The sequence below is a fragment of the Choloepus didactylus genome, chromosome 13 (genome assembly GCF_015220235.1).
Source record: "Choloepus didactylus isolate mChoDid1 chromosome 13, mChoDid1.pri, whole genome shotgun sequence".
In the NCBI taxonomy this organism is placed as follows: Eukaryota; Metazoa; Chordata; class Mammalia; order Pilosa; family Megalonychidae; genus Choloepus; species Choloepus didactylus.
The window spans coordinates 20,583,144-20,727,322 of record NC_051319.1 but is presented as its reverse complement, the minus strand read 5'-3'; the positions used below and the strand labels follow the sequence as shown (position 1 = coordinate 20,727,322).

The 144,179-nt window shown below is 37.1% G+C and overlaps 1 protein-coding gene across 4 annotated transcripts; it reads right to left on the bottom strand.

Moving 5' to 3' along the window:
* Nucleotides 1-34,503: 34,503 nt before the first annotated feature.
* VCAN (versican) lies at nucleotides 34,504-141,507 on the bottom strand. Of its 4 annotated transcripts, XM_037801598.1 has the most exons (15): nucleotides 141,014-141,507; nucleotides 127,083-127,158; nucleotides 120,496-120,873; nucleotides 117,240-117,414; nucleotides 117,021-117,148; nucleotides 101,605-101,898; nucleotides 92,539-95,529; nucleotides 71,650-76,890; nucleotides 68,287-68,400; nucleotides 65,957-66,070; nucleotides 60,640-60,798; nucleotides 59,249-59,331; nucleotides 40,040-40,184; nucleotides 36,149-36,331; nucleotides 34,504-36,003 (listed from the first exon to the last, which is right to left on the bottom strand). In XM_037801598.1, exons 2-15 carry the CDS (start codon nucleotides 127,150-127,152, stop codon nucleotides 35,876-35,878), a joined length of 10,203 nt encoding a protein of 3,400 aa, XP_037657526.1. In that variant the 5' UTR covers nucleotides 127,153-127,158; nucleotides 141,014-141,507; the 3' UTR covers nucleotides 34,504-35,875. The 4 variants fall into 4 exon arrangements, with proteins under 4 accessions (XP_037657526.1, XP_037657523.1, XP_037657524.1 ...); XM_037801595.1 differs by lacking the exon at nucleotides 92,539-95,529; XM_037801596.1 differs by lacking the exons at nucleotides 92,539-95,529; nucleotides 141,014-141,507 and adding an exon at nucleotides 139,013-139,114.
* Between the last annotated feature and the right edge of the window lie 2,672 nt (nucleotides 141,508-144,179).

The window sequence follows — 144,179 nt, the reverse complement described above, 5'->3', positions numbered from 1 at the left end:
AAACTTCTACTTACTATTATCATTTCATAAAATAAAGGGTATTTTAACATCAACACAAAACAGAAACATTTTCAAAGTTAAATATCTAGAGTTATAGGAAACTCACTATTTGACCTTATTTTCTGATTTCTTTAGAAACACAGATAACATAAGCCCCCTCTCTAGGTCTTTCCAGGAAGGCAGCAACTTCTGGTCTTCTTTGTCACTATTTTCCTAGGGTCCAGCACAATGCCTATAATACAGTAGCTGTCAGTAATATATTTTCTGATTACAATGCCTATAATACAGTAGCTGTCAGTAATATATTTTCTGATTAATCTTGAAAACACTGTATAGATGGGTTAATAGTACAAGTATAAGAATGTCTTTTCATCAATTGTAACAAACATGTCACTAATATAAGGTGTTAATAATTGGGTGGTATATGCAAAAGAATACACCTAATGTGAACTAAAATAAAAGAGTTTTGTACTTATCTAACTTTTGACAGAATAAAATTTGAAGCTAAATTTAAAAAAAAAAAAGAATTGAAAGGCATTAGCTAGATGATTCAGTTTTTTGTTCCTCGCTAGTCTTCTAGATTTTTGCATTAAATCTCCTGCTTATTTTGTGCTATGCTGATATAACTTACATAAGTTATCAAACATGAAACATATGAGGTTAAACAGATAAGAATTGCAAAAAAAAAAAAAAAAAAAAAAAATTTGATAAAGAACACAGGCACTGTCATAGATTATCACCAGTCCCAAGATCAGGATGGAAATCACTAATCAAGATAATATAGCCATAGGGGGGTGGCATTGGACAGCCTTTGCCCCAGTAAAATGATCTCATCTCCCCTTTATCTCTGCCTGCATAGCCAGCATTCAAAGTAAAGGCTTCTCAAAGGATTGACTTCTTGGAGTCCTTACTGTAAATAAGGGTTAGGAAGATGCGTAATTTTCCTGGGCCCTGGCTGTAAAGATGGAACACAGATATTACCAGCCTGTGCTGGGGTGGTCAGTCCAGTTTTAAGAAGGAGTACAAGGCATCAAGCTCTCTCCTTGAAGGAGAAACCTCTGGAAGCAGAGGGAGAACATTTCCCCCGTAGTGACCCCTAGTGGCTCTGCATCTGCATGGCAACTCTTCGGCAGGGGGAAAATCCGGCAGTCCGCAGCTGCCCTGACCCAGGTTTCACCCACTCCTGAAAACGCTAGGCACTCCTGACTCCCCAGAGCAGTTAAGTGGTGTTCCAGTCTTGGAGGCAGACATATTAAAATATAACATATTTGTCTACAGAGTGTTTAGCTGGATTCAGGAAGGCACATAAGCCAAAGTGCATCAAAGCTTGAAAATAATGATGATAGGGAGAAGTGAAAACCTAGTTCTTATCCTCAGGCTATTCAGTCTTTAGCACAGGGAAGAAAGTTAAAGAGCCCAACATCCTCTTTGTTGCATCTTGCAGAGTAGTGAGGGGCCAAATTGAGACTAATAGCTAGCTTCTTCAGGATACAGATTCTTTATGAAAGAACTGAGAAACTGACTCAGTCTTAAATCATTTCTGTGACAATGTTGGCTTGACTAGTTGATATTCTCTTTGTCCTTTTGCTAAACGAAGGCAGTGTAATTTTGCTTATATTATCTCACTAAATTTGCAACTCTTGAATGTAGGTCTTTCAATTCTTCTGTTTTTGCAGAGAAACTAAATATAATTTGCCTTAGTACTTGCAGCTCATAAGTAGATTTGTTGGCATATGATTCCATGTCTCCTTGGCTTTAAGTTATATTTTTCTTTCATATCCTATTTATTCAGATAATAATTTTGATAAGTTAACTTAAGTTCTTCATTTTTCCAGCAGTTTTCCACTTTCCTTGCCCCTCTTCCTTGTGGCAAATATTCTCAGTTCACTGCCTTAGGGGAGGGATGTGACCAGGCAGAAAGCTGAAAAAACCTGCCAATCATTGGGGTTTTGTGTTCCCAAAGTCTAAATTAGGAAGTTAGAGGATTCAGAGCACAAAGTGTAAGAAGAGTACCAAGAAATGGGATGAAGGGAACTGGGTCACATTATTTTCCCATGATTGCAAAAGTGTGATAAAGATGAGAGAAAAGCCATAGGTGGATCTTGGAAAGGAAACCCTGAAGGCTTCTCCCTGGCACTGCCACTGGGACAAAGAAACCCTCATGGAGGAAATGTCCATAAACCTCAGTTAGGTGTATAGAATAGAGAACTGCCTCTCTGAGACTCTGTAGAGGTCCTGGGAGCAGAAACAAGGATGTCTCTAGACACTGGGTTGGACCGATGCCAACACTATATAACTTAAACACAGCCCCGAGGAGGAGGGCAGTAGACCTAGATTGACCCTGGAAGAAGTGAGGCACAAAATAAATGTCATGCTGAATTACAGAAAAAATAAAATTATATGTAAGAGCCCCCTAAATCCATGGTCTGGGTCTCATGCTTGCTACACACATGAGTCCAGTGCGAAAAAGGTGACACCACACAGGGTTAAGGACATTAGTGTCAGAAGCTCTGGTCCTTGTCAAATGCTGAGTGAGTGTGGGACCCTGAGGAAGGCAATTAGCCTGTGAAGGCCTTGTTTTCCTCATCTCTACTGTGGCTGCTCTGCTATCCAGGATCTTTTCTAGCACTGACATTTAATGAATCTATTGGTCCTGGGCTGAGTCTCCCATTTGCAGTGTGATTTGAAAGGGCTCACAAGCATCTGCTGGTCTAAAAACACTCTACCCTGCCACCCTGAGAGCCTTCCTTCCTTCCTGGCCTGCTCTTGTCACCATTAGGGTCACACAAAGGGGTTAAAAAACAATGCATTGTCCCCTGAAGGCCACTGCAAGAATAATCTTTATAACAAACAATTACATTGATAACAAGACTCAATTATGAAATGCTAAAACTACAGGGAGACTTGCTTTGGAGTGGAGGGAGCAAAATGTTCAGCAACTGATTGCTAAGGGATAAAACAATATGCAGAGGAGAAAATGCTAAAGAGGCAACACAAGGCTTATGGTCTGCCTGATTTCTTTGCTATAATTGCAAATGTGTCCTGGAAAGAAAGCAATCACTGAGGAGAGCAAAAAGCCCAGGAACAAAGGCAGGCAGAGGCTCTCTATTCACATCCAGGGAGAAACTGCAAGCTGCTGAAGTGGGCTGGGCCCCAGACGGCTCCAGGAGGGCCTGGCAGTCCATGGAGATACCTCACTCTGCCTGTAAGGCAAGCAATCTCAAGCACTCTTGATGCCAAAACTGCAGAGGCCTGGCTGAAATCTGGGCTGCTTTCCAATGTCTAAAAGATTTGTAAATGAGAAGAAATGAGTACCTACTGAGGAAAAATGGGGAACAAGTCTCAGCTCTCAGAGTGGTGGTTAGAAGCTTTGCACTGTGGAAGTAGACAAGCTATCCAGATGCCACATTTACTAGCTGTGTGATATCAGGCACATTATCTTCACTAAGCCTCAGATAAAGGGAAGACATTATTATGACCCCTATCTCAAGGAATAGTTGTGAACATTAAGTGATAGGATGCATGTCCAGTGCTTTGAAGAGTGCATAGCATACCAGAAGTATCCAAGACATGTTAGATATGATTGGGTGTTGCAGATGCAGATACAGAGCCAAAGCTAGGTGTTAAGAGCAATTCTCAAAGCTAGGAGCCAAGCTCAAGGCCAGTGGCATCTCTGGGGTGAAAATTCGGGGCTCCCAGCTCCTAGGCCAGGGTTCTTGCCACAAGACAATAGAGAAACTAAAAAAGGAGAACTCAGGAATGATTTATTTCTGAATTTATTTAACAAGCACTTAGTTATCTTTTTGTACCCTATGCTAGGCACTGTTCTAGGCATTTTATAAATACTAAGTTATTTAAGCCTCATAGCAACTGATAAGTCAGGCACTATTACCATAACCATTATATAAATGAGGAAAAAGAAGGATAGAGAAGGTAAGTGGTTCACCCTAAGTGACCCAGGGTCAGTGGGATTCTGTGTCTTGGTGTTCTGTAGCAAGTTTTACAAAAGTAAGAGGATCATTTAACTTATATCATTTCTCTAGAGAGTCATTAGCTAAAAATATTTTTCTTTTTAGTAAGTCTTCTAATTTTTAAAAAATACTTAATAGACCAGATGGCATGCGTAAATCCCAAATTCCCAGTTATCCATGACTTAAATATCTAAAATTTCTGCCTATGTAACATAAATTGGTACTCCATCCAGGTAGTAGCAGTTACATAAATCATAAATATGATTCTATGAAATGGTAACAATTTTCCATAAGACAAACCTTATAAAATCTACCTTCTTTATAGCCCACCTCTCTGCTCTCCAAATTTCTAAAGTTTCCTAGAAATCTTTTAAAAATTAGTCATAATTTTTAAAAATTATGGAGATACTCCTTGAGTCTCCAGATGGAGAATCAAATAGCCATTAGATATAAGTGGGGCCTGGGCTGGAAATATAAATTCAAAAGTTTTCAGTATATTGTGGCAGAAGAGAGATTTAGAGAACAGATTTGAAAGAGATCACCTACGGAGGGATTAAGGAGTGAAGAAAAGTCCCCTGAGGAACTCTTATTTAAAGGTTGGGTACAGGGGAGCTAAGTCAATGAAGGAGACTGAGAAAGAATGGCGACAGTATCCGATGGAAAACCAGGAGCATAGTAAGAAAGCCAAAGATAAAATAGTTAACTGTGTCAAATCCTACTGAGAGATAGAGAAGGAAAAGGACTGAAAAGACTCCACTGGACTAGCACCATGATGTCATTAGTGACTCAAACAAGAGTGCCAATGGAGTCATGGGATGGAAGCTGCATTGGAGTAAGTTGAAGAGTAAATGGGAGCCAATTCTGGCCATGACAGAGTAGCAGGTATTGCATTAATGCTACAGGTGAAAACTACTATACGAACTGGATAACATATGCAAAATAATTGTTAGACATTGCAGAGCAAGCAACATGAGTATAAAATCCTTGAAAGAAAGTAATAATAGAATGTGAGTTCCACATTTCCCCTGACTTTTTCCCCAAGATAGTTTTCTACATTCAAGCATGAGGAAAGAGGGCCCACGCAGAAAGTGGCTTATCTTGCAGGGATTAGGAGACAGATATTGGAGTTCAGGGCTAGGACTTAAGACGCAAATTTCTGGAGAGTGAGAGAATCTCATAAAAGGAGCCTGGAAATTGACGTACATTTTCCTCTTAAGTGGTTAGACAGCTTCTATGCTGCACATGAATAGGATGAGGCTCATCAAACAGCAGATGAAAACAGCAGCTGGAAAGCGAAAAACCTGATCACAGATTTTAGCAGCATACATGACCAAGAAGACAGAGGTTAGCATTTATGCCCCACCAAAGTGGAGAAGGATGAGCAAGCATCATATTTCAGTTGAGACATCAGAAAGCATGCCGTAGGAAGAGCAGAAACCGCAAGGAATGAGAGCTGCACTATAAAGTCAAATATTGTGAAAATGTTAATAGTCCAGCCCTAACAAAGTTTTAAATCATGCCACAGGATCAATCTGCCTGCCAAAGGAAAACTAATACTCTGAAAGAAATCAAGCAGAGTCTCTGTGGGTTTTTTGTTTGTTTGTTTTAATCCACAATGTACAGTCTCTAATGCAAAGTTATGAGGCATACTAGTATATAGTACCAAATCATTAAAAACCAAGTGGTAGAAAAAAGAGCTATAGGTGATTCAGATATAAGGGGGGAAAGATGGACAAATAGTAGAAAAGATAAGAGTAGGCAGAAAATTGGGATCTACAAACAAAACAAAACAAAAACCCCACATCAAATGGGCACTTCAGGATGGAAAAATACACTATTTAAAATTAAGAAATCACTGGGTGGGTTTTACAGCAGACCAGCATAACATAAGACAGGACTGGTGAACTGGAAAACAGGTCAATAAAGAATATGCATTGTGCCAGTTTGAATGTATTGTGTCCCCCAAATGCCATTATCTTTGTAGTCTTGTGTGGGGCAGAAGTTTTGGTGTTGGTTAGATTTGCTTGGAGTGTGCCCCACCCAGCTGTGGGAGATAATTCTGATGAGATGTTCCCATGGAGGCATGGCCCCACCCATTCAGGGTGGGCCCTGATCAGTGGAGCCATATAAAACATGCTGACTCAAAGAGACTGAATGGAGTGCAGCTGTGAGTGACGTTTTGAAGAAGAGCAAGCTTGCTAGAGAGGAACGTCCTGGGAGAAAGCCATTTTGAAACCAGAACTTTGGAGCAGACGCCAGCCACGTGCCTTCCCAGCTAACAGAGGTTTTCCGGACACCATTTGCCATCCTCCAGTGAAGGTACCTGATTACTGATGTGTAACCTTAGACACTTTATGGCCTTAAGACTGTAACTGTATAGCCAAATAAACCCCATTTTTATAAAAGCCAATCCATGTCTGGTGTTTTACATTCCGCAGCATTAGCAAACTAAAACATGCATGAAGAAGCAGAAAGAGAAAAAAAATAGAGGAAACAGAACAGAAAGTAAGAGACAAATAAGACATAGTGAAAAGGTATATATCTGTATAATTGGAGTACTGGAAGGAGTGGTGTGAGGAAATGGGACAGAAACAATATTTTAAGAAACAATAATGAGGGAGGATTGAGGGAAGATGGCAGAGTAGAAACTCTAGGATCAGTCCTTCCACCAAAACAAGTGTTGAACTAGCAGGAACTGTCTACATCGATTATTTTGAACCATCAGAGTCTAGTGGAACACTGCAGCATCCAAGGCAGAGCTGCAGGAAGTGGCTGATAAATTACAGTAAATACCAGTGAATTTCACTTTCCTGCAACAGCTACCATCTCCCGTTCTCCAGTTTTGTGGCAACCAACAGTGGGGACTGCAGCTCAGGTTCCTGATGCAACTTACTGGTGCCAAGGTAGGATATAAAGACTTAGTCTTTTAAATTCTGAGGGGAGGAGTGGTCTGATCTATGATCATTGCTTTTGACCAGCTACTTTATCTCTCTGTACATTGTTCCAAAGCCCCTCAGAAAAAATGGGGCAGAGGGCTCTTTAAGACAGTACCCTTCTTCAAAACTACAAAAAACAGTTAAATGGCTGCAGTAACACAGAAAATACAGCTGCAAAGGAATAGGAGAAGCTAATAGTGCCCTTACTAGCCCCTTCCTCACCCCCTTTCCATCATGGTGTAGAGCCAGGCTGCACTCCCATTGTGGGTCCCTGGCCCTGTTCAAAGTGAGCAGAGTAACCCCTATGTGCATAATGGGGTACATAATGTCAATGCCAATCTATAGGTGGAAGTATGAAAGACTGAACCAGGAAACTTGTCCCAGGCTCAGTTTGCCCTCCCAGAATTTGTCCTGAAGGCAGAGAAGTAGCTTGCAGACAACTAAAGCAGTGTAAGAAATAATTGGTAGAGGCATCCTAGGGAAAAGGACTTCCTGCATTAAGCCACACAATAGATTACCAAAGAACAGGTGAAGGTCTGTTTCAGGGAGAGGAAAAGAAGCATTTGAGCTCCAATAAACTCTAAATAGGGGAGTTCCTAGGGCCAAAAGCAAGAACAAACTCAGAAAAAGAAGCAGGATCCATGGCTCTATGCAGGGTCAGATAAGACAGAGAGTATCCCACACTTCGTATTCACCTCAGGAAGATTTTCATGATAGGAAGGCTAAGCTCTGAAGGAGACCACCAGCCAAAGTAGAATTAGTTTGCAAAGACTGTGAAAGATGCTTTTGCTTTAGTGTGTTTATTTTGGTTAGCTCTTGGCACTCAAGAAAATCACTATCTTATCACTAGCTGGATACAAACTTAAGGAACAGACATCTCAGAGAGCAATTCCCAGAGTTGACCCTTTAAAATATTAAAATGTGCAGTACACAACAAAAGGTTACAAGACAAACAAAGAGATAGGAAATGATGGCCCATCCAAAGGAAGAGGATAAAAATCCCAAAACAATCATCAAAGAGAACCAGACTTTGACATACTCAATATGCTCAATTTCTCAGTGAGATAAAGGAAAACATGGAAAAAGAATGAAAGAATATGAAACAAACAAAAAATGAGCAATTTGGAATCTCTCTGAGATCTCAATAAGAACCAAACAGAAATACTGGAGCTGAAGACCACAATAATGGAAATAAAAAATTCCCCAAAGGGTTTCAAGAGCAGACTGGAGCTGACAGAATAAGAATCAGTGATCTTGAACAAAACAATCGAAATGATTCAGGCTGAGGGGGAGAAAGAAAAAAGAATTAAAAAGAATGAACAGAGCCTAAGAGAACTATGGGACTCCATAAAGTCTCCCATATGTGCATTATGGGACTCCTAGAAGGAGAAGGAAGAGAGAAAGGGACTGAAGGAATATTCAAAGAAACAAAGGCAAAAAACTTCCCAAATTTAGTGGAATACATGAATATGCACATTCAAGAATTCCAATGAATCCCAAACAGGCTAAACTCAAACAGAACCATGCCCAGATATCTACTAACCAAACTGTCCAATGCTAAGAACAAGGAGTTAGTATGAAAGCTGCAAGAGGAAAAAAAAAAAAAAAGATCTATGTACAAGAGAATCCCAATAAGATTAAGTGCTTGTTTTCTCATTAAAATCTTGGAGGCAAGAGGGCAGGCATATGAAATATTTAAAGTCCTGAAAGAAAACAATTGCCAACCAAGAATTTTAAATTGGGCAAGATTTTAAATGAGGACAAGATTAAGACAATTCCAGATAAACAAAAGCTAAAGGTGTTCGTCATCATTGGATCTGCCTTACAAGCAATGCTAAAGGGAATTTTTCAGACTGAAAGGAAAAGACACTAGACAGTGGCTCAAAGCACATAAAGAAAGAAAGCCCTCTGGTAAAGGTAATCATTAGGGTAATTATAAATACCAGTAATAATATATATATACACACACATATACATATACATATATATTGGTATGTGACTCCACTTCCTACTTCTTATAGCTTCTAAAATGCAAATGCATAAAATGTGATAAATCTATGGCTTTGGACATACAATGTATGAAGATATAATATGTAACAGGTACAAAAAAAGGTGGGGGTTATGGAGTATGGGAACAATCTGAATGCTGTTGCCTGCTGTGATCAAGGAATCTCTCATCTTAGAGTTTTTGCATTGTCCAGCTCTTCAGCCTGTAGTACTAGTTCCTCAGATGTCATTTTGGCTAAGTATCTTATCTTCTTGAAGGTTTTGCCAAACTTATTTTTTCCGTGAGGAATACCCAGACATAAGTGCTACTGCATCCAGCTTGCCCACTCCCATCCCACTACTCATTATTTTTCCCAAAGTCGTTATCACTTTCTCTGCTTCTGTAGATACTTATGTTTATTTTTTTTTGTCTGCATACCTCCAGTGAAGGAATTGTGGGGATTTTTTGTTTGTTTTTTTCCACTGGTATATCCAAAGTGCCTGAAACATAATTTATACTTAGTATATATTTGTTGAATGAATGAATGAACTGTTCACATTTTGTTCCAATGTCCAAGAAATATTTTTAGGGAAACCAAGACCTGTGATCCATTCATTTTGGGATTGATTCAGGTAAGCTTAAATAGAAAAATTATTTTTCCCTTCCTCCTTTTTTAAATCCTTCCATTCTTTCCTACCCAATGAATAGCAAGGGTCACCCAGAGATTTCTGGTGAATAAGATATTCATAAGACGAATCTAAGTGATTCATTAACAAAAGTATTTCAGCAAGGCATTTAATCCAAGTTAGTACCTCAGAGCTCGGTACCAATGTCAGACCATTAGTGTTAACCTAATCATATGGAACGGTAACTTTAAAAATTCTACTTACAGCTAAAACTCAAATTTTGCTACTAAAGAATAACTAATAAATATCCCCTATTTGCACTAGAACTGGTTGTTCAGTCTAAATTAGTTTTTTCCCCTTTCTAGTACATCATTATATCCCATGTCTTATTTCTGTAACTATAATAAAAATATATTGAGTATCCATACACAATTTCTTGATTCCAGATCAGGCTCTTTGCAAAGAATATTCTATTAGCACCACATATCAGAACAATTACCAACAGCAAAGTCTTTTTCAAAGTTTTTTATGTGCTGCTCTTTCATTACACAAAGGATTAAGTGACGAAGAATTTTCTATGCTTTATTAAAATCATTCAGTTTTGGCATTTCAAGTGATGGAGAAAAATTGTTCTGTTCTAAATGAAAATGGGACACATGAGTGTTAATGGATGAATTCATATATAATTATCCACTTCTCAGTTTGTAGGAAGGCAATCCCAGGATATTTAAGTTGAAATATTCTGCTTAGAAATCAATGTAATAGAAGCCTGACTTTTTATAGAAAATGTTTCTTATTGTTTTGAAACAAATATTCCAAATTTGAATTTATTGAGATCAACATGGAGGGAATATAAATAGAAACAATGTGGAGGAACCAGCAAGGGTAACTCCATGGAGAAGCATGGGGATTAGAAGAAAAATTAGGAGAGTGTGATTCCTGGAAGTCAAGTGAAAAAAGTGTTCATAGGAGGAGCTTAAATGAATGATCAACTAGGTCAAATGGTACCTGAAGTAAAACACAGTGATGTTTTATCCTTGGCCAGGTGAACTTTGGTAAACCTTATTCTTTGACAGGTTTTCAAAAGAAAGATTAAACTTTGTATTTTTGGAGAGTCAGCAAGAAGGAGCTGGGTTCGGAAAGATTTGCAGTTTCTAGTTGTGCTACAATTATGAATCCTTATGTCTATAGTAAGTTTGTGTTCATTGCAAAGATAATTAGCTTTGGGGATCATTGCTCATGATTGAAAATCATATGCTGGAAGTTATGGTTCTAAAGCCAGTGCAAGGACTTTAATAGGCTAGGAAAAGATTTTGCTCCAATGATCCAAGTTGCAGATAGGTGATCAAGAAAGTCAGAACTGTTATTTTCATAGCAGTATGACATATTTGTACTAGAAAAATGTGCACTGCAGAATTCTGGGGTCTTTTCCTCAATTCACAGAGGCATGTTTACCAATAGTGATTACTTCATTCTTTTAGTAATCTGCACATTTTCCTTGCTCTTATACAAGATGTATCATCATGAGCAATGCTACCGCAGGATGGACAACATCAAGAGCAAAAAGTAGGAAGGAAATCCATATGTGTATATAAACTTTTGTTGGCATGTATCCTATTGTTCTAATGAGAATTTATTTCCCATTTAGAAAAATAAAACATGATTGAATTTTATAAAATCTGATTTAAAATTCTTTTAAAAGAGGTACCATTTCCACTGAGGCTTGTGTTGGCAATCACAGAGTAGTAATTCACTGAAGAAGAATTTCACACTTTGTTAAATATTAATACAGTGTGAAATAGGTTATTTTCTTTCTTTTTTGGATTTAGAGCTTCTGTTCTGATTGATCAAATAAAATTAGGCATATGAGCATGTCATAATTAATACTAAGTGAGAAAAAAATAATGTTTGCATTTCAGCTTGAAATGAGCTTTTTGGACCCATGTTAATTAGCTGTAGTTTCCATTTTATTATTAACTTCCAACTACTGGAGTTGACTTCAATAGACTTCATTTGTGTTTTAAATAAATACTATTTAATAATGTATTATACATTACAGAGATATTCATAGACAACTCAAGTTTCAGTTACCTGTCACTTCAAATTACGGGCTCCCAGTTATTAGTCTTTGCCACATAACCCATAATAGAATAGATTCGAGTTAGTAAAAAATAGGGGCAAAACTACATAGCCAGTTTGGCATGAGTAGATTTCAAAATTAACCAGTTTGTGAACCTTTTAAAACATTTATCTATGAGAATTGAAAACTTGTCTGTTTACCCTTTCTGAATCTCACTCATTTATAATAAAGAGATCATGAAGATAGAATCATCTCAGTAGGGTTTATTTGTTCACCTGGCCAGATAAGGCATATAGTTCAGTTATCAGGATTTCATCAGTAATTTGCTTAAAAATACCTTCAATCCAGTCATGAGTTATTTCTAAAAGCAAGGACAATTACTACATATTACTAAATTTAGGATAAAATCTGAAGTCCTATGTGACTTATGAGGACTTAGAGCTATGGATATTTCCATTATGAACTCATCAGCTATAATACAAGCTAAAATTTTTTTTAAAAAATTATTTTTTTGTCCTAGTTTCAACAAAACTCATTTTGCTTTAAAATATCTTTAATCCTGAGCCAAGTAATATGTATTTTCAGTATGTCCCTATGGGTGTTGGATGTTGTCAGATCATTTCTGGACAGCTGACAATTTGCATGTTTCAGGAGCAACTACTAAAATCCAGAAAAGTCTTGTCTTATTGTAGTAACAATAAGAAAAAAATTGAAAAAAATCTCTAAGAAATTAAATCGAATAGTTCCTGGAGTATCGTTCTCATTCTAAAAATATTTGTTGAATGAATGAAAAATAGAGTGCATAAATAAATGAATGACGCTACTGCAAAAGGTGATTTTCTGTTTATAGCCTAAATCTAAATAGATTCTAAGGTTTTGAAAGCCTACGGGACGTTGCCATATTTGTTTCTACTACATTTTCTTTGAAAGCAGTGTCAGATTTTTTATTTAATCTCTACATTCACTAAAAATTCACATATTCACATATTTATATGAATATTCTCAGGACATATGATATAAGCATAACAGTGACTACTATGAATGCTGTAATGTGAACTGTATTCACAAATTTCATGCAATCATTTCTTGATCTCTGAGATCAAGTTAAATGGCTGTATGGGAATTTGTTCACAAATTCTTTTCTAATGGAAAATATTTACTTGAGTAAAATAGGAAACAGTGAAAATCATGGTGTACTGACATCTAGCCTGAAATGATGCTGACAATCACTCTGGCTACAGGCTTACTCAGATACAAATTGTACCTACATTTTTCTAAACATTCATTTACATGACATTCTAGAATTCCCAACAGCCCATGTAATTCCTATCTGCTAAGCCACTCAGCCACTAACTTAGGTGGCAAACAACCGCAGATGGCACATTTCTGGTGCAAAGAATAGTGAAAGGCAAATGGCTTAACATTTTTATTTTTTTGTGTCCTCAGCATCTGATGCTGCCAGTTATTAGAATTGCTAAACTAATGTAATCTAATAGGTTCTTGACTGTACCTGTGTCACGGACATAAGGGCTTTCTGTCTTAGTTTCATTGTGGTGTTATTAACATCATGTTGCTGACATTAGTTTCAACAGGCTCCCCTTCTATCTATGGAGCAATAACTAAATGTGTTCCTGAACTCCAGATTCAAGCTGAGTTTTAAGTCCTCTACCTCTCATGTATGTACTAAGAGACTTGGGCAGTCAATTTAATCTCTCCTGACTCTGCTTCCTCATCTGTAAATTGGAATGACAAAAAAGTTGATGTGCCTATTAAGAGAGGCTATTTAGTCATCATTTAACAAATATTTATTGAGTGCCTGCTGCCTGTCAGGCCCTACTGCAGGTGTTGCAAACTTGATGTGATTGAACAAGACAGAGGAGTCCCTGTGCTCATGGAGCTTATATTCTTGTGAGAAGAAACAGATGTCAAAGCAATTAGTGTGGCTAGCACCCAATAAATATTACCTTCTACATATAGTTATTGAGCACTCTTTGGGGCCACATGGATTAAAAATGGGGATCTGAAGCAAATGTTCTCTTGAACATTTATTTTCCACTTTGTGCTTTTCTATATTTTCCAATACGTTTACAAATGAGCATGTATTACTCACATAATAAATTAACAACAAAAGCACAATGACATAATTTTAAAAATATCCCAAAGTATTTTCTTGGTGTCTGATAGAGGGTTATGATTCAGGTAATGATTCAATAAACTTTAATAAAGATTTCCAACTTCAGCACAGTGACCCATTCATTCTCAGTTGTTTCAGCATCCCTCATCCTTTGCCCCCTCTCCTGAACCTCCTCCATTGTGGACGGATGGGATGATTATTTTTGTGTTTTCAGACCCTCATTTAATATTTTTAAAATTCTAAATTATTTTTTCAACCTATACGATCAGAAACTCTTAAGACTCATACTGACATTTGTCCTATTGGTAGTGAGAATCAATTCTTTCTTGGTTTAACATGTACACTGTCTTCTGTCTTTTCTTTTTCTTTTTTTAAAGTTAGAGAAGCTGTGGGCAACAGAACAATCATGCACAAAATACAGGATTCCTATGTGCCACCCTAATATTAATACCTTGCTTTGGTGTGGCACATTTGTTACAATTGATCTAAGGACATTTTAATAACTGTGCTATTAACTATAGCCCATTGTTTGATTTAGGGTTCACTGTGTTATGCAGTTCCATGGTTTAATTTTTATTCCAGTACCATATATACAACCTAAAATTTTCCCTTTTAACCACATTCAAATATATAATACAGTGGATTAATTACATTCACAATGCTGTGCTACCATCATCACCATCCATTAACGAAACTTTTCCATCACCCCAAATAGAAACTGGACATTTTAAGCCTTAACTCCCTATTCCCTACACCCACTCTGTCACTTGCAAACTATTTTTTAGATTCAGACTCTATAAGTTTGCCTATTCTAATTGTTTCATATCAGTGAGATGATCAATATTTGTCCATTTGTGTCTGACTTATTTCACTCAGCATGATGTCTTCAAGGTTCATGCATGTTGTTGAATATCTCAAAACTTTCTTGTTACTTTTTATGGCTGTATAATATTCCATTCTGTATATATACCATATTTGTTTATCCGTTCATCAGTTGATGGACACTTGGGTTCTTCCATTTTATGGCAATTATGAATAATGCCACTGTGAACATTGGTGTGCAAATATCTGTTCAAGCCCCTGCTTTCAGTTCTTTTGGGTATATACCTAAAAGTGGATTGCTGGGTTAAATGGTAACTCTTTACTTAACTTTCTGAGGAACTACCAAACAGTCTTCCACATTGGCCGCATCATTTTTATTGCCAACAGCAATGAATGCGTGTTCCTTTTTCTATACATCCTCTCCAACACCTATAATTTTCTGTTTTTTTTTTTAAATAGTAGAATTCTAGTGGGTGTGAAATGATATTGCATTGTGGTTTTGATTTGCACTTGACTAATGTCTAATTATGTTGAGCATCTTTTCATGCGCTTTTTGTCCATTCATGCATCTTCTTTGGAGAAATAACTATTCAAGTCTTTTGCCCATTTTTAAATTGGGTTGTTTTTGTTGTTGTTGTTGCTGTTGTTGAGTTGAAAGGTTTCTTTATATATTCTGGATATTAAACCCTTAATGGGTATGTAGTTTCCAAATATTTTCTCCCATTGTGTAGGCTGTCATTTTACTTTCATGATAAAGTCCCTTGAGGCTCAAAATTTTTTAATTTTGGTGCAGCCTCATTTATCTGTTTCTCTCTTTTGTTGCTTGCACTTAGGGAATAGTCTAAGAAGCTATTGCCTAACAAACTTCTGAAGATGCTTCCCTACGTTCTCTTCAATGCTTAACAAAACTTTTAGAGAGACTAGAAGAAAAGTAGGTAATTGTAACTAACATGGCTAAGTAATCCATAAAACCACATAGTCTATTGGACTGCTTCCAAAGTTTATAGTGCCCTCCACAAATCTCTACTAGGGCTTTCTCTTGATGTCCGACACCATATTCTTGAACTACCTTCCCTCTGCAACACAGGAAGCCCCTTCTGCCAATTTTCCCCTTCCTGCAATCAAGATCCCCAGAGAAAATTTAAAGAATTTTCTTAAAGGAAAAAATTTCTTCTCAAAGGTACATTTTATATGAGAAGAAAACAACATATACTTTTTTTTTTTTTTTTTTTTTTAAATTCAGTTTTATTGAAATACATTCACACATCATACAATCATCCATGATATGCAATCCACTGTCCACAGTATGATAACATAGTTATGCGTTCATCACCACAATCTATCTCTGAACATTTTCCTTACATCAGAAAGAACCAGAACAAGAATAAAAAATAAAAGTGAAAAAAAAACACCCAAATCATCCCCCCATCCCACCCCATTTGTCCTTTAGTTTTTATCCCCATTCCTCCACTCATCCATACACTAGATAAAGGGGGTGTGATCCACAAGGTCTTCAAAATCACACTGTCACCCCTTGTAATCTACATTATTATATAATTGTCTTCAGGAGTCCAGGCTGCTGGGTTGGAGTTTGGTAGTGTCAGGTATTTACTTCTAGCTATTCCAATACATTAAAGCCTAAGAGGTGTTATCTATATAGTGCATAAGAATGTCCACCAGAGTGACCTCTCGACTCCATTTGGAATCTCTCAGCCACTGAAACCATTTTGTCTCATTTTGCATCCCCCTTTTGGTCAAGAAGACACTCTCAGTCCCACGATGCCGGGTCCACATTCATCCCCGGGAGTCATACTCTGCGTTGCCAGGGAGATTTACACCCCTGGGAGTTGGGTCCCACGTAGGGGGGAGGGCAGCGAGTTCACCTGTCGAGATGGCTCAGTTAGAGAGAGAGAGGGCCACATCTGAGCAACAAAGAGGTACTCAGGGGGAGACTCTTAGGCACCATTACATACAACTTTAGACTCTCCTTTGTGGTAATGAGCTTCATAAGGGCAAGGTCCCATGCTCAAGGGCTCAGCACATCAAACCACCAGTCTCAATGTTTGTGACAACATACACTAGGGGATCAGCATCTCAAAGTTTAGAGATAGGCCTTACAATTCAGGGATAGAGTTAACTGCTGTAAGAGCTTACAATCTAGGTACTATTACAATTATTGTGTCCACGTTAGGCTATGTTCTAAGATTCAAATTCTGAGTTTACACATTGTAGTTAGTCCATATTGGTGAGGCATCATTGCTCTCACCATGTTTTCTCCAACACTTTTACTCCTATATATATATTTTCCTACAATTTTATAGACTTACATTCACATACCATACATTTATCCACAGTGTACAATCAGTTGTTCATGGTATCATCATAAAGTTGTACATTTATCACTACAATCAGCATTTGAACATATTGATTACTACAAGAAAAATTTTTTTTTTTTTTTTTTTTTTTTTTTTTTTTTTAGCAATAAGAAAAAATGTTAAAAAGAAAAATAGCATGTCATACAATACAATATACTACTAAGGACAGCAAATAACACCACTACCAAGAATCCCATATTACCCCCCCACATCCCCCTCTCATACACACCCAGCAATGGCACACTGCCCTTGTTACATTTAATGGAGGTATATTACAATGTTACTGTTGACCATAGACTCCAGTTTGCTTTGATTATGTTTTTTCCTGAATACCATCCCTTTTTCAAATTTCTACATGGTTGACATTCATTTGCTTTCCCACATGCAAAAACATTTTTATATTTGTATATTTAGTAACAGTCATTGGCCACTCCAGTTTTTGCCACGTTATACAGTCCCAGTCTTTATCATCTATCGTTACCTCTGGTGTCATACATTCTCCTATCCCACCTCTTTCAGCTTTACTCACAGACATCTTTGTTCAGTGTACTTACAATACCGTGCTACCATCACACAGCATTATGCTATCTATTTCTGGATCTATGCGATCAATCCTAAACATTCTGTAGTCCTTCAGCATCAAATGGCTGATCTCTGCCCTCTTTCTATCTCCTGGTCGCCTGTTTGTCAGCTTTTAACTCCCAAAGTTTGTTCATTAATATCTGTTCATATTAGTGAGACCATACAGAATCTGTCCTTTTGTTTCTGGCTAACTTCACTCAACATAATGTCCTCAAGGTTCAGCCACATTATTACATGATCCATGTCTTTGTTTTGTCTTACAGCTGCATAATATTCCATCATGTGTATATACCACAGTTTGTTTATCCACTCGTCCTTTGATGGACATTTGGGCTGTTTCCATCTCTTGGCAATTGTGAATAATGCTGCAATAAACATTGGTCTACAAATGTCTGTCTGTGTCTTAAGTTTCAGTTCCTCTGAGTATATACCCAGCAATGGAATAGCTGGGTCATATGGCAAATCTATATTTAGCTTCCTGAGGAACCTCCATACTGTCTTCCAGAGTGGTTGCACCATTCTACATTCCCACCAACAATGAATAAGTGTACCTCTTTCTCCACATCCTCTCCAGCACTTGTCATTTTCTGTTTTTTGGATAATGGCCATTCTGGTAGGTGTGAGATGATATCTCATTGTGGTTTTGATTTGCATTTCTTTAATAGCCAGTGAAGTTGAGCATTTTTTCATATGCTTTTGAGCCATTTGTATTTCCTCTTCAGAAAAATGTCTGTTCATGTCTTTTGCCCATTTTTTAATTGGATTGTTTGTCTTTCTGTTATTGAGATGCAGGATTGCTTTATATATTCGGGATATTAAACCCTTATCTGATATGTGGTTTCCAAATATCATCTCCCATTGTGTAGGTTGCTTTTTTACTTTTCTGACAAAGTCCTTTGATGTACAAAAGTGTTTAATTTTGAGGAGATCCCATTTGTCTATTTGTTCTTTGGTTGCTTGTGCCTTGGGTGTGAGGTCTAAGAAACCACCTCCTTTCACAAGATCTCTAAGATACTGCCCTACATTTTCTTCTAAGAGTTTTATGGTCTTGGTGCTAATGTTTAGGTCTTTGATCCACTTTGAGTTAATTTTGGAATAAGGTGTGAGATGGACATCCTCTTTCATTCTTTTGGAAATGGATATCCAGTTCTCCAAACACCATTTATTGAACAGGCTGCTCTTTCCCAGTTGCTTTGGCTTCACTGCCTTATCAAAGATCAGTTGTCCATAGATGTGAGGGTCTACTTCTGAACACTCAATTCGATTCCATTGATCAGTATATCTGTCCTTATGCCAGTACCATGCTGTTTTGAGCACTGTAGCTTTGTAATATGCTTCAAAGTCAGGTAGTGTGAGACCTCCCACTTCATTCCTCTTTCTCAAGACATTTTTGGCTATTCGGGGCACCTTACCCTTCCAAATAAATTTAGTTATTGGTTTTTCTATTTCTGTAAAGTAAGTTGTTGGGATTTGAATTGGTATTGCATTGAATCTGTAAATCAGTTTAGGTAAAATTGCCATCTTAACTATATTTAGTCTTCCAATCCATGAACATGGTATGTTCTTCCATTTTTTCAGGTCTTGTTCAATTTCTTTTAGCAGTTTCTTATAGTTTTCGATGTAAAGGTCTTTTGTGTCCTTGGTTAAGTTTATTCCTAAATACTTGATTCTTTTGGTTGCTATTGTAAATGGGATTTTTTTCTTGATTTCCTCCTCTTGTTGCACATTACTTGTGTATAGGAACACTACAGATTTTTGCGTGTTGATCTTGTAGCCTGCTACTTTGCTGTATTCATTGACTAGTTGTAGTAGCTTTGCTGTAGATTTTTCCGGATTTCCTACATATAGAATCATGTCATCTGCAAATAGTGAAAGTTTTACTTCTTCCTCTCCAATTTGGATGCCTTTTATTTCTTTTTCTTGCCTAATTGCTCTAGCTAGAACTTCCAGCACAATGTTGAATAGCAATGGTGATAGTGGGCATCCCTGTCTTGTTCCTGTTCTTAGAGGAAAAGCTTTCAGTCTCTCCCCATTGAGTGTGATGTTAGCTGTGGGTTTTTCATATATTGCCTTTATCATGTTGAAAAAGTTCCCTTCTATTCCTATCCTTTGAAGTGTTTTCATCAGGAAAGGATGTTGAATTTTGTCAAATGCCTTTTCTGCATCAATCGAGATGATCATGTGGTTCTTCTGCTTTGATTTATTGATGTGGTGTATTACATTAATTGATTTTCTTGTGTTGAACCAGCCTTGCATACCTGGAATAAATCCCACCTGGTCGTGGTGTATAATTCTTTTAATGTGCTGCTGGATTCGATTTGCGAGTATTTTGTTGAGGATTTTTGCATCTATATTCATTAAAGAAATTGGTCTATAATTTTCTTTTTTTGTAGTATCTTTGCCTGGTTTTGGTATTAGGGTGATGTTGGCTTCATAGAAAGAGTTAGGTAGCTTTCCCTCTTCTTCAATTTTTTTGAAGAGATTGAGCAGGATTGGTACTAATTCGTTCTTGAATGCTTGGTAGAATTCACATGTGAAACCATCTGGTCCTGGGCTTTTCCTTTTTGGGAGCTTTTTGATGACTGACTCAATCTCTTTACTTGTGATTGGTTTGTTGAGGTCATCTATTTCTTCTTGAGTTAATGTTGGTTGTTTATGCTTTTCTAGGAAGTTGTCCATTTCATCTAAGTTGTCTAGTTTATTAGCATATAGTTGCTCATAGTATCTTCTCATTATCTCCTTAATTTCTGCAGGGTCGGTAGTTATATTTCCTTTACCATTTCTGATTGCATTTATTTGCATCTGCTCTCTCTTTTTTTTTGTTAGCCTAGCCAGTGGTCCATCGATTTTATTGATTTTCTCAAAGAACCAACTTCTGGTTTTGTTGATTCTCTCTATTGTTTTCCTGTTCTCAATTGCATTTATTTCTGCTCTAATCTTTGTTATTTCTTCCCTTCTGCTTGCTTTGGGTTTAGTTTGCTGTTCTTTCTCTAATTCCTCCAGGTGAGCAGTTAACTCTTCAATTTTTGCTCTCTCTTCCCTTTTAATATAGGCATTTAGGGCAATAAATTTCCCTCTCAGCACTGCCTTTGCTGCATCCCATAAGTTTTGATAAGTTGTGTTTTCATTGTCATTTGCCTCGAGGTATTTACTAATTTCTCTTGTAATTTCTTCCTTTACCCACTGGTTTTCTAAGAGGGTGTTGTTTAGCCTCCATATGTTTGTGAATTTTATGACCTTCTGCCTTTTATTTATTTCCAACTTCATTCCATTGTGGTCTGAGAAAGTGTTTTGTATAATATCAATATTTTTAAATTTGTTGAGACTTGCTTTGTGACCCAACATGTGGTCTATCCTAGAGAATGTTCCATGAGCACTTGAGAAAAAAGTGTATCCTGCTGTTGTTGGGTGTAGTGTTCTATAAATGTCTGTCAAGTCTAGTTCATTTATCATACAATTCAACATCTCTGTTTCTTTAGTGATCCTCTGTCTAGATGTTCTATCCATTGATGAGAGTGGTGTATTGAAGTCTCCAACTATTATTGTAGAGGTATCTATTTCTCCTTTCAGTGATCGCAGTGTTTGCCTCATGAATTTTGGGGCATTCTGGTTTGGTGCATAAATATTTATGACTGTTATGTTTTCTTGATGAATTGACCCTTTTATTAATATATAGTGTCCTTCTTTGTCTCTTTTAATTGTTTCACTTTTGAAGTCTAACTTGTCTGATATTAATATAGCTACTCCCGCTTTTTTTCTGGTTGTTGTTTGCATGAAATATCTTTTTCCAACCTTTCACTTTCAGTCTATGTTTGTCCTTGTGTCTAAAGTGAGTTTCTTGTAGACAGCATATAGATGGGTCCTGTTTTTTAATCCATTCTGCCAGTCTGTGTCTTTTTATTGGGGAGTTTAATCCATTTACATTTAGTGTTATTACTGTAAGGGCAGTACTTTCTACTACCATTTTGTTTTTTGGAATTTATATGTCATATCTTATATTTTCCTCTCTTTTTACCTTTCCTGATAATCTTCATTTCTGCACTCTTCTCCAACTCTCTCTCTCCTGTCTTTTCCTATCAGCCTGTAGCACTCCCTTTAGTATTTCTTGTAGTGCTGGTCTCTTATTCACAAACTCTCTCAGTGTCTGTTTGTCTGAAAATGTTTTAATCTCTCCCTCATTTTTGAAGGAAAGTTTTGCTGGATATAGAATTCTTGGTTGGCAGTTTTTCTCTTTCAGTATCTTAAATATATCATGCCACTGTCTTCTTGCCTCCATGGTTTCTGCAGAGAAATCTGTACATAGTCTTATTGACTTTCCCTTGTATGTGATGGATTGCTTTTCTCTTGCTGCTTTCAGAATCCTCTCTTTGTCTTTGACATTGGACAATCTGACCAGTAAGTGTCTTGGAGTAGGTCTATTGGGATCTATTCTATTTGGGGTACGTTGTACTTCTTGAATCTCTAATTTTCTGTCTTTTATAAGAGTTGGGAAATTTTCAGTGAATATATCTTCTATTACTCTTTCTGCCCCTTTTCCCTTCTCTTCTCCTTCTGGGATACCCATAACACGTATATTTGTGCGTTTCATGTTGTCACTCAGCTCCCTAAGACCCTGCTCATATTTTTCCATGTTTTTCACCAGCTGTTCTTTTGTGTGTATGAATTCGAATGACCTGTCTTCCAGTTCACTGATCCTTTCTTCTGCCTGTTCAAATCTACTGTTGTGTCCCTCCATTGTGTTTTTCATCTCCTCCATTGTGGCCTTCATTCCCATGAGTTCTGCCATCTGTTTTTTTAAGTTTATGAATTCTTCTTTATGGTCAGCCAGTGTCTTCTTTATATCCTTCAGCTCTTTTGCTATATCTTCCTTCATTTCATCAAATTTATTTAGCATTAGTTGCCTCCACTCCTGTGTCTCAGCTGAGCTATTAGTTTGTTCCTTTGGCTGGTCCATGTTTTCGTGTTTCCTGGTATGGCTTGTTATCTTAAGTTGTCTAGGCATCTGATTCTCTTGATTAGTTTATTTTGGAGCTTGTTTTCTGTCTTTTACCTAGTGGTTTTCTTGTTGGTTGGCTTTGTTCTCTGGCCTCTGTTATTCAGTTCAACTTATTCTAGACCTCTAACTTAGGTTCTATTTAGTTGATCACAATTTTTCCCCTCTTGTTTTTTCTGTTTCTTGCTCTGCCTCTATGTAACCTTTTTGTGAGTGGGTCTCCTTGGATATGGTCGACCCTAGTCAGATTTTCCCAGTCTAGTGAGGCCCAGGTCTCATTGGGAGGGTATGGAGTTTTCCTGAGAATGAGACCCTCCTATGAGGCCTTTAGAATTGGTGCTTTTCCTCTCCTGTCCAGCAGGTGGCGCTGGCCAGCCCGCAGCTCCCCCACCAGTGTAAGAAGGTATGGAGCCTTTAGTTCTCCTGGTGACTCTGAGCCTGTCAGGGGCGTGGCTGACTGAAGCTGGAATCTGAATTCCAGCCCCTGGGGTCTGAATTCCCAGAAGGAGGACTGCCAGTTGAGCTGGGCCTCCCTCCACTCTCCCAATCCTCAGACCTCCAGTTGTCTCTCAGGGACACTATTCCCTTCTCCTCTCTCCTCTTTGGGGCCTCTCAAGGTAGATTCCTTGGTCAGCCTGAGTTACCAATTAAAGATGGGGCTGGAGGCCTTCAGTAGTGATTACAGAATTCAAAGACACTGTGGGTACTCTTGTCTCCCCTCAAGCCCAGCCTAGTCTCTCAACCTGGGCTTTCCGATAGAAAATAACCACATATATTACTTTTAGATAAAAAAAAAAAAGTAGAAAAGAAATCAAGAAAAAGAAAAAAGGGAAAAAAAAAAGAGTCTCTTTTAAATGTCTTTCCCCAGCCTGGAAGTTTTGTCAGTGTCAGAATAGAGCATTTAAAGATACGCTTTGGGCTATTGTCTGATAATTACTCTCCAACCCCTTCAGTTCCACCCCTGCCAGGGGCTATTGAAATGCAAAGAGATAAGGGATCAGTGAGAAGCCAGAAGGGACAAAATGTAAGGGAAAAAAAAATGGCTTTTTTGGAGTCTGGGAATGGGTGCCCGCTTTTACGTGCCCCCACTTCTTGGAGCCCAGCCCTTCTTTAGCACCCCAGCTCTCAAAGTTAGTTAATTAATTTGTTAATTAATTCTGCAGTTGAGGCTGGGTTGAGCCTCCCTTCTTGCCCTCAGCAGATTGCTGTTTTTTGGTTCTTTTTTCCCCCCCTTTCAGGAAGCCGGCAGCAAGACAGTCTGCGAGGTCTGGGTGGGGAGGGGCACCAGACCCCTGGTTCGGGGAACTTACAATGTTCGCTGCGATCTCAGCTTTTCCTCCAATTCCAAACTTGAGTCCAATGTGTGACTGGTTACTGGAGACCCCGAAAACGCTGTTTCATATAGTTCTTGGGTAACTGCCAGCTGCTCATCTCTTGAGAAGGAGGAAGGTCCCGCAGCCGAGTGCCTGAGCCTTAAAAATATCAACATATACTTTTTAATGCAGAGTGGCTCAGTTCCTCCTTTTACCAGTTCATGTCAGACTAGGAACTTTGTCTTAAAGTCATATAACTTAGAAGGCTCCTTGAAATGGCTTCTCCAAAAACTGAGGTGAAAAAATATCTTCTCTAAAAGAGGAAAGCAAATCTCTATCTAAAGAAACAAAAACTTTTGGCAGTTTTAAAATAGGAATCTCTCTTCCCTTCCCTTCTCTCATTAGTCCTTCCACATGTATCCATAAAGTTTCAAAAATATTAAGGTTTAGTCTCAGAGAAACTTGTTATGCACATATATCTTGACTTCTCTTTTCTTCGCTTCTAATTCTATAACAAGCATTGAATATTGAACACGATTGTGATCTCAAGCTGTGGAGGATCATATTTTATTTTGGAACTTGAAGTCAGAGAACACAGCCTCAGGATGAACCAGTCTGCAGTGTGACCATGTTTATGCATAGCTCGGGCTGAGAAATGGCTGGCAGTTGTAACAATCACATATTAACATTTAGTGGTTGTGAGAAAAGAACTAAAAATAAGAACTCATTAAAGCACACTCTGTGATCCCATGAAAGAAACCCATGAGAACTAACATGGAGGCTTCTAGACTCTCATGAAGTACACCCATGCTACTGGGTTGCTTCCATAATTTCCCTTAAGAAATGCATCTAAGAACCCTGTCAGTTAGGGATCCAGCAGGAAACGGGTGGATCATCAAATTAGGTAAATTGGAGAGCGTTTAATAAAGGTGCTATTTACAAAGGTGGGCAGCCTAAGGAAATCACAGGGAATAGTGCATCACTCTGGGGCCGGTAATAGTGGAGAGCTCTTACTATCTGGGCCTGAAGGGACAAGGTGAAAGAGCAATGCTGGAACCAGGACAGAGAAGGGTAGGTGGAGATGGTTGCTTGGGAGGGGCTAATGACTCTGCTCTAGGATTGGGAGGGAGCTGAGAGAATACACACTGACCTCATTCTCTTTCACTCTCCCATTTCCTACAGGGCTCCATATGGCTGAAGCCAATAGGAGCAGTCTATACAGATCAGTCTTGGGGCACAGAGCAGAGGGAGAAGAGTGGAGAGTGGATCTAGAGGGGCAGACCTACGTCCCACTAAGTCAGATAGCATTTCTGGTTTTCCCTTTCTGTCTCATGCACAACTGCTGCAAGAAAGTCTGACTTTTGATCAGAGTCAAGAGAAAGCCAAACTGACCCAATTAAAACAAAAGACTACAACTTAAATTTGATTGTTGAACTGCTTAAGATTCCCAGAGCAATTCTTCCATTGTTCTTGAGCACATAAAACCTAGAGCAGAACAGTTTTGTTGTTTTTTTTCCTCAAATGATTTTACAGAACATTAGTTTGGGCAGGTAAATAATGGCTATCCATACGAATTTAGATTTTATCTTGTCAGTGATATGTTCTGAAGAATTCCTAACTGGGGAATGTCAAGTTCCAATGTGCATACTTGAAAGAATGCTTGGCAGTTCTCTGACAGATTAGTTGGAGAGGCTACTATTAGATATTTAGGGTAGAGAGAAGAGGAGGGATATTAGAAATTTGGGGGGGGTGAAATAATAAAATCTAGAATTGATTAAATATGGGCATTAAATTAGGAATCTAGAATGACACTTAGGTTCCTACTCAAGGATCTGGAAAATAGTTCAATTTGGGACATGAAGAGCTTAGTGTGCCTATGCAATCCAACCAATTAAATACATACACATAACACAAAAGAAAGAGATGCTTTCCTAAAGAAGGGAGGAGTTACAGCGATGGTTATGAATAGAATCAACCAAAGATGGGGAACAGAACAAGAGATGGCCAAGCATGGAAGCTTGAGCAACATTTTGAGAAATCAGGTCTCTTTCTGCTTTAGTATAGTTACTAATCTTTCCCATTAGACTGTATGCTCCATGAGGACAGGGACTGGGCCAGTCTTGTTTATAACAGCATCCTCAATTTCTAGTATAGCACCTGTCACAAGGTTGGAGTTCAATATATATTACTGAATAAATATGAGTGTGTCCAAGACATGGAAACAGCCCAAATGTCCATCAACAGATGAGTGGATCAACAGCTGTGAGCCACAAATGATGAATATTGAGCAGCTGTAAGACAGAACAAACTCACGGAGCATATAACAATGTGAATGAACCTTGAAGATGTTATGTTGAGTGAAATTAGCCAGAAACAAAAGGAAAAATACTGTATGGTCTCTCCAATATGAACTAACATTAAAGAGCAAACTTCAAGAGTTAAAGCTGAGAACATAGGTTATCAGGAGATAGAGGGTAGAGATTGGGTGTATTATGCTGAAGGAGTACAGAATGTTCAACAGGATTAATCGTATGGATTGAGAAAGGGATGGCACAATACTCTGTGATGGTAGCATAATATTGTAAGTGCACTGAACAAAGATGACTGTGAGTAAAATTAAGAGGAAGGCTAGGGGCATGTATGACACCAGTAGGAAAGACAGAAGATAAAGACTGGGTCTGTATAACTTAGTGAAACCTAGAGTGGTCAATGATGGTGATTAAATGTACAAATATAAAAATGCTTTTACATGTGGGAGAACAAATGAATGTCAACTTTGCAAGCTGTTGAAAAAGGGATGATATTGGGGAAAAATATAATCAATGCAAACTGGAGTCCACAGTTAATAGTAACATTGTAATATGCTTCCATTAATTGTAACAAAGGCAATATACCAAAGCTAAATGTCTAGAAGAGGGGGAAATAAGGGAAGAGTACGGGATTCTTGGAGGTGGTGGTGTCTTCTGACCTTATTATTACATTTTATTTTATTTTTATCTTTTCTACTATTCTTATTTTAGTTTTTTTGAAGTAATGAATGTGTTCAAGTGCTGATTGTGGTGATGAATGAACAACTATAAGATGATACTGTGAACAATTGATTGTACACCATGGATGATTGTATGGTATATGAATATATCTCTATAAAATTGCAGGAGAAAAAAATAAACAGAGGGATACAAGTGCTGGAGAAAACATGAAGAGAGAGATGTACCTACTCACTGTTGGTGGGGAAGTGGAATGATGCAACCTATCTGGAGGGCAGTGTAATGGTTCCACAAGAAGCTAAGTATGTGGTTGCCATTGGGTCCTGCAACCTCATTATTGGGTAATATACTTGGAAGGACCGAGATCAGGGATATGAATGGACATTTGCAAACTGGTGTTTGTGGTGGCAGTATTCATGATTTGCAGTCGACGGAGGTGGCTGAAGGGTGCATCAACTGATGAATGCAATGTTGAACTGTGGTGTATGCATACAACAGAATATTGAGCAGCTGCAAGAAGAAATGAAGTTGTGAGACACGCAAGTAGGTGAATGGATCTTGAGGATGGCATTTTGAATGAAATAAGCCAGAAATGAAAACACAAATATTTTAATGCCTCACTAATGTGGACTAACTATAATGTCTAAACTCTGATAATTGAATCTTAGAGCCCAGGTTATCAGGGGTATGCTTATTGTAAACATTCCTAGATTGTAAGCTCTTACAGCAGTCACATCTATTCCTGAGTCATAATGGTTATCTTTAAACTCTGACATACTGAGTTCCTTGTGTATAATCTGGTCAGTCCCTGGAACTTTGAGTATCTGTGTGACATCTGAGACTCAGAGCTAGAGTTCAGCAGCAATAAATGTCAGTATTACCCCATAAAACAACATTTAAGAAAGCTGAAAAAGAGTTTATAGGGTTAAGGATGATACTAACTGTGTTTTAAAACTTCAACTTCTGTGTGAGACCAAAGGAAGAGATGTTTATTTGGTGCAAAATCTATATTTTCTGTAGCACACTAAATCATATAACTTGTATGGTCAGTTTAGTCTGACCATAATTGCATGGAACACCGTAATTACATGGAACTTTGAATAAGGAGTGAGATCTGGTAGGTTTGTACAGGTTGGTGTGAAACCTTGATACATCCCAAAGTAATTTGGGCAGTGAATAAAAATGAATTTGCAAAGCTCCCCTGAGGGACTGGGGAAAAATGCAGAAATATTAAACTTCCCCACCTGGGGAATTACTGATATTCTCACAAGCATTGGGGACTGCCAGTTTAGAAGGCTGAGCCCTCAATCTTGGGGTTTGCCCTAATGAAGCTTGTTACTGCAAAGGAGAGGCTAAGCCTACTTATAATTGTGCCTAAGAGTCTCCCCCAGAGAACCTCTTTGTTGCTCAGATGTAACCTCTCTCTCCAAGCCCACTTGGCAGGTAAACTTACTGCCCTCCCCATTCCATGGGACATGACTCCCACTGATGTAAATCTCCCTGGCAATGCATGACATGACTCCTGGGGATGAGCCTGGACCCAGCATCATGGGATTGGGAAAGTCTTCTTGACCAAAAGGGGAAAGAGAAATTGAAACAAAACAGTTTCAGTGACTGAGAGATTTCAAATGGAGTTGAGAGGTCATTCTGGAGGTTATTCTGATGCGTTATATACATATTCCTTTTTAGTTTTTAGTGTAATGGAATAGCTAGAAGGGAATACCTGAAACTGTTGACCTGCAACTCAGTAGCCTTGTTTCTTAAAGACAATTTTATAACTATGTAGCTTACACGGTGTGACTGTGTGACTGTGAAAACCTTGTGGCTCACACTCCCTTTATCCAGTGTACAGACAAGATGAGTAGAAAAATGGGAACAAAAATTAAATGAATAATGGGGGATGGTGGTGTTTGGGGTATTCTTCTTTACCTGTATTTATATTCTTACATTTTTTTTTTTTTTTTTTTTTTGGTAGTAATGAAAATATTCAAAAACTGATTTTGGTGGTGAATGCACAACTATCTGATGGCACTGTGAACAGTTGTTTGTACACTGTGGATGACTGTAGGGTATGTGAATATATCTCAATAAAACTGAATTGGAAAAAAATATTAATGATTTCATTATGGCTAATGGGCACGGGAGAGGGCTATCTGGTTTAGGAATCAGGAATTCAGAGAGCAATTCACTCCAAATGTCTCCCACCTAGACCTCTTTTAGGAATCACCACTGAATTTGTTTTTTTTTTTTTTTTTTATGAAAGCACATTATCATAATTATACTATTAAAATAGTTCAGTTTAACTTAGGGCTCAAGGAGTTGTGCAATTCCATAGATTTTTTTAAACAAATTTTTATTCTAGTACCATATATAAAACCTAACACTTCCCCTTTTGACTACATTTTAACCACCATTAAAATATATAATTCAGTGCTGTAGTCATCACTGAATTTGTAGTTCCTTTTCCTGGTTGGCTCCTGCTGGGAAGTTAAAATATATCTTCTTTGCTTCTTCTTGCCATTTTTAAAATTCCTCTTAATTCATTCATTTCAAACTTTTAGTTCTGTCTTTTAAGAAATGATTATTTGTGATCATGCTACTTTATTCAGTTTTTCCTGTAGAGAATGTTTCCCCACTTTTTCCTTGTAAACCAGTGGCCCATTCAAAGATTACAAAATAAGCACTACCAAACTGATGGTCATACAAAAGGATAGATTATCCACTAAAAATCTGAAAATACTTTAAGGACCGTGTATCTTAAAGCATGGTCTCCAAACCAGTGTCAATTACCCTGGAAGGACTCCAAGATTCTCCAAGGGGAGCTTAGGCATACAAGGGAAGCAAATTCCAGAACTTTTAACTTCCATATTGCCTCCTTCCCAAAACTAATCTGCCTAAGAAGGTGTCTAGGGTGGAGGCTGCTGGTTCTACTTTTACACCTCCTTTACATCAGTTCTCATAATCTTTAAGAGTGTATCAGAATAATCTGGAATGCAGGCTAAAATACAGATTGCTGGACCCGACTCCCCAAATTTCTTTTTCAGTGTGACAAGGCCTGAGGATCTGCTTTTCTTATGTGTTCCTAAGTGATGTTAATATTGCTGTCCAGAAACCAAACTTTGAGAATTAAGGCTCTAGACAATCGCCCTTTTCCTACTTTACAGAAAACAACAAAACAACTACATCAAACACACCTCTCTTGCATCCTGAGTCTTAAGATGCATTGTCACGGGGTATAAAATTGCTAAATAAACAAAAGGGCAATTCAAAATGAATGATTCTAATGATAGCATGACAAATCCATTTTCAAATCAAGAGCTTACAAAAAAAAATCTAGGGAGACTTCATTGAGATGTCAGCTGAAAGGTCACTTGAAAATAAGTTTTTGTTTATAAATCACTATGAAATTTTTGGCATATAACTTGGAAAGACCTCAACTAAGTGAGTAGCACTACTATAATAAAACTTTCATTTACATCTACTTTTATGTGAACAAATTTTCTCAGTGCTGAAATCTACTAAACAAACAAAAAAAAGCCATGTTCCAGCTTTAAGTAATATTTACCCATGAAAACATGAATTGGGGAAAACCGTTCTAATCATCCCCTAGAGATATATTAATAATAAAATTTTATAATTTGTATAATTATCTTTCAAATTTTATATCTTTATATTGTTTTGATCAATTGTGTATCAGTAAATTGCAATAACTCGATCTAGATTTTTTACTTTTGAAACTTCATGTTCACAAGAAGAAATTAATTTTCAATTTTTAACTACAGATTTTTATATGCTTAACATTGATAGTATAATCAATAAAAGACTTTCAAGACAATTGTATAACAATGTAGCTTACAAGGGGTGACAGTGTGACTGTGAAAACCTTGTGGATCACACACCCTTTATCTAGTGTATGGATTATGAGTAGAAAAATGGTAACAAAAACTAAATGAAAAATAGGGTGGGAGAGGGGATGATCTGAGTGCTCTTTTTTACTTTTATTTTTTATTCTTATTTTTACTTTTTCTGGTATAAGGAAAATGTTCAAAAAATAGATGGGGGTGATGAATGCACAACCATATAATGGTATTGTGAACAATTAATTGTACACCATGGATGATTGTATGATATGTGAATATATCTCAATAAAACTGAATTTAAATTAAAAAAAAAAGACTTTCAAGCATATAAATGTATAACATTTGTATAAAATTCCACTGGGGAACCAAAATGAAAAAACAAGTCCACAGATAAGAAAGAAAAAGTGTAAAATTTCTGAGTCTAAGGCTAATTTTCTTCAAGTATTTTCTAAAAGGATAATGATGGGTGTCAAACCACTATAGTATTTAAATTACATTGAATATATTCAAGAGTGATGTAACCTTTATTTTAGAATGACAATATTTAAAATATGCCCAGAATAACATCTTTTGCAATTGTTTAACTTCATGACGAAAAATTTTAGTTGACAACTTAAAATGTGAAGGATTCATAATCTTTCAAATTTATTTTAGAGCAAACGCTAACAAAAATCATTGAAGACTACTGCTTTAAGTAAGTGAACTTTTAACCTTTGGAAGGGATTATCTGATGAATTCAGACAGAACCCTGAATTAAAATTCCAGTGAAAACTCAGGCTTGGCTCAGTCTGTAAACACCTCAATAGAAAAACATTCTTGTTTTATATTGGCATTTGCTTTTTCTTGTCCAATTGGGATCCAAACATACAGAAATGAATAATAATGAGAAAAGATTATACAATCTTGAATGAATCACTCAAGGACCTTATAAAATTTCTATTTATACTTGTTTTAGGAAAGAATCATTTGTGTGAATTCTGGTTTGTTTAGCAAATGGGAATTGCAGCACGGAAAAAGGATACACAAATGTCAATGCTAACACCTCACTAACAGCCTTCTTCAAAAATCATTTAACTGCACATGTAACATTAGGGAACATAAAAAGAAACATATTAAAAATGTTTCAAAGTCATCATGGAGTCTTTAGTCACTTTGTAACAACTTTGGCCATTAGAATAATTTTTTCTCTTGTAGATTACTTCGGCCACTGTTACGCACAGGTTGTGCCAAAATCAACTTTGAACCTTTTATCAGCGTATTTATTTTGTTGTTGTGTTCATTTCCAAACTCCATAAGTTTATTGTACATGTATATGATTTCTAGACAAATAACTCATGGCTAATCCAGTTCCTTCTCCCTATACTATATTGAAAATTCACTTAAGATCAGCAAAGTTCTTCTTACTATCACATTCAACTGACACAGCCTTCCCTACACAATCTCTCTTACCTCTTTTCCATCTCAGCTATCCCGGAAGACAACTTTTTCTAGCTTTGTAGGGGAGGTGCACATTCTTTCCCCTGAAGTGCCACCTAGCTTATACAAATGGATAAAAATCTGCCTCTTGCTGACTTTGGGTAGTGCAAGTCTCCTTAAACTTGCCATTCTGTTCCAGTATTCTGGGTAATGGAACATTCCACAGAATCCATTATTAGAACTGAGCTCAATAAATACTTATTTAATGGATTTGTAAACATCTAATAAGGGTGCATATGTAGAAATAATGCAAATTCTTATGGACCTCATTGGGTCGTTTTTGTTTAAAGCTTTGTATAAAGATATGACAAGAGTGTACACTAAAAGGGAAAGCTCAGGAAGGATAAGAATCTCTGCTTTTCTGCATCTATTCATGCTCAACTCCCAAAATATTTTGACATTCCAAAAAAGAAATCTCAAGATAATTTTCAACTCACCTTTGTCCTTATGATATCTTTTGTACAACTGCAGACCATAAAATGGATTTGTTCTTTCAAACTATCAATAAAGATACTGAATAGAATGGGCTTTAAGATAATTCCCATGGGATGCATCCAGTATAAAAATCTTAGGTGGGGAGAGACCTGTCTGGCTCATTTACCACCAAATCCCCAGGGTCTAGTACAGTGCCCGGCACATAGTAACTACATAATAAACAGTGAATGAATGAAAAATGAAGGAATAGGAATGGATGGACATCTGTATGGATGGTGTGCTGGTTTGGATGTATTGTGTCCCCCAAAATGCCATGTTCTATAATGCAATCTTGTGGGGGCAGACATATTAGTGTTGATTAGGTTGGAATCTTTGGATTAGGTTTCCATGGAGATGTGATACACTCAGCTGTGGGTAATACCTTTGATTAGATTATTTCCATGGAGGTGTGGCCCCACCCATTCAGCATGGGTCTTGATTCATTTACTAGAGCCCTATAAAAGCTCAGACAGCACTGAGCTCCAGCTGAGAGAGACATTTTGGAGATGGCTGTTGATAGCAGACTTTTGCTGATGCTTTGCAGATATTAGCGCAGAGTTTGCTTCAAAGAAGCTAAGACAGGACAAAATGCCCCAAGACCAAGATTTTGAAGAATGCACAGGCACTGAAACACAACCCAAGATCAGCAGACGCCAGCCACATGCCTTCCCAGCTAACAGAGGTATTCTAGACTCCACTGGCCTTCCTTCGGTGAAGGTATACTTCTATTGATGCCTTAACTTGGACATTTTCACAGCGTTCAGACTGTAAATTTGTAAGCAAATAAACCCCCCCTATAAATGAGAATCCATTTCTGGTATTTTGCATAATGGCAGCATTAGCAAACCAGAACAGATGGGAGTTTGATGTTTTTGACACTTGCTGGTAATTATTTATTTATGATCTTCTTGCCAGTGATTTAACCTTCTATGTGTAAAACAATAAAGAACACAATATTTTTATGTTTTTCTTGAGAATGCAGGCTCTAGATTCAGATTACCTGTATCGCCCACACACTAGCTATGTGCCCTTGGACAAATGACTATTTCTCTCACAGGCCTGTGAGATACTGCACATAAGGCACTTGGCCTGGTACAAAGGAAGCTTTGGTATGCGTGAGCTATCATTTTATCACGTTTCCTTTATATTTGAGACTAATGCATAGGTATGGAGATGAAAACATTAGTGGAATTACTATTCCAACATAATTAGAATCACTCAATTTTCCACTCCTTATTTGTTGATACAGATAAAATCATCTCTGCTAACCACGAAAGCATTTCATCCAAACCAGCAGCTTATTCTCCATGCTGGAGCCAGAATGTAAAAATGTTGGTGCATATTAGGATTTCAAACTGTAAATAACCAGACAAGCCACAGTGTAGTAAAAGAAGGATTTTAGGTTTCTTTGGTGAAACAAAAACAGATATAAAAGTTACAAAAGATTTTAGATTTTCATTCACACACATGCACACGAAAAAAACAGTCACTCACAATTTACACTATACAAGTTATATTATAAATACAAAAAATTATTTGTGCATTGTAGTGGAAGAGAAAAAAATTAAAACCTAGTAGGTTGACAGTGTGGTTCTGTGCTCTAGAAATACATAAGGTAGGATTACATTTACTGCAGTAACCAAGAGAACGGTGCTTAAAGACACTGTACAATTAGCGCCACCGCCATTTCCATATAAGCCAAAGGAGATTCCATGAGAAGAAACAATGCTGAGCCAACCCCTGCCTGCTCTTTTGCCATCTGCATTTTATTTGCTGTCTACTCATCTCAAGGTTGCTCTAACTTAAATTAAGCAAAGATTCCCAAATGCCCTCTTTCCGTTACAAGTTTTTCTTTAAACATTAAATTAAGTGGATAATGATTCAAAGTCATTTTCAGCAGTCTCTTTATTCAGATAAAGGTGAGAAAACGGAGTGCAGGGAGGGAGAAAGTTCAGCACACTCTCCACCTATCAGGAAGAAATGGCCACACTGTTTCTATATACACGCTCCTTGCTTAGACTGGGCAAACACCATTTGCTGAAAGCTAAACACTTTTCCACTCTGTTTATAATAAACACTTGATGCAACGTTCTATCCATCACATTATTTAATCAGGGACAAACTATCTATATTATATGGTTCCTAACTGTGGGAGGGAAGTAGAAAGGCTAACATGGAAAACTAACTAGCATACTATGTCAATTTTCAGGTCTTGGAGAAAATAACATCCAATAAATTAAATCAGTATGGCTTACTTCATTTATTTATGTATGCGTCACAGCTGCAGCATTCATACATAAACATTCAAAAACTTTATAAAAGATTAAAATGGTTATATATACAAAATTTCTTTCTTTGCATGTGTGTTGTTGCAGTTGTTTTAACAATCCCCCACCCTCAAGAGCCCAAGGTCTGTATCCATTTGAAATGCATTGTTCTGTAACCTTGAGAGTTAGTGTGAAAGCCACTAAAAAATAGATCCGGCTGAGTTAATAATTAGCACTGTGACCCCTAAAAAATGCTCTTGGTCATAGAAAAGTCCTCCATTCAGGCCTTTCTTGAAAGTGAAGAAAAAAGGAATGCAGCAAAGAAGAGTTCCACATTGCAGTCCCTACTTCTCATACTTCAGCATCACGTGGAAGCCACATGCACTATGGCTGAGATGGGTGCAGTGGTCTACAAGACTGTGTTTGCTGTGTTTGTTAGTTGTCCGGGAAAAGCCACCCTCAGTCTTGCTAACATATAAAGGACAAGTGAAACCATTTCCAGCCTAAACAAACTACATAAAAGCAGCCAAACCAATGATTAAAGACCTCGAAGGCTCCATAATCATCATTAAATATGCCTGAACTCACTGTGACTTTTTATTTTATATACAGGATTAAAATCAACATTAAATCATCTTATTTACATTGCCATTGGTGCTGAAATTGAGCTTTTTAAATAGTACAGTAGGCTGGTATACATTAGAAAATGTAGAAAATGGTCTGCACCAGAGGCAAATAGAAAACTAAAGAAATTAGGTAGGCTGGAAATGGTTATTTACTGCCCTCTTCTTCTTTCGTTTTGCTTGCTTGCTTGTTGATAGCCGAAACTTTCATGTTATTTTGGGAGCACGGCAACTCAAAAAGATTGGACAGTGGTCCAAAAACTCCAAACCAACTGATAATACTTCTTGAGGTGATTGGAAAGGCACAGGAAGTTAGGACTTTGGCTGAATGATGAAAACAAACAACAAACATTTTCGCCATTTTAGGGGTCAGCGCCTTGATTCCTGCCACCTCCGACTCCAACGATGATCATGTTTTGACTCATTTATTGAATTGTCCTTTGCTGATGAGGAATTTTTAAAGTATTTCTTAGAATAAGTCCTTTGGTATGCAGATGCTACATGGAAGAAAAGAAAGAAAGAAAGAAAACACAACAATATTACTTGTTCCATACCCTAAACTACTGATACCATAGCCGTAAAATGAAGGTGTCTAGTTGTTGTTATAGCACGGTTGTCCATTCTTTCTAAAGTACCACTTACGGTTCATGCAGGTAATTTTAGGCATAGCCCATCTTCCATTTCCTAGGCAACGGATGGTTGGAAGGTGGCGTTGAATGAAACCATCTTTGCAGTGATATCTAATCAGGGAGTTGATTTCATAACGAGGTTTCATCTTTCCAAAGGTCTTGGCATTTTCTACAACAGGGGGCTGGCCACAAGCAACTAAAGAAAAGCAAATGGGTTATTTCCAAATAATCTAATTTTTTTCAGTTAGTATGAATCTCTCTTTTTCTAGGACCTAACCAACCATCTTTGTTAAAGGCAATCATTGATAACTAAGAAATCACATTTTTGAAGAGAAAAACTCAATCTTGAGGCTTTGGGGCTAGGATGAATCACCCTATAAATATCAATTCCAACTCTTGAGAAGAGTAAATAAGGGTAAAGCTTGGAATATTTAGCAATCATTTTTAATTTACAATGAAAAAATCTAAACAGGAACAGAAAGAATTTGCAGAAAATAATTTCAAGCAGTAGAAGTAAAAGAAACCTTACTATTTTAGAATTCAAGACACTTGGAAAATGGGTTCAACTGAATTTGTGTTAATCTATCGTTTTATTTAATATCTGTGTACTTAAATGATGAATAAAACTTGCTTTAAATGGTGTATTTTCTTAAAAATTAATTTTTATTAAATTATTTGCTGCTACATATCCCTAATAAAAACTTAATTTAACTTGAATATAGTTTCCCTAAATGGCATTTCTTAATCATTGCTAACTTCAAGAATTCTGATACCACAAAGCCCACAAGACCTTATTATATTCTCTAAGAAATAATGCAGCTCTTCAATGGGAGAATGATTACCAGAAACTTGGGTACCAAGAAGTTTTATGCTAATATCTTAATATTAAAAGTTTACAATTATTTAAATTTATTTATATATACAGAAGGCTGTTTACAGCTGCATTCTTTGTTCAGACTTAACTTAAATATTTAGTTCCTCTAATTTGCTTCTGTTTCACAAAACACCTTGGAAGGTATTGGCCCCATTTCAAACAATGTTGTCTTTAATGAAACGCTAACCAAACATATCTCTTCATTCATATAAGAAATTATCACTCAGATAGATATAATCTGAAACAGAGAACTATAAAGTCATACTATCTATAACTGAGAAGTTAGAAATATTTATGCATGCGAGTGATCTTCACAAATTCTTACAACATAAACTGATTGCTATAGTAATATTTCAGTATCAATCATGAAGCTACACTATGCATTTGGTTCAGTGATAGCCCCAAGCTGGCTCCCCGGCACACTTCTATCATATTATTGAAAGGCCACATGTCAGCTCATATGAGAACGAGACCGAAGTGATAGAGAAGGTTAAAAATTTTCTGTTAGATAATTCACTATACTTGATTCTGTGCTGTCCTGACCCAATTAGAAGCTGTTTTTATAATTGTGAGGAAAGTAATGTATAGGCTTCTTTTAAAACTATTCAGTTAGGAAGACTCATTATAAAGCTAAAATAATTCTGTGAGTGTGGTATTGGCAGGGATAGGCAAACAGAGCAGAAATAGATCCAACATGCTTGATATTTGACATATGCTTGATACTTGACAAAAGCAACATGGCAGAGCAACGGGGAAAAGGTAGTCTTTTGACTTGGACAATTGGGTATTTCATCTGGCAAAAAAAATGCATTTGGTTCCCTACCTCAGAGAATACATAGAAAATCAATCCCAAATGATTTAAATATATATGAAAATCAAAACTATAAAACACTTACAAATCAACACAGAATATCTTGATGATCTTAGGGTAGGTAAAGATTTCTTAAAATATAGGAAGTTTAAACCATAAAAGGAAAATACAACTACATCAAAATTAAGAATCCTAATCATTGAAAAACACTGTAGTGTTAAGGGTAGAGAGAAGCTACAAACTGGGAGAAGATATTTGCAACACATATAATTACCAAGGGATTAGAAACTAGAATACATAAGGATCTCCTACAAATCAATATGTAAAAGATAAGCAACCAATTAAAAAAATAAAAGATATGAACAAAAATTATTACAAAAGAAGAGCAGTCAATGAACTATGAGCCTACAAAAAGATATTCAGGGAAAATCATCTAAGAAAATGCAAATTAAATCACAAGAGATAACATTTTATACCCACCAGATTGGCAAAAAATTTCAAAGTCCGATAATATCAAATGTTGGAGAAGATGCTCCACAGCAACCAGACCTCTCTCATATTGCTGGTGGGAATGCAAATTGGTACAACAACTTGGGAAAACAATTTGCTATTTTCTAGTAAATCTGATGGTACATATATCTTATGACTCAGCAACTTCACTCCTAGAAATACACTCTACAGAAATTCACACAAATGTACCAAGAACAAGTTCAAGGTCAAGAATGTTCACAGAAACATTGTTTGTAATAGGAAAAACACTGGAAATAACCCAAATGTCCACTGACAGGAGAACTGATAAACCAAATGTTATATAGGCACACAATGAAATAATATACAGTGGCAAAAGTGCACCAACGTGGATAAATCTCACAAACATAAATGCTGAACAAAAAAAGCAAGGCACAGAATACACAATTCCACTTATGAAAAGTTCAAACATGCAAAATGAACAGATTCTAATAAAGATAAGCAGTTAGTTAATATCCATTTACACTAGAAACAGGAAAAAAAGCAAACATTTGATTTGCGATTTTTCAAGTTCCATTGCAGAAATGCTGCAGTAATGCACATAGGAAAGCTTCTCAGAGAGAAGATATTCAGAATAAGTTCTATTTTAGTGGAGGAATAGCAGAGTAAAGTGGTCATTGATAGCAGCTGAGTTTCATCTGAGAATATACCTTTGTGTATTTTAGTTTTCTCTTTCTTTCAATACAATTTCTCACTGAGGCTTAAGACTTTCTTAAAATATTTCGAGTATGTGTACTTTTTATTTTGTGTGCTTTTTATTTTTATATTCAAAGTCAAATAAATTAAATGTATTTTATACATTATACTTATATTTTGTACTCTTGAAGTAGGTAAAAATTCTGGGTCTAAGGACTAAATGACATTCAGGTTGTAACATTATTACCAATTGCAAACAGGTTAAAAATATTTTATGGATTTCCTCCTATTTGTTTAAGGAAGAAGGCTATGCCGTGTACAATGATAAATGCAACAATTCACTTTTAAAAATTAGCTTTCTTAATTTTATCTGTCTAAAGGCTACTAGGCAACTCTTCTCATTGTAGAATTTACATTACGAATATTTTCATTTTTTCATATTTTGAAGGTATTCAACAATAGATACAGGGATGGAATTTTTGATCAATGATTCATAAACATAGAGGAAGCTTCTCAGGGAGTGATTAAAAATCTCAAATGCCTGCAGAAACCAGGAAGTTAATAAAAATGAGACAAGGACTGAATGAGACTGCAGGCCCACCTAGCGAGGGCTGGGACTTCAAATCACTGATAAATTTGAATATGGGCAAATAGCATATGCTGCCTTATTTTTTTTAAAGCCAAAAATCCAGATTATTTTGTGATATACCCCAATTTTTAAATGTTAACAACTGATTAAATTTTTTGATGCTTTCCTCATCAAATTAAACAGGGCATAGGCCCTTGGATTGGCAGTTGTTTTTCTGAAAGATACTAACAGTAGTGTTGCTATATAAATTCCATGTTGTTATGCTGAGTCCCTGAACTCTAAGGTGAGAGTATTACTAAGAACAAACTTTTCAGCTGTATTGAAATAGTGAAATATTCCAAAGCAACAAGAGATGATGTACGTGACATATACAGTTTGTCTCAAAGAATGAAGCTTGTTCTTAATTTTCTTGATAATTGAAATGCACATTAATTTAAAGATACATTATTAATGAGGTAATCATTACCTGTTCCTTTCTTGCAGGTATAAGTGAGATGGTAATTGCAGGGAACATCATTCCATTGGCCATTCTCATGCCAGATGATTACAACACAATCTTCTCCAGCAGAAAAGAAGCTGTCTGGTTGGTTGGGTCTCCAGTTCTCATATTGCTGCAAGAATGGAGGGAGAAGGTAACTATTGATAGTCAAAGAGTAACATATAAGAGTGATAGTGGCATTACATCACAATCCAATTAGAATGGACTCAACAATTTCTGTTGGGCCATCCAGCAGAACTGATTGTGGTGGTAGAAAAGTTTAACCTGTGAGTGGAAAATGTATATAAGATTTTTCAAAGTCTTTCTTCAACCAATGCCTATTTTTTTCCTTTGACAATGAGATATAGCTGATAAATTTCGGTTTAGTTATCCTAGATTTCTAAATACATATGCAACCCCCAATTCAAGAAATTTCATGTTATTTTTATTAATTATAACATTAATGAACTAAAGAAAAAAACGTAATCTTATCACTCTACTCCATTATGTTTTCTTCCAGTCTTTGTGTGCACATATAAGTTCATTTAGTTGGGATCATATTGCAATAGAATTTCAACCTTTCTTTTCTTATCTTTACCACTATAAAGTACCTCTCCTTGTCTTATTTAAGGCTAATGAGATTATTTCTATCCAAATTCATTAATTTGGTAATAAAATTGAGATTTTCTATATAATATTTTTTGTATTTACCGGGTATACCTATGCCCATCATTCTATATTCAACCTTTTTGAGTTATTCTGCTTTTGATGTGATTCTTTTGTGTACCATACAGCTGGAAATTGTTTTATTCTAGTAGGAATATTTGTCACATTTATGTTTATCATTATAAAAGATATGCTTTTAAAAATATAGTTTACTATAAATATATGCTTGCTTTTCTTTGTATAATGTATGTTCAAATAAATAAAAAAGATTTAATTGGTTTGAAATTTTTCTACTGGTTACCTTTACACCTAAATCTTCTAGATGGTATCTACTGAATATATATAACCTGAAATATCTTTTGCCTTCAATCATAATAATACATGTCATTTATTTAGCACCAGTAAAGGATGACACCCTCTGCTAGGTACTTAATATGCATTACCTCTTACAACAATCTAGCACAGCTGGTAGTAATTTGGAACTTAGAGATGTTAGGCACCCAGGACTATAGTTTAAGTCCATTTCCTTGTTATTTTAAAATGTTGCCTCCATGGCAACTGATAATTATATGAAAAAATGCACTCCCTATGCCTATTCAAGAATAACAAACTTTAGAGAGATGAAAATAATACTGGACCACGAATAAGTGACCCATTTCTATGCCTTGGGTCTCCTGTGAACTAGAATGTGATGTGGGAGTTTGTTCAGCATCTTTCTGGCTCGACTTGAGTATTACTTTCCCACTCGACTTTGCCTGCCACCATTTTGTAACCACTAATGCAGACAAGACTCATGGAGACAAACTTCCTTAACATGGTAGAAACACAGATTCAGATTCAGATTTATCTGACAGTGGCTCATAGAACTATCTTTTTTGGGTCCATGGTACATTAGCCTTTATTTAAATTAAAATAAGTTTCTGGTTTGACACAATGAGTCAAGGGATTTTAGTTGGGAAAGATACAGTCAGACAAAAAAGAACTGCTCATGAGATTTCATTGTTGTCAATTCAAAGCATGAAAAAAGTGGTCCTACTATTTACTCCCAACAGTTCCATTACTTTTATGTACTTAAAAAATGTATAATGCAATCGAGAATGCCTGTTTTTTTTTTTTTTCTCTCAGAAAAAAAATGTGGTTTAAATTTTGTTAATGTGGTAAAAACCCAGGTCTTCAATAAAATGTTCTGAAAGAAGACCTAAAGATGGAAAACCTTGGGATTAACCAACCTTCTACTTTTCCTTCAATCCCTTCCCTTAGCTTTACTTTAAAGTCTTCCTTAATTACACCAAAGTTAAGAAAGATGACAAGAGATTCCTGCTATATGAAAAAAGAATCTTCTAAGAGCAATAAAATAGCAAAGAGTGAAGAGAAGTTTAATGAAGGTGCTTTCTTTTCCAAAGCTCAAAATGAAGGGTGTTGTCCATTTTTCTGGTGGAAAACCCAATCCAAGAATGAAAAGGATTTAAAACAACTCTAGTATGCCTAGTGGGACCAACGAATTACCTCCCAGATGGTCCTGGGAAGGGTACGTCTCCCTGCAACTAGAAACTGTTTATCCTAATTATTTCTCTATTTTCCTTTTCTTTGCTTACTTCCCTCCCCTTGTCACACCCTCACCCTCCACCCACCAAGACTTTTTTTTTTTTTTTGTACTCTCCTTTAATACGTATTAGACAAGGAAATGGAACAACAAAACAGAGGTATAAAAGTCATATTACCCTTATCTTGATGTGTAACTAAGTTGCCTTTAACAGACAAATTTAAAGCAGCATAAAAATAAACAGCAAAAGAACATAAATTCATTAAAATGAACAAAAGTCTACATTAATACCTTCTATAGTCAAAGATTCCAGAGCTCCCCAAATATTTAATTTGGATTTTAGAGCTCAATACTTCCTAACTTACTTTCTGACTAAACATTTACAAGAAACCAGTAAATGTCCTTAAAAGCAGAAAAATTTTCAACACACCAATAAGATGTGCAAACACATTTAAAACTGCAATATTCTCTCCTTCCTTGTCCCTACTCACACTGCCCATCTCCTTTCCTTGCTTTATTTTTCTTCATAATGCTTATTCCCTTCTAACATATTATGTAATTTAGTTATTTACGGGATTTTCCCTCCCTAGTAGAATGTAAGCTCAATGAGGACAGGATTTTTTGTTTGTTTTGTTTACTGCTGTATCCTCAGTGCCAGGAACTATGCTGACACACAGTAGGTATTGAAAATTGTTTGATGTTTAGAAATAATGAGCCCCAGAGTGTGTGACATTCTTCCCCATCCACACAAACCCGTAATCAAAGATGTTAGTTGTTGCTAAAAATGACAGGTGAGACAGGCAATCACAGACATAGCCAGTTTCCGGAAGGAAATAACCTTTCTAGAAAACAGTTGGCAATACATACTAAGAGTGTCAAAAATTTATGACCCTTGGATCCAGTAGTTCCTCTAAAACTCTATCCTTAAAAATAATCAGAGATGTGAGCAATGTTTTATGTTAAGCAATATTTGCACTAGCAATGTATACACACACACACACACACTAACAGGACACATATATGTACATATATAGCATGTACATATGTTAAATAAATTATAGTATAGCCAATAAAATAGAATATTGTATAATAATAATAATATATTTTGTCTTTGTAGAATATGTAAGGAAATGGAAAATACTCAGATATTAAAATTAAAAAGCAAGCTACTGCAAAGGAGAGGCTAGGCCTCCCTATATTTGTGCCTAAGAGTCTCCTCCTGAATGCCTCTTTGTTGCTCAGATGTGGCCCTCTCTCTCTGGCTAAGCCAACTTGAAAGGTGAAATCACTGCCCTCCCCACTACGTGGGATCAGACACCCAGGGGAGTGAATCTCCCTGGCAACGTGGAATATGACTCCCGGGGAGGAATGTAGACCCGGCATCGTGGGACGGAGAACATCTTCTTGACCAAAAGGGGGATGTGAAAGGAAATGAAATAAGCTTCAGTGGCAGAGAGATTCCAAAACGAGCCGAGAGATCACTCTGGTGGGCACTCTTACGCACACTTTAGACAACCCTTTTTAGGTTCTAAAGAATTGGGGTAGCTGGTGGTGGATACCTGAAACTATCAAACTACAACCCAGAACCCATGAATCTCGAAGACAGTTGTATAAAAATGTAGCTTATGAGGGGTGACAATGGGATTGGGAAAGCCATAAGGACCACACTCCACTTTGTCTAGTTTATGGATGGATGTGTAGAAAAATAGGGGAAGGAAACAAACAGACAAAGGTACCCAGTGTTCTTTTTTAGTTCAATTGCTCTTTTTCACTCTAATTATTATTCTTGTTATTTTTGTGTGTGTGCTAATGAAGGTGTCAGGGATTGATTTAGGTGATGAATGTACAACTATGTAATGGTACTGTAAACAATCGAAAGTACAATTTGTTTTGTATGACTGCGTGGTATGTGAATATATCTCAATAAAATGATGATAAAAAAAAAAAAGCAAGCTACTAAAAATATATGATGATCCAAATTTTATACCTATTCTCAGATGCAGCTATGTATGTATGTACATATATATAAAAGACCAAAAAGTAAATGTACCAATGTTATAAAGTTTATTTCTGAGTAATATGTGGCTAAGAGATAATATATTTTTACATATTCTTATATATTTTCCAAATTCTCAAGAGTGAGCATTAATTACTTTTAAATCAGCAAAAATGAACATTATAAAATGATCCATGCAGTTATCAGAAAGGACCCATGGATTTCTTTGCTAGCCCTTTTTTAATTTAACCCCAATAAAGATCAGTTCAAATGACCAAAGTCAACTTGACTGCCATGTATTTGCAGCTGCCATTTCCCCCTGATCTGAACACTATAACCATCTCATTTTCACACTAAATAAGATTCGGATTCCTGGCCACTGAAGTGATTCTCAGGGTTTAAGCTGCCCAGACTGAGACCTCTGCTAAATGGTTTAATTGTCTTTGGTGGGAATTACATTTGGCTTGCAGTGATGATTTAAAACGTGTGTTCTGTGTTGTTGCTTGGCAGAGCTGTGGCTTAATGGTGCAAGACCAAATTTTAGCTCTGTGGCTTTTTTACAAGAATGTCTGATACCCACAGGCTTGTCACATTATTACCTCATATCTGATAGCTCCATTGTGCAGATTTATCTTGGCTAGGACCTTTGATTTTGCCCCATGTTATTGCCAAACTGACTTAGCAAAGGAAACGCCAGTTTTCTGAACAGCTTTCTTTGTTTCCTCCTAAATTCTTTACAGCCTTATTCAACGTTACTTACAGGGAAAAAGATTATAAAAGATAAAATGTTGACTTTAGATTAAATAATGTATTTTTTTCTTCAGTAAAATTAAGGGTTAGGAAGAAATACCTCCTTTGGAAATCAATTCTGATTTCTGAGAATGCAATAGATATACTCTCATACAGACAACGTTTCATAAATACAGAAATGTGAATTTGTGGAATGAGCAGAGGAAACACTCATCCCTGCCCATCTGGCTATTTTCCTCCTCACTTGGGATGATGAACAAACACTCTGGGAGATCCACCCTGCATCAACCCTCTTCTAAAGCTGGATGAGAAAATTAAGAATGATTCCAAAAGCCACCTGGCTTGGAGAGAAAATCATTTTCATCTCTTTGATGCACATTTGCCTGCATCACAGGGACACATGCTCCCCATCCTAAGCCCTGAGCTCTGTAGCTATCTCCAGAGGCAAGAATTAGAAACAGTTACCACACCAGAAAAGAGAACCCTCAAATCACTTTGCATTTTCATTCCCTTCTTATAGCAGAGAAATTTATGATCTAAAACTCAAAATATTTGATGTAGAGGAAAGCAAGCTCATATGTAAAATTTTCTACATGTTATATGCAAAGTAATCAACAAACTTGCATTTTATTAAGAGATTGTTATTTTTCACCTAGTATGAAACTGCTTAATGCTATATGTTACATGATAGTTTCTTTAATTTTCAGAGTTTCAATTAAATGGCCAGCTCTCTGTATCTGTTTTTTCAAAAAAGTGCCAAAAAAGACAGCCATTTCAATTAAATTGGATACAGTCACTTTTCAGTTATTGTTTTCTCTTTCTTTTTCCCCCAACTGGATTCAAGAAAGTCGGCTGCCAAAATTATGAAATGACTCAAAAAACCCTGGCTGAAATCCAGCAGCTCATACAGTTCTCTCCACACACACCAGAGAACTCATTGCGAACTGATCCTAATAGTGAGGGTTTTCAGAGCAGACTGAAGTTATTCATCAAAATGTGTCAAGCTTTATAAATGCTTAGAGTATTTTGTTTCAAATAATCTGGACTTTGTTCTTTTTTTTTTCTTTTAAGTATTTCTGTCTCACATTAATTATCCTGTAGGTTTTCTGCAGCAACCATGACTTCTCTGCCTGCCGACAGTCCCAACTCTCAATTCCACAGGTCTAGGGGGGATTTGACTAAATTTTTTCTCAGTCAGGAAGGCTGGAGAGCCCTTTCTCTCCCTCCCAGCTCTTTGCAAGTTTCTGACTTGATTCAATCAACTGAAAAAAATGGTTTGTGCTTTTGAAAGTTATCGGTAACGTATAACTTACAGACAAGGTTTATATCTTTTAAAGGTGAATATCTGATTACATAGTGTCCAGGAGGTCCCAACTCTCATTCAAAGATACCAGAGGACCGTTTATCTTTAAAATACGTACCATGTGGGTGTGATCAATGGCCAGTCCCTAAAAACTCAGCAGATAACCAGCACCACAAGCAAGAACTAAACAAACTGCTGGTAAAAATATGTAAGGTAATTTAATTGACCTTTTCCTTATGCAGAGATAGATAATTACTTTTTTCCTAAGGTTACGAATGTATTCTTTCAGAAATATCCAACAATCAGATGAGAAGCTTTTATTTCTTTGTTTTAAAAAAGGAGTATCCCGAATGCCTCTTTGTTGCTCAGATGTGGCCCTCTCTCTCTAGCTAAGCCAACTTGAAAGGTGAAATCACTGCCCTCCCCGCTACGTGGGATCAGACACCCAGGGGAGTGAATCTCCCTGGCAACGTGGAATATGACTCCCGGGGAGGAATGTAGACCTGGCATCGTGGGACGGAGAACATCTTCTTGACCAAAAGGGGGATGTGAAAGGAAATGAAATAAGCTTCAGTAGCAGAGAGATTCCAAAAGGAGCTGAGAGGTCACTCTGGTGGGCACTCGTACGCACAATTTAGACAACCCTCTTTAGGTTCTAAAGAATTGGGGTGGCTGGTGGTGGATACCTGAAACTATCAAACTACAACCTAGAACCCATGAATCTTGAAGACAATTGTATAAAAATGTAGCTTATGAGGGGTGACAATGGGATTGGGAAAACCATAAGGACCACACTCCACTTTGTCTAGTTTATGGATGGATGAGTAGAAAAATAGGGGAAGGAAACAAACAAACAAACATACAAAGGTACCCAGTGTTCTTTTTTACTTCAATTGCTCTTTTTCACTTTAATTATTATTCTTATTATTTTTGTGTGTGTGCTAATGAAGGTGTCAGGGATTGATTTAGGTGATGAATGTACAACTATGTAATGGTACTGTGAACAATCAAATGTACGATTTGTTTTGTATGACTGCGTGGTATGTGAATATATCTCAATAAATGAAGATAAAAAAAAAAAAGGAGTATGCTTGGGTTCAGTTTGAGGACTGCTTTCAGTTAAGAAAGGGAAAAGGACACCCAGTTTCAGTCAGTTACTGCTATGACAGTCCCATCCCAGCTGGTCCTTTACAAGATACATATACAAGGAAACAGATCTAAGGGGAAAATATGCATGCAGGTGAATACCGAAAATGCAGGCTGGAGCAAAGAAGGGTCTTGAACTATCTACGCAACTTTCTAAAATATTATTTTTTTCCATACCAAGATTTTAAAACTTCTTTAAAAGAGAATTTCAATCTAGAAACCAAAAATCCTGAAGGTGGTCATTCCTCAACCTCTTCCAGAGGGAGAATGCCCAGAATATCAAGCAACGTTTTGTTTTTAAATCCCTTTTGTCATCATCTTACCACTAAGAAGTTTTCAGAGCAGCTATTCTTATCAAAACAACTGATAACTAGCCCTTCTGCATAGTACTCTACCCATTTCAAATGTTTTTCACTGAGATTTTACATTTCTTAACTTGGTCAAATAACTACAAATAATCATCACCAGGCATTGGTTCTCCTAAGGAGTCAGAAAGGCTGTTTAGAATCTCTTGGTTCTTCTTTCTATTGGTTCCTAAAACTTACAATATAAATGAAGACAAAACAAAATTTTCACAGACACTAGATGAAATTAATGTTTATCTTTTTGTGAGTCATAAATTTGAGACTTACCACCACCCCCCACACACACACACACATACGCACTCTTACATACACAGTGGCTTCTTGGCACTAGGGAAGGATATGTCTAAGACCTTTGGGAATACCCCTATATTTTGCACAAACCTATATAGCAGATAAGTTCCCACCATACATGTGATAAAGAAGAGCCAAAATGGTTAACAGAGTAGACAGGAAGAGACCTTCAGACGGAAATACTGAGCTCCCTAAGAGACTGTCTTTAGACCTAATCAAACAGTTCTCACACACTGGCCAGCCATTGGTACAGTTTTAATTTGTACCTGGGCAAAAAGTACAAATTATTTCATATTGTGGATCTTCAGGCTCTCTCATTTTATAGCTGAAACTGCAAATGCCAATGATCTACTCTATTCGGCTATCTATCTACCTATGAACATATTTAGCTATAATTTTTCAGCTTAGAGTCACTCTTTATTTCTTAAAATTCACATAATTTAGATAGTCTTGAATGGCCAGCTAAGAACTCTGTGTTTGGAATGATTAAGGATTTTGCCAAGCACATTTAAACAAATTATCACACACATTCCATTGATAAAACCATTCTTGACATTTGTCCAGTGAGACCATTCTATGACACAATATATTATTTTATTATTGTTGGGATAATTTACTAAAGCTTCAAACTATAATTTTTTTTTTCATTTAACAGTCTAGTTACTGCATTCCACCTACCCTCTCTCCTCCCAAATGCTACCAATTTAATTCACCAAAAAAGAAATGTCATAAGAAAGCCACAAAAGTCTGTAGGTTCACATGCCAAGCAATTTAGCCAAGAAAAACCTTCTATTGAATCCTATCACTGTGTGTAAGGTGAAGATACAGGAAAGATTGGTCCTAAAATTTTGTCTTAGTTGCTAGGGTTTTATTAAACACATGACTCACGTGTTAGCTTTATGTTGCATTTAAAAAATCATTTCACTTCACAATTAATGTTATAGGTTAACAATATCAAACAATTCATACTAGAATGTTCAAACTGAATGCTACAGGAACTTAATTCACACAGAATATTATTCCTGCATAGACATAGGTGGGATTCTGGGAATGTGAAGTCTTGAAATATAAAACATAGTATGACCACTAGGTGGTGATATCCCTCTATCATTATATTATGTATCAACAAGTCAGTTAGTTTGTTAACAAAACAGAGCTTAGAATACCCAGAAAATATCATGATTATTTACTGCATATGACAAATAAAAAGATTTAAAGAGTATCTGTTATATGTTCTGTGATGGCAAACACGAAGAGAACATCTGCTAGAAGACAGACCTCAGCTAAACAGCATTTATCAATCTGATTGCATTCTATTCTGCTGCAGGCCATTAGGCTATAATCTAAAGTTTCCATCTGACTGTAATAGTTTACTTTTCTCCATTTTGTTTTTTAAAGTTATCAGAACATAATTTACATCAATGGCAAAATTGCATCAGAAGCAAAGCCAATGCTATAATCCTTCTTAGAAGATCATAATTCAACACCTAGGCACCCAAACGAAATGCCTGCAGTGTGATTCACAGTTAGTTTATTTTTAGGTAAAAATTTATCTGGAGTAGCTACAAAAACATGACACCTGAACTGAAAGTTCACTTCTCTGTGTGCAAACTTCCTTTACCACCTAGGATAGATTTTGCCACTGCCATACTCCCAGAGCTAGAAATTAAATCCAAATGCAGTTATGCCAAGTAGGCAGATAACCACCATAGTGTAAAAGCAAACTCTGAATAGAAAACAATTTCCCAAAAGGACAGTTTCCCAGTTTGAAACATACGCTGATAAGAAACCACCCCCTCACTAAAGAATTTTAGACTATCCACTCTAGGTTACCCCCAGCCTTTCATAAAGCAGGTCCAACAGTTAACCGAAGGAGGGTGAGGAAGACTACTTATTACAGAAATCAAAACATTTGTTAACTTTACGATGTGGGGTCCACCCGCCACCCCCACCCCCCTCTTAGATGGCTGTGGTACACAATAGTCATTTGTTTGCAGTCCATGCTGGGTACATTTAAGTTTATTTTAACTCATATGGGATATCTGACCTCCCTGTGAGGTAGAAACATACCCTTTTCTGATCCCTGTACTTGTTTAGAGTTACTCTGGTTTGGGTCCTTATTTATGTTTAAGGGAGGTTATGGTTTTGCTTTTGTCTTTTAGTTGAACAGGGTAATTCGCTGATCAGCAACTGAAAGGAAAAGAGCAGCTTTGTTTTAAAGGAGAAAGAGACATTTGTTTTGGTGTCACTACCCTATGCTGGCAGCCTGGAGTCCAATCCTCCAAACATGAATATGCTAAAGGGAAGAAAAACTAACTCGGGGTCTCCTGACAGTTGTTAAATGGCAATATGCCCATTATTTTCCTAGCTGGCAAACCTCTGCGGGAGAGACAATCTGGCAGCTCTTGAGTGCAGCACTAATCTTCTGTAATAGAGTGAGCTCACTGCCCTACAAAGCAGTAATTATCAACAGCATTTTTGAAGGATGTGAGTTACTCCCACTGTGAGATGGGGGCCTCAGGCAGAGCTCCACAGAGCTGCTTGCATCTAATCCATTACATGAATGGTGCCAGTGGGCTCTTTTGCCTCAAGCTTGTTTGCACAGGTCTTCAGTTATGAAGTGCTAACAACCCAGATACAATGAGAAACTGCCAAAACCCATACTTTTTTTTTTTTTTTTTTGCTTTCTACATGGTTATGTATTGCCTTACACTAATTAGCAATTAAATGTAAATGCCTCTGTGATTTTTAAAGCTGCATAGAGCAATGTTGGAAAGGCATCTGTGAGAAGAAACTACTGCATTGATTAAAAAAAAATTTTTAGAATAATTTTGTCAACTATAAAATGATTTCCTAGTGGTAGGTAAACATTTTTTTTCCAGCTTGTTGACCTGCCACTGGCTATCTGTACTCAAGGCAAGGACAAGAGGAGAGTTTTTTTTGTGTGTTCAAGAACTGCTCTGTAGCTTGTAACATTTTGCTTGCCAACATCAGAAGAACCAGTTCTTGATTATGAATCAAATTAAACTGCAGCTACAACTGAAAACACTCATGAAGAGCTTATTGGTCTTTTGCAGAAAGTAATCTGAATATTCTTTCATTTGTGAGTAACCTGTTAAGAGATAAGGAAACAGCATATATCCTTCCTTGGCTTTTAGGTTAATAGAACCTTGTGAGGTTTAACGTAATTAAATTATTCTAGATATGCCATGTAAGTTGTTTACAGAGAAGTAGCATCTAACACAGCTAAAACCACATGCCAGCAGGATACACGTCTGTCTGGAAATTTTTATAGAAAGTCTTCTAAGAATTTCAGGTAGAAAAATAAAACAAAGTTTTGGTTTGGGGGTTTGTGTTTTGCATTGTTTTCTGCCAAATCATGTGCAATCCTTTCAAAAGAGCAGAAACCTACAAAGAAGCTTAGAAAGCCCCAAGAATTAGTACTACTAATTCTCTTTTCAATGTCCAAGACATCTGGGAGAGGGAGGAGAATAGGAAGCTTTGTGTTTATCAAAGGGGAATAACGATACTTCCTGTAGAAAAAAAATAATGGTTTATGGCCTGCGATTTGTCACTCCTTTTCCCAGCTCCTTTTAAGTGTCTATTCTTGGAGTTAAGGGCTATTTCTTTATAGTTTCTACCTTTTCAAAGCTGTTTTTTCTCACAATACTTTCCTTGAGAGACTGATGTGTTTATTTATGAAAGATAAGAAGCCCTGGATTTAAAGTTAAACCCACAATGAATTCGACCATTTTCATGCATAACTCTAATCAATTGTTGGAGAAGGGTGAGCAGATGTCCCAAATTCTAGGTGTGCCAGCTTGCCAATGCTGGACTATGCTTATCAAAATGAGAAAAAAAAAGAAAAAGAAAAATTCAGTTATCTTCGAGAAACATATCTTTAAATAGGAATCTTAATCTTCATCAGTTAGACTTTTGTAATCTGTAACGTAATTGTCAAGGAACAAAATGAGTTGGTCAGAGCTAGAAAAATGAGACTTTTATTGATCTATGTTTTTGTAACTTGTTTTAGAACTCCCTGACTAGATTCAGAAAACTGCAGATGAGAGGAAGTCGTTATGTTTTCTCCAAACAGCAGAGTAGAGGTAAAAGGAGGCGGCCATGACTACTTACAAGGGAGCCAAGAAGCCAATCTTCAGGGGCCCTCACTGAACTGAGCATTAACAAAACAGAGATTAGTGAAGTAAAAATGTGAAAGGCGTGTAGAAAAAAAATTTTTTTAATTCAGAAGAACAAAATCAGGGTTTTGTTTTGTTTTGATTTTGGCCAAACATATCAAACATTCCAACAACTCCTTAACATTTTAAAAAGAGAACTGGACTGTCAATTCTATTCAATCTTCAACCTCTTTCGAAGCAACTACATCTGATTCACTGAAGCCTCTGATCGCCAGTAGTGAAGGATAAGCTTTGGCACAAGAGATCAAGGAGCAATAGGTAACAGAGATCTCCCCTGTGAGAATCTTATTCCTGGGGGTTAGAGAGAGGAGGGATCAAGACAGTAATAGCCTTAAATCTTTGAGATCCAGGGGTTGATTTTAATCCACTTGTTGGAAGGTGTGTTATACAAAGTAGCATGATCAAGACACCTAATAGTTTCAAGTATCTCCCTAATTGTGCTGTCTCATGGACAGACTATAGCCTTTAGTTTAAAAGGAGGTTGTGAAAATGATTTTATCATGAAGTATACAGATGAAGAAATATTAAGTGGTCCTATAGTGTTCCCCAAAGTCTGGATCTTCTGTGCTTGGAACAACAGACTCAGGTAGTAGATGGATAAATGAAGCTCTGTTTAACTTTAGGCAACAAAATCATCTTTGCCCAAACAACCCATTAACAATTAAAAGAGCTGATAACATTCAGGAAGTATATTTCCTTTTTCTTGTTTCACTATGTTTTGGATGTAGATAATAAGGTTTCTTATTCAGAAAATATTATTCAGAAAGTAGACAGAATATGGGCCTATCTTGAAAAACAAAATCCTCCTTCAAAGTCTGAGTAAATTACTGATTTCCTAAAGCTTCATGGAAAATCTTCCCTGATATAGCTCAAACATGCAGAAGAAAAAAAATGCTGAAAAGTTTGCTTTCCATTTTTTCTTTCCAATAATTATTACAAAAGTGTTCCTGGGACAACCATGGACAAAACTGTCATAATTTCCAGCAGAAATGCTTGTTTTCCTTTTGGTTAATAACTATGGTAAGAAGCAATATGCTCAGCTATACACTTCTGTTTTTGAGGAAAATAACTTTTTTTCCTTTCATCATATTTTAAAACCCACCTATTTTTCTGTAGTGCAGAGGTTAAAAAAAAATCTTTAATTAAACAAAAGATGGCACAAAGACATTCAGCCAGAAGTCTTAGTGTGGTCATTTCAGGATTCAAAAGAGAATGTGTTGGCTGGGCAATGCACAAATACTGATTATCATTTGTTCATTCAACAAACATTTACTAAGTGTCCATTTTATGTGAACTACTAGGTTAGGCATTGAAGAAGTAGAAACAGAAGTTAATTCCTGTCTCAGAAAGCTCAGTTGTCAAAAAGTCAATCCCACAGTGTTCACTGCTAGGATGGGAAGAGGCCACGAAAGGCTGAGGAAGCGGCCATACTTGGTTGGACCATACTCAACCAAGAAGGCTTCCTGGAGGAAGAAGACTCTTGGCTAAGCAAGTATTTGAACATTTGTTAAATGAACCTAGGACAAGAGGGGAGAACATTCTAAACACTAGCGCAAGTGTATACAAGGATCCAGATCATGACTTATTCTAGGAACTGTTGAGTATTTTGAGATGATATTGCTTAGAAGTGGCAGGAGACAGAGTTGGTGGGCAGGAGCCAGATCACAAGGGGCTATGAATGCCATGCTAATAATTAGAATTTTATACTGAAGGCAATGGGAAGGCATTGAAACATTTGAAGAAGGGAGTAACAGGAGTTCATAGCAAGGGGAGGGGGAGGTCATTAGCACTGGAAAAGAGACCTAGCAGAAAACACTTCAGACTAGTCATTCATCTAGCAACAGGTTAAAGAAAGAACTTAAAAATCAGCTAGTTGTATATAAGCTAGATAAGAAAAGTTTGCTTAAGGTTGCCAGCTTTAATGTGTATTTAACTTGAATGGTTTTAACTTAGTGTCTTTGAAGATGTTACTTGGGTGAAAAGTAAAACAATTCTTCACTGAAATCATTTGTTAGGGTTTCTAATAAAGCACTAGGTGTTTTTCACTGTTGGAGATCAACAGTCAAGTTAAAGAATAACTGGTCAATAGAAAGCCAAGTGACTAAGTGAAAACTAAAATAATATTAAGAGAAAATAACCTTAATATAAATCACAAGGGTAAGGCTAGAGTCAATTTTATTCAAGTGCTTTTTCATGAAATTTACTCCAAATATACAGTGAAAAAAAATTAAATATAACAAAGACAAGCATTTGGCATTTTATTAATGATACTAACACCCTACAATAGAGGCTAATAAGATGGAATAAATCAATCAGAATCTGAAGAATAAGGTCAACTTAGAAAACTTAGCCAAACAACATCAGTAATTCAGTATATGTATATAAAATTGAATTAGCCTAGATATAAAGCCTATTTATATTAAATATAATACAATTATACTGCAAGCTTATGGGAAGCAAAGTTTAATTATTTCAATAAAAGAAATTATTGAAATTGAGACCTAATATAAACTTGTTTGTTTTTATTGAGTTGTCAGGCTGAATCTCAAAAGACAGGATAAGGTAAATATCAAAGGTTCTTTTTGTTTTAATGCTGCTCTACCTCCCAAGAAGTATAAGCTCTAATAAACCTTTCAAACAAAAGATGGGGATAAGCGGTGGGGGAAGAAGGGAGAAATCACTCAAAACATAAACAATGTCCTTAAAATCACACACAGTCAAGTTAACTCCCTTTCCAAGTATAAGCAATCCTGCAGTCCTGGATGATGAGTTTACTACTGGGGATATTTTCAAAAGCAAGAAATCAGGAGTAAACAGTGAAACAAAGGAGAACTATTTTATTCAAAGGCCAGCACACATATGGAACCTGTTAAGAGGATGGTGGCTGCAGAAAGAGCTACAAATGAGTTTAAGGGAACACCTAGGCTGTCTCAGAAAGGAGCAGAATAGAGGAAAGGGTGGTTTCCAAAGCAGGAAAGTGGGATGGAGATCAGTCAAACGGGAGTGGCTATTGGGCAGATGGCCTTTTCTGTTCCAAAATGTTCAAAGTTAAGGGACACTCCTCAGCACAATTTTATTTTACACAAAGAGTGAATTACGAAGAAACTAAGAGTCTGTCTGAGTTTTGTCTGGATTTACTTCATGCTCTTTGCTTGTTTATGTATTACATATATATTTCATTTGCTGCCCTTCTTCAAACTCAGATCCTCATTCAGCACTCACTCCGTACCGTAATCTGTAGGTTTTGATGAAAAGTGTGAATTCATTAAAAGTAATATTCTTGCTTATGTTGTATAGTTTATGTTACATAGTTATCTATGCTGTTATCTTCCACTGTAATTTTCAGAGGAAGACCAGCATTTCTCTTTCAACAAAGTGCAGTGCTCACTTGTTTATCACATTTAAGACCAGTCTAGAGGATTGAGATGGTTATTAAATTATGTACTTAACAGCATTTGTGTGTCTCCATTACAAATTAATGGACATAGACCAAAAAAAAAAAAAAAAAAAAAAAAAAATGTTGAATTGGCTTGCTTCAGCATAGTGGAATAATGACAGTTGGTTGAGTCAAGCTTACCTGTATGGCACCTGGCAGGAAAGATAAAGTCCCTAAGATATTTTATAGACCTCATTAACTGCCAGGTAAAAGCCAATATGCAGTCTTATTAACTGAGCTCACAGGGAATATAAGGCCTTATCCCAGACACCATGAGAAATAAAAGGCATGGGGAAAAAGCCACTTCCCTGATGAGCTTAATGTCTAATGAAGAACCAGAATAAACATCTAGTCATGCACATAAACTCCAAGAACGAAAACTTACAAATCAATTCTATATAACTAACAACAGATTGGAAACAGCCTAAGACTTGGCTCAGTCAGGTCAGTATGCAGCAAATTCAAACTTTTCGTACACTCCACCTGGCCAAATGCAGCTATTCTAGGTTCAGGGAAGGAACATACAGGAACCCAGCCAATACATACACTTTGAGGGAAGTTGTGGGCCAAGTCTGCAAGACACAAGTAAGTACCAACCAGAATTGGCCATCTGAGTCCCAGGCATTCCCTAATGCAGTCTGGGGCCCACAAGCATCTGTACTTTTCACTGGACTATTTATGAAGGGAGACTTAACACTGGGACTTTGGGCATCCTAGAAACCTAATTTATCCCATAGGAATGAATTATGCATTCAATAAGAGAGAACTCATTAAATCCCTATACTAAATACTATACAGTAACAAAAATTAAAAAAAAAAATTTTATCTTCAATATATAGAAAGAGCCTTTTAATTTTATGTTTACTTATAAAGTAAATTAATAAAAACAAAATTGGTATCTTCAATTAAAGTTAATAGCTAAGGACCAATGCCATACCAACCACTACTAATCTAATAACCAAAGTAACCCCCCTTAGGTACAGCAAACTGAAAACATACAGGTGCAATGACTGCATACACATTACACAGACAGGACAATTCGCAGACGAGACTATTGATCCAGAGATTGTGACTCATGGCCCATACTGAGAGTATATTTTAAGGGCAATCTACTTTCCCTATTTTTTTTCTGTATCTTGCCAGAGAACTTACTTATGAACTTGAATAACAACTAGTGTTGATTAAACATAAAGTGATAACACAGAGAGAGTCAGGCTTTACTTCAGGTTACTTAAAGCAAAATGCAATCAGGAGTACTGTTTTCAAATTCAAGGAATACCACCAGCTGGAAGAAACTGAGCTTTGGAGACAGGCCTGAGTTCAAATATTGGTTTCACCATCTAGTGGCTTTGTAACTGGGTACATATTTAATGCTAACTGGCCTTCCCTTTCTTTACCTGTAAAACAGACACCTAATCCCTCTCTCAAAGGTCATTGTGACAAACAAAGGTAAATGCTTAGTACAGTGACTGGCACATAAGCTCTAAACAAATATTTTCAACCAAATGGGAGCCACCAAAGAAGATAATCATGAGACCATAATGCTCAGTTCACAGTGTGAACTGTGTTATGTCCACAACAGGACAGAGATGGTTCCCTAAACAGAGAACTTCCAAAAGCAGAGATTACTTTGGCATCTATTCTAGAATGAAATGTCACTTTTTCGCCAGACTCAAGAAATTCAAATAGGTGGCAGGTAATGAATGAAATTTAAGCACCCACAAAAAGGGTGTAAAAATGATTTTAAATTTTTACTCTTTTTGTCTAATTAGATTTTACTTTATACTTACTGTACAGCCATGTGGATACCAACATTGATTGCATTTTAGATTCAGCCAAGGAATACTTAGAAAGTGCCCAGGTCCCTGGTTTGATGGGTTGAGCCCTCTACCATAAGTTTTACCCTTGGGAAGACGGTTGCTGCAAAGGAGAGGCTAGGCCTCCCTATATTTGTGCCTAAGAGTCTCCTCCTGAATGCCTCTTTGTTGCTCAGATGTGGCCCTCTCTCTCTGGCTAAGCCAACTTGAAAGGTGACATCACTGCCCTTCCCACTACGTGGGATCAGACACCCAGGGGAGTGAATCTCCCTGGCAATGTAGAATATGACTCCCGGGGAGGAATGTAGACCCGGCATCGTGGGACGGAGAACATCTTCTTGACCAAAAGGGGGATGTGAAAGGAAATGAAATAAGCTTCAGTGGCAGAGAGATTCCAAAACGAGCCGAGAGATCACTCTGGTGGGCACTCTTACGCACACTTTAGACAACCCTTTTTAGGTTCTAAAGAATTGGGGTGGCTGGTGGTGGATACCTGAAACTATCAAACTACAACCCAGAACCCATGAATCTCGAAGACAGTTGTATAAAAATGTAGCTTATGAGGGGTGACAATGGGATTGGGAAAGCCAAAAGGACCAAACTCCACTTTGTCTAGTTTATGGATGGATGTGTAGAAAAGTAGGGGAAGGAAACAAACAGACAAAGGTACCCAGTGTTCTTTTTTACTTCAATTGCTCTTTTTCACTCTAATTATTATTCTTGTTATTTTTGTGTGTGTTCTAATGAAGGTGTCAGGGATTGATTTAGGTGATGAATGTACAACTATGTAATGGTACTGTAAACAATCGAAAGTACAATTTGTTTTGTATGACTGCGTGGTATGTGAATATATCTCAATAAAATGATGATTAAAAAAAAAAAAAAAAAAGAAAGTGCCCAGGTCCCACCTCCCAGAGCTGCTGTTTTAGTGAATCTGGGCTGAGGCTTTTTAAATTAAGCTCAGCCAGCTATGAGAACCATTAATATAGCCAGGCACATTTAAATGATTTCTAAAGAATACCTTCGCATTTAATCTTAGTGATTCAAACAGATTCTTAATCCAGCCTACTCAACGCTGTGGCCAGTATTACCAAGTCATTCTTTCTTTAAATAAAATATATATACATATTCTATATAAAAGAGGTAGAATACATACATATATATGTATTCATATATGTATACATATGTTTACATAAACGTGTATATATGTATACATATATATATTAGTCAGCATATATTGAATGGAAGGAGATTTACAACATCATAAATCAGCAAAACATTTTTTAAAGATGAAAAATGACCATGACCTAGCAAATGTCGGGTGTAATTAAGAAGAAGAAAGGTTAAAAAAAAAAAGACCTTCTTCCATCTTACACTTATTCTTTTCCTTTTTGCTTTGAAGAAATAAAAAGCAAAGAAAACCATCTGAAAGCCAGATCTAGGCAATTCTGCTAGTTATCTGGTTCTCCAGTCCATTGGAAATTGGATACACTGTTCTTTTAAAGAGATTAAAGTGACTAGAGCCCTGCATCAGTTAGCCTGGGACTCTATTCCTAACCCTCCCCTATTTCACATGGTGACCCTGATCATATCACTTGTTTCCAGTCTGAAGCACCCATTTGTAATGTGCAATCAGCACACAGAACCAAGATCCCAGAATCAGTGCCATTTCATCAGCATCTTACCAGTGTGCTGCCATCCGTCCAACGGAAGTCATGCTCAAACATTTTGTCATTGAGGCCTATCCACTGATAATCATGGCCCACACCTATGATGGAAAGCAACACAGATATTTTTACTACTTTGCCCATATATGCATGAAAATGCATCAAAGGAAATTATCTTGAGTGAATTATACTTCCTCTTCTCTGACTGGATTTTTATTAAGTTGCTCATAAAAAGTCCTCATGGTCAAACTGTCTCTTGCTCTTCTGCACTATGTGCTTTGAACAAATTTTGCTAATTTGCAAACATATTATGAAATGTTAAAATATCAGACATAGATAAATACTTCCCTAGCAATTTACTATAATTAAAGAAGCATTATTTTTCCATCTTAAATCATGACAAAAATTTTCCATTTACTTTTTAGTTAAGCTATGCCATTGGCAGAAATTCAGTGACCCAATAAAATGTGCCAGATCTAACCATGCTACCCTGACTTTTGGAAGCCACAAATTTCTTCTCAAAGCATTTTAAACAGTGAATACCTAGACCAGATAGCTACACAAATTTATCCTCAATGAGATGAGTCACTGGTGAGAATATCATACAATAATGTTAAGTGAACCTCTATCCCCATTACAAAATAACCATCAAACTTCTAAAAGATAGCAGGCCTTTGAGGATATATTTAACAGAGCATCAAACAATGCTTCCTGTGCAAAAAATTTTACATATTTGCTACATAAAAACTAGCTGCTCTCCTCTTTGTTCTAGTTCAATAAACTAGAATTTATTGATTTTATCTTTTTTTTCCCCTGGGGAATCTAAATTTGGAACTTATGAAACAGCTCTGGTATTAAGTTTCATTAGCTTTCAATCTCTACCGATTCATGTTTCTAATATGAAGCCCACTTTCCATGGTTTAAAATAATTACTAACTTGGATGAGAACCAAATATGTGCAGAGGATAAGGCTAGGGTGCTTTAAAAATTAAATTTTAATTAGTGGGATAAAACGAACTGAAAGCAATTCACTTTAGACAACACTTACAAGCATATCCAAAATGGAGACCATGAAGGTACCAAGGTAAGAATTAGGTTGAGCTATATGAAATGGCCATTTGTGTGAGTCAAAAAATAATCAAACAACAATTTCATATGATTCAACCAATAGGATACCATTCCACAGATTACTGCTGGCAGAGCAAGCCATACCTTCCGAGGTTATAGTCAAACATTTCCCAAAATGTGAGACTCATAATTGAGATGATTTCAATTAGTTCACAGATGAGGGATTTAATCATTTGAATCACAACTGAGAAAGCCATCTCCTTTCAGTTGGACGCAGAAGAAACCTAAGAAGGTGGTGTGAAGGGGTGAAGTTTCAGGAAACGTGTCTATTTGGTACGTACGATTCACAAACATTTGCTCTTCATGAGAGAGGATGCTTGTGAGGTGAGCGCCCTGAAGACGGCATTCCCGTTCAGCTGCATCCCACGTGCGTCGATGGGCGAAGTATTTGTAGCACTGCCCTTGGAATTTGTGCCAGCCGTAGTCGCATGTCTCGGTATCTGGGAAGAAAACAAGGCATGGGCTTATTAAACTCATTCAAACGTGGCTCACCAATCCATGTGTTCATAAAGGGGCCCCATCAATATCCATGCAATGTCCCTGAAATAACTGATTCAAAAACTATGGTCACAATCTACACAATAGCAAAAATAATTGTTATAGAAAGAGCCCGACTGATTCCTGAAAAGTGGGTGACTCTACCACTTTGGACTGAAAAGTCAGTATCTTTCCCTAAGGGCAATTTCCTTGAGTTGAAGCCAGTTTACAGCAGAAGGGCAAAGTGGAACAAGAACCAGCCAAAACCTGTTAGGCCCTATTGTCTGTTGGCTTACTTGCAAGTAATCAGAGCTAATTCCTTCCCAACACAACTTTTCTAAATAGAATCATTCAAGTGATAAGAATTCCAGCCTAGTAGGATTATCAGGAATGCTCTATTTGCATAAGGACTTCAAAGGTCCCAGAAGCTGTCCTTTCCTACTTCCCAGAGAGGCACCTGGGGGAGGCGGAGGACACACAGGCCCTTGTCAAGCAAGATTTACAAAGAGAAAAACTCCTTCATGAGCAGGCATCTTCTGGGATTTGGTTAGGACTGTGTGTCTTCTCACAAAAACAGAAGGAAAATACATAACTCCCAGTGCAAATGCATCAAGATTTGAATAAAAGGAGGACTGCTTTCTTTTACGTTTATTAAGAATGAAATAAACTAAGTTAAAGTACCCCCCATTCCACCAAGCCGTATATATATATGTCTTTGTGTGCATATGTGTATTTTGTTTTTCCTCTTTTGAAACAAGCACACTATCACCAGTAACTTGATAGGATGAAAGCGCTTTTCAAATATACCTCAGTTTCCTACTGGTAGTAAGCATCATACTTTTAAATATATCTAAGTTTCCTACTGGCAGTAAGCATCTATACTTTCTAGATTACCAGTTTTTAATGTATTTTCATAAAAAAACAGCCTAGTACAGAGCACTATATTCTCCCCAGCAACCTTCCCTCAGACCCACCCACCCACAGGTGGGGTTAAACTCTATATATGAACTATATATATTAAATAACAATCAATAGAGATAATTTTAAGTTTCACAAGCTATATTAGCATTCAATTTCTTTCCCCGATAAACCTAAATATACTAAACCAATTGTATGTAAAAATCAACAAAACAGCAACCCTCATAGAAAGTTAAGAAAACTTTCCAGATAAACTAAATGAAAAACAGGGTGGGAAGCGGGGGATGATTTGGGTGTTCTTTTTTACCTTTACTTTTTATTCTTAGTCTACTCTTTCTGATGTAAGGAAAATGTTCAGAAATAGATTGTGGTGACGAATGCATAACTATATGATTATAATGTGAACAGTTGATAGTACACCATGGATGATTGTATGGTATGTGAACATATTTCAATAAAACTGAACTTACCAAAAACAAAAACAAAACAAAACAAAACAAAACAAAAAAAATCCTGCTAGATTATATAAATTCTTGCCTTCTATGCTACCTTGTTGGCCAAATTGAAACTCAAATTATTTCCCGACCATCCCTCTGTTTATTCCGTTTCCTATAATTGTGGGAAAGTATGAATTCTGAGAGATTTAATTTTTTCCTGGCTTCCATGATTTAGACCATAATCATATAACAGATGCAGCTTATCTCTGAGGCAGTCTTTCTTTCAGTTTAGTCTATCAGGCCTGTTGTTTAGTTACAGCTGGCTGACTATTTGTTTTGAATAATGTGCACTGGAAGTTTTGAGTTTTATTAAAGTGTTGTTGGAGACCACCAGATCTCATAGGAAAGGATTCAAGACACAGCTAGATGGTTTGGTATAAAAGTAACACTCAGTGCCCAGGAATGAAGCCAATTTTGGCTACTTGGATGTAGTAATTTTCCTTTTGGGAAGTTCCATGGAAGAATTTAGAGGTGAGGTAGGAGGGGTGGTGAGGAAACAGATCCTCATATGTGAGGGGGTTAGTTTTTAGGAGAGGAGAATTGGGAAAATTTTTAGAACACTCTTACTGCCAAAGACAATAATGTGATATTGTAATAACATAGTTTCCCTTAACCTTGAAATTATCAGTATTTTAAGATACAGTTTAAAATTGCGGAGGATTCCTAACTTATTGAATAACACTATCAGGAAAAAACCCTACTGTACACCCTTTCTTATTCCCAACTAACGCAAGTGGTTTTAGTCTGGTTCTCATTCTTTATCTGTTGTCATTAAAATGGATTATCATTAGATATGTTCCTCTTATGCAAAAATTCCCAATGGATCAGAAGATTTAAATGCATGACCACACCATTGCTACAATGCTTTCCTCAGTTAACAGGTGCATATGTTCCTATCAGAATACAGGTCCAAAATAGGGGCCAAGTTTCTGTTAAAACCAAGGTGGGACAGTCAATTTAGTTATCTGTACTATCTACACCATAGCTTCTCAATGATTATAAATATATTTGTAAATACTACTTGACAGAGTGGCTTTTATTCTAAAAAAAGAAAAAAAAAGAAAAAGAAAAAAAAGTCAAATATCCACAAAGATCCAATTAATTTTCATTATTCATAAATTCAACAAATATATATTGAAGGACTGAGTGTCAAGCAGCATCTCCCAGGATGCTATTCTGATAAGAGATATCATAAACAGTCTCTTTGTTTTTCCACCTTTCCTAAAAATGATTTGATACACATATCATTTATTAGAAGGCAACCTTTCTGGATATTTTCTTAAAAATCATTGGAATGTGGAGATGCATTTTAGGCTTCAAAGCCCCCATAGTACCCAGGTTACAACACAAAATCTCACAATTAGTTTTAGGAGTGGGGGGAGGCATGCATGTAATAACTTCTGTTCAGGACCACTTAAGCTGAAACTATTGCTTTGAGAATCTCACTAAAAACATCTATCCTCTTTATTCTGCGCAGGTAATGTTTTCAACACCTGTGACAGATAGCTGTCAAGCCTTAGGAAATTGTCAACACCTTGATACTTCTTGGTGGCAAGCTCTATCATTGACGTTGGCTGGGGACCATCTGTGAGTTCAGAACTGTCTCTCTACTGATCCAAGATCCCCTTTTAGATGTTTTGTCTGTTCTCATTCTACCAAAATGTCTCCCCTCTTCCAGAGTTTTCAGAGAGTTGGTAAGTTACTAATGCAGAGAACAGAAAAGTTTAGCTGAAGAAACAATGACACAGTCATCACTGAAATTTGGATAGAAAACTGTTTAGACAACACTGCTGCTGTTAATGAAGAAAACATTTGTTCTTAGGCAACCTGAAAAGAGGAGGAAAAACGTCTTTCAGTATCCTGGCAGTAAATCACAGAAGCACAGCTGCATCTGGTAAACAAACTAGAATAGCTGCTCCTCGGCAAATAATGTGGATGAAGGTTAAAACAAGACAAAATAGATAAAATAGAATATACCTGAAGCTAGGTGGCACAAGAAAGGAAAGAAAAATTTTAAACTTTTCTTTCTAATATTCCTTTTAAAAGAGAGGAAAAAAAGGTTAATTGACACCCAAAATCTCTTCCTAGGATCTGTTACCTCTCTCTTTTAATCCATCAGATACACATATTTAAAAAATGTTTATTTTTAAGAGTTCCTTTAGAAGTGTGGGGATAGTAAGAAAAACCCAGGCTTCAAGTTTAGTTTGCTTAGGTTCACTTTTACCGGTCTATAATTTACTAGCTGCGTGGCCTTGAATGTGTCGCTTCTCATCTCTGAACCTCAATTTCTGGCCTACTTACCTCAAAGAACTGCTATGTCAACCAAATGAGATAGTGTATCCCAAAGTATCTGGTAACCTATAAAGTACCAAACAAATAGAACTCTTAATTCTCTGTCAAGAATTATGCCGAATCACCGGAATGCCAGTTCCACAAGAACAGAGAATTGTTTTGTCTGTTCTGTTCAGAGTTCTGTCTTGCCTAGGATACAGCAGGCACTCAACAAATACTCGTTGGACAGATGAATTTTGGGTTCGCGCCTTGTACTTCAAAAGAAGGAAAGCCAGAATCATTTTCACATATTCAAATGTCTCAGGTGGTCCCCACTTCTGTTTTCCTCAACAAATGGCATCTTCCTAACTTTTTTCCTCTTAAGAGGATCCTGCTTGGTCTATTTTCATAAATATGATAAAAAAGTTCTAGGATAAATAGACTCAACCTATGCAATTAAATAAACACCCAAAACCTAAAAACTCGGCAATCACCCATCCACTTCAAATGGCAATTCAATGCATGCTCCTTTTTCACTTTGCTCTAATTTTGGTGAAGTCTGTATTAACACTGCAAAGCAGAAAGCCAGGCCAGACCAATGTGCTTGAGTGTCTAATACTTTTTCGTTTTGTCTGGTGGAATGGAATTTTGGCTCTGAGCACCCTTATCAAAGCCAAACCACTGTAAGACGTTATGTAGAGGAAGTCCTACATTCCCAAGCTGAGTATGCTGAGCATGCAATCTGTTTCTGTTTGATTAGGAAATGTTACCATTATCCATCCAAAATACATTATTAGGTGGGCCATAAAATGCAAATCACAGAGATTCAAGCCATCATGAATGTAAGATTTCCTTTCATTCAGAAAAAGTAGAAGCTACTTCAGTAGGAAAATTTCCTGGTGAGCAGATTCACAATGTCTTTTACATAGTGTTTGCCAAGCCGAGGTTGATACATTCTAACAACTATATCAGTTCATTCTCCAGAGACGTTTGACTATGAAAAATAAGTTCATTGAGCCCCAAGTGCCGAGCGGGGTGGAAATAAAGGTACCAACATTGAATTCAGTACTCCTTGGTATGCAATTCACAAATGTGGATGAAGGGGGTGCCTAGCTCGTTCCCATGAAGAATGCATACGACAGTGTTTCTTTGGTTGGCTATATGTTCTTAAATCCAGTTCAGTGTGTGTGCCTGCTATACCTGTCTGCCAGCAAAACAGTAGTGATCAAGTCAACACTACTGTTCAGATGTTGAGAGCTATGAGCACATAAGGAAATCTAACCAAGTCAGGTAACCGTGAGTTTCCTCTGCAAGAAAGAATATGCAATAAGGCAAAAATTGCTGAAACTGTTCAATTCATTATGAACAGATGCTGCTCAGAAGTAATGAAATGAAGTAACAGTAGTGTTCATCTTACAAATGTTATAACTCTCACCTTGTTCACAAAGTGCACCAACATAGCTTGGAAGGCAGAGGCACCGGAACGTATTAAAACCGTCAACACATGTGGCTCCATTCCGACACGGGTTAGAATGACACTCATCAAAATCTGAAATAAAATCATAAAAGTCCACAAAAATACTTTCAAAAAGGGCCAAAAATTTTATTTAGTAGGGTTGCCAGATAACATACAGGAAGCCCAGCGAAATTTGAATTTCAGGTAAAAAATAATTGCTTAATAGAAGATGTCCCATGCAATATTTGGGGCATACTTATACTAAAAACACTACTCTTTTTTTTCATCTGAAATTCACATTTCACTGGGCATCCTGTATTTTTATTTGCTAAATCTGGCAACCCTAAGAAAATTTCAAAGATATTCAGAGTAGAGGCATTGTCCCCATTGCTATTAGCTTATAAAGAATGCTCCTAGCCTTCCCACCACCACTTCCATGTGGAATACTGAAAATACCTAACAGGCCTCTCTGCTTCTGGGCCCCTCTTTCCAAAATAACCTTCACTTTGCTGACTGTCATCTTTTTTAGTCATAGTCATGATCCTTTTACTCTTTTGCTTCCAAATATTCCATGGATCCCAATTGCCTGGGACAGTGGTTCTCAGTGGAACAGCAGCCTCAGCATCATTTCAGAAAGTTACAAATGCACATTCTTAGGCTCCACCCGTGACCTACTGACTCAGAAACTCTGAGACTGGAGAAAACAGTTTCTCTTTTACCAAGCCTTCCAGGTGATTCTGATGTATGCTAAAGTCTAAGGGTCAAGAGCCTCAATTATAAGGTAGAACTCTTCAACACATTGGATTCAGGACATTTGCATACCTCTCTAGACCCAACCTACTTTCTAGCATTCTCTTCCAGTGTATTTTGCTCCTACAAATCCATACGTAGGCAGACTAGAATACATGCAATCACTCAAATGCATTCTGCAGTTTCTGGTCTCTGAGCTTTTTGTTTGCTGTGTCCGTGTCTCCCTCCACCACCTATTGGAATCCTCCCAACTTTAAAATCTTTGTCAACTGCAACTTTCCTATACAGATCCCCAAGATCTCCTCTGATGAAATGAATGACTGTTCCCTTAGAATTTTGCAATTCCACTAAAAATTTAATTAATATCTCTACTGAATGAAAAGAATATTTTATAAATATATGAAACAAGTTAAATTCCAAGAGTGTATATAATATATTCTTCCCTGAAAAAGTGGCCTTAGTGATGATCATATGATAAAGTAATGATACCAAACAATTCTAAGGTGCTTGCTAAGTGCCAGACACTGTTCAAGGAGCTTTGTATATATTAACCCATGAAATTGTTTTTAATTAATTAATAACATAAAACATAAAGAGGACCAGATAGATGCTTTTATAGGTGTAAATTTCAAATTTAATATATTTAAGTAATTGATATTTGATATTTAAGTAATTATTCCTTAAGTGTTATCTATTGCGATCTCTATATCCTCATTAATTAGCACACAAATAGAGTACAATAATTGTGTCAATTTTTTTTTTTTAAAGGAGAAGTACACTTTTAATATAGGTGTTGGGATTTTATCCCAATATCTCTTTGTAATTGTAAATGTCATGGTGGGCCATTTTTACCCAATCATTATGAGCAAACCCCCACGGCACCTCTTTGGCTAATATAGTCCATGATTTCTTTTCTCAGAGATAAGCTCTATATTTAGCCAAATCCAAAGTGGGGCTTTATTAGTTTTTTAAAGAGAGGGAAGCCTACATAAGAATATGAGAGTAAAAGAAACTGATTTTTTAAACAGGTAGTTATTTCCCTGGGAACCCAAGAGAGGAGGGGAACAACAATCCCCACAACTTTCTGAGGTAGAGGTGGGTGGAGCTGGTCACGGAGTAGGGCCCAAAAAGGATTTTTCCTATTTTGCATCAGAAGAGAAGTTGTCCCAAAATATGAGAACTAAACGCCCTAATTTTTGAGTACAGCATTCTGCAAGTTTTTATTTAAGTTGACTATTTATTGACATGCAGATGCTGTGGATATACTTATGTTTGGGGTTAATATTTATGCATCTTTCCATTTGTAAAGCCTATCTGTGAAAAACAGCAGAAGAAATGGCTGAACTCAGTGAGTCTCACCGAGTCTCGTGCATCTTAGAATTCAGTAAACATCTGTCCCCATTTCTTGGATCTTAAAAAACTTATTCTCAGATCTTAGCTTCATTTGTTGACATATAATTTATCTGCACATGAGTTTCCCTGAAATCCTCTGACAGGTTCACACAAGACAAAGCAATCTGGGAAAGGAACCCCACTCTTTTCAGCCGCAAACATCTTACCAAGTTCACACTGGTCTCCACTGTAGCCAGGCACACAGGTGCATACATAGGAAGTATCAGTAGGATAGCAGGTGCCTCCATTAAGGCACGGGTTGGTTTTGCAACGATCAGGTCCTACGATGTTCAGGAAAGTAAGAAAAACAACTTAGGCCCATCTCTATGGTTTCAATGTGTTTTTTAATAAAATGCCACTTATCGCTACCATAAGATAAGCTTTACCATAGCAATTTAGAGACACTACCACACAAATTAACATTAACTGTACTCTCTGGAGTGTTTCTTGGCATTGTAACTAATTGCTACAAATAGCAACTAATCATTTCTGGGATTCAATCATCATTATTTTTTAACAATATTTGTACTGTTTCTGGCGACTAATATATTCTACTGCAGATTTAGTTGGCATGATAATGGCAATTGATTTTAGTCAATAATGATTACACATATGTGTACACAGTGAATGGAAAATGTGTTCTTTTAAATGGGGTTAGTTCATGTGAAATGGCTGGATACACAAAACATGCATTCTTTTTAGCAGATTGGCTTGTTACCATCATTTGATTTATTATTGCCTTTTACCACTTAATGCTCAGAAACTGTTTTTCTTCGAAAGTGTGCACTGAAGTCTCTTCTGCTACATTAACAAGCTTTTTCCAAAAACACGTTCCAAATGTACTCCTTTAAACTACACTTGAAGAAAAGCAACACATGGATTAAACTCTACTGTATAAAAACAAACCCAAATACAAAACCTCATCTAAAATGAAACCCAAATTTTTATTACAATTTTCTCATTAAAAACCCACATAAATTAACACTCCTAGCAGATAAATGTAAAGACTAAATACATAAATTTATGAGGAAAAACAGGCTAAAATATATCCTAAAGGCAAAATTTTATACTGTTTGAAGCACATATTTCATTGTATAATATTGCTTGAATAGTTGTATTTATATTAATAGTTTTATTTACTGTTTTACTTTTTTCAGAATTAAGTTTCAAAATGGTCAAGAATCCAAATGAGAGCTAAAAGTTTCACAAAATTATTGAAATAAAATAGATCATATACGAGATACAACCATATTTCCAAGAATTTTAAGTTCTGAAACCCTGAAATAATTACACATGAAAGGAAGATGGCTAACTAACTATGAAACATTCATTAAAGACTATTAGGACAAACAGGGTGCTGCTTGTTTTCCCACACAAGAAAAGTCAAACTCAAGCTTTCTGAGTGTTAAGTAAATTCTTAACTATCAGAAAGACTTCATAGATACACATTCATACATGTGGGGTTTACGTTAAAATTAGGGCGACTTACACGCTTACAATTACTTCTCCAAAAACTACCCCAATTTTTCTAAGACTCTTCTATAGTTCCAAAAATACTTAAAATCTCCCTGTTGATTTTACCTTTCTCCATTTGAATCTACACTCTAGATGACAAGGCTACAGTCACTAGTGTGTCTCCATATTGCCTCCATGCAAAATCAAAATGACACTTGTGTGAAAGTGCTTTATAAAACTGTAACCCCACAAATGGGAAGCGTTACTATTATTCCTCTCACAGACACAAAACCCCAACCCAAGAGTAGGTGACAAGGGCATGGCAAGAAAGTGAGTCTTTCTGTGATCTTGAAGTCATTCCAATTAAGAGAAAATTCTATTCTTGCCTAGACAGTTTATATTAACCTCTGACTGAAAGTTGAATCTGCAACAGACAGATTGGCAATCCAATATTAGCTGCTGTTTATTAATTTAAAGTAAAGTTAAGGGAGTTGTTTTGGTTTGCAATTAATACGCAAGTTCAGATTCTTGGTAAACATTGTGCATGGTGGACTGGATGACTGGTACACATTTCTTGCTCATTTGCCAAAACTAATCACCCATATATGTGTATGTAGTTGTTATTACAGTTTATTTCCATTTCACATTTCACCAATCTGATTTATATGTCATCTAAATTACAAAATAATAAATACTGGCCAGAATAACAAATTATCATTTACAGATTAAATATACAGCAACAAGAAAAACCCAGTGTTAACCACTTTTGATCAACTTTATTCACAGAATATCTCGAGCCATTTATAAGAATTGCATTTTACAATTACTTTCCTCTATCTGAAGCACATCAAAATGAAGCATTTGTGGCACAAAAGATAATATTGATACAATCAGAAGAATAATTCTAACCGGAGTCATGCCATAAAATATAATCATTAAAGTAGAATGTTATGTTTCCAAATGTCACTACCCTTGAAGTACTGATCTTTTTTTTTTTTCTTTTTCTTGGTAGCAGATAGGTGGTGATGCCTACTTGTTGATTCTTTTGACAATATTATTTAAATAATAACATATATAGGAAACATGGGTAAAGCCAACTTCTCAATATTTTTAGTTTAGTTTAAGAGGAAAATAAATTCTACCAAGTAAATACCCCAAGATTTCCAGTTTATGTATCATCAATTATCAATTGCTCATTTTCAGACTCTATCAGAAAACAACAACATGCAGCAAGAAAAAACAAAAAAAACAAAAACAAAACATGAACTTTGGGGTCAGACTGATTAGATTAAAATACCACTTTTTTCTACTGTACAGCTGTACAACCTGTGGCAAGCCACTGAACCTCTCTGAATCTCAATGTCCTAGATTTTTAAATGGGGAAAATAAAATGTATTTGATAGGCTTTTTTGTGAAGACCAAATGAAATAGTCTAGATAAAGCAGTATCAAATTTGTGTTTTCTGTAAATTCAGTAAATAAACAGAAATCCTCTCTCAGGCAGAGCATGACACATACTGAATATCCACTATTGCTTGACACTGTATTAGAAGCATTTTATAGACTCTCTGGAGCAAGGAAATGACATAAAAGTATAAACTGATAGCTGATATTGCACTAACTATACAGGAGATTTATTATAGCTATTTACTACTCTCAAATTTTAAAGGACAGACACATTTTGATATTGCCACAACAGCACCCATCAATGGGAGTTTAGAAGAAAAAATGCAGAATTTCTTGTGTGTGTGTTCTTAAAATTAAGGTTATAATTACAGGACATATGACACAGAAATATTTTAACTGTCACTAAAAACAAATTGAATTTTTACAGTATTAACAATTTCATTTTTTCCTTGCTGCAATTGTATATCTTTAAAGCCCAGAAATAACCTTTACTTACTTTCAGTGCATCTTATTGTAGACCCAATACTGTGGCCTGGCCTGCTGTTATGTGAACAATATAAAAATCTACATTGATTTAACATCACAATAAAAATATATATACATGTATATGTTAAGACCAAGCAACTGTTTCCAAGTATGGAAACAGATTTATAAGTGTTGGGGCCTTACCTGGTAAATAGACTGCTGTGCCTTCCACTGACTCTTCATTAATGCCAATCAGGAAATCAGTTTCATTAGAAGTTTCCAGAAGGGAAAATGGTGGTGTTGTAGGTTCAGTACTTAACTCCACAGTGCTTTCTGTCACCTGATTATTGGAATCAAGAACTCTCGCTGATATTTGATGTTCTGGGGCTGCTACTGTGGAATCCTCCCCTCTGATCAAAGATGCTTGTGTTTTAAGGTTTATTTCCAGAGAAGAAGGAACAGTGGGCCCCTCAGAAGTCTGTGGGTCAGGCTGAGGAACTACACTTGGCTCAACCCCATGAGTCGCAGAAGCAGAGGTAGAAAGTGGCCTCTGTGAAGCACCTTCTAACTTAATTTCACCTGCAGATGTGACAACAGTTTCAGCTTCAGATGTACCGATAAAGATAAACTCTTTGATTGCTTCTCCAGAAAGCTGAACGTTGGTTTGGTTTTGGGAATCCTGAGGGACTTCAGTTCCTTCCTCAGCAATTAGTTCTGTGGCAGAAGCTTCCACTTCTTCAAATATTTTAAGGTTACTTTCTTCTTCCACGTCAGGAGATAAGGACGGAGGTGCAGTTATATGAAAGTCGTCTTCACTTGGTTTGAAAGTTGCTTCAATGGTTGCATGAGCTTCCTTAAAAGAATCTTCTGGGGACATCTGAGATGTGTCCACATCTGTACCTGGCAGAGCACTTGGCTCGAGGACCTCTGTGGGTTCAGAGGCTCCACTTCCTGATTGGATAGTGACTGGAGATGGCAGCATCTGTGAGGACAACTTCACAGATGCTGAGACTGCTGGTGTTGTCTCAGTGTAACCTGGGGGGTTGGATCTTTCTATCACATTAGGTGCCTCTGTTAAACTCTGAGTCATAAGGTAAGTACCAATACTTATGTAGGGTGTATGATCGACCAATGCCTCCTCAGCTCCTGAAGAGAATTCGGGCTGAAAAGAAGGACCTACATATTTCTTTTCTTCATACTTCTGTGTCCTCCTCAAATGGCCCACTGTTGATATCATCTCACTTTGGTCTGCAATAGCTTGACCATCAGACAAAGTGCTTGATTCAAAGATGTCATCCAAGGTTTTTGCTTTAATTTTTGGCTCGTCAGTCTCTGGATTAACTGTGGCAGACTTACTAGGAATGGACAGGGAGGCTGCTGTGGGAAGTAAAATGTCTAATTCTGTTTCTATACTAGGGACAGGGATCCCAGTTGTGATAAAGCCCATGTGGTCTAATTGGCTTCCATCTTCAGAAATCATTGATTCATTATGTGTTGCCTGAGTGTAGCTAGACAAAAGAGCATCCCCAGAACCCTCAAATTTTTCTTCAGTTAAAGAAAGGTTAACTGCTGTCTCATACTTCTCTTGAACTTGAGAGATTTCTTCATTACTATTATGTGGTTCTGACGGGACCTCTGCATCTGTGTCTGTTTGCATTACAAGGATGTCTTCATATACAGATGTAGTGTGATCAATATCTATGATAGCATTTTTATCTGATGTCAGATCAGATAGACTATCAAGGATGGTACTCTCGGTAATTGTCAATATTAAATCTTTGTCCTCTTTGTCCAGATCTATAATAATATTTTCAGTGGCTTTTCTTCTGTCAGGTTTTAAGGTGGAATCCTCAAATCCTCTGAAACTATCTTGGAAACTACCTTCAGGACCCTCTGTGGACATCTCATATGACATTGCACTTGTGCTAGTTGGATCAGGGAAGCTCTCATTCTGCTCTGAATGAAGAGGCAGCACCACTGAAACTGTTGGGAGTCCATCAGCAGAAACGGCTTTAGTACTCGGAGCTTCATGAAGTTTTTCCAGGGAACTATCAGAAACAAATGTGGTGCTTCCTTGCCCAGTTGTCTGAGTTGTTCCAGAAGTTTGGACTAAGTCAACAATATCTAATTCCCCAGATCCTTCTCCAGAATGTTCATAATACAAATCAGCTGGTTTTGGTGCTGATGTAACAAATCCTTTGGCCATTTCAAGACCATAAGTTGTAGCCAGAAAAACAGTGGAAGAGGTTGCTGTTTCTTTAGTTTCTGCTGTTGAAGAATTCTTATGGGAGACCTGTTCCATCATAGTTTGTGATCTACTGGTCTGGATTTCTTCTGCCCAATTGAGAGTCTGATTTTCAGGATGATCATAGTTAGTGGAGAAAGGGAGAGGTGCCATAGTTTGTACTTCTGCTCCTGTGTCGCTTAAAATTTTCATTAAGGTTGCACTGGATACTGTCTGGCTACCTTCAGAGATGCCAGCAGTATTGGCAATGAGTGGTCTAACTTCATTTGCTACATTTTGCATTCCGTCATAGTCTTCAGTTTTATCACTAGAGACCCTTGTTTCTAAACTTCCCACTTGAGAAGTCTTGGGAAGTAATGTGCTAAGGATTTGTTCCATTTCAGTAAAATTCACTGACACTCTCGGTAGAGTGGGCAAAACTTCTTCTCCTGATCCCACTCCAGAGAATAAGGGATCAGTATCTGATTCTTTAATTATTGGTCTCATACCTTTGGGAAAGTGTTTTTTACTTTCTTCCTCTTTGATTGATGAATCTGTAACCACACTTTCAGATGGCATAAATTCAGTCACTGAAGGAGTAGCTAAGAAAAAACGTGGTTTTTGAGTAGCTTCAGGGACAGTAGGGTATGGTTCCAAGCCCTCTGCATCCATATCTGGAGTTGATATGTTAACTAAGGAAATGCCTTCCTCCTCCATATCCTTATCAGTACTGTAAGTTTTCTTTGTTGTTAGTATAGAATAGCCTGTTGTTAAGAGCTCAGCTTCAGTAAATATTGGTGAATGAAAAGTTTGTCCTGGTGCAACAGAGCTTTGGGGAGATTCAGAAAATATTTGTTCTTTAATCTTCTCCTCTGATGCTGTTTTACTTTCAATTCCTTCTGTTATGGGGCTAAATTCATGCCTGGACCATAATTTAGTAGGCTCCATTGTTTGGGGAAAGTCCACAGAAACTGTGCTATCAACCTTCACTTCCCCCTCTTCTGTTGGTGCTTCGGTACCTTGAGCTTCTGTCATTGGTAAAATGGTGGATTTCTTATCAGCTTCCTTGACAGCAATCACTTCCTCCAACCCTTGGTCAATAAATGGATTATCTGTACCAGAAACTTTTCCCTTGGCACTGGGAAGCACTTGGTCAACAGAGCTGCTGATTGATTCCAATTGCTCGCCTGAGCCCTCAGCTGAGGTTGTGAAGTCTTCCCAAGGGAAGGCTGAAGTGCTAACCTGGGTGCTACTGGGTCTTTCCAAGTCAGGTATATGATTAATGTAATCTGATGTAGGAATTGCAGAAGTTGAAATCTGGGTATCCATAAATATTGGGCTTCCAGAGCCTTCCATCATTATTGCTTCTTCTTTTCTTATGGGATGAGACACTGTTGAATATTCCCCAAATTCACCACTGAACTCTTCCTCCAAAGGAAAATCTGTAGAAAAGACCCTTATTTCTGCCCCAAGATTTGGCTCTCCTGGTACCTCAGAAACCAAATTTTCTTTGGATGTCTGGCTTATAGTTTCAGCAACCTGTGTATCCATTACTGTACTCAAAACTAATCCAGTTGGCTCAAAAGGGAACGAATTTTCCACATGGATAGATAAAGTACCAGTTGCTTCCTTTTGGGTTTGAATTCCAGGCTGTAAATTTAATGAAAATGAAGAAAGAGTGGTGGTTTCTGGATCAACAGCAGCTTCCCCAGAACTCTGCTCCAGAAAAGGAGAGACAGGGCTAGATGGGGCAGTAGTCAGTGCTTCCTGAACTCTAGGTTGACTGCTACTGCTCTGCCCAGTGGCCTGTGCTCCAAAATCATCTACAACATTTGATTCTGTCAAGACAAGAGTAGAACTCGTCATTTCCTTTTCAGACTGTGTGGATGCTGTCGAGGATGTAACACTTTTCCTAGTAGAATATATCAAATCGCTAGATGGAGATTCACTTGAACTTTCTAATTCCGAGAGTAAAATTAATTGATCTGATCTCTGTGTCGGTGAATGTCTTTCATCGGTAGAAACTGTTTGTGGACTTTTCTCCTCCTCCTCATCGTTCCTTTTCTTTCCCTCAAGAGATGTACTGAAAACCCATTCAGGGGTGTCTGTTTCTTTTACAAATTTGGCAGGGACTACTTCTGCAGAAGGTTGTTCAGAGACAGAATAAATGGTGGTTGCAGAAACATCCAAAATGCTTTCCGTAATCATTCTCTTGCCAGTGTCTAAAGTAGTTAGTGTATTGGTAGTACTTTTTTGTGATGTATCAGGTGCCACAGTGAACATTTCATTTTTATCTTCTTCTTCTTCCCCAGAGCCTTCTGGACTTGGAATTGAAGGACTCCCTAAGAGCTCTACAATTTTTCTAGGGGTTATTTCCAGCCAGTTTTCTATGGTGGACAATCGATCATCAGGCAGTGGACTTCCTGTTAGGGAAGTTGATTCCTCCTCTGAAATGGTTGCTGCCCCAGAACTTGAGGCTGTGCTTGGAGCAGATGTAACAGAAGTACTTTTTTCTGTCTCTTCATGAAATGTTACTTCTGTAGTCTTTGAGAAGACCATTTTCTGAGATTCTTGGTCAATGACAGCATCTCCTGAAGATTCTTCAGGAAACAGAGGTACAGTTTCAGTATTTTTATGTACCAGACTATCAAGTTCAGGGCCTCTCTTGGTGACTGATTCTGTTCCCTCTGTGGCTTCTTCTTCATGAAACTGGACTGTGGGGAGAACATCAGGCTCACCACTTGAAAAATGTTCTGGTGCTTCAGGGTAAGTCTCAGGCTTCCACGTAATTTCAAATGATTCAGTTGTTTCTTTAGATTCATTTGGTTGCACTGCAGTAGACAATTCAGTTTCGGCCATTGCAAATGGATGAGGATCACTTTCACTGCTGTCTGAAAAATTTTGAGAAGGTGCAACACTTTCAAACTGGCCACGCCTAGCTTCTGCGGCTTCTGGGTCCTTGGGCACCGTGGTGACTAGATGCTTCCCATTTATGTACTGCACTGATGGGGTGGTCGTTATGTCAGTAGCATTTGCACAGTCTTCATCTTCCTCTTCATCTTCTTCACTGTGGTATATATCTATTTCAATTACCTCAGGTAAATCAGGTAAAATTTCATCAATTAGATCATGCTCTGCATCTGTTTCTTCACTACAGGGTTCCTCTTCTTTAGATTCTGAATCTATTGGATGACCAATTACACTCAAATCACTCATTCGACCTGAAAAAAACAAAGAGTTTTCACAATACTTAAATAGAGGATTTGGCAGTGTACCACAGAAAAAATTGCTAGCAAGGCTGACCACACTCAGAAACACAAAGAAGGAATTCAAATCTTTTCACATTAAGTGCAGTCACCCTTCTATACAGTCTTCAATTTTGCTGTTTTATATTGACAATAGGAAAAAATAAATCCAAGTTAAGATTATGGAAACAGGCTATGAAAACCCTCCAACATGTTTAACAAAGGCAACGAAGTCTTTCAAAAGAAATGAAGTCACATATACATTGTAATCGTGACATGTAGGAGCTCATCTTTACATGAACTGAAAAAAAATTAAAAATTAAAAAAAAAAAACACATTCCGTACACAAGAGGATGCCCTGGATGTGGTGGCTCTGTGTGGGGTAGCTCAGGGAAAGGACTGGGAAGGAAAAGACTTCCGTGAATTTAAGCCTTTATCTGCCATGGGAGGTGACCTGGATTGGTTTTTATTATGAACATATTCTCCGAAGGAAATTCAGGAGTCACATCTAAATATTCTAACCAACATACTTCAAATAACATGCAATATGAGAATGCTCCCTAGATTGTAACCGAACACAGGGCACCAACCACTAAGTCCAATCGACTCTTCTGCCATCAGAAATTTACCAGGAAAGCTTTGTCACGGGCACTGGGAAGGAGGGAAATCTGGTGCTTCTTGCTTTCTAAGTTGACTAAGGCCGTCAGCTGTCTTAGGAGAGGGTCCTACCACGATGGCTGCCCTACTCCCAGTGTCATGACAGCACAAAACAGCACTTGCAGAGAGGCAAAGAGAAGCTTGGCAAATTGCACAATGTCTCCATGCGTCCCTGGGAATATTGTGGCAGATCTCATTTGCCACCCAGTGGAGGTGCAGGTCACACCCTCTTAAGCTGAACCTGAGATGCTTATGTGATGAATAATTACGACGGAGCCACCCTCCCTAACTGTAATTGTTCCTTTTGTAGGGAGAGATCAACACAAAGCATTTACTAATACATCAGAGAAGAAAAAAAAAAAAAAACCCTATTGATGAGGAGCCAGTACTGCTTGCATTCTAGTCCATTATTAATGCCTCAATCTACATATAGATGTATACGAGCTTTCAATACAAACTCTATAGAAGCTTCTTCTATGTTTTTAACTTTGAAAACCAAAGACCACAAAACTTCTATGTAAGTGGAAGACATATACTAAATTTATATGTGTCCCTTTCACTCTAGTAAAAACAAAACAAAAAACGAACCTCTGCTCCATATCCCAGCACATTTTCACTGTTTTTTAACTCCACGAAATACTATTTGTCTAGGGCAAAGTTACCCTTAACCTAATTACATGTCCTTCCTACTTAACTTTAACTCCATGAAATACTATTTGTGTAGGGCAAAGTTACCCTTAACCTAATTATATGTCCTTCCTACTTAACTTTCACAGATTACAGTTAATTTCTTCCTTCTCCATCATTCTAACCTATATATTCAGCCTTTCATTTAACTATGTAAAAAAAAGCATTCAAATAAATGAAAAATCTTTCTACCATACAGAGAAGTGAGATCAGTGAATAGCACTGGTATATTAAATATATATATAAAATGAATCCAGATCATTTCTATCACAGATGTTACAACTATTCATAATTGCTAAGTTCAAGAAAATGACTAAATGTTCAGTATTATAGCACTGTTACTGTTTCCATGGGGCAAATGCTTCAAATGTGAGCAAAACGAAATCTTCAGATAATAACACCTCTTTACTGTGACTTGGGTTGAAGCCTACTTTTGTGCAATGAAAAGAGAATGTGAAAAAAAAGTTTAATCTATACAAGAGAATACATTGTAAATGCCTTGAGTATTAATGAATCTCTAAAATGTCATATCAATAATTTTATCTAATCACCAAATCAAATAGTCTCTCATTGCTAATATTATTTGAATATAGTTGAATTAAGCTAGATTCAGTCACACTATTCTGTGCAACTTCCTGGGATTTAACTGGTACTTCAAAAATGTGCATATCTTAAATTGTTTATACCATCATTTTACATACAATTCTTACATAATTTTATTAGGTGCAACTAAAACTTGAATTCACTGCTGAGAAGCATCACACACAGATACATGAAGTTATCTATGTCTGTTTAGTGTCACAGTATCTTTTTGTTTACATACAGGAAGAATTATAAATAAGAAACATAGGCCATGCTAAGCATATAATGAATCCCCACCATATTTTGTACAACTTTTAAAATAGTGGAAATAAAACTAGACATTCAGCCAGACTTCTCAAGTCAAGGATAAATAAGAAAGTAACTATTTGATATTGTATATTCATGAATTCCCAAGCCAAGAATAGAATGAAAACACTAATGGCTATTATAGATTTATATGGGTTTCTAAATAAATTATTTACTTAAAAAGAAAAAGAAACTATGAAAAATATGTCTCATGATTTTCTTAGTGAACAATTATAGATGAAGTTTTGTCAAGTATGGTGGTGTTGCAGCTAAAAAGGTGGTATAGAAAAGCAGAGGGACAAAAGATGCTAAGGTATGTCAGAGGAACTGATTGGTGGGGAAGACGCAAACTTCAAAATTTTACAAAGAAATCAGTAATTTAAAGTAGTTTTTTTCTGGGATAGAAAATAAAAGATAACTCTGATCGTAAATCAACAGTATATATAATAATTTCATTAACTTTATCAACTCTTATTGACTCTACTTAATACTACTAATAAAACACCCTGGCATCCACTTTATATTCTCTCATTTTAGCTTCAGTGAACCAAGTATAATACTTTTTTTTTTCCATTTCCTACTTCTTATATAAAAAAACTCAAACATTTCCTAGTGCTCATAAATCTATGAGCATTTCCTTAGCATCATATCAGAATATTTCACCAAAAACTCAACTATTAGATATGGTATATTCCATTTTCTAACCTAAATAAATATCACAATATTTCAATTACAATATGCATATATAGCAGAAATGCAACCTTTGCATACACTTTCCCACACAGCTCTACTTTATCCTGGTTTTATTAAGTGAAATTAAATTTACTTCCAAAATCACGCATGCTACCCTAAACTTGCTATCTCCCCAGCAGCCCACAGATTCCACAAAATTTACAGGGTACCTATTATGTTTCAGACCCTAGGACAGACAATTGTTTACCAACTTTATAGAGACCCAAGACTTTCAAGCGTATCCACCACATCTTCTCTCCTCTCTTCTCTCTCCCCCCTCCCCCGCTTCACCCCTCCCCCTTCCCCACCTCTCTCCTAGAAACAAACGTTTTTGCCAATAATTTAGAGAATTGGCCTTACCAAACCCTTTTCCTTATTAAAAAAAAAAAAAAAGAGTGTACATATTACACATATAACAATGATTAAATTTAGATTAAGGTTTTTTTCTTCCACCCACTTCCAACTATCTATTCTGACTTGTCTTCAGAATCATAGAAAACATAGTAACATTTGAAAGCATTTTATCTTACACTTCCCATTCTACCATGAGGCTGGCAATGACTAAGAACTATTGGCACATCATAATATAAAATGACTGAGAAGAACGATTTTTAAAATGTGCTTATTTGATAAATATAATACAAAGTTTCCACTAAATGGGAATTCATAAATGAAACAAAGATACAAAATGAGAATTAAATTATTTTGTTGCTCTTTTCTAAAAGGAATATTCTGACAATAAGACAACTAATATTCATTGTTTAAATAAGTTGTGCTAACTTGCAAGTGGTTTGATTGGGTTTCTTAATACTAGTTGGGCGATGGGGGAAATGTTGATTACCTAGGACTCTGAAGTTAAAATTTGCTGGCACCAGATTCCCTACAGATTAATCTATGTATTATTGTTTTGGTTTGGTTAGGTTTGCTACCATACTTTAAAAATTACATGAGTGTGTGTGGGGGCAATATGATGTTTCTCACTATAGACAGGTGAATTCTTTCTTGACACTCCTTTTTCTACCTCATGTCTCACGCATATTACCACGTGCTCCTCTCTGTTTATTCAGCCTCTGAAATTTCGTCCTCATCCCCCTTTCCTGTCACCACCCCCTCCCACCACACTCCTAATATTAGAGAGTTGCAATGGCTATAATTATTGCAAACCAGAAAAGCTTCTCTGTGAGGTGTGATGGGGGGTGGGGGCACCTGTGCTATTATGAAAGTAAGAGCTCTCATTCCAAAGCTGTGATCTGTTCTATATTATAACTCACAGAACAACCAAATAATTACCGTTCTATGCCCTTAGGTGAACACATCCTTATAAAAGACTGCCCTATTTTGGAATTTCATTCTAAGGGTAATGTAAACCTTTATTTGGACATCCAAGAGTCAAACCACAGAACTCTACATAGTCTGTGTATAATCTTTTCTATGTTTATACGAACGTATTTTAACAGCTTGGCTTGAGTATACTAGTACCGTAGTTAATAGGTTTCTTAATGGCATTTCACACAAAGCTTTATTGCTAGCTGACCTCAAATTATTCATCAAGTATTTTTAAGTACTTCATGGCAGAGTTTTGTAGACATAGCACAAGTCTTGCAGTCATACTGTCAGCAGATGCAAAACACAGTTGCTAAGATGCATAGGCAGCTGGTTAAAGTTCATGTTCTCTTTAGGGAATTTTTACAATTTAAGTTTAAGAGCTTTTAATTAAATGTTAAGTGTATACCAATCTACTCAGCAGAGATATATTAGGTTCACATTTCTTTACCAAAATAGATTTCATTTCAATGTGTAACAAAGAAAGGTTTTGTTTTCTATGTTAAAAATACATGTTACCATACTGAAGTGCTTGAAAAATATTTATTGAATTTAAATAGAGAAAGCTTGAGGTTCTTCAAGATGTATAACTTTTTTGACACATATATATAGATACGATAACCAGACAGAAACAAACACTTCCATTTTGCTCACCTTAAAAATGTTCCTAATTAAAATAAAATGATAACTTGCACTCCCTGAAGCAAAGAAAACCACTTAATGAGAATTTCAATTCAACATCTGAGAAACTAAAAAGGGTGTCAACTCTTCAATAACATGTATTCAGTATGTTAAAAGAATATTCTTTTCAGTGGTCAAGATACAAACACCCACTCCAAATCTTGTCACATGTTTTTGCATCCTTAATTATTTTAATGGTTGAAAAACAGGTGATATTTTATATCAATACTCAAGCTGCCCAGAGATGAAAGAGATAGTATGCTAAACATCAGGAGGGCAATCTTGGGTTCTGGGACCCATATTTCCCTGTTAGCTCTGCTAGCCGAGGTTCAGCTGGTGCACCGCTCAGGCATGTTGTGTTACCCTGGCCGCCTTCTCCAAGCAAAGGGCAAAACCTCTCTCAACTCATGAATTTTATACTCAGAAAGGGGAAGATATGTGTGTAAACAATATAAACATTTCTGACAATCTAACTTTTAAGAGGCAGACATGTCATGGGGACTCATCTCTTTTCCCAACTTCAGATAAGTCTCTAATAATGCTGTTCCTTTGAGTGTTAAGACAGTGTTTAGATACAGTCGCCTGGTCTTAGTCACTCAGGGAGCTGGATGGTTGCTCAGTGAGGCAACAAATGCCCAGAGTTCCTCTGAGAACATGCCTGAGACTCGCCCTGCTAAAGATGCTTCTTCTTATGTTAACTTATTTCATATTAGCCTCTAGTTTCCCTTTTACTAATGCAAGAAATTAGTATTTCTTATATTCTTTCTTGCTTCCTAATTATTTTAAGTTGTTTTCCTGACAAAACTGAATATCCTAAAACATTTCCTGGGGGTGAAGGTGAAGAGATTGACAAGGAATGTTTTATTTGCAGATAGTAAGATGGGCTCCTTTTTAAAGCAGTGCCCATATAAGCCGAACTCCTTTATAAGGGAGCAAAATCTCCTTCATAAAAATTTTGATATTGTTAAAACTATAAGTACACTATATTCCTTTATACCTGAAACATACATTAGTAGATGCCCTTTCCTTTTCTTTTTGTCAACTCAGAAAAACCAAAACCTTTAAAAATCTACTACATGCAGCATGTGGGCCAACTCAATTAAAATGTCTCTTGTGATGTTCCAGGAATACTGGGCTACAAACCAACCAGAAAGACGAAATCATTAGAACCCAGTCAAAGTACTGGGTACTGATTATACACGTGTGCAAGAAAGTTTGAGTATTCGCAGTAACACAAATACTTCAAAGTGATTTTCATAGACATGGATGCTGAAATACAATTACACTTTTTCTCCCACCACAGAGATTCTTTGTTTTCAGTTTGAAATTTCTTATTTAGACTTCAAATTATTTTTGAAGAAGCATTTAATGCATTAGTCCATTAATTCTAGCAAATATTTAGAGGATCACCATAATTTATTCTCCTCCAAAGAGCCAAATCACTCTTCTAAGAATAATACATCCTTCTTTTTGTCAAGAGATGTTTTTCCATTTCCTTCTCATTCACACTCAAAAAACCTAAATACTGGGCACTATCTCTATAAGGATCACCATTGTCTAATTCAATAAACTATGTTCCTAGTTGTCCACATGATGCCCTGGGACAAAAATTTTTACATTTTCTGTTGCTTTAATTATGTGCTTAAAAATTCAAAGAATTTTGATACAAATACAAAAATATACTGCAGTTTCATGAAAGTGCATCTTCTCTCCCCCTCCATCTTCATCCAGGGCTCCAAACTAGGAGTGGTTCTATCAATGAAGCCACTTAATAACCACTTCTTCCATTTGTATATTGCAAACTGGTCTCCCTAAGGTTTAATGTTACAAATTTTCTAAACTGACAAAAAAGTAGACAACTCCTTCTTAAAAATACAAAATTTCACAGCTCTACCCTGTTAAAATGAAACCTCAGAGAGCATTTCTATTCCCTTTTCTTTTACATCTATTGCTCCTCTCACTATCCATTCCTCTCCCCTAAGCTACACGCCTTCCTCGCCCCCAGAAAAGCTCTAAACACTGTCTGGACCCATGAATACATTTTTTATTCATTGCACAAATGAATGATCTAAGAGCTATTAAGAAAGAAGAATGTAATCCCTGTGTAGAGAACTGGGGGGTTTCCTTGACAACAACAAAAAGACAGCTCAGAATGCTCATGCATTCTATGAATATGCAAGAGGAGGCTAGGCACAGTGCTTGGGGAAATTTATAAAGAATTTATAAAAAGATCTTTTCTTTGGAAAAATTAAATTGGGAACTATCAAAATCATAAGCCCACTGCTCAAACATGGAAAACACAGAGCAGAAAGCTAAGAATCTCACACATAGGTCCAATTGAAGCAATGCTATATTTACATGTAAAATAAGGGCTGCAGCTGCTTCTGATTTGCACCCAAAATGGCATCACCCTGGGTAAACACAACCCTTAGAGGATTAAAATTTTAACAAGCTCTTGCAGTCAAGCAAATCAGGTAATTGTTTTGGCTCCCTGTAGCATAATTCATCATGAATTTTAAGATAATTCAACTTTTGCCTATTTAATACAAAACAATCCAAATTTTCCTGCATTTAGAAGTTCAGAATGAAATCATTCCTAAAGCAGAGAGGGGACCCATCTGTACTAAGCAGTTTTCATGGGCCAGGCACCATGCAAGGTGCTTTACAGACACTCAAGGGGTATTAAATATGTGAAGTGCCACCTACTATAGTAAATGGCACATGGTAAGCACCTGAGGATATCCCCCTCTGCTTCTTCAAGCAACCTGGTGAGTTTGTAGCATCATTATATCTTTATAATGTTGTAACAACTGAGGCTTGTAGAGAAAAAGAATATATCCAAGACCAGATGGCTTATAAGTAACAATGTTGACAACGAACCTAGGCCTATTCCCAAAGTTTCTCTCTACCACATTGTCTACCCTATCTTATGGGATAGGATACCCATGTTCATTCAGAATATCACAGATGGAAATATACTTTAAAAATCCAGGTCTAGTGTAGTACCTGGTACATGGAAATCATTTTACTGTTTGATAAATAAACGATAATATATATGTATACATGTATGTGTATATGTGGGTGTCTATGTTGTATGTGTATATGTATGTGTGTGTGTGTGTGTGAAAATCTTCCTAGTTTTATAACTCTGTGATTTGGAGAAAAGAATATGAGTCAAAGTTTAGAAATACTGTTCTTTCTATATAATAGCCATTACATTCGTTTTACTGATAAAAAATTCTGACAGCGAAATTAAGAAATTCCTAGGCCCACATTGCAGATCAGCAGAGGAAAGGATGGACTCCAGATTCCCTAATTTCTAACACCTGCTCCTGTAATCCTACTGATTCCATTTTCACTTGAATTAAGATGTCAAAAACCTTTAAATCACCTTTTAAAAGTGCAGCCACTCTTTAAAAATACTTTTATGCCATTTAACTTTATAAGTTTGTAATTCTGAACCGTGATGCTTCATGGGAATATATTTTGAAAAGTTAAACATACTTTACCTATAGAGGTGCTAACTTTGTCACAAAGTATGGATGACCGAAGCACAGAAAAGTGTTGAGAACACTACCTCCTGTGGGAGTTGGCTGAGTATCTCTGGTTTCCACGAGCCTGTAGTGGTTCTGGCTGAATCCTACAAGGGCATTTGGCCTCTGAAGCTGACCATGCCCTCTCCGATCCCAGCCCTAGTTAGAAAAATAGCTGGTTATATACTCGGGGATCCTGAGCCCCACTGGTGAGCTTAGGATGGTAAGCAATAGTTTGCTTTTAATCTACCCCTCCAACAAGGACTAGCTCATGAAATATTCCCTAACATTCCTGCTTCACTGATTCCTTCTTTTGCTGACTTCATCTGTTACTCACAGTCAGTACCACATTATCTAGTATGTAATTATATGTTTTTGTGTGGCAACTATGTCTTAATATCAGCTCCACAAAATGCATTTAAAATCTGTAAGACCAGGACCTATGGCTTATGTTCCTTTGTATTCCCCTCCAGATCCGTCAAAGGACTAGGATTGCTGTAGCTTTACCTGAACACAATTCTTGATTGGCTGCACTATGCTGTGAGAAAGTGTGTAGAAGTCTCTCAAGGTAATTGCCAATAATAAAGTGATATTCGTCTTTGTTAATGCCTCTACCTCAGTAATAGCTTTGATAATGGCAGATTGCAATTTCAAGGGCCATTTTCAGAAAGAGTAGGCATTGGCTCATTTTAAGAAGAAAAGAATGAAGTTCCTTTTAACTATTTAAGGAATTCCTCTTTTATCATCAAATCTCCATTTCTGAAGAAAACTTAAATATCTTAAATTTTTCCTTGAGGTTAGCGGGTTAATAAAATGAACACAAAAAATTGAAAGTTTAAAACATATGTGTGTGTGTGTGTGTGTGTGTGTGTTGCACGTATGTGTTACACATTCCAAATATTTCACTTAGAAGGACTTTTTAACCAAAGGGGACTTTTTGGTCTTCAGTGCAGTAATGAGCTCACTAATAATTTAAAGATATTAAGCTCAGTTCTTTTCTTCATACTATAGAAGTGAAGGGAGGGTAGACACTCTTTTCTCCTTTCATTATTTGACTAATGGAAGAGGAACTCAATCTTTTTCTAGACTTTGGGCTGCCAATGAGGGATGGAGGTAACCATCCTAATTCCCTGTAGAAAAATATGCTTCCCTGGAAGACTTCCAGAGTTGGAGCACAGCAAAGGGAACCACCCATGTGTGCAGGCACCAATCCAACCCTTTTTCTGGGATGAGCTCCAAGATTCTGCAGAAAAGAATCCGCCCAGAACCAGGGCTGTAGATTTCTGTATGCTGGTCTCTTGCCATGGCAGGTATCTGAGTAGCATACATAGTCCCTCCTTTTAGCTGGAAACCAAATCTAAGCTATCTATTCTCAACAAACCAATAGAATGCCAATGAGAAACCAGTTTTTCCAAAGTCTACAGTTTTTCAGGAATTGATGGGCAGGGCAGACCCTGAGCTATTAGAGGTCCACTTTTCTCTGAACTCATCAGGGGAGAGAATCAGGTTACTGCAAAAATGCTCCAAGAATGCTAAGAGTGTTCAACTTAGTGTGCTTCTCCCAACTGTGACAGTTTCCCAAGTTGTCTCTGAGGTTTAAAAGAGCTACCGTAAGTAAAAAGTGGTTTGAAAGTATTGAGCCATAAGTGTGAGAGTGATGATGATCTAGCTCTGCACATACATCTGATATTCTGAAATCTAACAGTGTGTTACCTTGATATGTTACACTGTGGGCATCTACAAGATTGAAACAACTGCTTAACTTGCTTTATGTAGTACCCTGCATAGAGCTATTCCAAGGTAAACTGTTAATAAATGTCTGTTCCTTTAGTGAGAGAAAGATACTGATATCAGACCAAATTTTAAAACACTTAAAACATTCAATTCATTTGGGAATGATGAATTGTTTTTGTTTTATTTTGAATTACCTGGATGATATTATTCTCTTTCCAGCTGTGTTCTGAGGTGACGTTATTTTAGAAACCAACACAGGAGGTGACAGAGAGGTCCTAAGCAAGTGGAGCTCCTCATCCCCCTCTTCAAATATTAACCAAAACATCTACTCTTTTGTCTGTTCAAAATATGGATGCCCTGAAAAGGATTTTTTGTTCAAAGAAAGAAATCTTATCTTGTAATAAAAAAATCTGAAAATAATTGTTTTAACAACTGAAAAACTCTGTAAGATTCTATGACAATAACACATGATTTAAAATTTTAAAATAATATGAGACTATCTCATGTCAACATCACCTTTCATAAATGACTGTGCAATAAATCATATAAATACTGATATTTGCCAAGATATTTCCTGTTTCCAGAACCAATGTTCTTATTCTTTACCCTCTTCTTAAAGCCACAATATCCAGAAAATAAATCTTTAGTTCTGTGTACACTTATTTCTAGGATGAACAAATCAAAATGTAAAAGGGATTAATTAGATGGGGGTTATTTCTGAATGATATAAGCAATAAGGTGCAATAATTCTCAGTAAGGAAACCGAGCAAAATATTCAAACATGATTTTTCTGACCAAAATTCACTCTAATTTACAAGTCAAAATAATCTCTCTTGAACTGTCATTATCTTTAATATCATTACAATGGCAATTTATCAATATCTTAAACTTTAAGTCATTTTAGTTTAATATTGGCTTTGTACCTGCCTTACACTTAGATTTGGGTAGGTATAAATTATCAAACCAACAAAAGACAATACCTAACAAGACAAATGACATCAAGCAGGCCCATGTAAATTTGTAGGCAACTATTCATATTTCTACAAATAAATCATCCACTCACCCACTCACTTATTTCACAGACATATATGGATTGCCTACTATGTATCAGGCATTGAGCTAGGTGTTAGGGAAACAAAGATGAATAATATTCCAACCCCTTCAACAACGACTTCATTATCTATTTTGGAAAACAGACAGATATAAATGGTAGACCATTCTTACAACATTTGTTGAACAATGTATACTTCCAAACTATGTGTTAAGTGTAAATGCATAGATGATTTTAAGGAAGGGAGTAAATCATCCTGCCTAGGTATATTTTCAATTGATCTAATTATTTTGTTTGAACTGACAGATTACTGCTCAGTATCTAATGACCAAGCAAATCAACCTGGCTGCTTGTGGGGTAGTAATAGTCATTCAACCTAGAAGTCACATACATACCTTCCACTAGCCTGTACAAACTCACACACACAAAAATTATCATACTCAATAAACACTGTTCCTTATACTAACAGAATTTGCAAAGGAAGTGCAAGAGAGAAGAGAGAATAGGAGAAGAGAGAAGATAAGCTGTGGTTTCCTGATAAGAGTCAGTTCTTGCCTTACCTAATCTCAAGTGCATGCGTTTTTTTGGTTGTTAGCCCTTATTTTTAATTTTATTCTTTTTATTATTATTATTATTGGAGAAGGAGGATACATATGGAATGGAGTCAAGAGTGGACACAGGTCTCACTCATCTCATTGGAATAACTTTGGGGATTAACCCAAAAACTTTTCACAGCCAGGTCAAGAACACCATGGGAACACTATGATTCAAATCTTGGCTTTGGCATGACATCAGGAGTGCTACTAAACTTAACATCCTTGAGAATTAGTATTCTCATCTGTAAAATAGGCGTAGTCATTACTATGCTTCCTATTTACTTAAGGGATGGGAGTATAAAACAATGAAAACAGTTGAACATTATATGTCATAAGAAATACTTAATATTGACCAGCAATCAAAATAAGAGATCCCATTCTTAGAATCTCCAGTGGGAGGTAGCAGGGTGTAATAGTTGGACTTGGACCCAGGAGCTGAACGCTTAGGCTTGACTAGCTTTTCTACTTGTAGCCATGTGGTCTTGGGTAAGTTCATCTTCATGTGCCTCGGTTTCCTCATTTGTAAAATGTATATATTAATAGCACCCACCACAAAGGTTGCTATGAAGATTAAATGAGTTAATGTTTATACATGTACCTACATAATAAACTACCTATTTTAAGGTTACAGCTATGAGCATTTGTATAACAATGTTTATATTTAATATCTATACATTTCCAAATTCTTCTTTGATTTAAAGATATCAGTACAGCAGTTTTAAAAAACATTCACGGTTCTGTTACACTAGCTTGTGACATTTCACGTGATTCAGAGGAGTGCTACAAAAAAAAAAAAAGAGTCCAGAAATGAGGAAACTCTTCCTATACTTTTAAGCCCTGTAACGTTCGTGCATGTTCACAAAGAAAGCCTTTCAATAATTTTTCAAAATGCAGGTGTGCAAATTACTCCTGAAATAGACAAGTCATGTTTTCAGTATCCCCTGAACCACTGTTAAACACACCCCATAGCATTTTTCAGCTCATAAAAGTTTTATGAGCTGAAACGTTCCTTCAGATTTTTTTAAACTATTAACTATAGTTGCCCTCCAGCAACAGCACCCTAACTTGCTATTAAGATCCGTTTGAGCAACTATAACATAAACGTGTCCTGAGTAGCATGTTTTGTTTCATAGTAGTAAAAAAATCAAGATTTATGTGACTTGCTGAGTACAGCAAAAAAGTTATGAATGCCTTGGTTTAGTGTAGCATGGGTGGCATTTTTGCTTACTTGGATATACAGTACATGTAGTGGTCGATTTTTGCTTGTGAATAGATTTATACAAGTTCATACATGTACCAAGGATTTTCCATTCTGGAAAAATGTGTGTTGATACATAAAAATATGGATTTTCCAGACAAATATGCATTTTTCCTTATTAACTTGTACACCTGCCTTAGAACTCATTAATGTAACATCTGCTTTAGGGTTTTCCCTTGCCAAAGTTCAAAATGCTTGAAAATTAAATTTATCATATGAGAGAACTAAAACTAGTATAAATAAGCAGTTGGATCTGAGTAAAGCTCATTGTTTTCTGAAGACAATAAACACCACTTTCAGGCTTAAGGAAAATGGCATATATAGGAGCACACAAAAAGATAGATGCTATGTCAGATAGATAGATAGATAGATAGATAGGTATCCCTCACCCCTCCTTCCAACCCACACTCACACACTGGAATCCTCTCATATGTAGGTAACCAAGTTCTCCCTTTCAACAGTTTTGGTATGTATTTTTCATAGATGTTGAAAAAAAATTAATTTGAAAGCAGACCATGGCCCCATATTTTAAAGTGGAAGAAAGAAGAGGAAATGCTTAAATGTCTCACAGTCACAGCAAAATTAAGTCCACGACTCACATATAAATTTGCAGGGTTTGTTGCTCAGACACTCCACCTTGGTCCACCTTGGGTAATCATTTACAACTTGGATCTTTTCTTTTTCAGATGACTGCCAATTCTTCCAGGGAGATTGAGTTTCACTTTTTTCCATTTTGTCATCTAATCCTCCTACCTTAACACATGGTTCCCCAATAAGAAGAGTTGTAAAATGCAGAGCATTTTTACTATTTTTTATATTATTTGCTTCAATTTAGTACTGACACTAACAAGAGACTGTGAAAAACTTGTGCCTGATCACCTGTTCAAGTATTTGAAAACATGTTCAAGTTAAATGCGGTAGTCCTTTTCTTTCTGCCTCTCTTTTCTTCTTTCTTTCTCATAATTATTTCTGTCCCTTTTTCCACTCCTTCATTGCCCCTTGCATGTCAACTTTTCACCTTCCAACTCCAATTCCAAGAGGCAGAAAAAGAAGGTAGAAGAGAGGTTATAAATTCCAAGAAAGAGCACTATTACTAGGAAAGTAATGTTCCAATCCAGGCTTCTTTAAATTGTATTGAGAAGTGGTGATTAACATTAATACTCTGGGGGAATATGTTACCTTCTCTACTATTCACTGCCCAGAGAGAGCTTTTACACAAGAAAATTCTGGTCAGTAGAAGCCTATAGAAGGCATGAAGTTTCCACCTACAGCACTGGTAGCCAGATGACTTGACAACAGAGCTACCTGTTTGTTTCCAACAGATGCACTTTTGAGCAATTTAATGAGGAAAAGCATCACACTTAATATAAATAACACCCTGAGAGGAATATCACAACAGTAAGGGAGAACCCTGATAAAAAGACATTCTTCTAGTCCAGCATTTCAGAGCCAATGGAAAAAAAAAAGAACATTAGTTCATATAATTTTCGTATTAAACTAGAATACAGCAACTTACTAAAACCAGTGAACTTAACTTCTAAACTAGAAAACAAAAGACAAACCTGAATTGATCTATTAAATGGTAGCTGCTAGGTATTCTCAACTCCACTTGCCAAATTTAGAAGATGGTGTGGTCTCACCTTTGAGCAGGCATAAGTCATGTTTGGTAATAAAAATTACTAGTATTACGCAATAAAAAGAAACACATTTTAAGAATTCTGCCAGAGAGCTAAAACTATTTGAGTGAATCACAAATATTCCTAGAGATAAAACAATTAAATCAAAATAAACAATATTACAGCCTGGGTTTTTGGAAGCAAAGGTAAAGCTGCAACATCCCACCTTCTGAAATTACATTTCACATCATGAAATAATAGCACTAACTAGAACTGGGCTAGATTGTATTTGTTCTACATACTTAAAGCTGCATTCAACAACCCAAGGAAAACAGTTTAAAGAATACATTGAATTTGCAATAAAATAACAGTTAAACTAGAGGATCTATAACACACCCCACAGGAGGTATAATAAACCTACAAAATCCTAGAAGAGAAAGCAAATCTTAAACTATCAAGCCTACAGGTATGCAGTACCATTTTAGCTGTCCACATTGTAAGTGCTGAAGGTTAATAGTTAAAAGACCATGGAATGTTAACACAGTGTAGTGCTACACTTGAGTAGTAACACATGGAAAGACACTGGAATTAAAACGCTTTGTTCTGCATGTTCTGAAGTGATGTAACAATGATGATTTGGTTATATTAGATGACAAAGCAGGCCTTTTATGACTTTTAAAATAAATTGTATCTAACATTCTTCCAAATTGTTTAGCGTATTCCTCCAATTCTTGTACAAATAAATGAAGCTAAAAATACGGAATTTTTCACACTCGTTCTCTTCTAATAGCAGCATTTGATATGTTGATTTTTTTCCCAAAAGCTGATTGTCTTGATATTTATGTCTAGAAACTCTAGAAAGACTTACCTGTCTTGTTCTCTCTGACCTCAATAATAAAAACATTTATGTCAGGGTGGAATTTTGTCCCCTTTGGGGGTTCTGGAGTGGAAACTGTCTGAGGTCCGAAGGTCGCTTTGCCTTCCACAGTGGATGGTCTTGTTGGCTGTGTTGTAGGAGTACTTGAAGTTGTGAAATACTCTCTATCAATATCGGTTTCCGTTTCCTTAGCTACAATATCATCGAGGATAGCAGGAGGAACACGAGATGTTGATTCTCCAATGATCACCATGTCACTTGTTGTTCCTTCACCAGGTTCCCTGTCAATGAGAGGTGGTTTCTCAGTGGATGCTGAAGACAGCTTGGTTGCTGAAGTTGTGTGAAGTTTGTCCACTGAGCTGAAGACTGTAGTGATATCACTTAGAACTGTGACTTTAATTGTTGAAAATTCTGGGAGTTCTGTGACTTTGGGCTTTTCAAAGAATCCTGAGCCTACATCAATATAATCTACAGATGTTTTCTCTCTTTTCTCAGTAGTGGTTTCCTCTTTCAGCAGAGAATCACGTGTGCTGAAGGGACTCAGAGGTGACACAAATTCCCATGGACTACTACCTTCTATTTCAAATTCTTTTTCAGGCCCTGGACGTAAAGATACTCTTGGCCCCATGCTTGGTAGTAGTGTCCCCATTTCATCCATTTTCACTTTGTGCTCAGTTACAGCACCAGGTGGATAAGACATACTGTGCTCCATTTTTCCATCTGGAGTTGTGTCTAAAACTGAGACTCTCTCAGAACCTGTTACCAAGCTCTCTTCAGAGAATGGGTATGCTGACCCATTTCTTTCTTGCTCGTCCAGTGGTGTTGTTGCTTCCATGGGCATGCCATCTGTAGAACTGGGAGCAGCAACTGGTTGCTCTGCAGTCTGTTCTTCCCAAGGGAATTCCTCCTGAGTTCTTCCCTGTGCAATTTCTGTGGTTGTTCTTATGGTTTCAGTAGAAATGGCTGCTTCAAGGTGAGTCTGATCAATGATATGTATGTCTTGAGATGGCTCACCTAGAACTTCACCTTCTGATGGAACAGAAGGTATCAAAACTCCCCATTCTTTCTTGGGAATTACAGAAAGAGGAACAGTATGGGAAGTTTCTACATAAGCAGTAGGCTTCTGGGTGCTACTATAATTAACAAATGCCAATCCTTCCACTTCTGAAGTGTGTGCAAATTGGGAGACAGTAGACACTGACTTAGAGATGTCCACATCTGGTCCTTCACCTGAAGCACTTCCTTCCGTGGTTGCATAAACTACTTGGCCTTCAGTTCTTGTGATTGATGGAATTCTTTCTTCAGTTGTAGAATCTCTCAAAGTTGACTTTTCTGCAATACCATTTGATGCAGTTGGTTGAAAGCCCACTGTGAATTTCCCATGTTCTCTTAAATAATACTCAGTAAACTTCTCTAATGGCTTTTGAGTACTATCTAGGATGAGAGTATACTCATCTCTTCCATGTTCAGTGAAGCCAGGGCTTTCTTCATCCTTTCCATTCACTTCTACAGTAGTGAGTAAGGCAGGAGACAATTTTGGAGAGCCTTCATGTTTTGTGGACACTAAAGGCATTGATGTTATATTATCTTTATCCCGTGACCATTTTGATACCGTGACTACCTCCATATTTAAAGCACTGTGGGTCAAATGCACTGGTGTGATACCCTCATCATACTTTGTAGTATCTTGATAACTATCTGTAAAGTCTTCCTCCACATCTCCTGCTTCTGTTGACTCCATGCTTAGCTCAGTTGTGGTCAGTGCTGGGGAATCAAAAGATTTGGTCATTTCCCCAGAAGATTCTATAAGATGAATTTGCTCTGAGGAAGCTGCAGAGACATTCATTCCAGTGAAGGCTTCTTCCTCTGTTCTTCCTATAAATGGGTCTTTGGTAATCTTTTCCTGTATTTCATCTCTGGTATAAGTATCTGTTCTCATCTCTGGCTTTAGTGTTTCTGTTCTCTCTCTTCCTTGTGTTACTTCTGTTTGTGGAGAGGGATAAATAACTGTAAATACTCCCTCTGTTAATCTTTCATCACCAGAACTAGGAATAATTTCTAATTCAGTATGAAGCTGTAGTGGAAAAGGTGTGGTGGACACATGCTGGTCAAAAATATCCTCAGTTATCCTACCATTAGTTTGTTTCTCTTCCCAGTTTTCCGCGGATAATCCATCATAGTCAAGCTTGGTTACAGGTGAAACAATTGTGGATGCCGAGACTGATTCTGAAACTTCTAGCTGGGTGCGGGTAGTATCTTCTCCAGTCTTTGACACTGTAATGACTTCAGGTATTTGGCTAAACACCAAGCTGCTCTGACCAGGTCTAACTGTATGTATTCTGTCTTCACTATCATCTTTTCCTGAGGTGAATCTATAGTGGCTTGTGGTCACTGATTCAGAAATAGAGCTTACTGTCTTTTCAGTTTTGGATTCCACAGTCATTCTTGTGGCTACATATGGTGTGCTGGTTACAGTGAATTCCTTATAAGGTGTGTGCTTTGAGATTTTCATAGAGGTTACCAAGGGACCCACTTCAATCTGTTCACTTTGTGTAACTGATGCTGGTGTTTGTGTATCTTCTAAGACACCATCCCATGAATCAGTAGCATGATAGGAGACAACAGTTGTACTGTGGGGCACTTCTTCCTTAATTTCAGGTATGCCTGGCTCCCCAAGCGGTCCTAAACCAGAAGGCAAGTAGTCCACATCCCATGGCTTCTTGCTACTGCCAGAAGGTGTGGGTGATTCCGTGGCTAATCTGTTTGTGGCAGCCTGAGGTTGAACTGTGGCTTTCTGTTCAAAATCGACTATATTTGCCACAGGAGGGAATTTTGTTGTCAAAACTGGTAATTCTGTGATTAAGGAGACTATTGGCGTAGTTCCATCAGGTAACATTTGTGGTTCCTTAGATAAACTAGGTGCTGCAGTTCCTGTGAGGATATTCAATTCGATGGTTGTAGTCTCTGATACATTCTGTTTAGCTAGAAAAATAATTTCAGAGAGTTGATTAGACAAGGTACTAACAGAAAGTTGCACGTCCAGTGTTTGTAAATTGCTGCTGAGTATTTTGGGGATGTCCCAAAAGTATTTCGTGATGGAGAGGAGTCTAAAAACTGTGTTTAAATTAACTCAATGATAGACAGTTGGACATTTAACAGTCAAAAGCTGGCCCTTTGTTTTATATTGTAAGGGTTACCCCTACTTTCACCCACAGGTATGAATGGCTGTTCTTGGTTAGGGAGAATAAACATTATGTAATTTTAAGACAAGAAGAAGTCCAAAAAATATAAATGCAGAGTTTGGGTACAGCAGATAGGTTTATTTATCAGAAACCACAGCTGCAACTTGAGACATACTAGGAGAACTTAGCACTACTATTCTGGAGGTTTCGGTACCCTGCCTCTAGCTTTTTCCACACACTCCCTCCTTTTCAAGCTGCAAAATGTCTCCGGGGAAAGGGAGCGTCCCAGATTGCAAAACAACAACAACATAGCCACATCAAATGTAACAGAGCTGCATATAAACCAGGACATTGTACATAATGTGGAGACTTTCGTAAAAACAGGATATTAAACCTTTTAACACCACTCTTCACTTGTTTCCAGGTGTGCGGACTTTTGTCTTCATCTTCCTTTCAACTCTGTAGTGTGGCCTCATTTCTAATAAATTAGAAAATGCTTCTGGCAGAGGTCGCTTGGCACTTGTAGTTCTACATTTTTTTCTGTGTTCTACATACTATGTTTGGGACTCTTAAGGACTTGGTTCCAGGCTTTCTTTAGTATGAAACACAAACATAGAATAGGAAGTAAAGTACCCACATGATATATTTTAGGCCTGTAATTACAAATCACTGGAAACAACCCTGGGCATCAGAAAGAATGGGCTCAGGCAATATAAAGTAACATGTCATCATAAAATGCTACATTATATTGCATCCAGATTTGCAGAGAATGGCCTGATCTGTTTACATAAATTTAAATTGAGAATAAAGGTGACACTGTTGTGTGATTCCTTCTCAACACAGGGGAAAGCAGCAGCCTAGCACATAAAGGTTCTATTTTTCAAAAAATGAGTATTTACAAAAATCAAAAACTTGCTGCCATTAAACTGATGATGAACTATTCTGAGGAAACCTATGATTGTGTTGCTACATCCTGTAAGATTTAAAGGTGGTTGTAATGGGTAATGCCAGTCTTCCTAATAAGAATTGTTATATCCGGGATATCTGTAATATCTTGTCTTACTTTTAATAATCCCCCAAGTGGAGTTCTAGGAAAACAGAATTTTACCTTTTAGTTCCATCTGCTCTGTCAAGACTTAAATCAAATGACGTGATTTTGTTGTAAATTGGACTAGGGCTGTAATGTGTTCCTTATTTTTTGTCTGGCATGATCTGTTATTAACTGTGACCATGCCTCCAGACCATTTTAGAGAGCAGATTCCTCATTTTTATAATGAAATCATGGTGATCAGTACATTTAAATATTCTTTAAGCTTGTCACTATTTGTCGCTTTATATTAAAACAAACTAAGTAAACTGAAAAAGGTTTCGGATCTTCAAAAACATGGATGAAAAATAACTTTTTTCTCTCTTTTCTGAGAAAGCTTTTTGCATTCATTTTCGGGAAGAAGCTTTGGTCTACTTTGATTGACATGAACAACTTAAGGACCCAAAGTGTGGTTAACTGTTCTCTTAATTCAATTCCTATCCTCTGAAATTCCTTAACTGGTACCCCCATTTAACTGCCAAATTTCATGTTTGTCTTTTAACTGCCTTCTTTGGGGAGATAATAATATACATGTACAGAGGAAGTTCCCGTGGAAACATAACATAAACACTTATAGAAGATTTAATCATATTATTAATAATATAAGAAAGCCAATTTTACTTTTTCCTCTGTGTATTCCCCATGGCTGATGAAATTAATTTAAAAGGAGGTGCAACTGCATTAGGGACAGAGAGTCTGTGAATCAGGTCTTCCAAAGTTCCAACCTAAGTTCTTGCTACCAACTCTCTCCAATGCTATTAAAAAAAATATTCTCACGGTGTTTTAGAAACTTAGGACTCAGCTTTTAAAAAATAAATAACTGGATGTCATTGTCAGTTATTCTTATGCAGTTTGGTGTTGCCTTCTTTTAGTCTTGTAGCATAGTGAAGTGATGGCAGTATCTCCAAAAACAAGGGTTTTGAATAATTTTAGTGATGCATTAAAAAGTCTGCTTATAATTAAGTTAATTAATTCTACCATTTGGAATGGGAAACCTCAGATTTTCTTTTGGGTTTGGGTAGCTTTCATCAACTTAACGGCTGATTTCCATCACAACTCAGTGAATCTGATCATCTGTGCCATTTGTTTCAGCCGGTCCAAAGAGGAGGAAATAACTTAAAAAAACACAAATATCCACAAAGCCATATCTTTAAAAGGAATACCATTATATTAATGATGACAATTGCAGAGGTGGAAACATAACTCTAGATTATTCTAAAAGTGTCACTCCAGATGGTGCATTCACATGAAGTTTTTATCTTGGAAAACTACCAGTTTTCTTTCAACTTCATTACTGAGGAAGCCAACAAAAATCAGCATGGTTCGTTCCCCACAAAAGCTCCCTTCCAATTCTTTGCAGCTGTCTACCACACAGATGTTTCTTATCACTGTACTTATGGAATTTTATGTCCTATAGACTATCTTCTCTTTTGTCATGAGACGTAAGACAGATTTTCTCATAAAATGTAGAAACCCTATTAGCAGTATGGTAGCCAGGTTACCTCATACCCATTCTGGCTACATTAAAGGCAAATGACTAATTTTAAATTGATTCTCTTTTGTTAAATTTTCTACACAGAAATAAGTTTGGGAAGTCCTAAATTAAGTGGGTATTTGAGAAGTTGATTCTAGACTCATGATTGAGGAAAGAGTGAAGATTGGAACAATGGAATCAGACTTCAAACTATCTTTTAAAATATTTTTTGAAGTATCTGTTAGGGAAGGACTTGTTTTGGAACCTCTGATAGTCAAATTATGAACTAGAGAACAAAAAAGATAATAAACTGACCATAAGTTAGGACAGAGTGATCCTAAAGGTAAGTAAATATATAAATAAGATAGCATATGCAGTTGTGGAAACTAATTCAGCCTTCTCTAGACCATTATTTCTAGTTCCAAGCTTATTCAAACAGAGGGTACCAAAAAAAAAATACATCAAGTGTTTACAACAAGATCATGTAGATGACCAAATGCTTAGAAATTGAATATTCAAAACAAGGAAATTATCTTAGTTGGAGAAGACACTGAGGGATAACTGAACAATTATGTTTGGTAATAGAAATGACTATAAATGATTATATAGATTTTGGTCTCCAACTTCAAAAGGAAAAATAGGTCACACTCCAATGCAATGAACTTAGATAATTAGGAAAACTATCTGACCATGATAGTCATAGAATATTAGAATGGTTTTCCTAGCAAACATGCCCTCTCTTTTTCTAGAGAGGCTGAATAACAATGAGAGATGATCTTGAGCTTTATCTGATGATCTTTCGAACCCCTTTCACATAAGTTGCTTAACTTTGAGGTCAAAGGAAAACAAGTGCACAATTTAGTTTAATTATGAAGGGAAACTACATAGGTAAACTTTATTTCATAAAGATACTAATTTACTTGTTTTTTCAAACATATTTGATTTTGCTAGGCAAGAATAGACTCTATTCATATCTATTATCAGTCATTTTTAATGTTCTATTCAGTGATTTTGCAAGGAAACAGGAATTACAGAAAAATGAGATTTGACATTGTTCAATCACCAATGAGTGGCTTAAAAATCACATTCTACATGTGGTAAAAGTAAACAAGAAAGATGTGGTTATATTTCTAAATTCCTTTACTTAACTAGCCAGCTGTAAACCTCTGAAATTACTTCTGGAACTGGAACTAAAGCCACAATCCTTACATACTACAGAATGCAGTCACTACTTGAATATGTGGGAAAAGTAGAGAACAGTCAACTAGCTTTGAGAATAGTTTTAAAATTCTGTAGAAAATATACTTACAAAATCTTTGAAAAATGAGTTAGAAATTTGGGGGAAGCTATCGGCATCATATGTGGTTTAAAGAAGGTGTTTACACTATGGTCAAACTTTCTTAACCTTTTATATGTAGAATAAATTTCTAACATTATAGGGTCTTAGGTAAGAAGAATCTAGCTAGCTTCCAAAATACAAACCCTATTATATTTCCAAGTTACATAGATTCAAATGAATTAAGGGAAAAAACTGGACCTAAACTTATAAACTTTTTTGGGGATTTTATGGTAGATTTTTTTTGTTGGTAGTAATTCTGTTTGAATCTAAGTACCTTGTTATTTTACACATACATGTGATTTCCTCATTTAAATAAATTAAAGCACATCAGGATGAATTTTTAACAATACTTTTCTTGTGGCTATATACAGGCTTTGATTTAAATTTTACCCTCAGTGAGAAAGCAATACTGTTTACAAGTCTTTTAAAGCCAGCTTATTAAAACACAAAAGAATGTAATCTAGCAGGGTAATCAGGTTGGATAATTCTACCCTTTTCCTTACACAACCAGTCCGACCCTTTCCTCCCACATACCAATTCAATTTTGTTCTTTAATCACATCAGTCATTAATGTAAAACTACTTTTAGAGCCTTAACTACTTGAGAACTTGGCCTAAAGGAACATATATGTCTCTACTTTGAGGGGTAAGGTTTTTGTTATTGTTGTGCTTTGTCTGTTTTCCTGAAAATGACTAAGGGAAACTCCTTCTGTTTTTCATGGACTCAGGATAAAAAGCCAGTCTTCTCAATGGCCTCTTATGTATCAGCCAACTTGTATCAACCTAAATATACAAAATGTGGCTTTAACACTCAGAAAGTTGAGTCTAAGGTAGGAAATCCAAGCAGGGGCATCTTAGCTGGAAGACAGCAGTATGTGAAATCACATCTTTCTGTTGCACTAACATCTATTCTGCTAACTACTCAGACACCACAGCTCTGTGTCTTTTTGGATGATAAAAAATGCCTGTGTATATTACTTTAGAAACAATTACATAATAAGGTATTGTGTTGTCCATGCATTTTAGTTCCTACAACAAGACCTTTTGGAAACTTACTCAAAATATTTTACTATATTTCAATATAACATAGCTCCATCTTGGACATACCCAAAGTCACCAAAAAATTTGGGAGATGTTTGTTTGTTAGCACAATATAGACCCTATGTAAATATTACAGTGAGTCTCTGTTATTTGTTTTGTTCAATTAAGCATTCTATAGTCATGATACCATATCATGTGACTACTATTACCGAAAGAATTTAAGGGCATCTGAAAAATTAAGACAGTTATTTGTTATGCTGAGGAACTGGAACTAAAGTTAAAATTGTAAATCTAACGGAAGATAGCTTAATTATATGAGACTTTGCAAAGAATATATATTGTACTTCAATATTACTAATCATCAGAAGGCACATTATTTCCATTACCTGAAAGAAAATGAGATAAAACGGAGATTTTTTATTCATAACATGGTTCATTTTTAATTGAATTGAACACATTGTGATTATCTGTCAGCTCCAAATACTTACCTGTAATTTCTGATATTTAAGTTCTCCACTATTTCAAAGAAAGAGTGTGATACTAAATAAGGACAAGGTAAACAGAATTCAAGGATTTAACTCAGCCCCCATTGACCTCATCACTACAACACCACGATTAATTGTAGTTGAAGGCTGCAATTAATATAAAACAACTCAGAAGTAGGCACTGTGATCCTAGGCACAACAGGGCACAATTAAGACCTTAACCTGACATTTTTCCCTCCCCTCTGGAAACCCACTTGTCAAACTTCTTGTGGTTTTAACCACATCGCTGCTGTTCAGTTTGCTTGCTTTTGAAAGCCACTGAACTGTTTCCATTCCAGTACACACACTGCAAGACACGAATCCATTCCAAAGGCCAGGTGAACATCAATGCATGACTTTGAAGCATTTTTTTAAAAATCTGTAATTTTTAAAAAGGTATCGAACACTTACGTTTAAAGCAGTAGGCATCAAATCTGCTATCAGGGGTAGGGAAGCCTGTCTGGTTCTCAAAACGATACAGGGTTCTCACCCCAAGTAAACCACCTCCACACTGGGCCCTGGCCACAGTCACCGGGTGGCGCACACTGGCGTCTGACAGCCAACCGTAATCGCACTGGTCAAAGCCGTTCCTCCAAGCTGCGTGCAGCTCCCCAACCGTTGCCAGCCGGCCATCCTCATTTTCACATGCTTCTCCGGCCTCCTCAAAGGTGAACTTATCGGGAGCAGTGACATGGAACACATCACCTGGAATAAGGAGAGAAACAAACCAAAAAAGCCATAAGTTTTCACTACTCATTCCTTTCTTCTTTTGATAAATATTAAGGGGGAAGGGAGCATGTGATACTTTTTTCATGGTAAGGTGGCAGCTTCTAATACTTCAAAGTAGAAAACATAACAATTACTTAATTTTGTTTGTGTAAGAAGTAACACTGCAAAAGTTTCCTTCAATAATACATATATTGCCCTAGGCCATAGAAGCAGTCCCTTTGAGAATAAAATGATAACTTCTTTAAAATGCACAAATCATACCAAGTGATCCCCTTGGATCACTGTCCAGGAAATGGGATTTTTCATTAAAGAAAGAGCCTATTGCATGCTGGAAGGGGACTGCCATGGAGGTTATTTCACTTTGTTTATTCTAAAATCAAATAATTATTCTTTATTACCCCTTCTCATATGTCGCTATCATCTAAATGAATTAATGTCCATTAAATTGATCAAAAATGCAAAACAATAAAACATCCAGGGGTTCGAAGGGATAAAAGCAGTACGGAATACCATTTCCTGCCTTCCTCTACCAAGCGCCAGGCTGCCACGAGGCAGGGCCCACAGCAGCTCAGGGTCAGGAGTGGATGGGGGCTGACAACAGCTCCCACTCAGCCACCCAAAGGCATCAAAGTCAGCTGCAGGAAGGGGTGCCCTTTTCCCTACATTTTGGAGGGGCCACCTTTTTGTAATTCTCACAGACACCATATGTCCTAGCAGGGGCTCTAACTAGGTTCAAGGGACTTTTAATAAGGAGAGGCTGGGCATTTACTTTGTTCATCAGCAGATCATTTCAGCAAAGGGCATATTCATTACCATTTGCCATGTTACAACAAAATACTCCGGAAATTCCATAGAGTTTGTTAAATTGGAATTTTACTTGTGTAACCAAATAATGATTCAAATGAAAATGATGCTTTTCACATAGGAATATAAGTGGCTAAAAGACAGAGGCAGAATTAGAGAACACCTAAGTGAATGTGGCAGGCAGGGAGGAAGAGTATAATGTGAGATAGAGAGGAAGCTAAAATATTGAAATAGAGCCCATTACTGCAGCAGCTGCAGGTCCTGTTTCCATCTCACTGAGGCTGTCCCCTTATTCTATGATATGTTAAACAACCAGGGCGTGAAGAGCTCCTAGAATTTGGATCTTCACCTGGCTAAATCCAGACGTAACAAGCAATTGTTTAAAATGAACAGAGCCACTACTCTCTGTGAGTGTGAGAGAGCTTTATAAAATAAGAAAAATTAGTATAGGAAAGACAGCAAAAGCACACATAGTTTTTCTCACTATATATATAAAATTGCTACTGATGAAACTAGGTCAAGTCTCAATAAAAGTCATTTGAAGGACAGAAAGAAAAATGACTTTTACCTGAGTAAAAAAAGGAAGGCATGGAACAACAGGTTTTTGTTCTTTATCTAGTCTGGCAAAGGACAATAATCTCAAATCCAAAAATATACTGTAAGAACAAGTTCCTTACTAATGCAATGTCTCCATGCTATTAAAGCTACACAAAGTTTTAAAAGTATAAGGGTCACAGTGCCAGTTTTATAGTACGTATTCAATCATATCTGTTGAATGGGTGGCATTTCAAGTTCTAGTTGAGAAATGAGGTACTCTGTTTCTTCCATCCTTCCCAAGCAGCACATTAAAGAGAACACTGTTGTGAAGGTTTGGGGAGCCACTAACTGGAACAAGAGATTGTCTCACCTATGGACTTGACTCAAAGCAACATGGCAAAAGGCAGATGGAGAAACTGAATATGATGGTTCGGTTCATGCATCAACTTGGCTAGGTAATGGTGTCCAATTGTCTGGTCAAGCAAGCACTGGCCTAACTGTTACTCCAAGGACATTTCATGGACTTAAATCATCAGTAAGTTGACTGCATTTATGGCTAATTACATTTACAATCAACTAAGAAGGGTGTCTTCCACAATGACAGATGTTTTATCCACTCAGTTGAAGGCTTTAAAAGAAGTGATGACTTCAACAGTCAGAAGAGAGAATTTTCATCTCTACTTCAGCCAGCCAGCCTCTCCTGGGGAATTCATTGAAAACCTTCATCGGTGTCGCCAGCTTGCAGCCTGCCCTGTGTTCTTTGGGCTCATGCATCCCCACAGTTACATGAGACACTTTCGTAAAGTCTCATAATATTTACAGATATCTCCTATTGATTCTGTTTCCCTAGAGAACCCTGAGTAATAAATTAGCACCCCAAGCAGCCCCATTCACCTCAGTATAACACTTGCATTAGAACTGAAAGGAAAGCAAATGTTAATGAGGGCAACATCCCAATGCTCTTCTTTCCATGGTAGAACACTTGGATTTGTTATTACACTGGAACATCAATTGTTCGAACTTAGTTTCCTTCATTGTGAGAAACTGCCACTTGCACGCAAAATTATTTTTCTTCTTAAACAACAAGAGTGATCAAACAGAGGAGAGCAAAGAAATATAACTGAATAAAACTCGGCTTCTCCAAACAGCACTGCTAGTCTATATGTTGAGGGGAAATCAATGACTTCAACTACAGCCAGACCAAAGAGTTAATAAGGAAAAAGGACTGCATGATTTCAGGGGTTCTGGCTTCCCAGTTTTCAACAGCAAATGTGTTTGGAGTGTTAAGGAAAAGAAAGGTTTCAGGAGGTACTGTCAGGTTAAAACTGGAATTTGCTTATTATGATTAAATGAATACAGATCTACTTATAGACATTTTCATATAGAAACTCTTCTTAAATATGACTTTACATCAAAATATCAATTATTTAATTCACTTGTTTGGCAGATACAATGTCCATTTATCTATGTAAGACCCATATAACAATGATTCAAATTATTTTATTACATTCATTTTCCCCAAGTTTACCTATTTTCCTTTCCATTTATATGTAGGAACTTTTTAAGCATTGTAAATAAAATGGTGGTGGGAGGGGCAATTGAAAGAGACATCACCATTTGGTTTCATTTAGCTCAAATGAAATAAGGAGGACTTAACCAGTATCATTGAGTTTACTTTAAAGTTAGGGTTGAAAGAATTTATCTGTAAAGTTAATGTATAGTCAGTTATCATATATGGTGTCATTGTTTTATTTCAAAATAATGAGAAAAAAAATTCACTTTAATTCCACTCCAAAAAATAAATGGCTAAGCTTTCCGAAACCAATGATTGTTTAAAACGAACATTAACTTACAAAATCACAAAAAACTAATGATATAATGAAGCATCCACATTACAGAATTATCTTGTTAGCTATATTTTTAAGCTCTTAAAATTGCCACTCAATCTATACCAAAAGCAGTAAGTTAAATGTCCAAACTTTTGCCCTCCTTTTGTATTAAACCAAAAACATGAAGTCCAGAACATCTTATAATTTTCTGCCAGGATATTCTGGCATCAGGTTCATACTAAAACCCAAACTAGAAACAAAGTAATAGGTAATAGCATTAATTAGACTAATTCATATTACTATGTGTCCTTGATTTCTAAGACATTATTTTTACATTTTATTGACAAAACTAAAGCAATCTCAAGCCTCTTTTGGGTTCATTAGATACCAGGTTTTAATGAGATAATCTTTTCACATCATATATTTTTATCCAATATAATAAACATGTAGTGACCTGAAATTTAAATCTGGATTAACCTATTAAAAACTTACTGTTGAAGACATGGATAGGGAACATTGTTAACTTACGATCTGCAGTGGTTTGAAGCTGTATGTGCCCCAGAAAAACATGTTCTTAAATTTAATCCATTCCTGTGGGTGTCAACCCACTGGACCTTTTGATGAGGTTAGTTCAGTTAAGGTGTGTCCCAACTCATTCAGGATGGGTCTTAATCCTATTACTGGAGTCCCTTATAGAAGTATGAAATTCAGACAGAGGGAGAGAAAGCCATGGAAGCAAGAAGCTAAAAGCAATGAAACCTGGAAGAGAAGGAAGAAACCAGCAGACGCCGTCACGTGCCTCGACAAGTGACACAGGAGCCAAAGATCTCTGGGAGCCAGTCTTCAAAGAAAGCATCGCCTTCATGATGCCTTGATCTGGACATTTTCCTGGCCTCAAAACTGTGAGCGAATAAATTCCCATTGTTTAATCCCACCCATTTTATCATATTTGCTTTGAGCAGCCTGAAAAACTAAAACATGGACCAAGTTTAAGAAAATAATTTTCATAACTGTCTTCCACAGAACACTAGTGATCCTGGAGCTATGAAAAGGTATTCCAAAGAAAAGTGGTTCCATGGATAAATGCATTTAGAAAACAAGTACTGGTCACTAAACACAACCTCACAGGTTTCCTTTCTGCAAGACTTCTCAGTGTCTTTAATACTGTAATATATATTGTGAGTCCCCACAAGAACATGATGGTTTGCTAAATCATTTGCCCAGAAAACTCTGCTTTTCTCACAGAACACTAATTAATAGTTCATGGACCTGCTTCTTGGAATAGTTTGGAAAACACTGCTCCAGAAAAAATGTGTGTTTCAATTAAGAAAAGGAATGAATCTTGATTTGTTTATAACAAGAATAACTGAGTATTAAGTTTATGGTAGCCTATGGGTCAACCTGCTTAAGGGAGAAGCATTGTGAGTGGACAAAAGTCACCAGAGAGAATCAAAGCAGGAGCCACAAACTAAAGAGAGTACAAAGCAAAGGGAGTATAAGTAAATTCACTCCCCAGCTTGTCTCAGACTGCAAGTGAGCTAAAAGGCATGATGGGGAGATGGGGGAGAGGGAGGAGGGCAGATGACGCACCTTGATGAAGTGCCTAAGAAAGCAAATTTAAGCAGAACACAGAAGAAGCTCATTTCCTAAAAGAAGTTCATTTCTCAAAAAAGTAAAACAAAGCAAACCAAGGTACAGCAAGATACAGCAGCACAGCAGGCTTTTTCCTCAATTAAAAAAAAAAAAAAATTGTAGGTTCAAGTTTTTCAATCCCATATCCCAGAGAAACAGGCAGATTTTAGACTAAACACTGATCACTTTTATGCTGAGAAAAGATGTTAAGATTTTCCAAGTTTCTATTAATCTATCCTCAGCCTTTAAATTCAGCCAGGAATTATTTGCAGGTCAAATTATATGTTCTAAGCCATAGCACAGTGGAGTGAAATTGGGCAGAAATTAAATCTGAGACTGTAAAAGTAATGTAATGCCAGGCTTGGTCCAAAAATGAGTGTTCAAATGAGGATGCACCTTGAGGCAAAGCCAAATCAGGAACTAAAAGAAAGCGAGAGAGAGAGAAAGCCATTGATCACAGGCAAAAATAGGAAATGAAGCAAAGCAGCTCAGTACACTTGCTCAGCTCCCTTCCTTAACATGTTTTAATTGGCCCAGCTGTGTAAGCTCCTACTCTGAGGGTATCTTTAAAAGGTATATTTTTTGCATCTGATATGAGAAATAAAAGTTCCTTCCTCATTTTTTATCACAGTACTACCTTTGGAGTTAGAGGGGGGAAGCACAGACTTCAGTGAGAGAAAATGCCTATGTTATTAGTACTGGACAAGATTGTGTTTTAACTCTGCTACTGTATACTTGCATCTGAACAATTTAATATATTTTAGATTTACTAGATAGTTGCTGTACTGAAAGACATTTTATTTATAAGGTTGATAAGTTCACTGTTAAGTTTCAGGAGTAGCCTCATTAAAGCAGCTGTATTTATAGGACAATTTCTATCAAAATTGTAATTAGAATATAAATTTGGAACATGTTTCTCATGTTATTTACTATGAAATAATATTTTGTTTCTCTAATTAAAGAGAAGAAAATAAAATATCAGGGAAGAAATACACAGAATATCTTTTACACACACAAAACCATGCATTACATAGATAAAATGTACAGTTAAATTAAGCTGATATAAGCAAGAATTGGAGGTGTATATATATATACACACACACATATATATGGAGGTATAGTAATATATATATATGCATTCATATTAGTGTGCACATACCGACACACAAAAATATAGTGCGGGAGAGAATTTTATGCATTTAATTTGCATATTCCTATAGAAAGCATAAATGCCATTTCTTAAGTCATGTTTTTTTGAAATCCAAAATAAATACCTGTGGCTTTGAATTATTCCTATTATTTTGACTTTCCAGAAAAGTACTAGAAGAAATTGGAAAACATTCTGGTGAGACTTTAATATTTGCTATCATCTCCCAAATTTAACTCATCTTAATCTTGGGGATTAACATCATCAGGAATATTAAGAAAAAAATTACTTTGACAACTAGCTGCTACAAGAATCCCTGGAAAGTGGATCATGCATGTCCTTCTTCCACATTTCTGATTGCTAACCAGAAAAGCTGCTTCTTGGCAGATTCAAAAATGACACATCCCGAAATGACAAGAAATGACATAAACAAATCAAAACATTAAAAATGACCCACAGTGTTCAAAACTAGAGTTTATACCCAGGAATAACTCAGCAAAATTAATAAGGGCTTGGGACTAGAGCAAAGCTAGGATAGGATCTTTCTCTCCCCCAGACAATTATTTGCAATCATCAAGGTGAAAAGGAGAATTGGCACCAGCAGATCACAGATGATTATGCAATTCTTTCCAAGACTTCTTGTCAAAGCAGAGATCTCTCCACAATTCTCTAGCAGGGCATATTTTCTGGGTGGTATGGTAAATGTTTAATGTTTCTTCTGTTTGTTTGTGCTTATAACCTGCTGAACAGTTTGGTCTGAAAACTAATTCTTGTAAACTAATTATAACCCCCTTTCCCATTTGGGAATAGACTTCTCTGGTTTTGCTCACTAGGAGGAAATTCAAGATTGGTAAATACTTTTATATTTCCTCGCTATTTTGGTCAAAATGTTAAATAAGTAATAAGTAAATGTGGTGTGTGAGCTCAAAGTAATCACACAAAATGAGCTTCTAAATACCCATACCATATAATCCTTAGGGTATATAACATGTAATAACATTATTATTAGCTTTGAAAGTTTAGGACTTTAAAGGTTTTTCAAAGATGGTTTCTTTCCCCTTCCTTTTTTTTCCTTTGTTTCTTTGTTTCTCTTTATCTGTGTCTATATACACAGAATGAAATCAGTGAAGACTACGGCTCATTATACTGTGGGTCACAGAATTCATCAGCTATACATGTTCAATTAGCAGCTAACATATGACTATATAACCTTTTAAGGGCCAATATTTGCTGATAATTCAAAAGCATATCAATTCCCCTAAGATTTGATCTTTAACCTGTGCAGAGGCCAGCCTTCTATTAACAGTGACAGGAAAAACTTTGTTGTTGCCAAGGTAACCTCACTCCATTTGAGAACTAAGAGCTAAAGTTAGGCTGGTGATGTTTCCAATTCAGGCTGTAATGAGACTGAAATGTCAGTCAGCATCTTTCAAATTTCTCACCTTTCTTGGGCTGAAGTAGAAACACGATGTGGTATAAAACTTAGACTTTGGGTTTTGAAAAAATTAACCTCTATTTATTAAAGTAGTATCAGACAGTCATTTAATATTTACTAAGTCAGATGACATTCATGGGAAAAGGAGTCTGCATAGTTTTGAATATGTTATTACAAAGCTTCCATGTATGTCAGTTTAAAGGATTCAAAGACTGAGGAAGCCCTCACTAAAAGTTAGAGATATTTAACTGGATATCTAAAACATTTCTGGGTCTCTGAGTCTTCAAAATATGTAAGAGATTGAATGTGTTATTTGGTTTGTTAGGCATCATTTGGCTTCAGGTAGACTAGAGAGGATCAGCCTAGCTTTTTCTCTGTTTGTTTGTATTTGACTTTTCACAGCTAGGAAGCAAATGGCCACTGTATTTCCAAAGAAGCTCTTTGGATTTACAACTCCAAGAGACCTTGACATTGAAACCTTAAAGCAAATGACTGTCACATGCTTAAAATGGTTTATGTCAAAACATTTCCACTTATCTAAGGTAAGATTATAAAATGAAAGAGACCACATATAGAAAATCCTAATGGATCCACTGAAAAACTATTATACCTAATAAATGAGTTCAGCAAGGTCACAAAGTACAACATGGATGTACAAAAATTGACTGCATTTCTGTACACTTGCAATGAACAATCAAAGATTAAGAATATTCCACTTACAATAGCATCAGAAAGAATAAGTTTAACAAAAGAAGTGCAAAACTTATACTCTAAAAACTACAAAATTTGTTGAATGAAATTAACTATCTAAATGGAAAGACATCGCATGTTCATGGATAAGAATACTTAATATTGTTAAGTGGCAATTGTCTCTGAATTGATCTAGAGGTTCAGTGCAATTCCTATCAGAATTGAATATAGCTTCCTTGTAGAAATCAACAAATTGATCCTAAAATTCATGAAGAACTCAAGGGATCTAGAAGAGCCAAAACAATCTTGATAAAGAAGAGCAAAGTTGGAAGATACACTTCCTGATATCAAAACTTAATGCAAAGCAATAGTAATCAAGAAGGTGTGGTACAAGCCTAAGGAAAACATAAGATCAATGGAATAGAACTGAGATCCGAGAAACAAACACATTTATCTATGGTCAACTTCTTCTTGACAAGGGTCCCTAGACCATTCAATGTGGTCTTTTCAACAAATGGTGCTGGGATAACTGGATAGCCACATGCAAAAGAATGAATTTAGACGTCTATCTCACACCATATACAAGAAATAACTCAAAATGCATTAAAGACCTAACTAATCCTAACTGTAAAAGCTAAAACTATAAAACTCTTAGAAGAAAACATGTGGGTAAATCTTCGTGATCTGTGATTTGACAATGTTTTCCCAGATATGACACCAAAAGCACAAGCAACCAAAGAAAAATTAGATAAATTGGACTTCATCAAAATTAAAAATCTGCAGTTGGAGAAGGTAGGGGGCACAGAAGAAATTCATGCCCTTATCTCTACCAGGAGCTTACAGTAGTTTTGCAGAAACAAAACAATTGCATAACATTTTGTATTTGATGAATTCAAAGCATCTAGACAAAATGAAACACCAAAATGTGTGGAACTAACTCTAAGAAAAGAAGGAGTTCAAAACCAGGAAATAGTAGTATGAGCTGGAATAGCCAAAGATGAGGACCTGGAAGCAGTAGGTTTTCAGGCACAGGAAAAATCAAAATGATAAGAAAATGAGTTGCAAGTGTTTTATGTGAGGGCCAAAACAAAACTGCATACAGGAGCAAGAGTAGGATCTGGAGGGGGGCAGGCACACGTGTGCAGGGATCCTGCTGGAGAGTGAGGGAAATGAGGTTGAATAGGTTTAACCCAGAGCCAGATTTTAGAGGCTCTGGAGACCAGGCAGAGTTTGTGTTTCAGGCAGAAAAGACAACAGAAAAAAACACTGCACAAGGTATAGTAAGAGAATGATAGGATGATGGTGTTTAAGTGCTTTGATGGTCATAAAATAGGCCCCACGAAGAACTGGTAAAGGTGTGGGGATTATTTACAAGCATCAAATCAGAAAAAAATGAAGGTTTATTAATTAAAAAAAATAACAAAATGTAAAGAATGCTAACTCCTTTGTAAGGAAGATGTATTTCTTATTGTAAATAGTACACCAATAGTCACAGAAGAAGTGAGAAAAGAACAGAGAAGAGATACAAAAATGATTCGCAGTCTAGAAATATGGGTATGGAGTTTGGAAAAGAGTTTGAAGCAACAGAAACAAAATAAAAAATTATTTGTTCCTGTGGTATTCTTCTGGGCCCTGTTCATTCCACAAAGCATTTGATATTACTTAACATTTACATAGAAGGGGACAAAAATGAAATTTAGTAAACTAATAAGAAAACTGGAGCAAAGGAAAATTGGGGAGCAAGTAGAACACAGATGAGGCCTGGAGAGATGTCTCTGTGAGGCAAGTGTAAAGGAAGGTGAATAAAGTGGTAAAGACCGGCTGGGGTGGACATTTATAAATTGGAGGTTAATTCACTAATTCACTCATTTATTTGACTCCACTTATAGGGCACCTACTAGATGCTGAGGATATAGGAGGGATATACAGGCAAATTTTCTCCTAAAACCTGTAGTCCAGTAGGGAGGAGGGAAGTGTAAGCAAACATTTGCAGGAGGGTGATTAATGTCATAAATCTGAGGTCTACAGATGGTAAAGGTAAGAGAGATTGACTAAGACTAAAAGACAGCATATGAGACAAAAGAAAAAAATCCACAATACAGACACATGAAAGTGCTAGGAAGCTTGTGTGAAAGTCAGGGAATTGAACTTGTAGGGTGATTGATAGCCCAGGTCAAGTAAAAGGCAAAGTAGGGTTATACTTGAAAATATAGGCTGTAGGAGGATAGAATGTAGGTCCCCAAGGGTGCTCATGTCACAGGGGCAAAGAGCCCCTGGATCCATCATTTTATAGGTCTGGAGACAGGGCTGGAAGTGTTGACTCATCGACAAGGTAACTAAGTGGGTCAACCATGAAAGCAGGCAATCTGACCTCTTTCACCACCCTCTGATTTATCTACAGGGAGAATTAAACTCCTACAGAAAGGGAACTATTTTCTTACAAGTCTCTGTTATCATAAAGAAGCCATATAATTGGTAAATCTATTAATTTCACTAAAATAATTCAAAGTTCCTTAAAGTTCAAGGTTTTTTAAAGCTGAATATTTACATTGTACTCCATTCTTTCCAAAACGCCCTTATTTATCTTATCTTATCTAGGGATTATTATTTGATGTGGATATAGCTGGACTCACTTCCTACGGAACTGCTGTTTTTTTAATGCAGAAACATATTCACTAACAAAGCACTCTCAGAAGTATTCAGGTCCTCCAATGACAAAGTGGAACCATTTGTGTATCCACGATCTTCTGTGGACAGTTGGATGTGGGATTATTCCCAAACACTGTGATTCAAGAAGATAATGTTCTAATCAGAATATAAACTCATTTCAAGTAATTTAAAAGGAATAATCTAGGAATTCTTATTTTTCCACAGCATTGTTTTTAATTGTTCAATAATGTTTAAGCATTAAATTATATTTGAAGTGCCTTGACATAGAGTTCACCCCTCTTTATATAGTGGCTCATTTCCAGTTGTTTTCTGTATGCCTCAAGATACCACAACTCAAGTAGACTTTGATAGAGCATTGTGCTTATAACATCTCAAATCAATTCTAGTTTGAAGAAACCTCCAGAGAAGAAATTTTACAGCCTTTCAAGGTTCTTTCTACATTTAACAACATTCATTGTTATAAAATTCTTCCCTATATAAAATCTAAACCACAAGTTTACATTTTAACTTATTTCTTCTTACTATGAATTCAGTGGAAATATAGAAGCTTCCATATGCCCATAAGCTATAACAGCTATTATTTACTGAGCACTTACTTTGTGTCATGCAATGTACTAAATGTTTTACATCTTATCTCATTTACTCTTCATACTACGATTAAAAAGGGAGTGTGCTTATTATCCCCAATTCACGGAAGAAGAAACTAAAGCTTAGAGAGAGAAAGCCTTGCCCAGGATCTCAACTAGTAAGTGGCAGCTGGGACCCAGTAGAGGTGTTTCCTGTTCTTAACTATGAGGAATTCAACTGCTTCCCAAGAGCCCTCTCTCAGCATTGTCTTTACCCCTTCTAAATAATCCCAATCTTTTTAATCAGTTTTCTGAACCATTTAATCATCTCAACTCTATTCTGAACCCTTTCAAAGCTTTCCAAATCTACCTTGCCAAGAAACACACACTAAACTTCCTAATAAGGATCATTTTATGAATTCTAATTTCTGGATTCCTCCTTTAGGTTCCCAATTCCATTAATGTCTTAATTACAGTGTCCCATTACTGGATCAGGGCTAATAAGCCACAACAACTTTTAGATCATTTCTGGAACACAAGCTAAAATTTAAATGCTTGCTAATAGGTATAGCTGATGTAATTGCTCTCTTACATGTGCTAGTTTTTTAAAAAAAAATAGAGTTGAATATTATGTTCACAAGCACGGCTGTGTTTATAATCACCATCTTAGAAAAAGAATCAGATTTTTTTTTCCCCAAAAGTGGCTGGATTTAATTTAGTGTAATTATTTGAATTTTAAAGAGAAACATACATGTCAGAATGAATACGACATTATAAAACAAGAAAAGAGAAAAAACCCAGAAGGTTGACATTCTGTCAACTAAATATCTTTCACAATAAATCACTAAATTAAAGCAGAAAATTAATGACATCTTTGAACTAGGTTTCAGTTTATACTTAATTGACTTTCTCATAAGACCATCTGGAATAATATGGCTTCTGATCTAAAGTAATTGTACCTTGGTGCCTAATTCCTGTGTAAATATTCCATCACATACATTCTAAGTACATCAACATCTCTAATTTTTACTGCTCCCACTCCTCTTTCATAACACTCACACAAACACACACACACACACACACACACACACACACACTTGGCTCCCACAAATACAATAATATATGTGGGAATTATAATATCCATGAATAAAATGATAGATATGCAGGAATTTCAGATTACCTTCCAAGTAATTTTTTATCAATGTGGCAATTGAAATACCAACTGTAATTTTATACAGTCAATTTTCCACAAGAATTTTTATCAATCCATAGTTTTCAAATTGTCATTATTTCAAAGGGAGGACACACATTTCAGAAAATGAGATGAAAGATAGCTTAAAAGAGTGATCTTATGATTTTACTTTTATATCATCAGCTTTGGAAAGTCTACAATCCCCAGCCCACTCCAAATTCATGTCAAAAGAGAAAAGACCAGTTCCCAAAAATTTGTTTTGATTCCAAGGGTCAACAAACAAGGACTGAAAATTTTCCAGAACAATGTCCTCTAGAAGTGTCTATGGAACAAATAAAAGCCTTGTTATTCTATTGACAAAAATTTCAGCCAATGCCTGAACTGATTCTTTTATCTTTCTCCTCCAACTTTTATGTGCTAAACCAAAAGGTTTCAAATTCTGTTAATTTGGTATAAATGCTGAAACTAAAGTTATGCTATATTTTGTATTACAAGTTTTCATTCAACAAATATGTGAAACATATACCCCAAGCACCTGTGTAAAATGCACATGGGTTACCCTGGGGCAGAGACTGGTTTTAAAAGTTGCCTTAGAAGTTTGTGGAGGTGATGAAGGGCTTCTATCAGACTACTAAATCTTTCCCAATTGTAGATAACTTGCACATCCCCAGAGCTACCCTTCTGACAGAGCCCAATTCCCTGAACACTGGACCTGATAAATAGATTGCATGGGAGCAAGCTCTCATTAGCCCGGGCGGATGCAACGTGACTGCAAAATCCCTGCATGACTGGCCCTCTCAAAAGTACTTTAAACAGTCCTTGCAGAGACCATGGAATTTCTGGCACTTCTGCAGAAGCTGAGAACCCAGAAAACCTGCCTCTGGACTTGAATGACAATTCTCAGAGTTTGAGAGCCTGTAGCCTAAGATTCCCATGGGTCCTTCAGGATAAGACTAAAGGACAGACATGTTGAGGGGTCCACCAAGGCTCTCTTGCTGGTAGCATCCTATTTACCCCAAGAAGGCTCCTTGGGATGCTTATTCGTATTTGGGTTAGGCCATGCACCTGAGAGGCACCATTTCTATTGGTTTTGGTATAAAGATACTTAGTCAACTAGATCTTATGTATAATTTCTCAGAAATACCTCTGGTTCAGTTTTAGTATGACCAGCATTCCAGAAATTTTTCTAACTATCACTCTGTTGGATATTATTCTAAATTAAAACAATAATGATACATAGAAGTTTCCACCTTTACTGAAATTGTAATATCCAAAATTTTTCTTAGAACCAGATTCTCTTAAAGACCTTTTCCTATCCTATAAATCATTTAAACTTACCACATACACACACACACACAATAGCTTGGATTTTACCTATGTTCTCCCTTTGTCCCTCCACAAAGAATTGAAATTGTTAGCATCTCAAGTTTTGGTTTAAAAAATGCATTTACTAGTCTTAAATGATAGTGATAACAAGAATGTTAAGATGCCAGATAAACACACATTAAGCAATCTTCTTGAAGGGAGCCTTTCCTATTCAAATTTACTCAGGGTATTACAGCAAAAGATAAACTGCTTATTTTCTAGCTTTCAGGCTCTAAGAATGTTTTATTCCAATCAAAGAATCATAGAATTACAGAATTTTAACATTTGAAGGGATCATAGAAATTATCTAGCTCATCCTCCTCATTTTATACATAAGAAAACTGAGGTCTTTTTTTTAATGTGTACCCAGCCAAGCAAGAATAAAAGTATGTCAGCTCAATATTTCTACTTATATATTTAGGCTTCTAAGATATCTGTTAATACAAATGCAACTTCATTTCAAAAGTCACAGAAGCATCTATTTCACATAAATCTATAATAGAAACTTATGCTTTTCAGGTAATGTCAGCACTATTGAAGTCAAACTTCTGACTTTCAGAATCTCTAACTCATGCTGAGTGAGAAATGCTAGTTCTGAAAATCAAAGGACTGTAATTGTCTTTAAAGCAAAGGCTATAACATCTTACCTGGCTTTACATCCTTAGCAACTAATAGAGTAGGTATCACACAGTAGATGTTTTTTAATGTGTTGATTGGTTGAGTGAATGAATGACCACTCTGAATAACAGTGTAACAAAGTAAATGCAAGGAGAAGTGAATCATGGAGACCTCTCCTGGGCTTGTTTACAGGATTATTTAGTTGAGTTTTGGGGCATTTAATTTTTCATTGCAAATATCAGTACTTGGCTTCACAGTGGTTTGTCATTACAGGTTATTTACCTGAAGTTCTCACCAGAATAGATACCACCCTTACAGTTTTCTATTCTTAATGCTCTAAAAGTGTATTGGAAACAGTCCAATAGCACCATGACTGTAAGGAAACCTGCCATTAACTAAAGACATTTCTAACCTGCATAACCATTTACACACTCCTCCTTCTTTTTCTGCTTTAATTTAAGCCTATTTTACCACAAAACCATATGGTCATTTAGACTAAGTGCTGCTGCTTGGAAGCCAAGCAAACATGAAGACTCTCTACATTCTAAGATGTTCCCAGTCTTTTCTCAATTTTCTTAGTTTGAATGAAGCTGTATGTACATAAACATCTTACCATCCAGAAGATCCACATAACAGTATACATCATAAGTTTCAAGAGGAGAACGGAATCCGTAGGTCCTGACTCCTTCCTTCCCCATCATATCTCCATAACAACCTTCTCGGGGTGTCCGGATGGGGTATCTGAGGAAATAAAAGGATAAAGGATAATAAGTGGCATTTTCCTCTCACTTTTAATGAATGAATTAAAGCCCATGGCCCCCAGATCTCTCACCTAACAGTCTGATCAGACAGCCAGCCTGCGTCACACTGTTCAAATCCATCTTCATAAGCGGCAAAGAGCTGCTCTGGGGTTGCTATGACTGCTCCATTATCCAAACAAGTCTTTTGTGCAGCTTCAAAATTCAGAGTGTATCTGCTGGTTGCTGCCCTATAGTGAAACACAACCCCTGCAAAGAAGCAGCAAGCAATTAGCGTCATGTTCAAATCTCTCACAATATTGTGCCAAACCTCTCATTTGGAGCAGTATACCAAATTAATTGGTAACATGATCATAACATCATGAAAATTCTTTATATTTACTTTATTTAGCCTTTATTTAGTCAACAAAGCCAGCATTATACAAAATCACCTTCCTGGGGATTTAAGGAGCCCTAAACTGCCTCTCACCCTCGTGTCCCACTGTATTCCATTAGAAAGCTTCCTAGTTAGGATTCTCTGTTAACAAGTAAGTCATCTAAGAAAGGTATTTAAGTCACTAAAATAGCCAGTAATAGATAATTGTCCTAAATACAAGAGGTATGGGAGCTGGGAACCAACCAGAGAGTTGGTGCTGCAGGAGATACAAGGAGTTATGGGGATACAAATCAACTTCTAATACTTCACGATTTTGTTTAGGGTCAGCTCAATAGAAGCACATAAAATATTCACCTGTCCCATGAAAATATTCATTAATACCACTTCCTCCAAACAGAAAACATTGAGATATTTACTTCCAGAGACAATATGCTAGAGTGGAAAAGACACTAGACTATGTCGAGTCAGAAGGCTTTTTCTAATTCCTACTTTGCTCCTTAATTATACACAAGTCAATCTCTCTGAGCCTTAATTTGCTACCCCACAAACTGGTACTAATATTGCTTATATTATTTGATTGATGTGACGGTCAAATTAGAGGATGTAAAAAAACATTGGGTAGGCTATTATGGAATACCCAAGCAGCATTTATCATATTCACTACTAGACCAGCATAATTTAGGTCTTTGCTATGACAGTTAAAATGTATGATATTTTTCCCAAAGTAGACCCGAAATAAAGTTCTTCAGAATCCCCCGGGCTGAAGCCAGGCTTCCTAAGTACTTGCCTCAACAAAAATCACTGTATCACTTACCTTCTATGGGCTGCCTAAAACTGTTCTTGAACTGTGCTCCAGGGTTCAAGGACTTGTCAAGGAGTAAGAAAAGTGAGGCTGAGGGTGTGGACTGTAGGCCCTCTCCTCACATTTCAGCAAGAGCATCTCCATTTTTAGCTTGAGTGAAAATGGTGACTCATTTCCACAAGCCTGCAAAGTGAGTCAAGCTAATGTGCCTGGGAAGTCCAGGCACACTGGGGCCAATTAGTTCCTACATATGAGAATTTATTAATAGTCATATCATTTGTTTAAGAGTAATTTTTTTGGATATTTGGAATGAGCTGTGGTTTCCAAAATATCTCCCTCTCTCCTCTTATTCCTAGTAATTTCCTGGAGCTGACAACAGTCTTATTTTCCCCATTGTTTGACCTCTAGCTATAAGACTGTCTCCTGCATGTCCATCATTTAGTTGTTTTTCTCTTTCAAGATAGGTATGTGCAGTGAAGTAACTATGGAGGAATGGACTAGCCATGTCATAGACAAGCACTTCTGATCAGTGTTAACAGAAAAAGACCTACTCAAGCAACAAGTAGATACACTGACTAATAACATTCATTTTCACATTTCTGATCTTTCGTGCCTCAAACAGAAGTCCTTGCAAAAAATTCACCAAATGAGTTTCAGAAAATTTTTACCTTTAGAACCTCTCTAAAAGTGTCAGAAAGTGATGATGTTGCCATCTGGTATGAGAGACAGGTTATAGTGATCTTTAAGACCTAAGCAAGAATTTGGATGATTTTTAAATTAGTCTTATGTTGATCAAAACTTCAAATAGTCTTTTTTGGTAATTAAAATTTTCCATGTACACAGATGACTGCCGGTAAGGGTGCATAAAGGTGCCTCCACAACCAAGGCAGGGAACATTAGCATGTATAAGGACCTGCAATTGCTGGAATAATTTGAAGACCCCATGGGGCTAAGGAGATTAAGTGGGGGGTTTTCATTGTTTCCAAGGGGTGAGGGCAAATCCATTGCTAATTCTTTAACAGTGAAAAATTGTGCAAAGTTGTTAAATCTCTCTTGGGATTTTAAAAAAGTGATAGGAGATCACAGGAGAACAATGTTACATAACTAGAATAAATGATAAAATAGGAGATCCCATGGTATTTTGTGTATGCCTCCATAACATAAAAATAGATTTACAGAAGAGAGCAATAGAGTCTTAATGTAAAGGAATGTTCAGAAAGTTAATTTGTTGCATCTGAAATTCAAAGTATTTCCTTTTGGCTACACAAGAAAGAGCTTTAATAAATCTTTTTGTATATATTTCTGAAAGGTAAATATTTTATAGGAAAATGGAGGGTCAGAAGAAAATCTGTCTCATCATGTCCGGGTATTTGAATTCTGCTTAATAACTTGCCAAAACATTATGCTTCCAAGAGCTAAGGCATTATGTGGGTGCCCAATTAAAGCAATTTTGCTTTGCTTTGTCTCCTACCTTCAATTCAAATGACATAAAACCACCACTGAAAAAGAGTTAAAACTAAAACGTCTCATTGCAAAACTTAATGAATAGCAACTAATACATTACAGTATAAAAGCATTCCACTCAGTTCTTATTTTGATCTAATTCAAATACTTACTGAATATTGACTTTTTTAAGGCATGGTGTTGTGTACTATAGTACTTCTTAAGTACCTATTTCTTTAACAAGTTCAAAGAGTTTATATTTCTTAAAAGCAAACTCAAAGAATTTAATAATATTAAGAGAATGAGGAAACAAGGAGAAACAAGAAGGTGTGTGTGTGTGTGTGTGTGTGTGTGTGTAAAGACTGAAACGAAATATAGATTAGCCTTTACAATTTGAAGGGTAATATTGATATGTTTCAATGCTTAAGTAACGATTATTGATCTGTTTACTCTTTGTGGATTCCTTATTTCCAGTATACTCGACTACACTTTGCTATATTTAATCAATGAATTACTGCACAAAAAGTCAACTGCCTTGACCCCCAGAACGAATGAGTTCATTTTTGGTGCAAGACATGGATGATTGGATGGATAGATATTTTTCCCACTTGTCCAAACTCTAAATAACTGAGTGCTTTTGAGTATCCTTTCACAGTACGTCTGAATGAGGTATCATGTATTACCTTCTTACAGCTTCCTAAGACCTTACCGTCCACGGTCAACGACACGGTGTCTTGGGTGTCTTCAATTCCGTACATGACGTCGCAGCGGTAGAGGCCGGCGTCACTCGCGCGCAGTTTGACCTTGGTGAGCGAGGCGTCTCCCACGGCCTCAGGATGCGTAGGCACCGACACTCTCCCTTTGTAGCCCTGACCAATCTTGATATTCCCATTTTGGGCCACGAGAACGGTCGTCTCCTTTAAATCTTTTCCATTTTTGTCCACTTCAATCTTAGACCATTTGATTCGGAGGAATTCACTGGTGGTGTTGTAACTGGGTGGTAACGTAGGCATGGTTGAAAAATGACAAGGTAAGTTGACTTTTCCAGAGAGGAAACCCTTAACAGGAGGGTTTTTTTCCACTTTGACTAGAGGAAAGAGAAAGCACCGCATTAACAGTCTTGAAAAATCCAAACTGAGTACATTAAATATGTGAATGAGCAAGAAAAGTTTACACTGATTTGGTCGATACCTTCAACAAGTGAAATAATTAGAATGATTTTATATACAGAGAATAGAATGCCATTTCAACAATGCTTTGTAGCAAAGACAGAGAATCAGTAATGCCCATTTTTATACATTGAATTTAGAGTATTTGTAACTTAATCCTTAATACGAATTCAATAAATGGTAAAATAAGGCAAGTATAAGAAGACAATCAAGGGCCAAAGGAGGAGGGCACTAAGATCCACAGTGTGGGTTTAAGACTGCACCAATGTGACAAAAAGCTGTTGAAAAGTGAAAATTATGTGTACACATCAGAAAATGAAAAATGTTCGTTAAGATAACTGCCACAATTACCTTAGAGGAAATGAAAATAAAATTCAAAGAAGGAAGTGAGAATTAAAAAAAATTACTCCAGTGGATTGGAGCAAGGGGAAGTCTAATATTTGAATGACCCTTTTTGGTCCTGTGTTTGATCCACAGGCTTTCATCATATTGATCAATCCAGTCTTAATCACTTTGCAGTGAAACACTGCCTCTCAGTTATCTCATGAGGGGAAAGTTGGCTCCTGTTTTTAAAATATATATCTGCAGAATGTCCTTCTGTTTAAGCCCTTGACCTTTTAGTGATCAGTAATATATTGATCACAATTCAACACCATCATGCAAAAGAAAGTATTCTTTCATTCTATAGTAATCAATTCCCCTTCCCCCTGGGATGTACTAATTAGGCTAGAAAACATGTTGGCAATAATAATACAAGTTGTTGTTAATGCACAAGCAAATCCATTTCATGAAAAAATGATCAAGTTAATAGCAGCCATTAGGTGGAGGGAAATAATGATTTTTAATTTATAGAATTGTATGTGTTTAACACAATGTGGGCTGGCAGTCAAAAGCATTGGAAATATGCATCTCAAAATGGACATGCATCAAAAATGGTATAGCTTTCAATGTAGTCCCATGGATCCAGTTGCAGATGAGTCGTTTTGAAAATTGTGGAAAGATATTATGGAGATATTATGCTCTTTAAGAAAAAGAAATATTGTCTATTGCTCAACATTGAAATTTAACTTCAGGAAAAAAAAGATCATTGTATAAAATTTTTCATATGATGCAAATAAATCTAAAAATTCAATTGAGTATTCTATTTTGCATTTTTATGATAGAAATCACTAATTTCTTTTAAATTTATAATGCACCCAGCAGCCATGTATTTAAAAAATCATTTTACTAATCTATATATAGTTTGTTCAAAAGCATATTTGAGGCACTTAGCAAGAGTAAATAAAAATGAGATTAAGCGTGCCTTCTGTTAGCTCTACTAAATTATCTTTAAGTGTTACCGAGAATAATAGCATTCTGGAATAATATAGCAGGGATTCTTCCATTTTTTTAAAAAGATTTTATTTTTAATTGTGGTAAATTATATGTAACATAAAAAGAAGTTTAACCATTTTAAGTGGACTATTCTTTGATACTAAGCACATTGACTATGCTGTAAAGTTTTCACCACTATTTCCAGACTACTATCATACCAAACCAAAACTCATACTCATTTAGCAATAACTCCCCATATCCTCCTACCCTGCTTACCCTAGTAAACACTATTTTGCTTTCTTTCTCTATGAATTTGCTTACTCTAAGTATTTTCACTTAAAAGAAACCATACAATATTTGCCCTTTTGTGTCTAGCTTATTTCACTCAACATGATGTCTTCAAGGTTCATCCATGTTGTAGCATCTACCAGCACTTCACTTTTTATATGGCTGAATAAAAAAATAAAATGACATTCCACATTTTGTTTATCCATTCATCTATTGACAGACACTTGGGTTGTTTCCACCTTTTGCTCATTATGAATAATTTACAGTGACCACTGGTGTGCAAATATCTAAGTCCCTGCTTTCAATTCCTTTGGTTATACACTTAAGAGTAGAATTGCTGGGTCATATGGTAATTCTATGTTTACCTTTCTGAGGAACTGCCAGCTGTTTTTCATAGTGGCTGTACCATGTTACATTCCTACCAGCACTGTAAAAGGTTTCCTGTTTCTGGGCCTCCTCTTCAGCACTTATTTTCAGTCTTCATAATAATAGCCATCCTAGAGGGTGTGAAGTGGTATCTCACTGTAGTTTTAATTTGCATTTCTCTAATGGCTAACAATGGCTCTTCATATACTTATTGGCCACTTGAAAATCTTCTTTGGAGAAATGTCTTTTCAAATCCTTGGCAGACTTTTTAATTGGGTTGTTTGTCTTTTTGCTGTTAGTTGTAGGAGTTCTTTATATATTCTGGATATGAAACCATTATCAGATATATTGTTTTCAAACAGTCTCTCCCATTCTGTAGATTGTCTTTTTACTTTCTTGATAATGTCCTTTAGTGCAAAATGTTTTTTATTTTGATAAAGTCCATTTTATCTATATTTTTCTTTTGTCATTTGTACTTTTGGTGTAAAAATCTAAAAACCCATTGCTGACTACAAATTCCTGAAGATATTTCCTTATGTTTTCTTGTAAGGGTTTACTAGTATTAGCTCTTATATTCTGGTCTTTGATTCATTTGGAATTAATTTTTGTACATGGAGAGAGGTAAGGGTCCACATTCATTCTATTGCAGGTAGATTTCCAGTTGTCCCAGCAGCATTTGTTAAAGAGACTATCCTTTCCCCATTGAAAGGACTTGGCACTCTTGTTGAAATTCAACTGGACAAGATGTATGGATTCATCTTTGAAGTCTCAATCTAATTCATTCGTCCTTATGCCTATCCTTATGCCAGTACCACACTGTTTAAATTACTGTAGCTTTTTAATAATTCCATTTTTAAATGGCCTCTTTGGCTTAAACAATAAATTTTCTTACTTAAAGCTCGAACCCAGAGTGAAACTGGTCCATTCTTTTAGTAAGGATGCTCCGCTGAGAGGTAGTGACAAGCAAGCGCACAGCTGGCCGGTGACAGAACTGTGGCCAGAACACATGCTCTTTAAGCTTAAGTGAGGAATCTCTTAGCTTTGGTGTTTATTGAGTTCTTTCTCTACTCAGAAATTAAGTCTCTTAAGAAGTCTTAGTCTTGGTTTCCTTTCAGAGTCTAGACTTTTCTTATTTTTACGTATCTTTAATTACTATCCGAACTGAAACTTTTGAATAATCTCATGGTCTTTTTAGTAGATCCATAAAGTCCTTAGGTGACTCCCTGAGAGTGGCTCCTATTTGTTTCATTTTCCTTTAATTTGGACTCAACTAAGAAATGATAACAGCACAAAGATACCTTGAACCTTTTTGCGAAGAAAAGGAGTCCTGGGAAGGGGAAGGTTGAGGATTCTGTGACCTAAAAATCTCCTAATTTACATTCATCATATGTTCTGTGAATCTCTGCATCTTCCTCCCTGAAGAATTATTTAGGAGATTTTCTTCACCACAAACAAAAATTTTGTTTTTTTTTATGGAGGATAAACAGCTTTACCATACACTTCAATTATGGTAGAAAGTAAGAGACTCTTCATCATCTCCTTAAAAATGAGTTCAAGGTAAATGACTTCCCAATTCCTTGATAAGTGTTACTAAATCGTAGTTCTTTACACAATTTTAGATATGTAGGGGCAGACATGAGATTTTGCCCAATCTATCCAACAGGGAGATTTCTGAAACTGCGGGCCTTGGTAAATAACTGCTGTAATGAAAAACTACAATGGAATAAAATAATGTAGAAAAAGCAGATTTCCCAAGAGCTATTTATTATTCTGGATGTTTATAGATATAAGAACATTAAAAGCTTTGGTTGTGTATAAATGTATACTCATGTACAATCCAGTCTTAATGATGAGATTAACAAAAAGCCATGTGGCCAAGTCTTTTGTATATTAAATCTTGGCTCTTAATGCACTGGGTCACAAGAATGAAGTTCACTAAATCTAAATATTTTAAGAAAGAAATTTAGTAATTCAGAGTATACTGTTTATAAACTGTGTATGTTAACAAAAAGAAAATACTTCTACCTGCAAGAACTTGTTTGAAACTTTAACAATACAAGTAATAAAAATGAATCCTAACAGAAAGCTCACTGTTTCCATCAAATGGATTGTGATGTATACAAGTATATAAAGGAGGAAAAGCTAAATAGTGAATGATCAATTATCTATGCTTTGTAAGTAAATTCTGCCAAATAAGGATGATGTAAATTCCATCTGCACAATTTGACCAAACACACACACAGATCTTGGCTAAATAAATGTCAGATTGAGAATATGAAATTCTTCACTCTCTCAAGTAATAAATATCTCTCCCTCATTCATTCATTTCCTCATGATTGTGACTCCATTTCTTACAAATAACTATGTCAATTTAGAAAATCATTGGTTAGGCCAATTGTAAACTAATATAATGGGTACTGTTAAAGAAAGAACTCTTCTTGCATTAGCATAAAGCCAAAACTCAGTATATGATGTGTTCCTTAATTTTAGTCATTGATCTCTTGAGTGTTTAGTCATAAAAAGAGAACACCCTAAGATGGAAGAACTTGTATCAATGTGACAAGTTATTGTCACTCACCTGCTAAAACCCTCCGATGCTTCCTATTACAACTGGATTAAATTTCATGCCATTTCTAAAACCTGCAATTCCCTAGATAGATAAGAAGTATAACATGGTGGTTAAAAGTACAGACTCCTCGGACTGCCTGGATTCTTCTTCTCCCAGCTCTGCTACTTACTGGCTGTGTGACTTTGAGAAAGTTACTTAGCCTCTCTGTTCCTCAGTACCTCAGTTTCCTGTGCATGAAACATGGGTGATGGATGATTAAATGAGTTGATACTGAGCCCTTAAAACAGTTCCTGGCTCAGAGGAAGTCCTACCCAAGTGTTAGGCATTGTTATTATTTACATGAGCTGGCCTCTGCATATCTTTCTGTCCATATCTCCCACTTTCCCTTTGATCACCACCTTCCAACTACAATGAATTTCTGTTGCTCAGACAAACTATGTTTCTTCCTAATTTAAAGCCATAACATGGCTGACTGGCTTCTCCCCATAATTCATATCTCAGTTTAAATGTTACTTTCTCGATGAGGCCTTTTCTGAGTATCCTATCTAAAATACCACCTTCCCCCAACCCAGGCCATTCTCTATGATGTCACTCTGCTTTATTTCCACTAATCTAAAAGTTCCTGGATTGTTCATTTTCTTGTTTATTGTCTGTCTCATTTAACTAGAAGATTACATTTGGTGAAAGTTCTGACAGTATATGACTTGTATACTGTTTTATCTCTAGACACCCAGAATAATGCCTGTCACACAGAACGTACAGGTGGGTTAAAGAATGATTAGATGGATGGATGTATAGATGGATGGCCAATGAATAGCTGGATGGAATGTCACTTGAACCTAAGTCTTGAAGAATGACTTGGAGTGAGAACTGTACAAAATAGAAGAAAAGGGAGTGCCATGCAGAGGGAATTACATAAGAAAAACTGGAGGAAAATGAATGTCCATTCATGGGACTGCAAATTATTTCAGAGGCTGAAGCATAGGGGGAGTGTGAGGAAGAGGTGAAAGCTGAGTCTAGAAGGATAAAGAAGGCAGAAGCCAGATTCCTGAAACTCAGTGTAATATTTTTTCTCAAGTTCTTTGACATATCTCCTTGAATATATTAAATAGAACCCCCATTAGATGGACATACAATTTAAAGCTACAGAAAACAGTACATGTATGCCTGTCCAATTACTTAAAAAAAAAAAAAAAGAAGAAGAAAGAAAAAAGGAGGGTAGGGCAAACTCTCACTTTTCTCATTATCTTCTTGGCTCTTTTCAAATTCTATCCCCTTAAGTGTTTAATAGTCTTTCTTTCTGTAGAAATGTCTTTGAGAAATAGAATGGAAGAAGGTGGACTTTCAAAATGGTCACAATATGAGATATGAGCCTTTGCCCACAGTCTGAAAGTAATCTGGGAAGTTACTGAAAGCCCACCTGCTTCTTTTGCATGCTGTTCATTATTTTGGTTTGATTTCTTTATTTGAAACCACACTTTTAATTGAAATACTCTCAGTGATTCTATATTGCAATTCTATCCCCCCCCCCAACCCCCAGTACTCAAATTTTGATTCTAAGTAACCCAAGAAAATTGTTTCCACACTCACCTTTATGTAGTGCATGGGTTGCTATTAAGGTAGAGCACATCCATAAGAGACCTTTTATATTTATCAACATCTTGTCCTAGAACCAAAGAAGAATGCAAGATAACTCATAAGCATTCAGATTTGTGATGGACCATAAATCACATGCTATTTTTGCAATGTAAGTATTAAAAGTACAAAATAGCAGCTACTCTTGTAAAAACAGGAGGGAATTTGTAATGGAAGTTGTCCCAACACTTTAATTATTAGGTCTAATATCACCCAATGCAATATTTACCAAAATATTTACCAAGTTTACCAATATGATTCCAGAACTGAATTTGGGACATATGACAGTGGAGATGTGTGGGACAACCACAGCTGAGGATGCCCTGGAAGAAGAATGCAGACCACAGCCTAAGGAGTAGATGGGAGCTGGAGCAAGGAGGGAGGGATGACCACAAAGTCTATTTGGAAACAGGAAGCTGGTCATGGATGAAGCCAGAGAATATGAGGAAACAATAGAGAGAAATGCTGCAAGGAAAGAAACTGAATCAAATGTGAGATGGGAAGGAGCCTGTTAGTGGTTCATGCACATGGCATAAAAACAGAGAATAAGAACCCCAGCACGATTCTTAAAACACAGACTCAATTTAGCTTCTAGGAGGCTGAACAAGCATAATAAACGTGTTATAAGGAGCTGCTAATTACAAAAGTGAACAGTGCTTGCCATGAGTTTTTAAACCAGTTCCAACAGTTCTAAAGTCTCAAGGGTAATAAATGAATGAAAATACCCTGTACGGAGAGTCAAGAAACCCTGTCCTGGCCTTGCTGTTAACTTATTGTGTGACTTTGGCCAAAGCATTTAACAGTCTGGGTCTTAGAACAGTTCCTTCCAGCTCGAATTTCTATGAAGCTATGATTGTAAGGAGGGTAAGCACCTGTGTTGAGGATCATCTAGAACTCAAAGATCCACCCTCAGAACAACTGCCAAAGATTATTTGGTCTCCACAGTTGTGCCTTCTTAGTTACACTTAGACTGTGCTATAACAGCCATTGTTGGCTGGCTACTCAAGAACCATTTCTCTCTCTCCTTCCAAACAAAACTCTGATTCTGTTCTAGTGTCTGCCTTCCTTCTCACACCCACATGCTTTAGAGGAACCTAAATCCAACACCAGCCCAGGGTGGATGATTCTGATTATCTAAGTCAATTCCAATGGCTCCATGTGATATGTTTTGGATTGAGTATGCAATGCCATTTTGGCAACTGAGATGTGAGGGATCTCTGTTGGGGTGGGGAAAAGTTCCTGGGAAAGGTCTATCAATCTCAAGAAGACAAAAAGGGAAGAGACTGTTGCTTTTCTTCACTGGGCATTGTCATGATTGAATATTTCTCCTGAAACTGTTGTAGCCATATTACATCCATTAGTGTAAAAGAGAGTCTTTGTGGATGAAGCTGACAGAGAATGAGGAGAAACAGGGCTTAAGTCCTAAAGAGTTAGACCCAGAGTGGGCCCTGCCTTTGGATTTCTTTCTATATGAGACAATAAACCCCTTTATTGTTTAAACACAGTTTAATCAGGGCTTTTTGTTACTTACAGCTGAAAATATCCTGACGCTCATTATAGTTGGTGCCCTGAATAACTTCCTCACATCTTAGAAAACATAAAATTCGATACCATGTAGAAAACCTACATTGCAAAGAAGAAACACTAGGAATCCAAGTCCAATTTGTGCTCAAGTTCAACTTTCAAGTTCTATGCAGCTATCCCTTTTCCCTTAATGTTCTTCTGCATCTGATTGCTCTATTTTATATATCTAGAAAGAAGTAAGGTGTTGCAATCTCTCAAAAACAAAATTATGAAATTCTTTAATTCTAGGTATTTTCTAAAGGGCATTTTTAAAAAATTAATACAGTATATAGCTCACATTTTTCATCTGTAGGCCATTCAACAACTCACAATGAAAAGCATATAGATGATAACCTTAAATTAACCTTGATAATTATGTTTATTAGCTATCAAATAGTTATTGGTATATGCTAAAAGACTTTGTTCAATGCTAACTGGGAAATGTCATACCGTTCTACATTTCTGGATTTCTATAAGATACCACAGCAAGCAGGAAGTATACATCTACATCTCAATACCACTCAAATATCTCAGGGGAAAATAAAGATATCAATTTCACAGACTCTCTAGTTTAAAGTTTCCAAAGTTTAGGTTGATTCATAAAATGCTGTTTAAAGAAATTCATTCCATGAGTATTAACTAAATCCAAATAGGAAACACCTTTTTAGTTGTACTTTTAAATAATATTTTCCTATCTTTCTTCAAAATAAACTGTTCTCAATTTAGAAGCATAATGTTAAAAGTCTAGAGTCTGCTGTCAAATAGCCCTGAATTCAAATTCTGCATCCACCACTTACACTCTACTTAGTTTGTGGATAAGTTACTAACTTTCTCTAAACCTCATTTTCCATAGCTATTTAATAGTGAAACTTAGTACTTAATGATTAGAGATATTGTGAGATCGATAAAATAATATATATAAAATGCAGCTCAGTGTTTGATATGCTTAATATTATTAAAATGATTAATTCAGACTTTCTACAGGTTTTTTCTTCCTGGTTTTATATCATTAATAGTAAAAAGGAAAGTATTTGAAACTCTCGGCTCTGCAAATCATAACTGGGTTACCACTATAGTGGTAGTGTACAATTTTATGCTTATAATAAATTGTCAAATAACATTTTGCTATGTATTTTGAATCATTATTTGTGAACATATCTTATCTCCTTTGTAGTAAAGGAGACTTCTGGAAGGCAAAGCTGGTGTCTTGTTCAACTTAATAATCCCCACAATGTTTCCACAGGGCCAGGTTCAGAGTAGACCCTTGAGGAATTGTGCTGACCAAATAAATGACCAGTGTCTCCATTTTCTATCCAGAAACACACTTTGAAACATAAGTGCCAACAATCCTTTGTGAACATGCTCAGGTAGACTAATTAGCACTTGAAACATATTTGAATCAATCTAGTTGGATATTTGCCATGACTCAATAACTATCTGATATTTGTCAGTATCTAGTTTCAGATCTCATAGCAAAACCGAAGCAAATGTGTGATTTTGACCCAGGAATCCAGTTTCCCATATCCTAACTTCCTATCCAAGACAGATATTCAAAAGTCTAATTCTTTGTGCCATACTTCATCCTTATAACAATGCCTTTTTTTTGAAGGATGGGACAAATGGTCCTTCGTCTACATAAGTATAACAAGTATATTCCTCATTGCCCCTAAGACTAGGCTAGGGAAGGACATCAGTGGATGAAAAATACAAAGGAGAGCAAGATGATGTAGTGAGATGCTTCAAGGCATCATCCCACCACAAAAGCTCTGAACAACCAGCAAGAACTGGCAGAAACATCTTTCTCAAAACAATTAAAGGACTGTTACAAAGTGAGTATAGAATCAAGAGAAAGGCTACTTAAAAGTGGTAGGATCTCCTGGCCCCCTGGCTAGTCCCTTCCCCACCCCTCACCAGCCCATGTTACCAGTATGATCTTTAGTCCTGGATCCAGAGGGAGCAGAGGAGCCCTCCTACACATCTCCAATACATATGGTGGAGGCCTGAGGGACTTGCCATCCCAGAACTTGCCCTGAATATAGACAATGGCTAACAGAGCTCTCCTTCAAAATGCTGTGGGAGATCAGTCAAGGGGATGCTGAGGCAAGGGAATGCTGGCTGTAAGGCATTCAGTGCAGTGCCCACCTAGACCATGAGGAAATTCAAAATCACATCAACAGGGGCATTCATAGGCCCAAGTCAGGACTAGGCACAGAAAGGATCAGGGAGTCCCCTACACTTTGGCCTGGATATGTTCTCTAAACTTATGTGCGGATAAAGATTTGAAGGAGATCACTTGCATTTGTCAATCTGTAAAGACTGGGAAAGGTGTTTTCTTTTTGCTCTTTTTTCTTCTTTTCTTCCTCCTTCTTTTTCTTCTACTTCTACTTTTTTGTTAGCCTGTTATCCCCTGGCATTTAGGAAAGCTCTGTTATAACCCTAGCTGGATATAAACTTATAGAGCTGATGCCTCAGAGTCTAAATTCCAGTGATAACACTAATATCAATATGCCCAGGTTTCAAAAAGATTACAAACATGCAAAGAAACAGGATGTGATGGCACAAGCAAATGATAAAATTGAAGCATTAGAACCATAAATGAGGAAGACCAGACTTGGGACATACCAGCAAAGGCTTTTTAAAAATGGTCCTAAATATGTGCAAAAAGATAAGGGAAAATATGTACAGCAGCTAAAGGAAATCAGGAAAACAATAGAGGAACACAAAGAGAAGATCAATAGAGAGATGGAAATGATGAAAATGAGTCAAAGAGAGCCTAAGACCACATAGCAGACATTTAAAATTCCCTAGAGGGGCTCATCAGCAGATTGGAGCTGGCAGAAGAAAGAACTAGAGAACTCGAATATAAAATAATTGATATAATTCAGTCTGAGGAGCAGAAAGAAGAAAAATGAGTAGAATCTGGGGAACCTGTGGGACCCATCAAGAATATGAATACATACATTCAGGGAATCCCAAAAGGAGAAGAGAGAATATTCAAAGAAATAATGGCTGAAAACTTGCTAAATTTAAAGACACGAATTATACACATTCAAAATGCTCAACAAACTTCAAACAGATTAAACCCAAAGAGACGCATGCCACAGCATATTATAATCAAACTGTCAAATGCCAGAGTATTCTGGAAGTTGCGAGAAAAAAGCAACATGTCATGCATCAGGGAGTCTCAATTAAGATTAAGTGCCAATCTCTCTACGGAAACCATTGAGACAAGAAGGTGGTGGGATGACATAGTTAAGGTGCTGAAAGCAAAAACTACCAACCAAGAATTCTACATCTGGCAACACTGTCTTTCAAAAATGAGGGAGAGATTAAGACTTCTCAGATAAACAAAAGTTGAGGGAGTTCATCATGACTAGATCAGTTCTAAAAGAGATACTAAAGAGAATCCCATAGGTTAAATGGAAAGGGCAATAGACAGTAGAAGGAAGTCACATGAAGAAATAAAGATCTCTGGTGAGGGTCATGATATGGGTACATATAAATGCCAGTATTATCAGATTCTTGGTTTGTGACTCCAGTTTTTACTATCTACGGGATGTAAAAGGCAAATGCACAAAATGTAATGGTAAATCAGTGGTTTGGGACTCAATGGATAACATGTAGTTTGTGATAAGATACAGAAAGGTTGGGGGGGACAGAGAGTATAGGAACATAGTTTGTGCACTATTAAATTTAAGTAGGTATCATAGCAAACAAGATTGTTATAGATTTAGGATGTCAAATTTAAGCCCCATGGTAACTATGAAGAAATTATCAGAGAAGATGCAAGCTCATAGGGGTAGAAAGTAGAGTATAGGTTTCCAGTGGGGGTGGGGATGAGGGGGACAGGGAGAATGGGTTTCTGTTTGGGGAGATGGGAAAGGTTTAGTAATGAAAGGTGCTGAGGGTAATGCCACATTGTGGATGTGATTAATCCCACTGAATGGAATGCTTGGGAGTGGTTGAGATGGGAAAGTTTATGTTGTATATACAGTCCCACAATTGGGGGAAAAAAAAAAAAGAGAAAGAAAGAAATTAATGGAATAGCTGCTCCTGGATGGGATCTAGCAAGAGAGGGAAAAAGGCCTTAAGGGACATTACTGGGACATAAGAAAATTGAAACATAGACTGTAAGCTTTACATCAATGTTAAATTTCTTAAACCCGATAACTGAACTTAAGATGGTTAGAAAAACGAATATCCTTGTTCTTAGGAAATGTGCATGGCAGTATTAAGTGTTCTAGGAGTTTGATATATACAACCTACATACAAGTGTTCACAAAATGGATGGATGGAGGGATAGATAGATAGGTAGATAGATAGAACGACATGGCAAATGTGGCAAAATGTTAAAATTGGTGGATCTGGTATCAGGGAGGTGGGGTAGGCGTATGTTGAGTTCTTAACATGGGGTGTGTGTTATTTTTGTAACTGTCCTATAAGTTTGAAAATAATTCAAAATAAAAAGTTAAAAAAATACAAAGGAGAGATCAGTTGTGTTTTAAATACATTGGAGTAAATTGCATACATATGCTTGAATAAGTTGCCAACATTTAAAAATTGGAAGAGTTCACACTAAATCCCAGATCTCTGACATCTCTTGAAAAATTAGAAGATCTAGCCACACACATCCCAGCTGGTCAGTCACCAGCACCAACTAAGCAGCAGCCTCTCCCTTTGGCTCTGTGGGCTCTAGGCCATCACTGCCCCAGTTAGCCTCCCATGCATCTCCACTCCACATCTGGTTCTAATAGGCACCTGAGTTTGCAACACTTGAATTAAAGGATGGTACTGTCTCTCTTTAGTAAATGCTTGAGAGTGCTTTTACTGATCTTAGTTGCCTCAGATTTACAGTTCCATCACCTTTTCCTCAGACTTTATGGGCACTCATCCTGCTGCTTTACTTCTCTTAAGGCTGTGTCCATGCCCTGGGTTGTCAGGACATGCTATTTTGCTTTTAGCGTTTGATTATACTAAATGGGAAAGTTTCTAAAGCTTCTTTCTTTGGTGTTAGCACTACTCCACCACTCCAACCCCCATTTCCATTCTTCAGCTCTTCCATGTCTGCCTTGTAAGCACAATCTGTGGGTGATAACAAGTCTGGCTCCATGGAAAGACTTGGGAGATATGAGAGCCAGTGGCTATATTTAGCCCTCTACTCTAGTATACTCAATGAGAAAAGGGGAAAATCTTTAAACAATCAAGGTACAGCTGTCTGAGACTGTTTAATTGCCTGGGAGACACAAGAGACAAGGTCAATAGAGTGCTGAACTGCGAAATGACTGCAGAGAGGATAAGGGGCATGCCAGGGATGGGCTGCCTCAGAAAAAGAGAGAGCCAAGGTTCTATTAAACAGATATTTAGTATTCTTCCCTTGATCTTGGGGAAGCCCAGCTGAGTAGGGGGTGACTTAAGGACACAGACACAGTGGTTTCGTTTTCCATTCTGCTAATTTAGTTACCCTAGACAACCAATTGTCTGGGATACCTCAGCCACAAATTGGATGTAATGAACACTGCCTATCGTATTGCTTCTGGGTTCTTTCTCACAAAGAGTAATTGCTGTGATGGAAAGAGAAATCTCATGGTTAGGCATGAAATATCATGAGTTAACTTCACATGAGTAGTGGCCCCAAATGAAGTTATCACTAATTGGCAACTGGATTCTTGAAGCTGGCCTTGACTAAGCTTTTTCACATCGCTGCACCTCAGCACCGCTCTGTCCTCTGCTTGGAGAACTCCTGCTCGTCCTTACTCATTACGCTATAAAAAACACACTGCACTCTCCATTCCCCTTACCATGCTCTATTTTCACCACAGTTTATGTACCGTGTGTGTGTGTGTGTGTGTGTGTGTGTGTGTGTGTGTGTGTGTTTGGGAATTGCCTTTGTCCATCCGTCAGAATGTAAACTCCAGGAGAGCAGAGCTTTTGACATTCAGTTCACAGCTGTATCCACAATGCCCAGGAATTCAATAAATATTTGTTGAATGAATGAATATAAAGGATATATGGTTTTATGCATACTTTTTTTTAAAAAAAGAATATACTTTTTGCATAATTTGATGAATATTATATACATTCTTCAGTATATCACTTTTTTCACTTAAGGTATATCTTGGAGAATGTTTCAAATCAATAAATATAGTTTTTTGAGGGTGTTATTTTTAACAAGCTGTATATTTTCCCATTATATGAATGGACCATCTTTTTATTAACCCACTTCCCAACTCATGAACCTTTAGGGTATTTCTTAATTTTTCCTATTACAAACAATGCTGCGAAGGATATTCCTGTCCATTTGTCTTGGGTGATATTGGCTCCAATAGTTATATGACAAATTCCTAGAAGTAGAGTTGCTGGGTCAAAGTGTATATGCATTTTTTTTTTTCAACTTTGATAGCTATTACCAAATTATATTAAATTATACCAAATTATTAAATTACAATTCTAGAAAAGATACCTATTTACATTCCCAAATAGCAAATGAGAGATCCAGTTTCCCCACAACCTGGCCAATACAAACTTTTATCCAACTTTTTTATCTTTACTTGTCTGATGAAAAAAATGTTGTAGCATATCATTGGTTTTTATTACTATTTTTAAATCATGAATGAGACTGAGCAACTTTTCATATGATTTAAATGCATTTTTATTTTTCTCTTTTTGACCTGTCTGTATGCAAGCTTTACCCATTTTTCTGATAAAATGTGGTCTTTACTTATCTGTAAAAGTTCTTGGTATATCAAAAGAGTTAGTGCATTGTCTCTCATATGTTGCAGATATTTTCCAAATGTGTTACTTGTTTTCATGTAGATAATTTAACTGTTACTTAGTCAGACTTCTCCATCTTTTCCAATATGGCTTCAGTGTTTTATGTTTTGCTTAGAAAAGGTTTCACTATTCCTAGTTTATTTTCTTAAAAATCCTATGATTTCTTCTAGTCATTTTAAAAAAATTTCATTCTCTATGTTTCATATTTGATCCATCTTAAATTTATTGTAGGGTGGAAAATGAGATAGAGATGAGTCATTCTGAGATGACCAATCAGATAGCCTCAAACCATTTATTGAATAATCCCTCTTTTCCTCTGAATTCTCATGTCCACTTGAGTCTACTTCTGGATTTTGTCTTCTATTCAGTGAAACTAGACAATTCTTTAATCAACATGCACTAGCTGACATTTGATAGATTTAACAGGAAATAAATGGTTTGGTAATGCTGTTATTGTTAACACAGAATTAGATCAATATGAGTTCCAGAGACATAATACATTATGTTCATATATTTTCCAATGGTCAGAACCTTTTCACAGGTATTGCCCCTTTGATCTTAATAACCATACACCCATTTAATAAATTAGGAAACTAAAGATACAGAAGTTGTATCTTAACCTGATATTCTCAGTTGGTGAGTGCAACTCAAACTTTCTGATTCCAAGTCTAGTGTTTATTCCACTATGCCACAGTTAATATCTAATTCAGTAATTAAATAATTAAAAGTTATATTTTTCCATATTATATGTGCTTATTATAAACTATGTAATCTGAAGCAGAAGGTATATAGATACAAAAATAGATGCAAATTTTAATGTAAATATGCATTTATACCCTTTTATTGATGAAAGATCTACCCAGAGAAGTTTCCAGAAATTTAACTAGCAAAACTGACAAACAGATTAAACAAAGATTCTCTGCACTGACCACTAAAATACAACCACTCCAGGCACAATCAGTGATAGTAGCTTCATAATGTCTAAAAACCCTGGGTACATATGATATGCTAGACAGATATAAAAATTATATGCGTGTGTGTGTGTGTGTGTGTGTGTGTGTGTATAATTTATAAAGTCTAGGCCCCAAGAGGAAACTGGAAAAAAGTCACTAACTGACATGGAGCTTAGCCAATGCACTATGTCTACTTCCCCCTGTTTTGATTACAAATCAGAAAGAGTACAGACCTTGCGTTTTCTGCTAAGGTACAGACCAACGTGACAATCAGCATATTTTCTCAGATCAGAGCAAGTACTCCCCAATAATGGGTGTTTGTCAGTCCTAACCAGTTTTGTTAGGTGGGTGGTTAAATAATAGCCTACTACAGTCATTCCATCTTTTCCTCAAAAGAACCATGTGGTTTGAGAAGTTCTGCCCTGTCACAGGACAATATCCCATTTTAAATATAGTGTCTAGTGATGTTTGATCATGAATAAGATCAACAAAAATGTTTAAACCCCACTAGGAAAGATGAGTTTACTCATATAACTATGCGAGACAGTACTGGTTAATCTTTGTGCTTTGAAAGGCTCTGATTCTTGATTAAGTGACCAATCATTAACCCATAGAACTTAAGCATTTAACAATGTGAGAAAAGAGAGAATAATGGGCATATCTTTAACATTAATCATATCGGCCTTCAGTTAGCTTTTTAGGTCCTTTCCAAACACAATTAGATTGTTTACAAGTGTGCAGATACAGGTATATTAGAATATAAGGTGTTCTCTTTCAGTGTATGAGCATAGGGGGAAAAACTAAAGAAACCCATAAATATATATAAATCTAGGAAGTTTCTTTACAAATTTATTTTTTGAAAAGCATGAAATACAACTTAGGGAGAACTTTTAATTTTAAAAAAATTTTTTAGCTACCAACAAATAAAAGTTTGAATTCTTGCATAAATCCTAAGCAGTTGACTTAAATCCCAGCATCCACAAGATTAAGAACTGTGGACTTCCTGCTGGAGGTAGTAATTGCTCAATCACTTTGGAATCCATTGGAACCCTTTGCAGGGCAGGCATATGCAATTGTAAAATCTTCCTTTCTTTACTTTGAGCTCAAAACTAGAAGTCAGAGTCTTAGAATCTTTTTTCCTTAATCTACTTCTCCTACATTTCCAAACTACATATTCTCTGAACAGGAACAGATTTTATCTCGGAAAACTAATTGTTGCTTCTGTTGATGTCTTCACATTTTTATATTAAACTCACACACCCTATTTTAGGACTTCTTATGAAGTTTCACGATGGGTTTGATACAATTGCTAAGCTGTACTAGAAAATAATTTAGGTAACAGTGTTTAGGAGAGAAAAAGGGAAAATGGACCAATTTTAGGAGAATTTGAGGAGATCACAGAGATCTTTAAAATCCCGTTCTTCAAAAATAAAGTGAAGAAGTAGGAGAGATGCCAAGTTCCCCATTGGGGAAGTTCTGAGCTCCCGCTATGGGCCGGTTTTGTGCTAAGCCTCCTGGTGCACCGGGGACCTCAGAGTCACACCCGCAGCCCCTTAGTTTTTGCCATCATGGAATTCTATCCGTTCTGCCCCATGGCAATCTTTTGTCAATTCTAGACGAACTCTTTTTGACAGTCTGGAACCCAATTAGCCCTGTATTTGACTAAAAATGGTCTTTGGTCCGACTTGAATGTATTTAAAAGTCAATAAAAAAAGAATTTGCTTGGAGTAAATCTTTACCTCCCCCTGCCGCAAAGCAAAAACCCTATACTCCTCCTACCACCCCCAAGCAGCAAGAAAAAAATCTTACACACCCTTTTTCATAAGAGCGCTTTAGCGCCGTCTGGATAAACGTTGGGTCTGCACCAGCCGCAAGGAGCCGCCTTAGCTAAGCGTCTGCAGCGGCTGAACTCAGCTAGCCAAGTTGGGGCGCCGGCTAACCCCGCCCGGGTCGCGAGGACGCAGCAAAGCCCCGCCCCCAAAGGACTCGGAGGGCGGAGACCCAGGAGGGGCCCAGGAAGTCCACACCCGTCTCCGCCAGGAGGTGAAGCCCTCGCCCACGTGGTGGCGGCTGGAGAACCACCGCGCTGCGGGGAGCTTACAGCGCGGAGCCACCTCCCACACGGACTGAACCGGTGAGGAAGCGACCCAGCCCGGGTCGGCTGGACCACCTCCCTCCTCTATTTCCATCCCGGCACGCCGCGGCAGGCGCGTTTGTTATCGCTACTGGGATCAAAACAGTATCTTAAATAGAGCAACGAAATTCAGAATAAATCTCGAAATGAACCTTTCCGGTCCGCTCCCGCCTGTTTGAGTGCATCTGCCCCATCTCTGTGCCTTTCTTCTTCACAATCCCTCCACTGCCCTTTCCTTGTACCTTCCTTCTCTTCTTTTTCTTTTTCCTCCCGGCGCCCTCCTTCTTTCCAATACGTCCCACGTTTGCCCTGAAATTGAGGAAGCTTAAGGTGTGGATTGGAAGCCCCTCGTTTGCAGACTACTGGGGCGGGGCTCGTAAATTTTGCAAAAGCAAAAGTAAGACATTTTGTATTATCTTTCTTAAAGACGCCCAGGATTGTATACACGGCAAGCCCCACAAAACCTGTATCCACTTCTGGCCGTGTGTATCCGTCCAGCAAACCGTAGCCTCCGCCCAGAGTGCTCCGGAGAACTCAGCGGACTCCGGAAGCCCCAGCGGACTCCGGAGAAGACACCTCTGCACTTCGCGTAGATAAGGTCCCCTTCTTTTCGTGTCCTGCAAACCCTAGATTATGTCGCAGATTCGCGAAATGCAAAACTGACGACTCAAAGGTAAACTAGGGTCCTTCATCCTAGATCATAAGGTTGTGAAAGAGGCTTTGCAAGGCTCTTTTTTTTCCCCTCCACCTGTCCTGGATTTCTCCATAAGGGGGCGCCCACACCCGTCACAAAACTCCATATTCCTAGACATCTGGTTCTGCAGGCCCGAAGCACGGAACTAGGGGCAGATCCTAAGGAACGAACCGCCTCCCTCCCTTCTCCCCTCCCTGCCTGCCTCCGCGGACTGGGAAGGCAGGGATTTCACACCAGCCATTCATTTGTTAGCAATGGGGGAGGGGAGGCAGGAGCTAGAGAGTCGGAGCAGAGACTGGGAGAGGGGAAGAGAGGCAAAGAAGATGGAGACAAAGTGAGAAACAAAGATGAAGAACGAGCGGTAGCGGAACTGCCTTTCTGCCTGAGGGTGTGTGCGCGGCGGGGCAGCTCTGCAGTAGCTGCGTGGATTTCTCCCTTATCCCGCAGCATCTTCCAGAGACATGCAGGATTTGCTCCGGCTCGGCGGGATCCGAGGCAAATAGTTTGGGCTGTGACACTATTTCCCCCCCCCTCTTTCCGCTGCCTAACACATTGATCTCTCCACGCCCAGCGACACAGAGCGAGCCGGGACAACCCGGATGCCCCCGGTCCGCACGCACTGAGAATCTCGCCCTGCGGCGCCTTTGCCTCCGCAGGGCGGGAGGTACGCTCCAGCCCAGGGCGTCCCCCCGGCTCCTGGCACAAGCGCTCGGCGGCCGTTCGACCCGCCAGCAAAGTTGCTCAACTAAGGTCGAAAGCTGGGAGGGGTGGAGAGAGGGAAGGAAACAGAGGACCGCTGCCGCCCGAGAGAGAGGGCTGGTCCCAGACACCCCCTGACCGGGATCCCCGCGCCACCTTTGTCCGGAGAGCGTTCTGGGAGCTGGTTTGCTCTTAGAGACGGAAGCGACAGTCCCATTTTGCTGTTCAGGGTGAGAAAAAATTCCTGCACATCAATGCTGATTTGGGGCAGGAAAGCTTTTCCCGCCCAGGCGCCTCCCAGACCTCCGCGGCCCTCCAACAACCCCACCCCCATCCCCAACTCCTTCCCTGTGGGCCGCTGCGCACCGCGCGCAGGACAAAAGAACCCAGGGCACCGGGAGAGAGCCGTGACATACCCCAACTCTCCAAAGAGACGCGGACCAGGGCCCCTGCACAGCCCCCGGGCGCACCTACCCCCAGATTGCCGGGGACTTAAGAGGCCACGTCCGCCCAGGACCTGGGCTGCTGAGGCTCCGGGTCGTACTGTCAGAGGCTGCCTGGGGATGGCTTTCCAGGAATGCCGGGCACTGACCACACACTAGGGGCCAGGAAACCAGGTGGCCTCACCAAGACAGCTTCTGGGACTTGTAGGTGTGCAAATCTCGGGAGTCCCCATTCAAACTTTTGCCTCGAGCAGGTTAACAAAAACAATCAAGGTGCCGGGGGTTCCTCCCCCTCTCCAGCTCAAGATACCAGGACTTTTCTAGGGTTTCTCTATAATTCTCTTCCCTCCCTTCCCCCAGTTCCGTTAGTCCTTCTGCCCCCACCGCACCCCGGGCTTCTTTTGTCTGAATCTTTCAGCACCATGGTCCCACTGTATTCTTCTCTCCAAATGGCCTTTTGAAAGTTACCTGCAATTCTTAAACGCGGATTTTCTTAACTTAGCCATACAATTAGCTCTCTTTGTCTTAGATAAAGCCTTCTACCAATTACAATGTTGCTCTTTTTTTTCCAAGCTCGCAATTTTTCTGTTTTTTTTTTAAAAAAGGGGGAACAAAAGAAACGTGATTACCTTGAAAGGCGACTTATTGCAGAGTTTGGGGGGAAAAAATCACTGCAGCGCTGCGCGAATAGGCTCGGCGTTGCCGGGGCGGGTCACATAGGAAGCGCGGAGGCCTGGGGAAAGGTGCGGAGGGTGCGGGACAGTGCGGGAGGATGCGGAGCTGGCCGCGGATCCCAGTCCCTGCGACTGTCCAAAGCACCTAATGTTCGAGACTGTTGCGCCGGTCTGCCCGGAGTTCTTCCCCAGAAAGGCTCGGGACAGCTCGCCTGCAAGTTCAAATGCGGGTTGTGACACCCATCATCATTATATCACTGTACCGTCAGCGCCGAGGAGGAGACTCAGCGAGGAGGAGGAGGAGGAAGAGGAGGAGGGTTCGTTCACAGCCTCCAGAAGCGCTCCGCAGCTTCAGCCACTCTTAAGAGCCTAGGCTTGGAAAGCAGGCGGAGGGGCGGAAAGGCAGCTCCCCGCGCCTGCGGTAGGGACCGCCTGCCTCCCTCTCCAGGCACTCCCACCTCTCCGAGTTTCTTCCTGACAAGAAGTACCAATCGGCTTGGGGACAGCGGCGCTCCCCATTCAGCCACTCGCTTAGTAACATCGCGCTGTGTGCACCGAAACCACTGACCTCCCACACCTCCCCACCCCCACTTCCCCGCCTCCCGCGCCGCCGGTTCGGGGTGAGGGGAAAAGAGCCCCCAGGCTCTTGTGGGGCAAGCACTTAAACTATTGAGTGCGGTCAGTTCTTGAGAGTAGACTGAAACTCTGTAAAATCAGCAAAGAACTTGGTTACAGCATGTTCACGCGGCCACTGAGCTTGCCTGTCCCATCTACGGGAAGTGTCAGGCTCACAACTTCTGCCAACCTGAAAGGGACACCCAGAAACTGAGATCCTTGAGACTGTAGGGAGAGAGTGTAGGAATTCCCTGCTGCCCTCTCCGGGAACTGCGCGATGGGGAGCCCAGCGTCATCTGGCAATCTACAAAGACCCTGGCAATAAAGGACTGGGCAGGAAATTCCCCCAGGCTCTTGTCGGATTCAAAGAAGATCCTCTTCTTCTGCACAGACCTATGCCTATCCACATAGGTCTAGCCTCTGCTTTCTCCGTTCTTCTTTTCCCTCCGTCTTTTCAAAGTGTCCTTCATGGCAGGATCTTTAATACATTTACTAACAGATTTCTTGGGTTTGTCAATCATCTTCTGTGTTTTCAGAAAATGGGACCATAATCTTTCATGCCTTTACGTGATTTTTGTTGTTGTTGTTCAGCCAGGTTTACCTCACTATGTAAACAACAACAGTACATTGAAGAGTCCCCTGCATTGTGTTACAAAGATTTCCAATAGAACCTTACAGAGCAAAGGGTCAACCAGTTGACACAAAGAATTTCTGTCCCTTAGAAAAGAGGGACATTGAATTTTCCTTTTCTTTGAAGTCAAGTATGAGTTTATACAATGGGAACAAACTAAGTCTAAGGTGCATGTCTAAATAACACTGGGGATACTGGAATGGATAGCAGACTCTTCTTTCTACACAAATATGGAAGTATCATCATAATTCTTCTCCCTGAAGGTTCTACTTACATAATTATATCAAAATACAGCATCTCAGCACAGTGGTGATTAAAGGAGAAAGCCAGTTTTTACTCTGAATTTCTTTAATTATGTTGGTTTCAGCTCATACTTTAAACTTTTAATAACCTAGACTCTTGTGCATGCACATTTATAATATGTTTCTCTTGCAGGTTTCTTTTACAAGTTGTATTTTTCTGTAGGATCATATTTTAAATAATAAACAGGTGGCAGGTTTGTCAAGAGACTTTCAAATCTCAAAATGTACTTTTCTCACTACAGTGCGTGACATAACTATTAATTACAGGATTTGGGAACCAATTTGTTTTCTTATTCATTTATATTCCCAGTGATTGATTTATTCCTACTACAGTTATTATACTACCATTCTTAACATTGAAATTCTATGCCATTAAATGTTTATGATAACGAGTCATAGAACAGAATAGGACCTCAACCTTCACTTTTCACTGATAAGTAAACCAGCCCCAGGAAGTGACTTTTCTAACATCACACAATTGATAGCAGATCTGTTACCAGAACACAACTCTAGACTCCTGGTCTAATGGTATTTTCAGTGCTCCTCATAGCAACTTTATAATTAAGATGACTCCACATTTTGAAATAAAATTAATCTTTATTGAATTTAGTACTTCAGGCATTATAGCAGAACTTTTGCTGAAATGCTTAGGTAGTATTATTCTCATTCTTAAAGTTTTTGTAAACCTAGTTGAGATTCAAAGAGTTTAAATGGCTTGCCCAAGGCCACTTTGTAAGTGGCAGATCTGCAACTCTGAAAAGCTTATTATCTCTCCGTAACCCTGCTCATCTTTCATAATATAATTAAGAGAATCAGGGAAGAAATAGCAACTGAATAACAGATCTTTTTAATAATGGATTAGTGTAATTAATATACATTTTCAAGGAAATGCTGATAGTTAACATTCACCATAAATAATGTCATCTGTAAATGGTACTCCTTACATCCAAGATGTTTTCCTTTATCTTGCCAAATATGTTTCTTTAGTCCTCCAAATTTTATAGCTCCTTATAATGTCTATAGACATTACAACTCTGACCAAATAGTTCTAAAGCACAAATGCACCTTCTCAGGCAGACTGAACTACTCAGAACATGGGCAATGTTGAAAAACTAAACTACATGCCTTCTCTTTGGCTCTTAACATTATTGTTTAGAAAATTAAACACTTCTTCAAGGCTGTCAAATAATTAAAGTGAAATGACACCCCTGAACATCTGCTTACTTTCTCTAAGGCAGATTTTATCCTCTATCTATTTATAATAGAGAAGGAAGAAAAAGGAAAACATCCTAGGTATATTCAGAATAGCCTATAGCTATATCATTTCTATATAATTCCTTGAGGAGTCTTTCCCTTCCTCCCCACCTTATCTTTCTTTTTCTATTTCTCCCTTCATTTTTTCCCTTTCTTTTATCAAGAGAAAGAGAATACGAGAGAAATTATTTCTAATTCTCCCACATCTGATAAAGCTATTGGAAGTTTCTGTATTTACCCATTACACTCAAGTCTGAATCAAACAGTAATAAAAATATCTCATACTGCAATTTCCCTTTTAAATCAAGTCCTTGTATTG

What these genes read in the sequence shown, in the direction of transcription:
- VCAN (XM_037801598.1), bottom strand. Translation starts at nt 127,152, where the DNA reads ATGTTGATAAATATAAAAGGTCTCTTATGGATGTGCTCTACCTTAATA. An exon ending in AACCCATGCACTACATAAAG is followed by an intron (nt 120,874 to 127,082) that starts GTGAGTGTGGAA and finishes TCTTTCCTCTAG; the next exon opens with TCAAAGTGGAAAAAAACCCT. An exon ending in TTATGTGGATCTTCTGGATG is followed by an intron (nt 101,899 to 117,020) that starts GTAAGATGTTTA and finishes TCCTTATTCCAG; the next exon opens with GTGATGTGTTCCATGTCACT.